Genomic DNA, 121,896 nt, shown 5'->3' on the forward strand with positions numbered 1-121,896 from the left:
ACGCAGCTTCCTCTTACCATAACTTGAAGCAAGGCAAAGGTTTGGTTGTGCCAGGACAATGGGATATGCCTGGAATATGATTGTTTCTCAGAACATGGAAAGGGAAGAGTCTTGTAGGAGGGACAATTATACCCCAGAATGACCACAGGGGGGCAACAAGGAGCTAGTGATGGTGACCAGGACAGCTATATGCCCCTTGGGCCAGAAAGGAGCAGGGGTAGAGAAAGGGACAGCTATCTACTATATATTTCAGAGAGTTTATCTGTGTGGCTTGTTTGTCTGCCTGTCCTTCAGCTGGGGGACATGCCCCCCTCCCCTGGCTGGGCCTGCTGCAGCGGCCATGGACAAGGGCATCTCTTCTGGCCCCAACCTGCTGCAGTGAGAGCAGGATGGAGTTGTCCTTTCTTCCTGGTACAGACTGCATACTGAACCACCCATCCTCAGCTCCACCCCAGAGCGATGATCTAAATGAAGAAAGACAAAAATTAATTGAGTTAAGGACCTGAGCAATGCCAGCTAATCTTCTACTTCAGAAGTAAAAATACTGGAAAGGTAGCTTGCTGCATGGTTAGTGAAGTGCAGTAACTAAACATTATTTTAGATGTTTTTCATCTTGACATCAAAAAGACTTTAGGGCTACTTTATGATATTGTGAAGGTTAAACAAGGCAGGAAAAAGAATTCCCTGCATGTGGCTACTATAAAAATGTCAATGAAATATTTCCAATTTTAATGCCACATTTTCTTAAAATTGCTTCCTTCTGCATTCCAGGAAGAAAGACATATGTAATTCATGTAGTTCCAGCCCTTGAGGATCAAGTGATGTTTACCATAAAGGAGATCAAAGAGTGACAGTTCTGGACAGATATGTTCATCTCTGGCTAAGAGTCAAAACATGGGGACTCTACTGTACAGTGTGCAGAACATTTCCATTCCAGCTTTTTGTACCTTGCAGAAGGATGGAGTCACAAGTCTGACATCAGAGAATAGGGGGGAAAAATCAGATTGAAAACTGGAATTGGGAAGAAGCAAATGGTTTTCAATTTAACTGCATACATAGTAGCTATTGCTGCTTTCTGGTGTCCAACATAGATCCTGATAACCACCATCAAAGAGCAAGCTGCAGACAGTGGAGCTATACAAATGAAGGGAAGCCAGGATGGCAGAAGGATGGAGTGAGTAAGGGGTGCCTATCTGCCAGGCAGGGATAGAGGAGGGCAGGCTAGACAGCTTTGGGGATCATGGCTTATTGTGGTCACTGCTATATTAGCTGCCAGTAATAGTCTCTAAAAATCATTAAAAATGAGATTTTTTAAATGAGACTCTCATGAATTCTAACATGGCTGGATTTTTGTATGACTTGATGCCAAAGCAGAGAATTGCCACATTCCCGATTAAACATATTCACTCTCAGCACCTCGTTCATAAGACTAGACGTACTCAGACAGTATCTTGTCTTCCAACAATGGTCAATGCTAGATGCTTCAGAGGGAATGAACAGAACAGATACCCATCTAGTGATCCATCCCCTGTTGTCCACTTCCAGCTTTTGACGGCCAGAGGGTAGAGACAATCATAACACAGTGTTGCATCCCTGCACATCCTGACCAATAGCTCCTAATAAACCTATTCCCCAGGAACTTATAGAGTTCTTTTTTGAACCTTATAGTTTTGACTTTCACAATATCTCTGGCAAAGTGTGTCACAGATTGACATCGCATTCCTTAATTATGGTCATGCTGACAGGCCTTGCCTCTCCCTCTGCTCCCCGCTCTTTTTTGTCAGCATCCACTATCAAGTCTTTTAAATTAAATAAATTTGAAACACGTTTAAAATTTTCAAATGTGGCCTCTGAATTTGTTCCTACAATCTTGTACTCAATTATCTGTATAGAGAAAGAGAATTTCAGGACCATATTCTCAGCTGGTGTACAGTAATGTACCTACACTGAAGTCAAAAGAGTGAGACCAAGTTAGATGAGTTGAGGAGCTGGCCATTGATATCTACCTACTGATTTTGCACCCAAGAAATGGGTCACATCCTGCTCCTCTTGCAGCCAGTGGAGAAAACAGGAACTGTAATGCACCTACAAATTCCAGCCACTAACAGTCAGTTAAATGATGAAAGTTCTATAATCTATTCCTGCAAATGACTGTGTGCACAAAACCGCAGGTGTGAGTTAGAAGCCATGCTGAGTCCTCTTTGAAAATTTTTCTTATAGATGCTTTGAAGTAAAAATATTTTATTAGCTTTAGCAACAACAAAATGGCTTTTATGTGATTACTTCAAGGGCTTGAAGAGGTGTGACTATGTCTTAGTGAAGAACCTACTTGTGATGCTACCTAGGATGCTTGCATTCAGCAAAATGTTAATCAGTCAGCAGATTGGGCCAAAGTCTAGGTCATTCACCTCCATAAGGTAGCATGTAGCAGTTGAAAGAAAGAGAATCCAGATTTCTTCATTCAGGCATTCTATTTTTATTTGGCATGGCTTAGTGAGCTTTGATAGGGACTGCCAGTTGGATCTCTGACCACTTAGGTATCATTTCCAATGCATTATTGTGCATACTGAACATAGTAGGCAGCCCACACAAAGGGGTGGGGGAAAGCAGGCTAGGAGAAATGCATCTTTAAGCCTTAGTGTTATCCCCTCAGCTCAGACTAATCTGCCACTCCCTCTATCATGACCATACCCAGACTTATAAATATCTTCACTAATTACTTTACCCGAAACCCGAGCGCTTACAATCAGATGTCATTATACAAGCTGGTTATCGAGCAACATGAGCTTTCATTTTGTCCTAAAGTCTCAAACATTAGACCTTAATGACGATACGTGAAGATAGGCTATGTGGCTAGGGTAGGCAGAAAAGAACAGTAGCTGTCTGATGCTCCTTGCTTATGCCCTTCAAGCTTTTCACTTAACTCAATGTATCACAAGGAAGAGCTAGCAGCCAGCGTATTTTCATATTTAATTGTCCAACATTTTATTTTGGTTTTGTTTGTTCGGGTGGCTTGTTGCCCAGTTTATAAAACATACAAGCCTGTCATCAGCTGCTCAACAAGTTTGGCAAAAGAAAAACAATGGTTAGCTTCAATGCAATTCTGTACATTTGAATTTCATACATGGTAAAACATGCATGGAAGAGACATTCCAGTAAAGTAGTGACCCTCCCTGATTCCACCCAAAGGTTTACAGTAAAGCATCAGTGCCCATGAGTAATCAGAAAAGTTTTGTCTTAGCATTAGTTTGACAGTCAGGTTTCTCTTTCTTTCTGTGTGTACAAACTTCCCCAGGCTCACTCTGCCATTGTTACCAGGATTTTCTTTTAAAACAAAATAGACTGTTTCCTATTGGCAGTGAGGGCAGTTTCAGACAGTCCCAGAGCATTCTGCACTCAAACACAGAAATAATGTGCCCATCTGGAGCTGTATGGTAATATGTTTTAAATGGAGCAAGAGGGAAACATCTTCATTGATTTCAAAGAGTCCCATCCCACATTCTTTGTGCACCCAATACTCCATTGACTTCAATGGACAGGTTGCATGTGGAAGGATAACAGAATCAGGTCCCTTTTTTGTGTGTGGATGGGCCACATTGGGCCAGATTTCCCAGCTGGTGTAAATCAAAACAGCTCCACTGAAATGAACAGAGTTACAGTTGATTTCCACCAACTGGGTTACCAGGCTCACATTTTACAAGTATATTTTCACCACTTCAGTACTCAGCCCTGTACTATTTAAACATTCACACCACCCACTGACGTTAAAGAGAACTGAGTGCACCAAACTGTATTATTATGCCTTTTTCAATATTTAGCAGAGGTTAGGAAACTGTGATGCTGGGTGACATATATTAGAACCTAGACAGAACAACACTGAATCATCTCATACAAAATCTCATATGGAATTAAGTCCCATATGAAATTTGTTTTTCCACTTCACCTGGGCTTGTTTAAGCCTGCCTAAGCCCCACAGTTTGAGAAACACTGCTAGAGGGCCACCATTCCCTGACTCCCAGCTATATTAAACCCTATTATGTCACAAGTATCCTTGCCCAACCTGTTCTGAGTAAGAGACGGTATGATTTTTATCTACTGCTCTAAACTGTTGCTGAGCAGACATTCATGTCACTTTTGCCTATCCACATTCAAATATCTTCACTTGCCCCTGGGTGTTCCATCAAGACACAGGTGTGAAATCCTGGGCCCATTGAAATCCATGCCAAAACTCTCATTGACTTTAGTGGAGCCAGGATTTCACCCCTAGCAATTACACATGTGCTCCTAATGTGCTTGCTATAAAACAGTGACAACTTTTTAAGTAAGCAGAGTGCCACTAATGTAGGTGTGCGTGTGTTTGATTTTGTTTTGTTTTAAAAACCTCAGGCAGAGATCTGTTCCCAGCAAAGATTTAGAAATAACATTTCATTTTAAATGAAAACTTCTTGCCTTTTGTTTTGTTTAGCTGTATATGAACGAAGGAGGGTGAGGGAAGAGATGGAGGAGTAACCTTACAATTTCAATGACAAAGAATTGTCTTGAATCTAAAATGATGGCTTGGAAACTGACATGTTGCCAGATTTTCACCCAGAGAATGCTACAGCTAAATTCTAAGGATACAGGGCCTGAGCCAAGTCCAACAAAATCAATGAAACCCACTGTTTTCAGAGGGTTTTGGATCAGGTCCCCAGTGCTGCCATTTTTAACTCAAGTAAAACTTCTGCTGAAGTAATTTGCCTGAGTGGAGACTGAAGTTGGATTAGGTCCTACCTTGCTAAAATAATACAGCATGAAAAACAGCAGTATAAAGGTGCACTAGAGTCCCAAAAGAGCCAACAGGAAAGGCTGGTAAATTCTACCATCCACATGTGCCTAAAAAAACAGACATCTGAAGACTGAAACTCCATAAACAGTAAATCCATTTAATTTTTTAAAAATCAGGTCATGGTTGCGTGTGAGAGACACAGAACATGGATAGGAATTAAGCTCTATGAGAACAGAAAGACAACAGAACCCCTTTCTTTTCTGCATGCACCCCAAGTGTTTCTTACCAAACAATTAGCTGCCATTCAGTCCTTACAACACATGATACAATAAGGTCTGAAAAAAATATTCCCATTGGTATTACTTTGTCAGTGTAATTGTCACTGGACATGGCCGATGATTAGAGGAACAGCTGGCTTGAACACAAGAGTGAAACTACAGGCAAATAAACCGGGCTTGCAGCGTATTTTACAGATGCGCTTCTGCAAAGCCGGTCCAGGTGCCTCTCACTCGCCACGTGTTCCCCAGCTGCCCAGCACCTGTCAGTAACCTGTGCGCCGCAGCCCAGGGGATCTGGGGGAAAAGGGCTGCGACGTGCCCAGCACAGCCCTGCTCTGGGGCCCGTGTTACAGGAGGGCATTCAAAATATCAGAACGAGGGAGAATCATGCGTGGGAAGCCAGGGACCCACGGGCCCGGGGGGGGGGGGGGGGGCGGAGATGCTCGCGGGAGGATCCTGGCCAAAGCTCGCAGGATTGTCCATCCCAGCCTGCAAGTGCCCGGATCGGGCCCGGTGTCAGCTTCTCAGGCTGCGCCTCCTTCCCGAGGTCCCTACCCAGCCCTACACACGCGATCTCTTGGCCCGCGCAAACAGGGGCTCCCAGCCCGGCCTGGCCCGTCCCGGCTGCACCCTCCCATCTGGGCCGCCCACAGCTCTGCAGTCCGCTGCTCCCTCTGCTCCTGGCCGGCCGCCCGGGCCTCCCTGGTCAAGTGGTCCTAAACATTTCACAATTATGCTAGAGAACTGTTGAACTGTTAAGAACCACTGCACCAAAGAGGCTGCCCGATGCCCCCGCGCCTCGGCGGGGCGTCCCCTGGCTCCAGCGCAGACCTACAGGCGAGACAAAACAAACAGGAGAGACACAGTCCCGGACGAGACCCCGCCGCCCCCTGTCGCCCGCCTGCCACCCCGCTCTGCACCGGGCTCCCCGGCCGCAACCTGAACAATCGCTCTTCTGGCCGGAGGGAATCCCAGCTTTAGCCACGCTGCCCTCGGGAAGGCAGGGAGCCTGGCAGCCTCTCTGCTCTACGGCTTGGCTTGGCCCGGCCCGGCCCGGCCCGGCTCTTCCTCCGTCCCCAGCGAGCTCCCGGGCTGTGCCCAGGTGTTCTTCGCTGGCTCCTTATATACCTGCCCGACTCCCTGGCGTGGATGAGCCGCCCCCTGCAGCAGCAGCTAGGAATGCAGCCCTCGCCCCTGACACGACCAGTTTTTCCAGGCTGTCTTTCCCCTGACGGGGTGGCTTTGTCTCATCGGGAGCCTTAAAACGTCAGCAGGTAAAACACAAACCTGTTCCAAGAGGCGCGTTCCCCCTCTCCCCCCCTGCACCGGGGGAACTGCTCAACAGGTTTCACAGAAGCTGGAGGTGGCTCCGAAAGGTGAGTAACAAACTCCACCCAGCAGCCTCCTGACACACACACACACACCCATTGGCAGGCAGCCTCCCTTTGCTTCCCTGGCGTGACTGGCATGTTAACAGACTTGTCTCTGATGTTTTCCTAGCATTTTCTATGTCCCCAGATGCCTCCTGCCATCTGTAAAAACCTTGTGTCTGCTTCTATTCACACCTTACCTGATAACATCTATTGAACTGTAGGGGCCAAGAGTAACTAAGCACCTAGAGTTATGCCCCTACCTGGAAGAATCCTGATTTTCAAAATTGCTGGACACCCTCAAACTTAACTTACATTAATAGGAGTCGCAGACACCAAGCACCTTTAAAAGACAGGTCTTTGAGATGTAGCATCCCAACTGTAAGCATTCATGTGTGAAGTTTTGGTCTTGGTCTCATCATTTCTTTATCTCTGCAAACATTTGTCAGGAGGGTATGTACCATGACCAGTATTTTCAAACTTGCATGCCTACAGCTGAGTTTCTAGATCCATGTTTATGCTCCTACCTCTACATTGAAGTCAATAGGGGCTAGGATTTCCTCAGCATTTTTTAAAGTCAAGTGGATTATCTAGGGGCCTAACTATAGATGTCCATGCTCAGGTTTAGTTACTAAAATCTGAAAATGTTGGCCCTATAGTTTATCTCCACAGAGTGGTTTTGGACATCGTATAGAAGACTTGTGCTGTGTCCATTGTGCTGACCTGTATTGAAAGCATTCTCTATGACCAAGTACAGATACTGCAGGAGAACTGAGTTCTTCTCTCAGCACTGCTGTTGACTTCTTGCAAGACCCTGAGTAAATCACTTAGGTGGTGCTTCTGAAACTTGGTGGCTTAATATTCAGAAGGGCTTAGCCACATTCGATTCTACTGATTCTCACAGGAGTTATGGGTGTGCGCCTGCCTTCAAATCAGGCCACTTGGGCCTCTGAAAGTAGGAGCCTAAATCAGGCACAAGAAACTGCTGCAACTGGCCTTATTTGCACTCACACTCCTTAACACTCAACAGCTTGCATTGTCTTCAGTAGTAATGGAGGATACTTGGTACCTCAGAAAATGGGGCCCTTTTTAATTAGGCCCCAAACCTTGGATTTGGGAGTCCAACATTAAGCACGTACATTTGAAAATGTTGGGCCTTAACTTCTCTGTATCTCAGTTTTCTCATCTGCAAAAGAGCAATAATGGGGCCACTGCTCACAGAATTGTTGAGGAGTTTAATGTATTAATAGCTGCAAAGCATTTTATTATTCTGGAATGGAAGGTGCCATTAGAAGGGAAAGTCTTATTCCTGTTGGGTTTTTTAATGGTTCAGCAACTTATCAGAAATACACAAGAGTCTAATGTCTTGTTGCTGAGCCTCAGTCTGTGCAAGGCAGGGAAAGTCCCCATGGTCCATGCATTAGAGCCAAGGCTCAAGGAGATGCTTTAGAGGCCTCCACACACCAGCATCTGGCATGGAATACAGTACACAGTAATCAATGCAATCTCATGAGAGTCATGGTGTCCAACATGCTAGCCACATGTGGCTGTTTGGCTGGTTGAGTGTGGCTAGTTGGCTTGAACAATGTGGCTATTTTGCCAGTTGTATGTGGCTAGTTCGCTATAGCAGTAGTTTCAGAACAGGTTGGACACAACAGCATTATAGTTTGGCACTCCCACTTGTTAGTGCTAAGCCCTGGCAGGCAAGGAGGACCTGGTGTTGCTCAACAACTGGTCCCTTTCATCAAGACAGGGGAGGTGCCTTTCACAGTTCAATTATCTGCTCTGTGAATTCTCATTGCATGGCCTTGGCCATGTTTTCAAAACTTGTTTAGAAGCTCACAACTTCCAACTGCCAGCCACAGCCCACGCTCCTTCAAACAAACAAACAAACACATACACTCAGACACAGACAAGCTCAGCACACAGCATACCTCTCTGCGGCAGTTTTCCCCACCTATAAAATGGAGAAATTTGAATACCTCTCTCACAGCACATTCTGAACTTTCATTAATGTTTTTAGACCACTTTGAACATTTAAAGCACTACATCAGTATTGTTATTTTGGCACCAAGATACTATGAAGACTGGAATGTTACAAATATATAGACAATGCAAATCAAGACCAAGAGAAATGCCCTGTAAGAATAGGTGTTGTGATGAGGATAAGGCTTGATCATGTCCAATGCCTCTGCATTAATCATCTGAACATGCCTGAGCAGAGAGACTGCTCTGAGTTGTGCCATGTCTCCTGGCAAACCTGACCCCTGACTGTGTCCTACCTATAGTGGGAGGTACATTATTTATATGTTGCAAGCAAGAGGTCAGTAAGGCACATTCTCTTTACCCAGTGGGACAGTGTGGGTGCCAGGCTGTTCCCACACTGATCTCTTTGAAGGATTAGGCTCTAATCCCTATCACAGGCTTTTACGTAGTATTAACATTAAGATCCCATTGATAACAGTGAGGTATATTAAAATCCCCTTCACTGTTAATGTGCTAGTCAGATATAACACACACATACACTCAGCACATCAGTCAGTTATAACCCATGCTACCATGCAAATCAGATGTATAACACACGTATAACTAATCAGGTGGATAAACTCTGCCCCCATTGCTACCATGTTAGACAGGCATATAAACCTCATACATTACTTCATTGCGAGCTATTTAGTGCATGCTGGTACCTTTTACTGGTTTAATTTTAAGGTAATTGTTTTCAGGAAAGAAGACAGTGGAAGACAGCTAAGATCTGTGGGCTATATTGTGGGGTGATTATTTAGAATTACTTTCAAGGAAACAACTAGGGCCTAATCCACACAGCAGGTGCATAACCCCTCATATCAATACCTGGTCAAATATGCACTTTTGGATTCTTATTTGCCCAAATAATATATATTCTACATTTACAGGAAAAAGCCAGTTCTCCTTATACATAATGTTGTATCAACAGGTGTGTTGTAAGCAAAACTCGTGAAGTCATTCTGCCGCTCTACTCTGCACTAGTTAGGCCTCAGCTGGAGTACTGTGTCCAGTTCTGGGCGCCACATTTCAAGAAAGATGTGGAGAAATTGGAAAGGGTACAGAGAAGAGCGACAAGAATGATTAAAGGCCTAGAGAACATGACCTATGAAGCCAGGCTTCATGAACTGGGCTTATTTAGTTTGGAAAAAAGAAGATTAAGGGGGGACATGATAGCGGTTTTCAAATATCTAAAAGGGTGTCACAAGGAGGAAGGAGAAAATTTGTTCCTCTTGGTTTCTGAGGACAGGACAAGGAGTAATGGGCTTAAAGTGCAGCAGGGGAGGTTTAGATTGGACATTAGGAAAAAATTCCTAACTGTTAGGGTGGTCAAATATTGGAATAAATTGCCAAGGGAGGTGGTGGAATCTCCCTCTCTGGAGATATTTAAGAACAGGTTAGATAGACATCTGTCAGGGATGGTGTAGACAGAGCTTGGTCCTGCCTTGAGGGCGGGGGGCTGGACTCGATGACCTCTCGAGGTCCCTTCCAGTCCTATTATTCTATGATTCTAATGTCAGTAGTAGCTACATTGCAGAAAACAGGATTGTTTTCTGTTTCTTGTTCTTATTGAAGTATCTCAGGTTGTTTCCTTTATAAAACCATAAAACTTACCTAATAGATTTTTATTTCTGGTATAAAAGAAACAAAGTCTCACAAAAGAGGCTGAAGGCTTTAAAAGGTAAAAAAAAATTGTGGCTGCACATCAACAGATGCAAGCTGAGTTTGTGGTAGTCTGTTATACAGAGACAGTTTTTTAATAGTTGTAGATGAACTATTCTTGCTCTGCCGAGAGATTCAACATTAATGAAACATTAAAATAATAGAATTGGCAATGGAATTGTTGGGAGGAAAACTTTTTAGTTGTAATATTTTGGGGAAGAATAATTAGCCAGTAAATATTTTCAAATAGTAATTAAATACTGTGAATGTATCAGCATGTTCTTTTATCCACATTTGCGCAACTACTGTATTTTTGTAGTTTGATTTTAAAAAAATAACATGTATGGGAACAAAGAGACAAGTGTCCATAATATCTTTATTTTCAAGTGTAGGCCTTCATCTCTCCCTCCTCTCAGGATGGAAGCCCACTCAGATGTTCTCTGGGTGTAGCTAAGGTGTAAGGGAACTATTTGTTTCTACTCTATGTAGGATCTTATGCCTTGTTCACCACTATAGCATCTGCACACTAGTAGGGCATTAAGAGACATGACTCATCTGTCACATGTGGTTTGTTCGCTTATGCTCATGTATTGCTGACAATGATGTTCAAAAGGAATAAAATCCAGCTTTCTGCCTTAAGGAATTAAGGATTGTAGTAATAACAGGAACAAACACAATTAATCCTTATTTTGTCATCAAAGCAAATAAGTAGGATGCAGGAAACAGAAATACAGAGGGAGAAGATCTATTGAGTAAGAAAGTGCCCATTTTACATAGGGGCTGTGTCTACATTGGCAAGATTTTGCGCAAAAACTTGCCGCCTGCTTATACTGGCCACGAGGCCTTGTGCAAGAACACTGACATTCTAATGTCAGAAATCAGTGCTTCTTGCGCAAGAACTATGACACTTTCCTATAGTTTGACTGTGTGATGTCTGTCTGTTTTGTAACTGTTTCTGTCTGCTGTATAATTAATTTTGGTAGGTGTAAATCAATTAAGGTGGTGGGGTATGATTGGTTAGGTAATTTTGTTATGATTGGTTAGTAAAATTATACTAAAATAATTGGTTAAGATATAGCTAAGCAAGACTCAGTTTTCATTATATAAACTGGGGTTCAAGAAGGAGAATATCAGACGTAACAGAAGGAAGAAAAGCCTGGAAGAAGACCAGGAGGAGGGGGAAGACCTGGAAAGAAGAACTCACTTCCGAGACACAGCATAGGACCAGAGAGACTGATATTGCCTGGCCAACAGGGGAAGTCTGCCTGCCTTTATCAGGATTTGTGAGCATGACACTGTGTGCTTAGCATGTGTATTCTGCTTGTTTGGGAATTGTCAATAAATAGAGGATAAGGATATTACTGTGTGAGGCTCTTTCAGTGGCTAAAGATCCTGCCAACCTGTGGGAAGTTACACCCTGAGCCCTAAGAATTGGGTAAGGGTGGATGTGTAAATTCACAGGGTTGCACCTTGAGCCCTAGGAACTGGGTAAAGGTGTGTGTCCCTACAGTGTGGAAGGGATAGAGAAATGTGTGCAGGTAACAGGGGGAACCAGCTTAAAGCCACTCCCCCCAGCACCGTCTCCCTGGGGGGGCAGAGGTGCAGTTGGGGAAATGGTACAAGTGGAACCAAAGCAGTCCCCATTCGTGCAGGGTCCCAACTATTGCACCTCTCGCTTTGAAATGTACATTGACCATTTGATTAGCTGATTAATCAAAATGTAACATCCCTAGTGCAGAAGGGAGTTTGGGGTAAGGGATTGGGGTGCAGGAGGAAGAGTGAGGTTTGGGTGAAGGAGGTGGTTGTGACCTGGAGCACTGGACTGGGATGCAGGAGTTTGGTTTGTGACCTAAGGCAGGAGGGGATTGTGATCTGGAGCAGGAGATTTGGGTGCCAGATCTGGGAGGGGATATGGGTGCAGAAGGGGGGCAGAAGGTTTGAGTATGTGGAGTAGAGGAGCAGGAGTGGGGGGCAGAGGGTTGGGGAAGGGAGGGGTTGGAGTGCCAGAGGCAGGCTCTGGCCAGAAGACTTACCTGGATGATTCCTGGCCAGCATCCCAGCATGTTTCCTAGGCAGGGCCATGTGCATGTGTGAATAACTATGAACCGGAGGGGTGGGGAGGGGGGCGTGGTGCTTTTTGTGCTGCCTGTTATTCAAACAGGCAGCTCCCATTGGCTGTTTCTGGCTAGAAACTGGCCAATGGGATTGTGGGGGGGGGGGGGCAGGGAGGCAGCATCTGAAGCCTTCTCCCCTCCCCTTCAGGCTCACAGTATTGAAAGAGAAATGGCCCAGCAGCCACTTTTCCAAGCAGTGTGTGATGGGGCTTCTTGCAGCATCTGCAGGCCAGATCTGGTGGCTTGGCAGACCGGATTCGGCCCACGGGCTGTATTTTGCCCAGAGCTGCCATATGGTATGGTTCAGGCAACATGAAACCTCTTTGAATTCTCCCATTGGCTTCCCATTGCACTGTATATTGAATTCAAATCTCCTGTCTTTTCTTTTAAGACCTTCAACACTCAGGACACACCCACACATCAAGCTGGTCCTGATGCCATGTTCCTGATTAACTCCATCCATGAACACACTTACTTTAGAAAACAAGTGCCTTGATTCTGGTTAGCTTTACCTAGCATGATTTAAATTCACATCCTTCCCTAATCCCTGTTACACTTTAGGTGTAGCCAAGCCTTATTCCACATCTGCTGCTTGGTTTTCTTTCCTATTTTCCCATCTCTACTGCCAAATGTGGCAGCATTGGCACCCCCCTCTGTTTCCCTTTCCAACTTCCAGTTGCAGCCCTTTACCACCACTCCCATGGGTAGAACATCCTTCCATAGAGCTCACCAAGCCACCTCTTTCCTCCATTCACAACCCTCCTAAAAGCCTCATTTTTGCAGGCTCATGTATAAAGAGTGAATTAATTCATCGTTCTCTGTATGTATCAGATGCATTCATGCCTTAAGTGTTTATTCACATGATTCTATTATTGTAATCTTTGACTTTCTGTATCGCTTCCCCACTACTTTTTCCTTGCTATCCCCATTCACTGGGGGTCACCTGAAATTAAACTGTAAATTTCTTGGGGCTAAGATATTTCCTTATTAGGAAAGCACCCAACACATTCTGAGGTGCTGTCAAAATAATAAAATAATATGCAGATTGATGCATACTGATTAGCTGTTTCCCCTTGAACTCACATTCCATACAAGCATAACAAATGTTGATGCTGTAACAACTTGTATACATTAGCTAGTGTAATCTGATATAGCAGTATAACAACCTGTTGAGGGTCACATGCCAGTATTACAATAAACTGGTAGTAACCTATCTTCTGATAATAAACACTTGGTTTTACAGTTCCAAAATTACAGAGAAGTTCAGATAGGAAACATCTGCAAACTATTGCCTAAATACTTACTATAATAAAGTGATGTACAGAGAATTAGGGGTGATCATGCTTTGAATTTATTCTTGCAGAACTATGATTTTTTGTAAAGAGTGCAGGGATAATCCAGCTCTACTTTTCAATAAATAAATAAATAAACTATAGCTCAAACTACAAATACAAATATGGATAACTAGGAGTTTCATGTGATATTAGACGTTCACTGTTTAAGTTGGAAAACTTCATCACTGTGTGCATAACATTTCTTATACTCAAAAATTAGTGTAATGGAAGACGGAGCTACATCAAGTAACTTAAACACATAGACCATAGTGATAAAAAGACCTACGTCCCGCGACTCCCCCTTTCTGCAAAGGATGAAACGGAGCCACTGGGAGCTGCAAGGCTCCATGGCCGTGGTGCCAGTAAATAAACAAACCAGGGTGGCCAGTTAATGTGTTTCTGAAAGTGATTTCGTGAAGCACTTTGGCTACATCTATACTGCACCCTTCTTCCTCAAATGCTTATGCAAATGAAGCGTGGAGTAGCATATCATCGTGATTCATTTGCATAATTAATTAGGGGCCGTTTTTGCACAAGAAAAGCTGTGTAGACAGCTCCTTTTTGTGCAAAACTCCCTCTTGCGCAAGAGCTGTTCCTCTTTTGGGATATGGGTCGGAAATGGGAGGGAGCGTGGGCTACAATGGCAGAGAAAAGGAGGGTCAGGGCAAAACTGGGAGGCAAGGTCAAATCAGGATCTTAGATGCCTATATATAAATCATCCAAAGCCCAAGATTTGGTGGTGATGGGGGACTTCAACTATCCAGATATATGTTGGGAAAATAATACTGCTTGGCACAGACTATTCAATAAGTTCTTGGACTGCAGTGGAGACAACTTTTTATTTCAGAAGGTTGAAAAAGCTACCAGGGGGGAAGCTGTTCTAGATTTGATCCTAACAAATAGGGAGTAACTGGTTGAGAATTTGAAAGTGGAAGGCAGCTTCGGCGAAAGTGATCATGAAATCATAGAGTTCACAATTCTAAGGAAGGGCAGAAGGGAGAACAGCAAAATAGAGACAATGGAAGACGGATTTCGGTAAGCTCAGAGAACTGATAGGTAAGGTCCCATGGAAATCAAGACTGAGGGGAAAAACAGCTGAGGAGACTTGGCAGTTTCTCAAAGGGACATTGTTGAGGGCCCAAAAGCAAGCTATTCCGCTGTGTCGGAAACATAGAACACATGGCAAAAGACCGCCTTGGCTTAACCACGAGATCTTGCATGATCTAAAAATAAAAAAGGAGTCTCATAAAAAATGGAAAGTAGGATAAATTACAAAGGATTAATATAGGCAAACAGCACAGGAATGCAGGGCAAGATGAGAAAGGCAAAGGCATAGAATGAGCTCAAACTAGCTATCGGAATAAAGGGAAACAAGAAGACTTTTAATAAATACATTAGAAGCAAGAGGAAGACCAAGGGTAGGCCCACTGATCAGTGAGGAGGGAGAAACAGTAACAGGAAACTTGGAAATGGCAGAGATGTTCAATGACTTCTTTGTTTCGGTCTTCACCGAGAAGTCTGTAGGAATGCCTAACATAGGAATGCTAGTGGAATGGGGTAGTTTTAGAAGGTAAAATAAAAAAAGAACAAGTTAAAAATCACCTAGAAAAGTTAGATGCCTGCAAGTCACCAGGGCCTGATGAAATGCATCCTAGAATACTCGAGGAGCTGATAAAGGACGTATCTGAGCCTCTAGCTATCATCTTTGGAAAATCATGAGAGACAGGAGAGATTCCAGAAGACTGGAAAAGGGCTAATATAGTGCCTATCTATAAAAAGGGAAATAAGAACAACCCAGGAAACTACAGACCAGTTAGTTTAACTTCTGTGCCAGGGAAGATAATGGAACAAGTAATTAAGGAAATCGTCTGTAAATACTTGGAAAGTGGCAAGATGATAGGGAACAGTCAGCATGGATTTGTAAAGAACAAATCATGTCAAACCAATCTGATAGCTTTCTTTAATAGGGGTCAATATCTTCATCAATGATTTAGATATTGGTATAGAAAGTACGCTTATTAAGTTTGCAGATGATACCAAGATGAGAGGGGTTACGACTAATCTGGAGGATAAGGTCATAATTCAAAATGACCTGGACAAATTGGAGAAATGATCTGAGGTAAATAGGATGAAGTTTAATAAAGACAAATGCAAAGTGCTCCACTTAGGAAGGAACACTCAGTTTCATACATACAGAATGGGAAGCGACTGTCTGGGAAGGAATACAACAGAAAGGGATCTAGGGGTTATGGTGGACCACAAGTTGAATATGAGTCAGCAGTATGATGCTGTTGAAAAGAAAGCAAACATGATTCTGGGGTGCATTAACAGGTGTGTTGTGAGCAAGACACGAGAAGTCATTCTTCCGCTCTACTCTGCGCTGGTTAGGCCTCAATTGGAGTATTGTGTCCAGGTCTGGGCACCGCATTTCAAGAAAGATGTGGAGAAATTGGAGAGGGTCCAGAGAAGAGCAACAAGAAAGATTAAAGGTCTAGAGAACATGACCTATGAAGGAAGGCTGAAGGAATTGGGTTTGTTTAGTTTAGAAAAGAGAAGATTGAGGGGGGACATGATTGCAGTTTTCAGGTATCTAAAAGGGTGCCATAAGGAGGAGGGAGAAAACTTGTTCATCTTGGCCTCTGAGGATAGATCAAGAAGCAATGGGCTTAAACTGCAGCAAGGGTGGTTTAGGTTGGACATTAGGAAAAAGTTCCTGTCAGGGTGGTTAAACACTGGAATAAATTGCTCAGGGAGGCTGTGGAATCCCCATCTCTGGAGATATTTAAGAGTAGGTCAGATAAATGTTTATCAGGGATGGTCTAGACAGTATTTGGTCCTGGCATGAGGGCAAGGGATTGGACTCAATGACCTCTTGAGGTCCCTTCCAGTCCTAGTATTCTATGATTCTATAAAAAGCCTCTTGCGCAAAAAAGCCCCTAATTAATTATGCAAATGAAGTGTGGTGATATTCTACTCCATGCTTCATTTGCATAAGCTTTTGCAGAAGAAGGGTACAGTATAGACGTAGCCTTTCAGAAACACTGGTCTAACTCATCCCCTGACAATGCAGAACATAGACCTGAGAAGATACATACTTTATGTTTCTGATTTAACACCTTGTTCATTGCAATGGTTTAAGTCGTATGAATGACCTGATACAAAATACCCAGCACTGGATCAAACCTACAGAAACATGATTGCTAGCAGTAAACATACAGTGATGCCTTCTCATCAACTGTTACACAAGTCAGTTCTTTTGGTATCTGGTGCTGTATAGTATAAGAAACAGCCAAGCAGACTTTGCACGCACACAGGTTTCATCAGTGGTTGCAACAGTTACATAGTCTCTTGCATCAGCAAGTGTAAATGAAACCTTAGACAATCCCTGAGCATTCAGACTGATCTGTCCTTTGGGCGTTAGTTATCCTTTTCTTTGAGATCTTGACATTGATGAAGAATTACATGCATCGCAAGAGCAGCAAAGACATTGATGTTGTTTGTTAGATTGAGTGACACTTTTGCATTTGATTTTTGATATTTTTATTAGTGTGTGTCAAAAATAAAGCACAAAGGTATTGTACACGTTATATTTGCCCACAAGAAAATGAGGGTAAAGACAGATTAAAAGACGGAGCTAAGGTATTACAGGTAAAAATATAATATAGAAACATATACTAGCAGACTGCATGGCACTTTTTTTAAGCTAAGATGTCTCAGAGGGATAGCTAAGTTAGTCTGTAACTGTAAAAACAATGAGGAATCACCTTAGAGACTAACACGTTTATTAGGTCGTGAACTCTCGTGGATAAAACCCACTTACCAGCAATTAGCTAGGAGGGGCAAGGAGGCCTGGGGTGAGGGAAGGCACAAGAAACACTAAAAGCTAAAGAAAAGCTTGGCTTTGGCCAGAACACAGCCTTCCTTTTTATGGAAGACCCCAAACTTATGATTTTTTAAAATGGAACACAACCATATGTTGTAAAGGGGGTGGCTAGGGCCATGTACTGTGTGGATCTATATGGTCCTGCTAAAGAGGAGGAGGGGATAGGAATGGGAACAGAGCTGAGGAGGTGACACAAGGTGAAGGCTTTGTAACATTAAAGCTGGGAATGGAACACTGGGAAACAGACTTTGCCAACATGTAGATCTACAATTAAGCTTGCTTAAAACTAACCCCAGTAAACATTGCAGTGTCCGCCATTTGGACTTTTTTCTTTCTTTTTATTTGTGTAAGAGCCAAGAAAGAGGGTGAAGAAAAATCCCTTTAACAAGTAAGGTTAGAAAAAGCACATTTCAGATAATCAGTGGCTGTGTTCTACACTTCTTGTAGTCCCACATAGATTTGTGACCTGTCCATTATAACCCATCTTCAGGATAGTTTTTTCAAACTACAGCGAACTGCAGACATTTAGAGTGGTAGCAGGAGAGGTGCAGAATTGTAAAAGAAACTGAATCCATTCTGAAATTCATCCTGGACACACAGCCCTATTTCAGACAAATAGGGCCCAAGGCTCCCCATCCTTCCCCACACTCAGCTATTTTATAAACATGACTGTGATATTTTTAATAAAAATACCAAATAATAGCCAAGACACAAGATTTTTCCAATGTTATTGATCATCTGTCCTCTGCAAATCAACTCCCTTTGCAGGATCTCCAGTTGGGGATCTGGAAACTGAAGCACCCAAAATCATTAGTCATGTCTGAAAACTTAACAAGGAGATTTACATTTAAAAATTGGTTGGCAGGCACAAAACACATTTTTAATTCCACTCTTAAATAAAGTAATTATCACAACCCTTCTTCTAATCTCCTTGGTCAAGTATCCACACCACTGGTTTTCTCTTTGTTATGAACCTCAGTTGGTGTCAGTAGGAGTTTTCAGAAAACACCAAAGTGGCCTTTGAGCATAAACAATTTAATCTTTTTAATAATTGACCTGACCACCAATGCCACCAAATCTTTAACATGTATAATCTAACCACAATCCCAGATTTTGTTAATTAACCCTAGGTAATTTTAGCATATGCGTTATTGTGGCCTCAGCAATGTTAACAGCTGATCTTTCTGGACAAGAGAGGCAGAAAGAGTGGTGGCAACTTAATTAGTTTATTTCCTCCAAAGTAATGACCTTTCTGAGAAGTCTGACAAAGTTCATGCTCACTTTTTTTTTAATATATGTCAACTTTCTTAGTATTTACTACAGGTTGAACATCCCTAGTCCAGCACCCTTGGCACCTGACTGGTGCTAAACCAGAGAATTTGTTGAACCACAGGAGGTCAATATGGTCTAGCAGGGTTACCAACACTTCTTCTGCTTACTAGGCTTTTAGAGACATTTATGGGTAAATTAGAGCTAAGTAACTGTGCAGACTAACACTGGTGGCTGTAAACAAACTTTATGGGATCATGGGATACTTGGCCACATCCATAATACATGGACCTCCAGCTAACTAAAATCATGCAGAACCATGGATGTTGCTGGACCAGAGTGTGCCAGATTAAGAAGTTTAACCTGTAGAGGTTTGAGCGCATATAATATTGGCTCATATTGCATCACTGAAACCCATTGACCATATGTAGACCTGGATGGGCATAAGTAACGCTACACATATAACCTCAATTCTTAGTTAGCATGATTGTGGGGACGAATGGAAAGTTAAGATAGAAATAGGTGCTTAACAAGTAGCAGGCTGGAGTCAAAATGTCTCTTCTAGCTAAGATAAACAGGAACACCCAGATGGACAAAACAAGAACAGTGGACAAAATAAACCTGGATTTACAAGTCTGGTTAGACATGAGCTGCACATGGACAGTCTGTGTTGTATAGCAGTGGTTCTCAATCAGGGGTCCACAGCCACCTGGGGTTCATGAACCTTTTCAGGGAGACTGCGGGGCCCCGCAGCTGAAACTTGATGCCCAGAGTCCTGGTACAACCCTGTGGAGCTGCAGCTGGGAGTCCCAGCACCCCGTGGGGCTGAAGCTGGGAGTGGCACAGGACTGACACCTGCACACTGGAAGCATTGCAGGGCTGAAGCCAGCACCCTCCACCATGAAGCTAGAAGGGGCATGAGGCTAAAGCCAGCATCACCATCCAAGCCAGGAGTGGCATGAGGATGAAGCTAGGACCCACACTGGGAGACCGCCTCCCTACTCCCAGCTGGCATTCCAGGCTACTCTCCTGCCTGCACACAACTCCTAGCTCTCTCCTCTCTGCACCCTGAATTATTCTTCTAATTTCACCCAGTCCCTAACTATCCCTACCTATACCCTGAGCAGTTTTTAAACTTTCTGAGTTGAGCCCCCACTTTATTTTTTGATTGCGTCCCCCTCCACAGCCCAGACAGGCTGGTGGCCAATGAATCAGGTAGTAGAGGTGGTGCTCCCTCCCTGGACCCCACTGCGCCCAGCTGGCCCAAGCCCCACCAGCCCTTGCTCCTCCGAAGTAGAAGTAAAACTATGCCTATGCCCAATTGTTCCTTCCCACCCAGCCCAAAGTCAGAAGGTCTCCCCTGCCTCCCCGCTGGGCCCTGGAGCTTTTATAGCATGTTATGGGGAGGGCCTCTGCAAGAAAAAGGAGAACTCCTGCTGTCTAGGGATTGGCTCCTAAAAATAAACCAAGCCAATTATGACATGTATAATGATGCATAGGTAAAGTGCATGTATTATTAGTATTAATAAAAGTGTGTATAAGGTAAAGATTAGCTGGGTGATTTTTGGAAGTGTAATACCCATTACATCCATTCTCTATGTCCGTTTTCCCCAAATGGTGTTCTGCAGAACCCTGGGTTCTGCAAAGTGAAAATAAGGGTTCCGTGAGAAAATTCCATTACAACAACATTTTATGATAAAAAAATTTAATCATTTATGAATTTTATTGAAAACAATTTTCATTTGTTTGCGCCACGATAAGTGTCCTTGTGTAATGCCAGCTTAGCCAGAGAGTGGGGATGATGATGTCACTACTCAGCACTGTGCGCACTCGGTGGTGCAATCACCTGTTATATACCACCGTAAATCCCCATACTCACTCTCAGGGAGCGTGGATCACACGGGTGACTGAATACGAATATACTAGCACTGCGTCCGACAACGTCAAAGCTTCAGCTGTCAAACCAGTTGCTTGTATGGAAGTGCACAGGCAGTGCTCTCGCAAATATTTTACTTTAGTATAGCTGTGTGATTTCTTGTATTTAAAAATTTTTCAGCTACATATATGACTTATTAGGGGTTCCGCAAAATTCTTTTGAGTTTAAAAGGGTTCCGTGGCCAAATAAAATTGGGAAACACTGCTCTATGTTTGAGTTTAAGCAACTCAGCACCATATTGCTGGCCACTTCTGGAACAGCTTTTGCACAAGAGGGCTTATTCCTTGTCGGGAGAGGAATAACTCTTCTGGAAGAAGCCCTGTTTTACAACGCTATACTGTAAATTTACTTCTGGAAGAACACTCGTGCAGTGTAGACAGCTGGCAAGTTTTTGTAGAAGAACGTCTGTTTTTCTACAAGAAGCTGCTAGTGTAGACGTAGCCTTGCTGTATGCCACATGAAGGTACCTGAGAGAGCCTGGACTCAACCAGAGTTCTTGCGGACCAAGTAAAATAGTGTCTTGGAAAAACTCCATTACCATGGGTTGCTGCTTCCATGATTGATGCTCAGTGTGGGATTGCAAAGACTCTCTTATAGTGATTCACCCAGCACTCTGAGGTCCTACAGGGCAGAGTCCTTATACTTACCTCTCCTGTTCGTAATATATATATTTCACAAAGGTGCTATGATTCAAAGGCATAATTAATATAGTGACACTCATGAGACACAGGGTTACTCCTCTCCCCATTCTGTTTACTTTGTCTCCCAGAATCAGTTTAAAGCTCTTCATGCCCCCCTCACCATTTCAGCCCCAAATTTAATTTATTTTCATGTGACATTATTGTTGGTCAGGGATTTCCTGTTCCAGTGTAGTAATTTTAGAAAGTTTGCCATTGCAGGACCAATTTTTAAGGTGTCATTTAGTCTAGGTCTTATATAACTAAAGCTATTCTCATGCGCTATGATCAGGCTAATACAGTGGTTTTAAAACTTTTTTTCTCATGACCCAGTTGAAGAAAATCATTGATGCCTGTGACCCAACAATTTCAATAGCGTGTGGGCTCTAAAGTAGGGCTGAGGATGAGCACTTTGGGGTGTAAGAGGTGGCTCTGGCTTTGGAGGGGCTCAGGGCTGCGGGAGGAGGGGTTTACCTGTGATCAACGCCTGGTCAGTGGTGCAGCAAGGGTGCTAAGGCAGCTTCCTGCCTCTCCTGGCACTGCAGCCCATGCTGCAGCCCAGAAGCAGCCAGCAGCAGGTTCCCAGCCAATGGGAGTGCGGAGCTAGTGCTCAGGGCAGGGGCATTGTGCAGAATCCTATACACTCTCCCCCTACTACCCTCGGAGCCAGGCCTGTTGCCAGCCACTTCTGGGGTACAGCACAGTCTGCGGTGCCAGGACAGGCAGGTAGCCTGCCTCAGCATCCTCACTGGTCACCTGATCACCCTACAGCAATGAGACCCAGTGCCTGACATTCCACAACTTGATTGTGTCCCATAGTTTGAAAACCACTATGCTAATACATGTACATGGCTTCAAATTGTTAAGTCCACCTATAATTTACCAGTTCAAGAACATGTCAAATTTGTTGCCTAAACATCTCAACATTGTTCCCTTTGAAGTTTATTTCATCATTATCTTTGGATTTTATTAGCTTGATCCATGTTAATGTGACAGGTATAATTTACTTGCTGTGTAATGTTAGCCATTTAATACATTTTATTAAAACAATGGGTCCAGATGTTGGCTTAGAAAAGGTAAGTTCCTAATACACCAATACTGTTCAATCATACCCCTACTGCATTAGGCTCATAGAATAGAATTGAGACACAGTATTTTTGTACATGCATTAAAGATGTCTTTGTGACCATAGAAATGTTCCAATGTGAATGGATGCTCCAAATGAATAGTAGCATAAAACAGGACCATGTATTTTTAGGTGTGAAAATTGGATTATATGTCTACAGTACATTCCATAGGAGAACAGTTGTATTTGGTAGAGAAAGTGGGTATGTGTATAGTGTTCACTCCATATTCCTGGTGGATTCTGGTCTATAACTTCACCTGGGAAGGCTTCCAATGCTAAAGGGCTCAGAAAGGTTTGATGGAGTGTAGGCTGTATGGAAAGGATGCCTAGGGAAAGGGGGAGGAACACCTCAGTGCTTTAGAAAAGGTGCCATTCGTTTGAGGAAGATATAAAATCAGAAATCATAGCTGTAAATCAAACATTGTATCCTGTCTGTACATCTGCCCTAGATAGACTTGATATTTGCATGTTCTAGGCCTTTGTATTTAGAAGCATTAGTGCTTTAACCAGAAATCTGTTAATTCTTTAGCTACTCAAGGTACAATTTGATGTCAGACGTAGCTATTCTGATTATGTCCTGTTCAGAAGGTAGGTAAAATCATTGTTACATAAATTCAATTCAGTTAAAGAGTCCAATCAATGAACATGGCTATGTCTACAACGTGCCATTGGCAAACTATGGAGATTTGAAGAGTGAACCAAAGTGTCTCTTACTATAGTTCACGTTAATGTGAATTGGATATCTTTTAGTACACACTTGCTACATCCATGTGGGGCAGTTAGCACAGAACATTTTGGTGTACAGTTCTGAAATCTGTAGTCTGCACTGCAACACAGTGTAAACAAGCCTTGTGTTTAAGGCATCAGCCTTAAAGGATATTTAAAAGTGAAGTTTAAAATGACACAGTGAAGAGTAGTAGATAACTGCAGGATGCTACTGATTGATGCAATTATATGTGCTGGCACACTGTTGCTGTAATTATTATTATTCACATGATCTAACTATTGCAAAAAACAGTGAAGTGAAACAAATATTTATTTCCAGATATTTTATTAATGTAAATCCATGAATATATAATCAACTTTGAATTCCCCTCTCTCCTGAAAAAATATAAATTCACCATCACAGGAAATGCTGCAGACTGTGTGCAGAATTTCTCCCCCCATAGATTAGATAAAAACGCAGGCTACGCCTACACTGCAGGCTTCTTGCACAAGAACAGTTTTGCGGAAGAGTTCTTGTGCAAAAAACCTTCCACAAGAGAACATCCACACTGCTTTTGCGCAAGAGCATCCATGGCAGTGTGGACTCTCTCTTGCGCAAGAAAGCTCTGATGGCCATTTTAACCATAGGGGCTTCTTGCAGAAGAAATTCATGTTGCCTGTCTACACTGCCCTCTTGTGGAAGAGCTCTTGTGCAAGAGGGCTTATTCCTCGCGGGGAGAGGAATAACACTTCCGGAAGAACCCTGTTTTCCAATGCTGTACTGTAAATTTACTTGCGCAAAAAGCCTGCAGTATAGACGTAGCAGCAGTGTCCTAGTTATAGAAAATAAAAATTTAGCGTGCTCATTATAGAAAAATAAAAACAATTTATCCAGTTACATTCTATCCAGTTTCATTTGTTTTCAGCTATGCACTCAGACACCTCGCACTGAAAAAGGACCTAACTGAAGATGTAACATGCTCATGTAACAGGTTTTCATTTTTAAAAGACAATTAAAATATCAAACATAAGAAAATGATCTGAAAGATACAAAGAAAGTAAATCTATTTCTAAATAATTCTAGGGTCCCAATGTGCTCTAACAGCACTTCAATCATCTTCACCTTCCTTTGTTAATTCTTCTTTTTTTAATTATTGCCCAGTATTGTTTCATTGTTCAAAACTGGCTTTTTCCCCCAGCAATGTTCATTTTGCATAACCTATAGAGAAATCAAATAAAGAAATAGTTAGCTTTAAGCTGTGCAGTGTGGACCATTTCAAATTTGCGTGACGCCCTTCGAAGAGCTTACACCTACTGAGTAAACTCTAATCCAACACTCAGGAATGCCTTCAGATTATCTTTCCAATAGGTAGGGAAGACTAACAAAATAAATGAATTAAAAGATGGCCCATATGACAGTTACAGATTTAAAATTACATGCTTCTAACTCTGATACCATATTTTATTTAATAATTAATATTGACTTCAGTTGAAGCATATGTAAAGGCACCGCAAATCTTTGAATTTTACTGAAACACTCAATGCATCTATATATCATTACACAACTCTGATTATCTTCAGAAATATCTGAAAATATCTCCGTAGAGGCCCCTAGGAAACATTTAAACTAAAGGTTTTAAATGTACATCATGCCTGCAGGTAGGGTTACCAGATGGCTTAAAAAACAAACAAACAAAAAAAAAAAAAAACCACGGACACACTTGATCTCGGATGGAGGGGAACAGGGGGACCAGTCAGGAAGGGAGCGGGGCTGAGGAAGAGGAAGTCGGGGGGAGCGGGGCTGGCTGGGGGAGATGGGGGGAGGGGGAGAACCGGCCAGCAGGAAGCAGGGCTGGCTGGGAAGGAGTCAGGGGGAGCGGGGCTGGCCAGGGGAGATTGGGGGAACCAGCCGGCGGGAAGCAGGGCTAGCCGGGAGGGGGTCGGTGGGAGCGGGGCTGGCTGGGGGAGAACTGGCTGGGAGTGGGCCGGGGGGAGCAGGGCTGGCCGGGAGGAAGCTGGGGGAGAGAACGGGCCACCGGGGAGCAGAGCTGGCTTGGGGGGAAGTGAGGGGTGGGAACCGGACAGTGGGGAGCAGGGCTGGCCTGGGTGCACACAGATCCCGGAGTGCTGCCCGTCCTGTACACAGTCCTGGTGAAGCACAAGTGAGTCCGTCCCCAGGGATTCCATCCCGCCCTGCCCCCACCCTCACCCCACCCCTTCCTCTCTACTGCGTAGCTGTGTACTGCCTGGCTGGTAAACAAACTCACACAGTGTGAGTGTGTCTAACAGCCAGGCAGTATGCAACTACGTACTGATACTCATAATAATAAAACTTAATTAGAAAATACCAGACATTTATATGTCCAGTATTTTCTCAATTTATTTCCCGGACAGAAACCTCAAATACCAGACTGTCTGGTTCAAAACTGGACACTTGGCAACTCTACCTGCAAGTCCCCATTTTCCCACACCAACTCCCCTTTTTATTTTTTAAATCGCAGAAGGCCTGATTCTCCTCTGTTCTACATTTGTGTAATCACTTATATCTAGGGATCTACCAAATGAATGGTCTATTTTGGTCAATTTCACAGACATAGAATTTTTTAAATGGTAAATGTTATGATTTCAGCCATTTAAATCTGAAATTTCATGTTGGTATAGTTGTAGGGGTCCTGACCCAAAAAGGTGTGGGGAAAGGACGGGGACCCAAGGTTACTGTAGGGAGGTTGCAGTACTGCTAGACTTACTTCTGTGCTACTGCTGGCAGCAGCATGGCCTTTGGAGGTGGCCAGCTAGACAGTAGCAGGTATTGGCCAAGAGCATTACTCAGAAGACAGAGCTACTGCCAGCAGTAGCACAGAAGTAAGGATGGCATGGTATGATAGTGCCACCCTTACTTCTGTGCTGCTGTCTGCAGAGCTGGGCAGCTGGAGAGTAGCGTCTGCTGACTGCGGGCCCTGCTCTGCCCGCAGCATCACAGATGTAAGAGTGGCACTATCCCATCATGCCATCCTTACTTCTATGCTGCTGCTAGTGGAGCTTGGCCTTCAGAGCTGTGTGGCTGGCCAACAGCCGTCACTCTCCAGCTGCACGGCTCTGAAGCGCAGCAGCAAGGAAGTAAAGGTTGCAATAGCATGAATCCCTAAAGTAACCTTGTGGCCCACCTGTATTTCTCTTTTGAATCAGACCTCCAATTTGAGAAACACTGGTCTCCCTTGTGAAATCTCTATAGTATAAGGTAAGAGCACCCATAAGATCAGATTTCAATGGGGGCAGATCAGATTTCATGGTTCATGTCATGTTTTTGTTGGCTATGAATTTGTTCGGGCCCCACTTATATCAGTGCATAGTAGGTACAGAAAGCTACCAATGGGACTTCCCCACTCAGATACATCAATAGGAGGATTTTATGTCCATTTTATATAGGTATAAATAACAAAGTGATAAAAATGGCCCAAAGTTACATCAAATGAAAAAAAAAATCCATTCAGTTATATGAAAGCCACTTTTTGGTTTAAGTATCAAGACATCGTTTTGGGGAATGTTTAATTCATTCATTGTATTTCCTTGGTTGCTATAAGTATTATCTATTTGCACACATTTCCAAAACACTCCATTTTCCTTTTGAATTAAATGTGTAAACTCTGAATTAATTGCCTTGCTGTAGTTTGTCTGTTTTGATGCTAACTAGAAAAGTTCCTGATTTGGTTTTACTTAAGTAAATTTAAATTGATGTGCCAATGCCTGTCAGACTTGTGAGAAAAAAGCTCCCTAACATATTCTTTACTTTGTAAATTATCTAACTTTTGCATTACAGTAACAGATGAAATTCAGTTTTGGATAGGTGATATATATATCCTATGTAAGGCACAGTTCCTACCCCCAAAGAGTTCATAATCTAAATCGACAAGTCAATTCATTTTAGATTATATCATTTTATAAATGGAGAACTGAGGCACAGAGATATTAAACAACTTGCTTAAGGTCACATGGGAAGTTTGTGGCAGAGCCAGGAACCAGACTTAGAATTCTTCAAGCCCAGCCCAGGGCTGTAACTACAAAACCATCCTACAACAACAAAAGACTACCCAGGTACATTTCAGAAAACAAGAGCTTTTAACAGAGCCATTACCTTTCATGATCTTCATTTCATTAAAAAAATCTAGGAGCACCTTATGCCCTGTAGCCTCTGCCTGCAAAGAGAAATTCAATGAGTATTACCATGTCTTGAGTGCCTGTATGCCTACACATGTGCACACATACACATACTCTCTCATGTAAGGGAAATCAAAAAACTACTTAAAGCCTGATTTAAACGTCTAATTACTTCTGGGGAGTTGGGAGAAAGATGGCTTTAAATGGCTTATTACTTGACAATAGTTCTGGACTTGTCATAAATTTGAAGCAAAGACTTTTTTTAAAATCAAAGTTGTCGGAACCAAAGTGGCATTTAAATTGCCCAACCTAATACCATCTGACGTGTCAGAACAGATATGCAATAACACGCATGCTTAGCTGAGCTCCACATGAAGTACAGCAATAGTCACACTTACTATTTGAAAGGCAGTTCTGCCATCATACCCAGTTTGTTCCAGGTTTGCACCAGCGAGATACCAGACATACAACCCTTCCTTATCACCATTAGCAGCAAGGCTGAAAAAAGAACAATTAACAACAATTTATTTTTTCCTAAATCTGTAAGGACATCTCACTGTAATAGTGTGTTCTATTAACTAACAGGCAAACTAATGTGAACACTAAACCAACAAGCTTTGCATGACTGCCAGGACAGAAATGGAGTGGGGGTGGAGGGTGGGACAGTAAGGGAGAAGTTTATAAAAGCTTTGAACAGCTGAGCAAGCAGCATGACTTGATGAATCAGTTCCTTAAATTAACAGGGCTGTATTATAAGCAACTTACAACAGACTAGTTTCACCCAGTGGGTGTGACTATGACCAAAGGGGAAAAAAGATATGCAGTTTCATATTTCACAACTCAATATTTATCCTGTAAAATGTAGTTTAAGGAGGGTTGGGGGGCTCTCTCACATTTAAGTGGCAGAGTTTTTCCACTTTCAATAATAGTTTTACTATATAGGAGGAAAACACCAGACATGCTATCAACACATTGAGCTTTTTAAAAAAAACCCAAAAGTTTTATAAACATATCTGATACAACACTGTCTCCCGCATGAATATTAATATTCATTATCAGGAGTTATGACAGCATGATGTTTCTGTGATGCAATCTGGATCATTTTAATGGCGCTACAGCATTTGGATCTGAAATAAGGGCGATTTATAAAAATCGGTGCCAATAAATAGCCATTTTACACACAACAAGAAGAAAACTCTGGTAAGGGTGGTCTAAGTCCACCATTTACAAATGGCAAACATTATACAGTATCAAAATGAATCAAGACACATTTGGATTTTAAACCTCTGGTATGACAACATCTGGCAGTTTCTTCCAGGTCTGCTAACAGCCCCACTAATATCTGAAAAATTTTATTTTTCATTTTAAAGAAGTGTTTCTAGCTCTTGTGATGTGAAAACCACTTGGCTGTGCCTCTCATGCAATGTCGCCTGCAGACAGGTTGAAACAACAGATGAGCAGCACATGGTCTGAAAAAAGTGTGTGTGGGAGGGTGGGGTGTTCACTATAACCCTGTCATATTCTGGTCCCCCTAGCAATTATTTCTGATCTCAAGTCAATCCCATCCCTCAGTCCACATATCGAATTTGCCCCTTTCAGCCTCCTCTCTGCTCTTCCTACAACTCTAGGGGTTCTTCATCCCATCCCTAAGACCTGGGGGACTGCACTGGGGTCACCTCTGTGCTTTCCCAGGATGTAGGGATGGAAGGAGCAGAGGAGTTGTCCTGTTGCTCACAGAAGGGCAGAAGAGCAGAGCCATCCTCAGCAGCTGGACTCTGCTTCCTTCCCATCCCCTGCCAGAATGATGCAAGTTGCTTGGATATGAAGTAGAGAGTACTGCCTACTTGCTGCAGCAGCCCTGGGGAAAGCAGTCAGAGGGGCTCCTCCCCCCACAAGCAGTACTAAAAATGTGTACTCTTCAACAGCTTCTTAGAAAGCTTGGTTCCTACATCTGCAACCTCGCACACGGTAATTACTGAGGCCAGTCTTTGTTAGGACTGTAGCCATAAGGCCCTTAAATGTTAATATTGACTACTTTGCTGAATATCTCAATAGAAACAGCCAGGTAATTCTTCAGTGAGGTTGGATCTCATTGAAGTGAGGGCTGGAAAAGGCCCATTTGTTTGGTCTGAAGCATATGACCTGCTGCTGTGAATGTCACTGTCTTTTTCACTGAAAGAAAAGAATACTGACAGCAGCAGGCAATGGGTAAAGAGGAAGGTAAATGGCTCCTGAGTATAGTAAACTGCCTGGACAGATGTGTAGGGAGAAGGGTGTAGGGGAGGAGGGTGTAGGGGAAAGTGCACACGAAGGCATGTGAGCTGTCATCAGCCTGCAGCCAGCACCGTTTGTGGAAGGGTCATTCTACAGTCAAGTCTGCAAAATTTGTTACTTACTACAGTAGTCCAAAGCCACTTCAACTGTTGATAAATATTTTCAGGTACTTAAAAAAATCTTTAAAGGGGAGTGGAAGCCTGTAAGTGCAGCAGTCTGAGGATGGGTGAGAAGAAAGCTAGAGCAAGGTTGTTGCTTGCAGAAGCCTGAGGGATGGGTGGGTAAAAGACAAAGCTGTGCCTTAGGCTGTTGAGATGGAGTGAAGGGGCATGGGGCAGGGCAAAGACAGAGGAGTTAGGGTCTTTGTTTTCTCTGAGAAATGTAATAGTGGGAGCAGGCTGGCATAGGTAAGAGAAGAAATGTGGAGGAAGCGCCAATAAAATGTGGAGGAAGCGCCAATGGAAAGCAAAAAGATTATTTCCCACTGACAACAGACCAAAGGGGGAGTGGAGTTTAGTACTGAGTTAAAAGGGAAGAGCCCTTATTTCCCTGTTTTTCTAATATTCCTGCTGTCTTGCACAATTTATAAGTTGCTCATGGCAGCGGCTACTCAACAAGTGTCAATTTATTTGTTTCAGAAGATTCATCTTTTGCTATAGGCACAGTGAGATTCTCTGGCTATAAAAATCAAAGACAGATTATGAGAATCAAGAGAGTCTCAAAGTCCAGAGAAAAAAAAAGTGCAGGGCTGCTGAGAGGCGGTCTATAATTCATCTATTATGCAAAGCAAAAAATCACTGTGCCCTAAAAAGAGCACACTGAAAAAAATTGTGTTACCACACAAACCCAGGTAATTCAGATAGTGTCATAGTAAGTACCACAAATAAAACTCATGTACTTATTTCCACAATGTGCATCCAAAAGCTCTCATTCAGAAAGAACGATGAGTTAAAATCGCAAGAGGCTGAAGCTATGAAGTTGTTTCTAAGTCAGTAGCAAACAAACAAATAATAATTTTCACTGATGGGGATTTCTTATAACAATGGCTGTTGCAAATTTAAAAAAAAAAAATCACATCCTCAGAAGTTTGCTAGTTTAAGCTTTTGCTGAATAACTGTTCAGCCAAAAATAAAACAGATTTAGCTGTTTACCATGCATTTCATCTTAAAATGTAGCAAAAAAAATCCTCTGTCTGAGGCAGAAGATGTGTTAATGCCAGCCTAGTTTCAGACATTCAAGGCCTCTCGTATTTTTATTTTCAAAAAGGAAATTCCACCCTACAAAAAAGCTGTGATAACTTACATTTAAGATTGCTTCAGAAACTAACACCTTTACATGACAAGAGTACCACAATTTAAAAACCTTAAAAAGAATAGAAATAGTCTTTTCAGACAATTTACTTGAAGATGTCAAATTATAATTTGAATATACCTAAATCAATAGGTATATCAATATTCATTTGGTTAACAATATATAAAGATTGGAAATTGAAGGATAATTTTCTAAAACTCCTTATTCATGAGTCACAAAGTACATTTAAACTCTTTAATCATATACACTAAATAGGTTCCCCACATAGTCAAATATATACATATATTACTGATAGATATGTTGAAAGATTTCAGAATATATCTCCCAGATCTTTGTTACTGTAATGTTTGGTATTGAATTTTGTATAAAGACTATTTACAGCAGCAACCTTAATTATACATTTCAAAGGCTTATGAGGTAATCTCTAAACAGCAAGCCTATTTCTTCATAGCTCCTTTCATATCAGAGAACAAGGAGTACAAAATAACCATTCACTATAAAAAGCCAGTAAAACAATTAAGTCTTCAGCACTGGTTGAGAGCGAAAAATAGCACATTGGTAAGCTCTTGTGCTACTTGGCATACCATATAACAGGCAGGTAACAGAGAGGATACTACCATTGGATTTTTAACATTTGGAAAGGATGACTTTGGAACGGTTTTATAATACAGGAATTTCCATTATAGGCAAAATGATTTGATTGTAGAAGAGTCAGGATAGTGGAGAAGTGATAAATGTAATAATATTGTCTAGCATGTGCAGGTTGCACTAGATTACAAGAATAAAAACTGTTAAAGGCTTGGAACCCTCAGTCCAATTACTTTCAAAATATGCATTCGAGTGATAGAAAAATAATAAAAAGTTGGTATCATTTTAACTGGTTTACAAGAAAGAATAAGTTTCTTAGCAACTGATAGTGTTTACCATGAAGTACTCTTGTGGGATTTTGCAAAGCATGGGGAGGCTGAATTCCTTTTTCTTGGTGATCTAAGGACCTCATTTTTCTCAAGGGCTCTTACAAACAGTTCCATTCTGGGACTCTTGCTTGTTCAACATATAAATAAAACCACTGGGAAATGATGAGATATCTGTTGCTGCAAAACCACCCAGACAGTAGAAAAATTATTTCTCTCTGCTGGCGAAGATTCTTGATGAGCAAAATAGTGATTCTGTGAGGAACTAAAATAATTCTATCTAGAGTGCACTCAAGAATATCATTCATAATATCAAGTATCCCTATGCCTTTTTATTCACATTTCACAACTCCACGGAGATATGAGAAATTAAGAGTATAAAAATCTATTTCATATTTTATTTCTTCAGAAAGTTAATCATGTACAGGTTGAACCCCTCTAATCCAGCACTCTCTGGTCAGGCAGCAACTATAGTCTGGCATGATTTTAGTTAGCTGGATGTCTACTTATCATGGGTGTGGCCAAGTTTCCTGCAGTCCCATAAAGTTTGTTTACTGCCACCAGTCCTGGCTCTCAGTGTTTTGTGCTGTTATTTAGGTTTAATTTACCCCCAAATGTCTTTTAAGAGCCCAGTAAGCAGTGGAAGTGTTTGTAATGCTGCTAGACAAATATTGACCTCCTGTGATTTGGCAAATTCTTGGGTTCAACACCAGTCAGATCCCGAGGGTCCTGGACTAGAAGCATGGTCCCAGTATCTTCAGAACTATAATTTATCCCAACAACTGTGATCAGATTTTTAAAAGTATGTTATCTTGATAATAGGGCTGAAAAAGAGTATGGATTTCATAAATGATATTTTAGTGTGAACTCATTTGCTTGCTCCACTGCCCTTATTTCAGCCTTGTGAAGAGCATAGACTGTTCAGAACAGGTGAAATTTCACTTAATTTATACTGACTTGGTTGTTTGACTGTCAATCAAATTTGTGGTTAAACTGGATCTAGCAGAGTAGCTTTCTGAACAAATCTGGGCAGTCACCATTATTTGTCTTCCAGTTGTTACAGTTTTGTTTTGCAGCAAGAAAACAGATTTGGAAGATGCTAAGGGATACCTGATAAGAAAACTTAGTTCTCATCTCAACAAAATGGAAAAGTGAAATCAAAGAATTAAACATCTTAAAAATGCAAATTCCTCATTTCACTTTCTAAAAACAACAGGATGAATTAATTCTTAGGAGAGGTGTCTAAGAAATTGCATAATGTGTTAGTGTTTGCAAGTGCAATTCCAGCCTTAGATGTCCTAAAGAAATCCAGCTGACCATTTACCGTCATCAGCTAATGACCAAAGGTATCAAACCAAATACTTCAGTTTCTAAATCCTAAATCATTTTATGTCTAAAGACAAGGAAATTAAGAAGCGAGTGTTAGAACAGGAAAAACATTGGCCATGGAGATTAATCAATACAGAATATAGCCAAATTACGTTGACAATAGATAAGCGGTGAGAAAAACCGGCTTTTGGATCTTAATTCAAGTAGAGAACAATACAAGATGACTTCTGACCAGTCCTTGAATGCTATTTAGGAACTGATCAGCTTTGTCTCTTCACTCCCAGAGGCTGGGCATATTACTATGGTGCCAGTCACTTAAATTAGACAGAAAGAGGACTTGGTAAAAATGTGTTCCAAAGGCAGCCTCAGGATGACCACATGCAACAGCATTCCACCATGCCAATAGCTAGTGTGATAAAAGTCCCAAGGGAGATGGTGCAGAAGTGGAGGATAAAATGAAACTCAGTAGCATGGAAGAATAAATCACTGAGTTTTGTTCAAATAATCTAAGAGCTGTCATACCCCCAAAGTGAGTATTTGGCACCTTGGAGAGACAATAAGACAATCTTAACTACAAACCCTTAAGCATTTTGACTCATGTACTCTAGAAGAAATTCACTCCTCTGCAAAAGGGACACCAAAAGCTTTCCAGAGCAGTGTAAGTGAAATGATTTCATTGTGCAGAAGGACATGGGTGAAAAGTCAAAGTTCAGTGCCTCTCAACACCACATGCACAGTAAAACTGGACTCCACACCTGCTGCGTGTAAGCCGATGCAGGGGGCATGGCCACAGGATTTATGCTGATGCAGTAGTCACGCATTCCCCATAGGAGTCAGACCACTACACTTGTCTTTGGGGTGATTGTGCAAGAGCTAGTTAATGTTCTGCTCATTTTGTATGGTGGAAGTCACAAGACAAACACTTGCAATCATTCCATGCATAAAGCCCACTCATTCTCCTGTCTACATATATATATATATATATATATATATATATATATATATATATATATATATATATATATCTCCCACTCTCTGCACTGCACTAGAGATATCTTTAAAACAAATGGTGATTTTTTTATCCTTTGTTGGCTTAATACCATTAAAAACCAATTTAAAGTGCCTCAAAACCCTCAGGGATTCTTTACCACTACATTCAAAATGCAAGATATCATGCAATACTAATTCAGTTTGTATGATATTCCCTCAATGTACTACAACAAATTCCACCACGTTCACTTTTTGTTTAAAGCACATGCTCTCAATTTTGTAGTGCTACTATCAGGCTAGCTAGTTAAGCAGGTTTTGCAAAGGACAGAAGGGGTTATGTATAAGGTCAACGTATTTGTGAAAGAATGTAATATTCTGAGCCACTCCTTTAGTACTTCTGACAGGTGGATCAGAGTTAGCAAATTCTTAATTTGAAAAGTCTTTCCATTGTTTCCATTACTTGCAATGCTCTGGGAAATATGTAGCAGAACTGTATATAGTTAGGGTGCAGACTATGTGAGAGAAAGCCCCTCCTGCATATTGTCACAGCACTGTAGCCAGACCGTGCAAAACGCTAATTCGAATTAGTTTTTGGGTCTAGATGCGCTAATTCGAATTAGCTTAGTTTGAATTAACTAATTCGAATTAAGTTAGTTTGAATTAGTGCTGTAGTGTAGACATACCCCTAGATACTAAACACACATATTTCCCACAACCTAATAGTAATAAAAATATATATTAAAAATGCATCAGGAAAAGGGACTTGTTTTGAATCCATTTCACATTTTTCATTATGCTGTCTATTCTACTTGTAAATTCTGGTAAACCACTTCAGGTTTAACTTGCATCTGATGAAGTGGGTCTTTACCCACGAAAGCTTATGCTCCTACACTTCAGTTAGTCTATAAGGTGCCATAGGACTCCTCGCCGCTTTTGCAGATTCAGACTAACACGGCTACCCCTCTGATACTTGACACTTCAGGTGTGTCATGCAGTCAATAGTTAATTTTGTCCCTTTACTTGTATTTTAGTTATTAAATCTAACCCCAAAATAGTATATGGCATGAACTCAATGGTCCCTGCTATATATCATAGTTATTTATATAGCGCTTTCCATTCTAAAAGCATTTGAGAAACAAATTCACTTGTTATTCGCGTGAAACAGACCATTATCAAAAAATCACTGTTTTACTGAGTAACTGTGGCACTGAGATCAAGAGCCACATCAGAATCAGAATCAAGATTACAACCCCAGCATTTCTAATGCAGGGCCTTGCTACACTGCACCACAGTTCAGATTATGGGGTTGTGAACTGCAGTACACACCAAAATGCTGTACTGTAACTTCCCCTCATGGATCCCTTGTTCACTCTAATGTATTAATGAATAATTCCTGTAATTTATACCCTACTAAATTAGTTTGCTTTAATAATAAAGCCCCTGTGTTTCTTATTATTTCAGAGTGAATCCTTGGCATATTAACAAGGCAATCATTTACCCTTGAAAATAGAGATAACGGGACAATGATGTAACTGTTAGAACTGTGTATTAGCACAGCTAACTTGGTGTAAAATGCTGGGGCACGGAAGGCCTATTTAGTGGGTGCAGTAGGACCTTGCCTGGTGGTTGTGCAGCAGTCCAGAATAACTGTGAGCATCCATCCAGGAGTCAGGTACTACTCTAAGGGTCAACCCAGAGTCATGATTGAGGAGCCAAGCCAAAAGATCAAAACAGAATCAGGAGTGGGAACACCAAGCCAAAGCGTAAGCCAAAGTTACAATCAAGAAGCCGAGACATCAATCAGATTCAGTCAGAATAGAGTAGGAAGGCAAAGATTAGACTGAAGCAAACATGAATCAAAACAGGAACAAAAGTCGGAGCAAGAAGTGGAAGCCAAAACAGGTTAGGTACAGCTATGGGCATCATACAAGTTGAGCAGTTGCTATGCTACTGTTGCTGCTAGGATCAAGTAACAGGCTGCTGGCTGCCTTGACTAATCAGGAACCTGAACATTTGGAGAAAGTTCATTTAGTCCAACAGATGCTTGTGTAACCAGGCTGGGAGACAGTTGAGCTCCTGACACTTGGACCATACTACAATATCATATCTAACCTTAAGGCATCCTTACCGGCAAAGTTCTGTTCCAATGTTCTCTACCTCTTGGCTGGAAAGGTGAGCTCCAGTTTCACGTAGTAAGTGAATCACTTCTAATTGCCTTCACGAACAAATAATAAAAAGAAAGATTTATTTTAACAATTAAATATCCTGGGGAAAAATAGTCTACAGATAAAAACAAATATTCCAGAAACACAGACTTTCATACACTGGTTCTCATAATTTTTCAGAATGGTATTAAAGAAAAAATAAAAGGAAAAAAAAATAAAAAGAGATTGATGATGAGTATGTTCTCCATTCAAGGAGTTAGAGTTTAAAGTCAAGAAAGACCGACAGATAATCTCTAATCTCCTGCACCTCACAGGCCACTAACTTCTACTCTGTTTCCTCTGCACTGACGAAGGACAAGACAGAGGCAAAGGCATTATAACATCATTTAACTACCCTGGCACACTGACTTTACAAAAATGCTATGTTTTCAATTACGGAATCTAAAACTGAGAGAAAGGAACACAACTACCTTTCAAGGATAAATCTATACTTATTTGTATCCTGATTGTCCCTATTTCCAACTCTTATTAATTCAAGCACTAACATGCAGATAGACAATGAAGGCATTCACAGAGCAACAGTATTTCTGTGTGTATTTTCCACAACATGGAAAATTAAATTTATGGGTTACTATGAGTGATGCCCAAGCTCCTACAACTTCATAGGTGGCATAAGCACCCATACATTTAGATTTTGATTTTACCATTGGAAGAATCTCCCACAATATACCCCCTCTGCTGCTAAGTTTCTTCCAAACCAGATACAGTCTTCTTCATGGTCCACTAGCCCACCCATAGTCATGTTTTGACTGGCTCTTTCCCATGAGTACATTATTCTGCCTGTTAGGTATAATAGGATCTACATGACCAGCATGGTCCCTGTTCCTCAGCCACAAGACTCAGAAATAGTTCCACTGAGACCACTGCAATGGCCCCTTAAGGTGTGTCTACACTGTACCCTTACCTCGAAAGAACTTATTTTGAACCCAAATTTCAAAATAAAGTGATACTCCAAAATGTCTCTTAACCCTTGTGGAATGAGTATAGGGACACTGGAATAGCATGCCTGTTATTTCGAAATCTATTTAGAAATAACGGGATGCGTTAAAGATACGGAAGAGCTATTTCAGGATACTTCCGGTATCCCAAAAATAGCTGCGCAGTGTAGACATAGCCTTACAGTTTTGTTGTTTGGAATACAGTGCTGTGGGATGCATGCAAAATTTCACAAAAGACTACATATGAAGCTGGCAGGTGATTGAACCTAGGACCTTAAGGGGCTAAAGCCAGGTGCCTCTTCAGCATGAGCTAAGAGCCAACTGGCTCTTGTTGTAGAGCAAACTTCACTCTCCCTTTCTCACTAGTCTCAGTACCTTAGAGTTACATCCTTCCCTCAGCTGATGAGGCATATTCCAACTTTAGAGACCTCCTAGTAGTTCATCCCAGAAGCCCCCACCATAGGTGGGATTGAACCTGGAACTTTAAAGGCTAAAGCCACATGCCTCTACCACATGAGTTAACAGCTAACTGCTTTCAGCTAAGGCTGTAAAGCAGACTGAACTCTCCCTTTATCGGTGGTCTCAGTGCCTCTCAGTTACACACATATTACCAAAAAGGGTAATAATAAAAGATGCACCATAAAATATGCTAGTTGAACAACTTGACCTAGTGCCCTGTGGATCCAAGGTCTCAAGTGGACTATAGGTCAAACAGCTTGGAATATTCTGGAATCTTAATCTTGACAAAGATAATTTACTTTAAAGCTTATTGGATGAAATCCAATTACAATAAAAACTATAAATTTATTATAAGATCTACATTTCCTTACAAGCTATTCTCATAATTGTATTTCAAAGTTTTCAAAATGTTGTCTTTTCAAAAATTAAATTAAGTTACTTAGCTGAAATTTAGCATTTAAATCATGCGGCCAGTTTTTTGCTCAGAGTGAAACTGAAACTGCTGCAAAGTTAAGCACGATCAGTTACTGCAACTGCACATATTGTAAGTTGGTTTAGTTATCTTAAATATTTCATCAGTAGAGTCCCTTGAGACATAGGTGGTGGTCAGTAAGAGTCTGCTGGAGACAGCAGGTAAGAGCTAGTACTGTATTTACTTTCTTTTACACAACCCAACTCATAACAGTATGATTTAAGATATATCAAACATTTTAGTACTCATTTGAAAAATGAAACTGATAAGAGATTATAGCAGAAAAGCTCTTATGTTTACCCACACACTTGTATTTTGTACTGGGCTACACACAAACCACTCTGGAATCTGTTTCCTTGGTGGGGCCTGTCCTGGAGAACTCAGCATTTCTAACAAGTCTAAAAAAAAATCTTTGCTCCATTGTGGCATTTCTTGACACATTATATAAATATACAGATCAGAGTTCATAGGTTTGGGAGGAGGAGAAAAGTGTGTGGGCAAGACTTTCTTTTTTTAAAATAAACTGAAATTAAGTAAAAACCTCCATGGTTTTGAGATTACTGTTCTTATTTCTACATCTCATCTAGTAGATGCAGTTTGGAGATCTTCTAGAGGTGAGAAAATGGTGCAGCTCTTCTGCCCCACAGATGACCTGAGATCCATATAGAAATCCTTCCAATCTCAGGGCCTCTTTGGAGAGCCAGACCTTCTCTACTAATCTCCATGGCTCCTTACTCTAACTGGTAACACAACACAACTCAAGAACCAGGTACTCCTTGCTTTTCAATCATGTCTGGACCGCAAAACCACACTTCTCATTCTATGTGGAAATGTGAAGGTGCAGGTCAGAATTAACTTGTGTGGGTTTTTCCCACACACATTTGCCAGTAGAGAGTAGATCCCCAAAAGCCATAAATGGGCTCTTGCTACTACCCTTCCTCTGACAGTTTTTTGGCCATTTGTATGGGTTCTCTTCACCTGCAGTGTCCTCCTCTATGACAAAAATCAAGAAGAATAATCTGGCCTAGATCTTTTGGGATCCCTAAACACCAGTGCATATCATGGTCATCATTAAAAAGTCAATATTCACCACAGGTGAGTTAGAGTTATACTGCAAGAACTTCTGAACATACTTCACTTTTTGTGAGTACACAAAATTAAGCACATGTGTAAGAGTTTGCAGGCTGAGGGCCTTGGGCTGTACTTCCCACCAGTCATTGAAAGAAATGCAGGTATAATGTACGTTTTAAACTTGATTAGTTTCATTCTTTCTGATCCTTGCTTCTCTTGCAGCTATAAACAGGATTGGCTCAGTTTTTCCCATTCAACTTTCACAATGTTGAATCACTACACATTTCAAACTCAGAAATATTGTATAATGTCAGACAGACTTCAATGTGATTTTAAAGAGTCGGTATGATGCTTAGATTCTCCTCCATCCTCAAGGTACTAAAATAATGTAAACATAACCTTGCAGATTTCAAGTATTACAATGCATGTTTTTGGGGGAAATGATTTTACCAACAAGAATCTCTGATGTTCTCATATAAGTGTGCAATACACACTGTATACAACTTTTTATTTGCAGCTACTTCAGGCCTTAAGCTCCAAGCAAAAGGAAAAAGTTATAATAGATTTAAAAAATATATGAAATTTTTATTTGAGATACCAGTTTCATGCTTAGACAAGTTTTATTTTATAAAAGTATTTATTTTACATTTTGAAAATGAGCAGCATTCTATTAAGGCACTGGGAAGTGGCAGTTAAATGAATGTTGCAAACTGATAAGTCCAAACAACTGACCTAATCAACAGGTGACTCCTGTGAATGAGACATTGTCTGATATGAACTATATGAAAGAGAATGTATATACACACAGTAATAAAAAGGTTGAATATATACATTAAGGGATAGAAAATGGGCATGCAGCAATTGATATAGTTTTAAAAACAATTCCATATTTTAACAGCAATGAAAATATCAATTTCAATTTTTAAAAATTAAGTAAAGCTTTAAAAGTTAAACATGAGGTCACTGTTGACATAGGCCATTTTGATTGCCTACAGGTTGACAGTGCTCTGTTAATATGCTTTTGCAAAGAAACATACATTGGGAACTTTTATACTAATGAATAGGTCAGAGAGAAATCACCAGTTATTTTTTCTGATTTGCATGTTTGCTTAAAAATACTAAATCGCTGAGAGACGTGGCACACACATTTTAAAAAGCTTTTGAGAGATAGACATGGTGTAGAATAAAACAGTGATTACATTCCAGTTCAACTAAATATTAAGTTTCAGAAAATGGAATTTAGCAATGCAAATTTCTGTGAAGTTAAGACAATTTCTTAGATTTTTTTTAAAAGCACAGTTTTATATTTTGCAATTCTGACCATGATTTAAAGCACAGAATATTTATTAATATTAATTTTTAAGATAGCTAGCACCCTCCACCCCCTTGCTTAATATAAAATGCAAAAGTTCAACATCAATATTGTTCCTCTTCACCTTCCACAGGCAGTCATTTTATTAATGTAATTCAAATATATTATGTTGTGATCATGCCTTTTAAGTACATAATTCCATCCACCCTCATCTACAGTACAAGTAAATTAGCTCTGCAATATTTCTAATGTCCAGAGACACTTGAGCTTCAGTATAAAGATCAATATCTTAGCACTCCATGCCTAAGATTATTGTTACAGTCACATGGCTTTTTTTTTTTTTTTTTTTTTTTTAAGTTTTTCTTCTCATTCTGGAAGGGCACAAACAAACAAAAACTAAAAATAGTTCAGATTCATTTTCATTTTACCACTCCTCAATTCAGAATGGGTTTGCATACAGATTTAAAGAACTAAAGAGACATATTAAGAGTTACATATAGGAGTGGCAATGAAAAGGAATCCAACAACAAACTCATGTGAAATTCCTCAGGCAGTAGTTGGGTGTGGTAAAAAAACTGCAGGTATCTGATTTGCAGGAACATCTACTGGTGATGTAGTGCTCTCTCACAGTGGACTAGGGCCACCACCTCTGTTCAATTGCAGGTTTGTTTTATTTGCTTTTAGTTGTTTCTTGTTATTGTGCGTGTAGGGGTGAGTGTGTTATAATTTTTATAAATATGTCTTCTCATAAAAGGCTTGGATAGTTCTAAGATAATGACAGTAACAACTATAAAGATATAGGGGGCACGCAATGGTTTAGCAGTAGCACAATGTGCAGACATCTGGAGCTCTAAGGATACTGGGTTAGCAGAAACTGGGATCATTTCTAAGCCAGATTCCCAGCTCCTGTAGAGAGGATATACCTTAAACCTTTATGCAGAGATTTCTTTGATTCTTACAGAAACAGAACAGTCAGGCTACATCTAGAATCTAGTATACCGAAATAGCTATTCTGCATCTTTAAACATGCCCATTATTTTGAAATAACGAGCATGCTATTCCAGCATCCCTGTAATCCTCATTCCATGAGAGTTAAGGGATGTTTCTGAATAGTGCTATTTTGAAATTTGGTGCTGTGTAGACAGTGCCAGATTTCGAAATAAGCCATTTTGAAATTTCCTCAACAAAAGCTGTGCAACTTGAGACTACACAGGGAACTAGAACCAGTCCTCACAGACAGCTCAATCTGCCAATATTCGAAAGCTTTAACAGAATCATTTGGAGAAAAAGACCAAGACATGCACTAGACTTGAGGGGCTTTTTGAAGGCATAGAGTGAAAAAGGATACATATTTTGTTAAATAAAAAATATGCACCATCCCGTGTACCGTGGAAACACTCTCAGAAACGCTTTAACTGGCTGCTCTGGTTTGTTTATGTACCAGTGCCTCAGGCACAGAGCCTAGCAGCTCCTATTGGCTCTGTTTCATCCTTTGCAGCCAAAGGGAGCCACGGGAAGCGGTGTGGGCCAGGCAACCACTTCCCGTGGCTCCCTTTGGCTGCAAAGGATGAAACAGAGCCAATAGGAGCCGCGAGGCTCCGTGGCTGCAAAGCCAGTAAATAAACAAACCAGGGTGGCCAATTAATGTTTCTGAAAGTGTTTCCATGGTACACTGTCGGAAACACTGACCTAGGAGACCAGCTTCATGGATTATTGCCAACCTGGAGAGAGAGAGAATCACTGATGGAAGCAGCCAGCACATACTTATTGCGTAAGCTGATAAATGTGTGGAGTATGTTGGAGAGAAATCAGAGAAATGGTGACCCAGAAATAAAGGCTGGGTCCAAAACATTTCAGCCTACTGCAGTAGCTTGTTCTATTTTAAAACACTCTGTTCCTGATGAGGAAGGGAAGGTACAAAGAGACATCCCTTCTCCCCCCTTACTCTAGTTCCTGAACTCTTCCTTCTGCAAAATCAAAATGAATAAGTCAAACTTGACAGACACATTTCTTTTATGAAAAAATCTCAGCACAAATAATTAAGTCCTGGAGCAGGGGTCAGGGCTAAAATAAATAAATAAATAAAGTTTCTTAGCTCTGTTATTTGGCAACAGCAAGACTCTTTTCTTAGGTACAATGGCCAAAATATCCTAAACCTGTTGTGTCCAACACACTAGCTACTAGCCATATGTGGCTATTTGGCTGGTTGAGTGTGGCTAGCTGGCTTGAACAATGTGGCTATTTGGCTGAGTGTGGCTACTGTTGGTTGGACACCATGGTCCTAACCCATCAACTACAGAATTTGCTGTCACAGATTTTATCACTGCTTTCCACTATTGCAGACTGGTGACCAAAACCAACTAACTGAAAGTGACATTAACTTGAAATGAGACAGAGTTAGCTCTCTCAAATCTTTGTGTAAAATGTATTTTTAATACCTGAATTTGACGGCATACATCAGTGGAGTAGCACCAAACATGTCTTTAGCATGAACAGATGCTCCATATGTCAGTAAATACTCAATTAGTTTCAAATTTCCTTCACTTGATGCAATATGAAGTGGAGTTCGACCATCATAATCTTCACAGCTCAAGTTTCCACCCTGCAACATAAATACACCAACTGCTAAGGAAAGAGATAATGGTAGTACAATGGAAACTGGTTGATTCAGGGAGCTCAGTCATTCCCACATTACAATCTGTATCCAATCAACAAAAATCATTAAACATGGGACATTTTCTCAAAAGCTCATATGAAACTAATTGGTTAATCAAGTTTTTAATGATGTCCAGTAGTCACTGGTACACATGTATACTTTGATGTGCACAGGCCTGTGGATGTAACAAACTTTGTATTTTAAGGCCATCCTTGGCACCTCCTTACTCTAACGATTAAGAAGTTACTTGGTAAATTCTCGAGTTCCAATACTTTGAACAGTCTGTGGGTGGGAAAATACGGGTCCAGGTGCCACACCACGTCTCCCACGATACCTGACCATACCTACAGGATGCCTGACCACACTGAAAGAATATTCAAATCTAAGAATGTGCACCACACAGACACAAATATGCATGTATATGTTAAAAAACAAACAGAAAGAGAATGCAAGAACAGCAAGGAAAAAATTATTTCACATGCTCAGCATATGATTCTCCACCTATTATAAGTTTTATTATCCAACAAAATGTTTCCAACATGGCAGAATACAAATCTTCATTGAAGACTACCTTACAGAGAAGGCAGTCATGCAAAGGTAGAATTGGTTTGATCTACCAATTACCAGATTTACACTAAAGGTTAATTTTTTTTGCAAATGCTGAAGAAAACTGATCACACATTTTGAGATACAGGTCTTAAAATTTCAACTTGGAGCAATTTTTTTTTAGTCTCAACATTTGTTAAACTTTCTAGCTCAACACATCTTATTATTCCCCTTTAAAACTTTTCACAATGCTGAGACAGGATTCTTATCCTAGCTATACACAGCTTTATTTAGCAACTGTGTTTATATGTAGCGCTAAGTATGCCACAGAATGGCATCCATCTGTTTTTTTTTCCTGCAAAGTACAAAGAAAATAGACCAAGCTGCTTCCTATATATCCAATTAAAAATTATCATAAGCAGCCACTCCACAAATAGAGTTACATTTCAGGATTTATTAAATCTACATAGGGAAACTAAATTCTTTTTTATGATCAGTCCTAAATGCTGCATGGTCATGTGAGTCAGGAGACTGGGGAATTGGAGCAGGCAAGGAATGGTAGTCAGAGGTTTGGTATGCTGTTGGGTGATGTTACCTGCAGGGAACTGGGAGCTCTGGAGAGCTCAAGACATGAACAGGCCAAAACAAGGTAGAAGAAGCCAGCAACACTGTAGAGCTCCTAAGCGTCACATTGCAGGGAGAGGGGGAGATGCTGGAGAAATTGGGGGCTAAATTCTCCTTTAGCCCAATCTTTTTATTTATTTTTTTAAAGAAAACCAAATAGACAAAACCATGCTTAAGCTCTACACAAACATGGGTATATGGATCTGAAAGGAAATTTATCATTAAAAAGAACTCTAAACATGCAAATGCATTCTACTCTCCTTAACTATTCATTTCCATACTTTTAAATATTTATCTTAGCTCATACCATCACAAGTGACAGGCTGAGAACAAGAACAACAAGTATATCACATGAAATAAAACCTCTTTGAAAAGACTAGACTCAAGTGCCAGTTAATAAATGTTTATGTCATCTCACCTTGACTGTAGTGTTACTACCAGACTCTATTATACAGACATATTGCTTGCATCCAATCTCTAGCAAATGCATTTTGTATTACACTCTAAATAAAATATTTTTAGATAGTTTAATATTTTACCATTTCTCTTATGGCTGCTAGTGCACCTATGTCACCTATTTTAGCTGCAGCACAGGCCAAAGAAGGAATTAATACATCTCTAATGGCTTCTAGCTCCTAAGAAACAAAAAACAAAATTAAAAGTTTTAGTATTATGCATATCTTTTTATTTACCATTTGTGTCCTTAGAACTATGGATATCTACATCAGAAGAACACTATTGCACCCACTTTTACTTGTAGAGTAACCAAATACAATAATTTAGAATATCAATTAATACAAAAAATCTTGTTCACATTCCTTGAGAAAAAAGAAGACATATACACACTTGGTTCATGAATCTCTATTCCTGTACAATTACTTGGACTTCTTTCACTTCTTAATCAAACTGGAATTAAGTTAAGAGGATTTCTGAACTATGCTATTTCAGACATACATGCTAATTACAGTTCAAATCCGCTAAATGACATCCCTGTATCTACACATGAATTTCTAAACAACAAAGCTACATCCTATTATGAAGATATGCTAACTTCAAACCAATATTATTTTTTTTGGAAATCATTTCTGGTCCGATTGACTTCAGTGGGACAAAGATTTGCCCAATATGCAACTGAAATGGTATATTTTTAAATATCTATTTGCCTGAACAATGAGTATGTCGGTTCTTCTAGAGCAAGTGGAAATTAAAAAAAAAAAAAAGCTCCTAAGAAACCATCTATAAAATCCAATAAATAAAAAAGCAATCAGAGTAATACATTAAATGTCTGATAATTGTATTATTACTAAACTTAACACTTTTTTTTTTACTAATTATAGATATCAGTTTCCTTAAGTCAGTATTGAGCTGGGATATTTGTAAGTCCTAAGTTGCTAGAATCAGCATGGTCAGACATTTAATAAGTATGGTACTCATTTAAACAACCTTTCTTGTTATTCACAAGCCCCATAGCTAAGTAGAATCTTGCAAAATATGGTACATCCCAATATGGAGAAGGTATGACCTTTTTGAACCACATTTGTTAAAGATTCTGAAATCCTAGGGACTGCTCTGATTGATTCACATACAAATTTATAATTTGTCTTTGTGTGGTGGCTGGTCAGACTGAAAGGTAAAATATATAAGTATGATCAACATACCATGGATCCTCTATCAGAACACTCATACTGATTCAACAGACCAAGGCCTTTATTGATCAACAACTATGGGTGTTTCCATTTTTGAGAGTCTATGTGAGACAATTTATAAAGGGGTCTCCATTTCAAAAGATCATCCAGGCTTTGAAAGTAAGTCCTGTATAGGGTATCTCAAATTCAGTACCTAAACATGGAAACAATCCCAGAATCTCTGGCCATTTTTGAGATTGTAAGTCAATGAACATACTATTAGAACAATATTGAACTCCATTTTAAAATATACATACAGCACCATTTACTAGTTTCTACTGAGGTTTCAAACCTAAGGCTGCAACATTTGCTTTGGGTCTGCTTTTTTTTCTTTCTTTCTTTTTTTTAAATCATTCTGCTGACAAATGCTTTTCATAGTGGAAGATTATACTACATAAACTCCAAAAATCTCAATCTGTGGGTATGTCTACACTACCCTCCTAGTTCGAACTAGGAGGGTAATGTAGGCATACCACACTTGCAAATGAAGCCCAGGATTTGAATTTCCTGGGCTTCATTTGCATAAACCGGGCGCCGCCATTTTTAAATCCCGGCTCATTCGAACCCCGTGCCGCGCGGCTACATGCGGCACGGACTAGGTAGTTCGGACTAGGCTTTCTAGTCCCAACTACCGTTACTCCTCATTCCACAAGAAGTAACGGTAGTTCAGACTAGGAAGCCTAGTCCGAACTACTTAGTCCATGCCGCGTGTAGCCGCGCGGCACGGGGTTCGAATGAGCCGGGATTTAAAAATGGCGGCGCCCGGCTTATGCAAATGAAGCCCGGGAAATTCAAATCCCGGGCTTCATTTACAAGTGCGGTATGCCTACATTACCCTCCTAGTTCGAACTAGGAGGGTAGAGTAGACATACCCTGTGTTATTAAGCCAATTAATTTTTTGGTATGTGGACAAAATGAAGAAAAAAAAGCAGATACAAAATCTGGTTCAATCATGCCAAAACATTTTCTTGTCTTATAAAAATACCGTTTTGTGTCAACCAAAATGTTTTGCTTGACTCAAAATAATGTTCATCTTTCAGTTCTTTTTTTCCCTCTTCAAGTATTTTGTTTTGATTTGGCTGTTCTTCACCTTTTGCACTGGCCAAATTTGAAATTAAAAGGCCTTTTTTTTCCCTACTGAAAGTATTTATTAAATATGACCTGGATGTGGCAAACAGTTCATACTCACCCACATGCCATTTTCAGGGGGGAAAATAGTGTGTAGAAAAAATTTTGCCCATCTCTATTTACAACAAAAGGATTGAGTAGCAATATACTTCTGGTGCACTTAACTCATCATATACAGCCACCATGGCCTTTATTATATCAACATTAACGCACATTATGTTAGCTCTTATATTGGGGAAGGCAAAATATGGTCCACAAGCCGAATCCATCTCGCCAAACCTTCAGGTCCAGCCCAACACTCTCCTGCAGCCCAGCTGGACCCTCAGGCAGGCTTCGTGCCTGCTGTGCCCCTCAAAGTGGCTGGCTGCAGGCACCATGTATATCTCTGCACAGCACATGCCACTGGAGGGGAGGGCTTTGCATGCTGCCCCTATCCCCAGCACAATTTCACAGCTCCCACAAGTCAATGGGAGCCACCTGGTTTATGCTTATAGTCCTGTCAGCGTGCAAAGGGCGCCCCCCCCGGGGCATGCAATGCTTAGAGATGCACATGGCCCCATAGGCAGTTACTCTGAGCCATATTTTGCCTGCCCCAATATAAGATCTAGAATGATGTAATTATGCCTTGATGGCTGCCTACAGAAGGTTAAGTGCACCAGAAGTTTATTGATACTCAACCCTTTTGTTGAAAATAGAGTTGGACAACATTTTTACAACACCCTTTCTTTTTTTTTCCTGAAAATGACATTTGGGTGGGCATGTAACTATCTGCTGCTGGCAACCCCAAGGTCACAATTTATACCCTTACACTCACTCCTGCATCTCTGCCCCTGGTCAAAATCTCTGCAGACCTTGCACCCCTCCAACACGCCTCCTCAAGATCAGAATCTTTCCTGCGCCCATACCCATTCCCAGACCCTGCACCCCAATACCCTGTCCCAGGTCAAAATGAATGCCCTCCTTCATCCAAACTCCCTCCTAAACCTCACGCTCCCTCCTGCACCCCAGTTTCATACTCCTATCTCCCTTCTGCACTTACCCTCCATCCCAGACCCCGTACCTCCTCCATTAGTATCACAGAAGAGCAAGGCCTTGACGACTTACAAAATTCTTGGCATGCCCTCCCATCAAAAATTATTGCTCACCCCATTTTATATGCACTGAAACACACTGCTGTTTCTTAGGGCTCTCCTCTCCCAGTTTTAACCTATCACTGTACTTAGTGGTATGGTTTAAGGTAAATACCTCCATCCACATGCATTGAGTTAACATGGTCAACATTACGCTTCAAGTTCTAAGGCTGCTTTTAGCCCTGGTAGACCAGGCTTTCTGTCCGTTAAGTTCCTGGTCTACATTCCTTCTGCTTGGACTACATGGGTCAGGGTTTACAAAAAGCAAGAAATATACACGTGTGTGGTTCCAGTCCACCTGCACCAACAATTTATTTATTGATCTGAGGTGTATGAGATTATAAGTGGTGTAGCTGTTCGACAACAAAGCATTTATGAGCCTCCCAACTGTTAACCAGGTCAAACAGAAGCAACAAGCTAGCTCCCCCATTTCTGCAGATTCACTCATTTGACCTGCCGATTAACAAAAATGCCATCTCAGTTCCTAGTCCTAAAATCAAAAAAGGAGCAAAATGCAGCATCTCCCAGAGGTACAAGCACAGTGATGGTTAGAATGACTGTGGCCAATAAGGCTCTGACTCATATCTGACAGGGCTATCAAGAGAAACGGTCAGGAGACACCAATATTATAAAGATGAAAAGAGCTAAGGAGACCCATGACTACTTTGCTTTGTAGCCTTCCTTAGCTCTGATCTATGCACAGTTTTTGTACCAAATAATTATTTTTAATAGTAGTGTGATTTTTTTTACCAAAAGAGTCAGGTTTGTACAGTCCCCTAGCATAGACAGTTATAGCTATATCACTATAAGGAACCTTTATACTGGTATAATTGTGTCAACGTAAGAGGTTTGTACTGACTTAACTATAGAGTTTCTAAATGATAAAGTTAAACCAGTACAAAAACTGTATTTACTAAACCCTGGAGTCTTATTGGGGGTCATTCTAAGTGTCCCCACTGCGTCATTAGTGAGATCTTGTCTCAAAGCATAATAAAGCATAATAGTGCCCCACAATTCAAACACCAGCAGCAACCAGTTCCTCTGGCACGTAAAAGATGACCCCAATAAACCTGGAACATGCTGCCTTTGCTACAAGTGTGGGGTTTGTTTTAAAACTCCCAAATGCAGAAAGATCCCAGTTCCATGAATTCAATAAGCAGGAGTGCTTGGAACCTTCTAACCTTAGTCTTCAACTTTATTTATGCTTAACTTGCTCCATTTGACCCCTGTCCCTCTCCTTTTTTCCTACCTCCATACATTCCAGAATAAGGTCCCCTTACTTAAACCTGTATTTATAAATTGTTGTTCGGGTACCAAATTAAAACTTCCAGGAAAACAAGCCAAGAGAAGACCATAATAATTATGTCTTGCAATGTTTTCCATAGAATATTTGTTGTGCAATCAGCAGTGACTAATATTGATTCTGCATTAATACTTACATACAGAATACCTCCCTTGGTACTAGTCATTTCTAATTGTGCGTACAATTACAATATTTTCCCACTATGCCTGAATTGTTCCATACTGTCAAAATATGGAGAAAATGCAAAATAATTCAGTATTATTTTCTTTCACTCCATAAATACTGTGCATGACAATGACCCTTACAGTATTTATGATGGCCTAGATCATCAGTGAACCAAGAAATAATCAAGAGAATTCTACAGACTTAGAAAATAAATTAAAGATTTAACTTATTATTGTATGGAATGCTCCCTGGGGTCTGTTTAATTGGGACTCTCAGCGAGGAAATCTGTGTTTAATTTTCAGTGTTTCACCTTTACTTGTTTAAGTGAATTTTCTGCTATACATGAGTTTACTTTAAATATTTAAAGTAGGTACCTCTTTGCAGCTGACACTTAGAGATTTGGCAATAACTTGAATAAACTTTGTATCTTTAAGACAGATCTTGGCTTCTCTGGGTACTACAGTCATTTCTCCTCTCAGATTCTCACTCAGCATCTGAAAAACGAGCAATCAAATCATTGTAAAAAGCAAGCAAAAAGATGGTTGATGGTGTTAAGTTTAATTAGCCTAATTTAGAAAGTTGCCAAAAATGCAAATGAGTGCAATGTACTGTAAAAATTAGTATTACCCTGTAGAAAAAGAACACAATTGGAATTACTTAATATTTTCTATAAACTATTATTAATTTGCTTAGTACAGTGCAAGTGGCACTGGAGAAGACACAGGTAAAAACAATTATCATTCCTAAGAGTTTATAACTGAAAAGACCCAAAGTGAGGTTATATTGAAAAATCCAGAAGACCGAGCAAGATGTGGAGGAAAGGGGTTTGACAATGATATAGTTTAAGTGGTTGAGATTTCCCAGCATGTTAAGTCCCATTCTATTAAACACACAGCAAGTTAAAACTCTGAATAAGAAAATAAAACTAGGAGCCCAGAGGTGACTTTAGGAAAAGCACTGAGCCTTCTGAGATCCCATCTTTGTCCAGTGTAGTGAAGCAAGGCAATGTTTAACTACAAATTGAACCTCTCTAGTCTGGACCCTTGGGATCTGACTGGTGCCAAACCAGAGAATTTGCCAGACCACAGGAGGTCAATATTGTCTAGCAGCATTACCAACACTTCCACTGCTTACTGGGCTCTTAGAAGACTTTTATGAGTAAATTACAGCTATATAGTAGCATAAGATACAGAGAGCCAGGCCTGGTGGCTGTAAACAAACTTTGTGTGACCACAGGAAACTTAGCCACACCCATGCTAAGTGGACATCTGGCTAAATAAAACCATGCTGGACCACAAATGTTACCAGACCAGAGAGGGCCAGACTATATAGGTTCAACCTGTAGTAGACTACACTCAATCCAAAGCCAAATGATGTCAGGGGAAAAGTTCAAACTGATTTTAATAGGCTTTGGCCCCATTGTTTTCAGTGTTTCAACTTTAAACATATAGTTAGGTATGTGCAGGATGAGGGCCTGTGCACTAACCAGGATCAAGGAGCAATGAGAGACTCCCTGTTCAAAAGCAGCCACTGAAATAAGAACAGTGATGTAGGTGCTGGAACTAGAGATGCTGCTGCACACCATGGCTTCAAATGAATTCCAGTATACAGAGGTTTTACAGTTAGGTTCAATGGTTTCTCCACATCCATACTATAAAATTTTTTTTCCAGTACCCTTACATAGAAGCCTAGAAACAAGTTCCATAAAAGCTGGAGGAAAGAGGGAACCAATATAAACATCATGAACATTAACAAATCCATTGGTTTCTTCAGCTTGAATGATTTCATATGCTGGCTCTCTCTCATGAAGGTGCATCCACAACTATAAAGCATTACGTTGTCTCAATTAGAATTTTAAGAAGCAGTACTGTGCAAGTTTACAAGAAAAAAAGGTGTGATATGGGAAGAAAGAGTATCCCAGATTTACCTGTGTCTAAGCATGCCTTTAAAAAAACAACACCAGCTCTAAACATTCACAACAGTGTAACTGTATGCCTGAAGAGTCCCATTACATGATGTATACAGTGGAAGCCTGTACTGATTGGGTACATGGAAATTTCCCAATTTAACAGACTGAGCATAATTCAGCTTGATCAGCCTGCCAAAAGACACAATTTTAGAGTTTTCATTAAAAAAATCCATTTTCAGAAAGGCAAAGTATAAATGATACATTCATTGCTGCGGAGTCATATATGGTGTACCACTGCTACTTGGGCAGTGATATACCTATAAGCCATATTCTGTACTGTACTACACTGTTTATTGAGTGTGTTCCTGCATAAAGTATGTGTTGTGCAGAGTTGCTCTTCCTACAACAAAGAGACCTTCTCTTTTCCAGGACAAAGATTTTGTCAAGTTACACACAGAAAAAGTTTAAAATGTAAGAAACTAGTAAGTTAGGTAGTAGGAAGAAAGAGACAAGGTTGATAGTTCTAAAAATTTTAATATATAATATTCTGACACAGTTCACATAGGCCCCCTTTAATATACGGGCCTCTGACCTTTATTGGGGATGTTTTTTGGTGGTGATGGGGGACTTCAACTATCCAGACATATGTTGGGAAACTAACACAGCGAGGCACAGGCTATCCAATAACTTTCTGGACTGCATTGGAGACAACTTTCTGTTTCAGAAGGTTGAAAAAGCTACCAGAGGAGAAGCTGTTCTGGATTTGGTTTTAACAAATAGGGAGGAACTAGTTGAGAACTTGAAAGTGGAAGACAGTATAGGGGACAGTGATCACGAAATAATAGAGTTCATGATCTTAAGGAAAGGTAGAAGGGAGACCAGCACAATTGAGGTAATGGATTTCAGGAAGGCAGATTTTGATAAGCTCAGAGAACTTGTAGGTAAGGTCCCATGGGAAGCAAGACTGAAGGGAAAAACAACTGAGGAGAGTTGGAAGTATTTCAAAGGGACGTTGTTAAGGGCCCAAAAGCAAACAATTCCGCTGTGTAGGAAAGATAGAAAATATGGCAAAAGACCAGCTTGGCTTAACAAGGAGATCTTGCATGTTCTCAAAATAAAAAAGGAGTCATATAAAAAATGGAAACTAGGACAACTAACAAAGGATGAATATAGGCAAGCAACACGGGAATGCAGGGGCAAGATTAGAAAGGCAAAGGCACAAAATGAGATCAAACTAGCTACAGGCATAAAGGGAAACAAGAAGACCTTTTATAAATACATTAAAAGCAAGAGGAAGACCAAGGACAGGGTAGGCCCACTGCTTAGTGAGGAGGGAGAAGCAGTAACAGGAAACTTGGAAATGGCAGAGATGCTCAATGACTTCTTTGTTTCGGTCTTCACCGAGAAGTCTGGAGGTGTGCCTAACGTAGTGAATACAAGCAGAGAGAGGGTAAGTTTAGAAGATAGGATACACAAAGAACAAGTTAAAAATCACTTAGGAAAGTTAGATGTCAGCAAGTCACCAGGTCCTGATGAAATGCATTCCAGGATACTCAAGGAGCTGATAGAGGAGGTATCTGAGCCTTTAGCTATGATCTTTGAAAAATCATGGCAGACAGGGGAGATTCCAGAAGACTGGAAAAGGGCAAATATTGTGCCCATCTATAAAAAGGGGAATAAGAACAACCCAGGAAACTGTAGACCGGTCAGTTTAACGTCTGTCCCAGGGAAGATAATGGAGCAGGTAATTAAGGAAATCATATGCAAACACTTGGAAGGTAATAAAGTGATAGGGATTAGCCAGCATGGGTTTGTGAAGAACAAGTCATGCCAAACTAATCTGATAGCTTTCTTTGATAAGATAACGAGCCTTGTGGATAAGGGAGAAGCGGTGGATGTCATATACCTAGACTTTAGTAAGGCATTTGATACGGTCTCGCATGATATTCTTATTGATAAACTAGGCAAATATAACTTAGATAGGGCCACGATAAGGTGGGTGCATAATTGGCTGGATAACCGTAGTCAAAGAGTTGTTGTTAACGGTTCTAAATCCTGCTGGAAAGGGATAACAAGTGGAGTTCCTCAAGGGTCTGTTTTGGGACCCGTACTGTTCAATATCTTCATCAATGATGTAGATATTGGGATAGAGAGTACGCTTATTAAGTTTGCAGATGATACCAAACTGGGTGGGGTTGCGACTTCTTTGGAGGATAGGGACATAATTCAAAATGACCTTAGCAAGTTAGAGAAATGGTCAGAGGTAAACAGGATGAGGTTTAATAAAGAGAAATGCAAAGTGCTCCACTTAGGAAGGAACAATCAGTTCCATACATACAAGATGGGAAGCGACTGTCTAGGAAGGAGCATGGCAGAAAGGGATCTAGGGGTCATAGTGGACCACAAGTTGAATATGAGTCAACAGTGTGATGCTGTTGCAAAAAAAGCAAATATGATTCTAGGTTGTATCAACAGGTGTGTTGTAAGCAAAACTCGTGAAGTCATTCTGCCACTCTACTCTGCACTAGTTAGGCCTCAGCTGGAGTACTGTGTCCAGTTCTGGGCGCCACAATTCAAGAAAGATGTGGAGAAATTGGAAAGGGTACAGAGAAGAGCGACAAGAATGATTAAAGGTCTAGAGAACATGACCTATGAAGCCAGGCTTCATGAACTGGGCTTGTTTAGTTTGGAAAAAAGAAGATTAAGGGGGGGACATGATAGCGGTTTTCAAATATCTAAAAGGGTGTCACAAGGAGGAAGGAGAAAATTTGTTCCTCTTGGTTTCTGAGGACAGGACAAGGAGTAATGGGCTTAAAGTGCAGCAGGGGAGGTTTAGATTGGACATTAGGAAAAAATTCCTAACTGTCAGGGTGGTCAAATATTGGAATAAATTGCCAAGGGAAGTGGTGGAATCTCCCTCTCTGGAGATATTTAAGAACAGATTAGATAGACATCTGTCAGGGATGGTGTAGATGGAGCTTGGTCCTGCCTTGAGGGCGGGGGGCTGGACTCGATGACCTCTTGAGGTCCCTTCCAGTCCTATTATTCTATGATTCTATGATATGTTGCGATCTAGACTTAGAGACTACACCTCCCATGATACCTTGGGAAAAAGGAGGGAGACTTCTCTCTTTCAGATAGTGCAGAGAGAGTAGGTGGGCTCTGTTTTGGAAAGAGGAATCAGACTTGTGGTGTGGAATTCTGTCCATACCAGGAGCTGCTGCTGGGAAACTAGAGCCTGCTGCTAAGAGCTTGCTGGGGCTTTGATTGAGCAGGGAGCTCCAATCTATGGAGGGGTTGTGCAGCTTAGTTTGGTGCCTGGGTTGGACAGATACATAGAACCTACAGAATGCTGTCTTCATCTAGGACTCTGAAATCCAGAGGTTTGTATGCTCCTGGGTGGGTTAAATGGTGGCAGCATAAATGTCAATTAGGGAAGTTTCATTTATTACTGTCTATTGTTTATTAATTGATTTTATTTACCTGAACACTGTGGATTAAAATTATTAGTGATATTTAATCTTAGTCTACTAAATCCTGTTTAAGATGTTGTGTAAAGGTGTGTTAAGTCTAATTTAAGTACATTAGATGTATATTATTTATAATTGGTGTTTTTAAGTTAGATCCATGCCACATAGTAGAAGTATTATTAAAATGGGTTTATTCCTGGAGATTCCCAAGCCACGCCACTGAGGACATACAAGGGCCAGCAAGATGTAAGCAATATTAACCTCCTGTACAAGTAAAGAGACTACAGCAGAGGAGTGGATAGAGGATTCCTACTTTTCCAGCATCACCATTGGGATACTCAGGAACAACATCAGGTGCCCAGGAACACAGCTGAATGTTGCCTGCTCCCGAGTAACCCAGGGAGGAAAGGGGAATTGCATTTATAAGGACACTTGTTAGTTTTAAAGCTGGAAGGAAAGACACCACCCTTCATCACCTTTCCCCATAGGTATTCCATAGGATTTTCTTTTTTATTGCCATTATTCAAAAGTAATGTCTTGGAAATAGGTTTTATTTTACCTAGCACATTCAAAGGAGGTGAAGGGAAATCATGTTTAATAGGTTAAATCTAGATAATGACACAGGTTGGTACCATCCAAAAATCAGGATAACAACTTTAATGCAACAGGTCTCTGACTTCACTGCATATAAAAACAGAAGTTTTAATGTGTTCGTGTGCTAGCATTCCATCACTGACAAAAGAATGTTCAACGCAAAGCTATATATTTGTATGCATTGTATTAACTATTTCCCAACACCTAACATATTAATTAACCAAAAAGAATCTGTCATTAACAAGTAATTATAAATATATAGTCCATTACATTAATACTTGAGAGTCAGGGACACAGAGAAAAGGTCTGTGTTTAAAGAATGTGCTCAATATAAATCTTTTCATCCTAACAAAATTACATCTAACATTGACACTCAAGATTCACAGATGTCAAATAAAATGACAAGAATAATAAGATGCACCAGTTACAACATGAAGACTAAAATATAAACTCTGGGTGAAATCCAGGCTCCACTGAAATCAGTAACAATATTTCCATTGGCTTCAGTGGAACCAGGACTTCACCTCCATTCTCAGTTTCAGTTTGCACAATATATATTTAGTGTCCTGCAGCACAAATCCAATGCTAAATTTAAAAGAAGTTTTAAAGATTGGTTTTGGTTTTCAACTGACCTGTGTGCAGAAGTCTGAGAATTTTCGTCTTCCCTCAAATCTACCTAATTTTCTTATTTCTGTAATAATATTATTTTGCATAAAGTAAGAGGATGTGATGCTTTCACATTAGATAGTGGAAGTGAATGCTCATAAATTAACAAAGTAAGTCAAGTAATTTTACTAGACAGAAGTCAGTGTAGTAAATATTAGAAAATTAGATTTTAAAAATCAACCATTGTTGAAAGTCTGCTAAACTCATAGTGAAATATTTACCTTCTTCTTCTCCTCCCAGCAAAGATCACGTTTGCTCAGTATGTATGAAAGTTTAGCTAGGGCTGCTTCAGGTGTCATATCACCCCCTGGAATTGCTCCTACATCAGAGAGAGACTGTGAATAAGAAGAATTTTTGACTTAATTAGTATAGTATTCAGAAACTCTTGTATATGGAATTGATACATATGGGATTGTTAGAAACCAAGAATTACCATTTCCTTATCCTAAAAAAGGCTATGAATGTGTATTAACTACATAAACAGTTAATGGATTAGCCCTTATTATGGTGCAGTTACTAGTTTTTAAAAGCAGTGGTGTTTTTAAATTGTCAAATACCGTATATACTCGAGTATAAGCCGACCCGAATATAAGCCGAGGCACCTAATTTTACCCCAAAGAACTGGGAAAAAATATTGACTCGAGTATAAGCCTAGGGTAGGAAATGAGGCAGCTACTGGTAAATGTAAAAAATGAAGATAGATATCAATAAAATTACATGAATATTTATTTCAAAGAAAAACAATAACCTAGCTCTGTAAGTGGAAAAGGGGGTCAACAAAAACAATATGGTTCTGCAGGCACGGCCACAGCTCAGCCCCCGCCCCGCAGCCCCCACGTTCCGGCCCCCTCGCCTGCCAACGAGCCCCCTCTAAACGAGCCAGCGGGGGGGGGGGGCTGTGAGAGACCCGGGCCAGGCGTCGATGGGCCAATGAGCCAGCGGGGGGGGGGGGCTGTGCAAGACCCGGGCCAGGCGTCGATGGGCCAATGAGCCAGCGGGGGGGGAGGCTGTGCGAGACCCGGGCCGGGCGTCGATGGGCCAGTGAGCCAGCGGGGGGAGCGGGTGCCGGTGCTGGCTGGATTTTACCACGGGAGGGGAGGGGAGGGGAGGGGGAGCAGGGAGCAGCGGCTGGTCCTTGTGCACCTGCCCCAGAATCGGGCCCAAGCTCATAATCAGGGCTCCCGGGCGCTTCCAGAACAGACGCCCACGGTGCCGAGTCGGCTCCTGGCCCAGCTGTTCCCGAGCTCAGCGCTGCACCCGAGCGTCATGGCGAACGGCCCCAAACGCCCTTCCTCCCACGCGGCAAGGGCCCATGGTGCCGAGCAGGCAGGGGCTGGGGGGCCAGGAGAGCCAGGAGGGCAGGGGCTGGGGGGGCCGAGGGGGCAGGGACTGGGTGGGCCAGGAGGGCAGGGGCTCGGGGGGACAAGGGGACAGGGGGGCCGGGAGGGCCAGGAGGGCAGGGGCTGGGGGGGACGAGGAGACAGGGGCTGGGGGGGACAAGGGGACGGGGGGCTGAGAGGGTCAGGAGGGCAGGGGTCGGAAGGGCCAGGAGGGCAGGGGCAGGGGGGCCAGAGCTCCAGGCTCACGCGTCTAGACCCGGCCGGCGGCAGAGACGCGCTGAGCCCGCCCGCGAGCAGGAGGCTGACTCGAGTATAAGCCGAGGGGGGCATTTTTCAGCACAAAAACTGTGCTGAAAAACTCGGCTTATACTCGAGTATATACGGTATGTTGTTTTTCCACAAACATATTGACCATTTTACTATGAATTTTATTATGAATTCCAGTACTGCAGTGTGCCACCAATGGGTTTGTTTTCATTATAAGCTGCATTACTTGTGTATGATTTAGGACATGAGACTAGACTGCATAAATAGCTGTTTTGGCAAAAACAAAAGAGTGCTTGCTACAGACAGATTGCTGAATTGCATAGGTGAAGCAATCGAAGAATGACTGAATCAATGCAAAAGCAGAACCAAATTGACCTACCTTCAATAGGTATATTTATGGAGCATAGGAACCAATGAGTGAAGACAAAGGAGGCTTCCTTAAGAGCTTCACATACCATTTAAAATTTCTAATCAGAATTTATGTGCAATAGTTCAGGTTTCTTTAGGACACAGACTATAAACTTTGCTAAACCATGTGTTACAGTGAGGACAACTATCAGGGAGAAACCTCCCTACAGTGATTTATTTGTGAGATTCCTAGAGAGGAAAAGACACCATGCAAAGTTTTCAAAGCTGCAGACTGAGTCATCATGTATTTACCAAACAATGCCTTAACTCACTAGACTCCACACACCCCTAGAAAGTCTCCCTGCCTTCTTATCACCAGATAGACCCCCTCAATTATAATCTGTGGTCAGGAAGTGGATCAGAGACCAGGAATACAGTTAATAAAAAGAGTTTGAGATAAACTATGATTTTAATAATTAAAGCACAAGATTAGCTATAATACGTACAAATGACAGAATAAAGCCACATGTAGTGAGGGGTAACAAGTTATTGCCAGCTACACAAAATGTTTTTTACTTTAAAAAAAATGTAGACAAATTAATACAATTTTTCTTTAAGAAACTACTATTGCAGTAGATTTCTAGAACTCAGCCAACATGTTTCCTCCACAGAACTATTACTTTCAAAAAGGAAAGGGCAGCGAAATAAATTCCATAGAATTCAGCCAGAACACACTATGGCTCTATCAACACTGGCAATGTTTTCCTGTAGAAGTACCAATATAAAACAGAGTTTAGTCTGCATCAGTGGAAGTTGGTAAAGCCACACAATAACATGCACCACATCCAAAAACTGGAACCCACAAATTAACAAGTGACTAAATAACCCAATAAAGGTTTAATAAGGAGGAATGCTAATGACTTGAGTCAAATTAAGAAATTAGCACCTTGGATCTCACACAGAGGTTCTCTACTTATGGAGAAATTTTCAGCCAAAGTATAGGAGGGAAAAATCTCCTTCCCCCTACATTGTAGCTGAAGTAGCATGTGATATAATAAATTAGATTTTGTTCTCATGAAATGTTGCAGTTTCAGGTATCTTGGTATTATTTAGTGAACAATCTTTACATTGTTTAAATTTTTACATTAAGTTGTTTATGAATTGCTTTCTTCAGTCTCCATATATTTCTGCATTAACCAAAATATACAGGAGTTCCACGAAGCCTGCTCTCTTGACATATGGGACAAGCTGAACCCCCTGTGTTCCTTTTACAAGTCCATGATACATTTTGTACAAATTATGCCTTGTGAGGCATTATTTGAAAACTCACAATTTACTAATCATCATTGTCCTGGTACAGTAGGTATGGTGACATCATATGTAAAGCCAGAACATTCTACTGCATGATATTACAAACATCTTCCAAATTTGAAAAGCAGCCACAATCCAGTTCCTCAGAGACAAAGGCAAACTGAAACCTTAGTCAGATGTCATTGAAATCAAATGAATTATCACCTGATTAAGTGGTCATTCTTTGGCAGGAAAAGGGATAGAATCATAGAATACTAGGTCTGAAAGGGACCTCGAGAGGTCATCGAGTCTAGTCCCCTGCCCTCATGGCAGGACCAAATACTGTCTAGACCATCCCTGATATGTTATTTAAGAGTAGACATTTATCTATCTCCACAGATGGAGATTCCACAACCTCCCTGGGGCAATTTATTCCAGTGTTTGACTACCCTGACAGTTAGGAACTTTTTCCTAATGTCCAACCTAAACCCCCCTTGCTGCGGTTTAAGCCTATTGCTTCTTGTTCTATCCCCAGAGGCCAAGATGAACAAGTTTTCTCCCTCCTCCTTATGATGTGAGCAAGATATTTATATCTTGTCATATAAACAGCTGGAGGTTCCCATCCTCAGAGACTTTCTTGCCCTGATCACCAGCTGGAGAGGACTCTCAAAAAAGAGGAAAAGTGTAGGAATGGAGACTAGACACCACAAGTTATTCCTTCCTGCTTTCATTCTATCTATAGCAACCACCTGTCTGAGGGGGGAAAACAGCTTTGGATTGAGGGAGAGATCCTGTGAAAATCTTGTTTGCAAATCAGCTTGAAACATTTAAAAGCTAATCTAATACAGTTGTTTTATAGACTACATTTTCCTGTAGCTAAATTTTCATTTTCTAGCATATTAAACATGAAACCAACCAGATCAGCGAGACATTTCTTTTACCTAACATTGCAATCAGAAATGGTTGTATTTTCCTTACCTGTCCAGTTTCATAGACTGCAACAACACTCCCGCGTAAGCACTGGGTACAATTCAGAATCACTACTTTTCGTTCGGTTGCTTTCTTCAGTTCTAGTAGCAAATCTTCTCGATTACTTGGTGCGTTGCCAGTTCCGTAAGTTTCAAGTACAATGCCCTCCATTGGAGGCTGAAGAAATGCCTTCACCTATTTAAAATAAGGTGTTAAATATTCTAACTCCATGTCTTTATTGCTATAACATTTGCAAGCCCATGCTCCCCGACATATTTTTCAAAAGAATTTACAAAAGGACTGGTTGGCTGTCACAAGCTTAAAAAAAAAAAAAAAGAATTAAACTTCTTCCTACCATGATTGACAGCATTTACAGAGAGTATTCCAACTGAGGCACCATACAATAGCACATATTATGTTCAGAGCTTTATATCTATACTAGCAGGAGTTACCTGGAGTTGCTCAGGAAAGTGGAGGAACAAAATTTAGAAAAACTGTAGTCTATTATCATTTTTTGAATGGTAGAAATGTTGCGCTGAGTTCTATAGAGATTAAAATATATATAAAAAAGTATAAAACAACCAGTTTTACTTGTTATAATCAAAAACATTATTGTAAACTATATTTTTTGTTTCGTTATTCTATGTACACATTTTTTCCACTTCCAACTCTTGAACACACAACATAGAGGTGTCCATGTGAAAAGCAAGATGTCTCCAAATCAATTCCAACTACTTTAAATGACTGTCCTTGTGCTTTGTCAATATACATTGCTGAAATATAAGTTGACAGTTGATATAACTGAGGTGAGGAACCTGAGGAGAGGGAGGGGAAAGGGAGTCATGCGCCTGCCGCCGGTGCCTGAGCCCGCCCTCCGCTTCCTTGTCCCTCTGCTGGCCTTAGTGAGTGACTGACCCCGCCGCTTCTCCCCACACTGCCAAGCTCTGTGCTGCTCTGGGGAGAGGCGTTGGTCTCTCATCTCTTCACTCCCACAGTAACTTAACCTTTTATCCAGGAAAAGGTTTTATCCCTTGCAAAGTCTGATTGCGGTAAGTCTTATAGTGTCCAAGTTATTAGTGCATAAACATACAAACATTCTCCTTTATATATTAGATAGGTATTGGATTAGTCCTAAGTATATGGAAAAACAAATTGGAAGGAATGGTTCAAGTAATGTTGGTAGATGCTTATAAATATAGTGACATTAGTGGCAACTTTGGGGGAAACGGTAAGTTTAAGTATGCAAAAGGATGCATCAGGATGGACCTCAGTGGGAAACAAGTTCCAAATTTCACAGGACATCAAAGCACAAATAAAAACGGAACCCATGAAAGGTTATGCGATGTCAGTGTAGACTGAATCTGGAATTAGCCAGGGCCTATACTTTTGAGGATATTAAAAAACCAACACCATCAATTTAAAATTAATCTACCACAAAACAGGAGTCAGTATAGAAAAATTTACAGGGTAAACATTTTATTTGCTTAAAGTTTCTCAAGCCTGTGAGGAAATATTCAGTTGAATACTGAACTAATTGCCTCATTGTCACGATGGTATGTTTAACAGTTGTGAGACTGTCAACTAATGAAAAAGTGTGTGGTCTGTACAACTAGAAAAACTATTGTCATACTGCTTCTGACATGATTTTCCAAGGAAAGGGCACTGACAAGTGATGGCATAATTACTAATAATTATGGTGCTTTCAAACAAGTTCCCCTCAGTAAGAACTGTTTAGTTAAAATGCCATTATGTCTCAAGCAGGATTCAGAAACTTAAAAATACAAAGTACCTTATATCCCCTACACACAACATTTGTAGATGATCCTTTCTAAAAAATAAGGCTCAGATTTTTTAAAAGAAGGCTCTAGAAGTTGGGAACTTCTTTTGCCTCCTCTGACAATCCCAGATGGATACATTTTAAAATAATGGCAGTTTCGTACAGGAAGGACTGATTAAAATTATGTTAGGGAGAAAAAGATGGCAACCCATTGTTTAAATACATTTCATAGGCTATTTGTAATATTGTAACCATGTTGTTGCCAGGACATTAGAAAGACAATGTGGGTCAAGGTAGAATCTTTTATTGGACCAACTTCTGCTGGTGAAATAGACAAGCTTTCAAGTTCTGTGTGAGCTCAGAAGCTTGTTTCTTTCACTAGTAGACATTGATCCAATAAAAGGTATTATCCTCACCCAGGTTCTCTCTCTTACATAAGCTATGCAATTGCATGATGACAGATAATTATTTGATCAATGTAAATGTATTATTTGTAAATACAGAAATATAAATGAACAAAAAAAAAATTGAATTCTTACTGGATACATTTGAACCACAATGATCAAATCTATGTATCATGTTTAGTACATACGCCTTCCAAACATTAGGAAATAAAATCATAATGAAACCTCCAGGAATTATTTTAAATTCAAGAAACCATCCATTTAATTGAGGGTCAAGGGTAGGGGACGGAGTAATTATTTTCTATGGGCCAATTAGTAACCACATAGCTAGTATATCTCAACAATGTAAGTAGTCATCTAGTGAAATTACTTTAGACAATGTAGATCTGTGGTCCCCAACGTTTTGGGGCTGCCTGGCGCCTGGAGGCGGGGCCGCTCACGCGCTGCGCATATGGGGGCAGGGACGCTCACAGGCCACGTGACTGGGGGCGGGGCCAAGCACGCGCCGCACGCCCGAGGTCGGCACCGGCATGTGCTGCGATCCCGGGCAGGGGCTGCCCAGGTTCCGCCAGGAGCCAAGGCACCCGGGAGGCGGGGGTCATGGTCGGCACACGCGGCGCACCTGGGGCCAAGGCCAGCCATGCGCCCGGGGCTGGCACCTGCCACACGCCCGGGGGCGGGGCCAGCCCAGATTGCTCCACGGGCGCATGTAAAGGGCACGGCGGGCGCCATGGCGCCCGCGGGCACCGGGTTGGGGACCACAGATGTAGATGTTTCTTTTTTAATCAATACACTATAGTCACCCATGAGGCTAACTGTACAGTAGAGTTTTATTTCAAATCTACCACCCGACTGCATTTCCATTTGTTCAGATTCACTAAAAAGATAAGTATAAATTCCTACTTCAACTATTGGATGCAATTTAAACTGACAAATGGCCATGAGAAAGAAACAGTTCAGGTGGAAGGAACTTCAAAAACAGAAACATCGGCATTTCAATGCTGAGCTTTGCAGTACCTAACTTTTAGGTGCCCTTCCACCTAGTGGGCATATCTGCAGGTTAAAATACACTGTGGACTTTTTAGTGTGCAACCATAAAGGTCCCTTTTGCAAAGTGTATATTATACACATACATTTGACTGCATGGCAAACAGGCACTTCTGGTCATTGTAGCTTGCACGTGCTTGTCAAGAGTTCAAATACATCTTCCAAACAAGTGGAGGTGATATATTATAAATTCAAAAGACCATGTGATTCGGGTTAAAGGTACTTTAGAAACCTTCATAAGTAGTTTTCCATGCTAGAACAGCTCAATCACACTAGGAATATTTACCAGCACAACTGGGGTACAACATTGCTCAAGGTAGTGTACCAAAATCATTTAAAATCTTAAGAACATGAGAAAGGCCATACTAAGTCAGACCAATGATACGTCTAGCCAAGTATCCTGGAAGACAGGATCCTGGGCTAGATCGCTTTGGTGTGACTTACTGTGGCTGTTTTTACCGATGTTTTCCAGATGTGTTTGATTACTCTCTTTACCATTTCAAGAATTAAAAACAGGGTACATACAGTGGCAGCATTAATTCCTGGGAAGATTCGCAGTACCCCAACATTCCCATTCATGGTTGTGTGAACCCTGAACTTCTGTGTGGTGTCGGCTCTCCACACTGTCTCCCAATTAACTGTTAAAGAAAAATAGAAGATCATAAAGAGAAGTGTCACTGCTCATTTAATTACACTTCACAACAGTATATAAGGTGTATTTGTAGTATTTCATACTTCCTTAAAGTCTGTACTATATTTCATTAGCATAGCCTTCATTCAAAAATGTTAAAAAATAAAAAGGAGAAATGAAGAGATAATCAAGAGTAGTAATCACAATAGCTCACTATGTTTATTATGATCTTGTATTTCAGTAGCATTTAAAAGATCAATTAGGTCAGGCTTCACCATGCTACATTTTAAATCTTAAAAATTTCAAATAATCTAAATCGCCAGGAAAACACAAATATTTTTCCACAGAAAAATGTCCACCTTATTACTCCCTCAGGAGTATATAATATAGCAACCCAGTTATAAAATACTAAATTAAGAGAATAAATATTAAATGCAAATGTATCTGTTTGATCCTTACCTATGGACAGCATAATCTGCTGTTAACGTTAAAAATATATTGTAATAAAATCCTCTTAAAATGTAAAGTTAATTCAATGATTGTTCAAAGTGCTTGACTGATAATCTACTTACACCTATGCCATCATCAATATCTGCTGTTAAGTAATAGTCTCTTTCTACCTTCCTATACTTGGAAGGTTTGGGGCAACTGAATGGTATGAAGGAGAAACATTTACTTTTCACACATTCTAATCGGGACTTCATTACTTTGTAATTGGAATTATATCAATAAAAACCCTAAGCCAGAGAAAATGCATTTCAAATATGAAAATGTGACATGAATTCTGAATGTCATATTAAAGACAGATGTTATTACTGTTGCCACTAATCATCTCCATACTTTATAATGTAGTTTCTAATAATTAAATAAAATACCAAGGATTCAATGAACTGTGATTATATATTTAAAGCCAGATGCCTGATGTTTAATGCACTGTTTGTGTTCTATTATTAAAACCCAAATCATGCATTATGGATTTTGAAAAGTTTCCTAATGCAATGAAAGAGAGAAATGTCAATAATTGACAACTTGTAGAACGGGCTTTGACATTACTTCTGAGGGTGTTCTGTGTCAAAAAAAATTAAAATCTGCACAAAAGTTCTCTGCAGAACATTTTAAAATGATGCAAAATTCTATTTCTCAAATAAATGTGGAGGCTCCAGCATGGCACTGAAGAGCACTGGCTGCACAGAGGTGGGAGATTACTCTGCACCTCCCCACTGAGCATGACTCAGTAAGGCTGCGCCCAATCCTGACATAGGACTGAGCCTGCCCCGGACACACCCCAGGGACCTGCCCCTCCATGCCAAATGCACCAGGTATGGGCAGCCAGGCTCAGCCAAGCAGGATCCAAGTGTTAAGGGGCTTAGTGTGGGGGAGGAGGGAGAGACCAGATATGGGGCAGTCTGGCTGTGAGAGGTGATCCAGATACACAGAGGCCTGTTGGGGGGTTCTGGGTGCAATGGTAATAGGACTCTGCAGGGGGTTCACATGGAGGTTAGGGTTCAGTGAGGCAGGATATGGGTATGGAAGGGTAGAGTTTGGCAGGGGAGTCAGAGTTGGCAGGTTCAGTGGCAGGGTTCAGATGCTGGGATGGAAGAGTGGGGCTCAGTGGGGTGGGAATTTAGGTGTGGGCTGTTTGTCAGGTGGTTCAGGTGCAGGGATAGTGGGAAGGGTTCTCGGGGTGTGTGGATAAGGGTTGTGGGTGTGTTTGGGGTGAGGTTTGGTGAAGGAGATCTAGATATATAGAGGTAGGGGGAGCAGCTCTCCATACGGTGATTTCTCACCCTGCAGATGAGGAGTGATGAGTGGGGTGGGAAACTTGCAGCTTGTGAAGAAATGTGGGGGATGATCTGATCCCAGCCCTGGATGCCATACAGGGGAAGAGGAATTCCCTTCCTCCCCAGCCCAGCCAGGATTAGAAATTGAGCCTGGAGCAGGGTAAGATCCCACAACCACATCTTCCCCAGTCCCATCACCTACCATGCATTCATTTACCTCTCCGCCAACTGCCCTAGACACCCAAAACATACTGCTGGTGAGGATCACATGACCCTCTGCTTCTCCATCAGAAAGTTGTTTTCTTCTGTGGAGAAGCAACAAAATCTGCGGGGAAATGAATTCTGTGCATGCGCAGTCACACAGAATTCCCACAGGAGTACTGGAATACAGGAATGTATGGCTTCAAGTACCATATTTCACCAATAGCACAGACCATGATGTAAAACTGAAGCTCACAATGGAAAACAAGCTGTTTCTTTTCACTTCTGGAGAAGCCCATGGGCTGCAAGGACAGATAAAAAATTAGGATAATATATTATTATAGACTTGCCCTCTGTCTCGTAAGGAATTAGTCACTTCTGAAAATATTCAGCTACTATCCTGACTTCTTGCAATCAGTAGTCACAGCTGTTTTCAAGAATATCTAATATCTATTTAAAAGCCTTCCTCCAAATCCTAGGAAAATAATTTAAAACAATTTTTCCCACATTGACACTAGGACAAGACAGTTTTTAACTATCAAGACAGGATATACATATATGATCTCACCAGGGGTGAAAGGAACTTAAATTTATTATAGGTACTGTCCTATTGCAACCTGGGTCCCTGCCAGCTCTTTAAATAGCTCCCTGCTGGCTTTTGCCACAACTCAGCCAGTTCTTGCCAGAGCTGTGCACTTGGGCACACCTGCTTATTTTCACCTCTGGAGATCACCTAAAAGCATAAAGTTATTGTGAACTTCCCAACACTATTCTCTTTGACAAACAAGACAACATCACCTCACAAGGGGTCTCAGCAGTGTTTACAGAAAAAAAAACCCAGGGGATTATATGAATAAATGCTTTTATTTATACATTGTGAAACTGATTGAAAGTGATATTCACAATGGTGAAAGAATCAGCCACTCATCAGCAAATGGATCCCTACTGTGCTGAAGATGAGAAAAAGAGAGCAGAGGAATGTATGTGCAGATTCAAGCTGAGCTTATGCAGCTACAAAATTTCTGGGAAGCTGACCAGCACAAATCAGGAGATCACATAGTTGGATCTACTACCAAACCAAATACTCCTCCTGTTTCATCAATGCTTCCACAGTGCCTAAAGTGAACTATGCAATTCTGAATGAGCATTTTTATTCTTGCAGGAAAATAAGATGTGAGCCGGATCTGAAGGAATGCTTTCCTCATTTCTAGCTGGAAGGACACTCCTTGACCCTGTTGTCATTTTTTGTCCCCCGGATTCAGTTGAACATGAGTTCAGTGTCCCTCCCATAAGGTTGGGGAGGGGCTTTTAGAATGTGGGCGGGCTTTGCCCGCCCACCTTCCCATGATTTCAAATGGGCCTTTCTAGCTGGAAGGAGGGGAGGGGGGGAAAAAAAGAGAGACCCTGGGCGTGTCTATGTAAATGCAGTTTTCTCCTGCTTTGCTTAAATTTGTTAGTTATTCAGCAGATGGAGTAGTATTTTTCTCATTGCAATCAACTTAATTTGTGACCCAACACCACCTATGTTTGTATTAAATTCAGGGGTAGCAGAACTATGGTTACCAATGTTTGTATTGTTTGTGGGAATACAGAAAAACAGGACTGTTCTAAATCTATTCCAAAGGAAAGGGCTCACAGCAGAAAGAACCTTGCTAAGAAGTGGCTCAGCTTTCAGAGTTCTAGGAGGGGCGAGGGAAGGTTATTCTGGTCGGGCTATATAACCTCCCTTGATTAAACTGGACCATTCCTCCTCCCCCCCACTACTCAATGAACAGAGCTAAATAGGCATCCTCAGAAGTCTCTTTTTTATGTTATTTGTGGTGGAGCTCTGTTTCTTCAACTCTCAGAAGGCAGGGTAGAAATCCCTGGGAGCTGAAATCACTTGAGACTGATGGGCAGAAGTCATAGCCAAGAGGTTGAAGGCAACAGATGCTGACTGACAGCCAGCAGAGTGGCAGCAGAAAGTAGTAATCAGGCAGATGGCAAATTACCAGCATGGTGAGTAAGATGCCTCTTTGTCTTCTCACCCAGGATCGGAGATGAATTCTGCAGATTCACTTCTGAACTCTGGGTCTGCTGTGACCAAGGGCAGCAACAGCAATTGGGTGCAGAGAAGAGTTGGGCATGTAAAGGGGACATTTAGATTGCTGGATTTAAGAACCTGAGAGGAAAAGGACATTGCCCAACCTAATTGGGGTAGGACTTTTACTCATGTTTTTTGTTTATGAACCCTGTTTGTGAGGTTTTTCCCAAATTAATGCCAAGTTACTTCCCTTCCTTTATTAAAAGTTTCTTTTCTACACACAGACTCTGTGATTGCAAGTGGGGAAGCATTGCCTCTCAGAGGCACCCATGCATGGTGTATGAATTTCCCATGTTACAAGGTGTGAGCTCGAGATGGTTCTATTTTGGATCAATGGAAAGTAATCCAGAGATGTTGAACCCAGTGCCATGCCTGCTGCTGGCTCTATGTGGCAGATTACAACACAATAACATGACACTGGAAATGCAACATGCCACCAACAGACACAGAATGGGTCCAAGCAGTTTGACAAGTGATAAGAACATATAAAGTGATGTTCTGAAAAAGACAATTTTCTTGCCTCATCACACCAATATGGCAGAAGAGGAACTTCTTGAGGTCAACCAAGCCTAGGGATGAAATGGATCAAGCTACATACTTTACTTTGTAATATGTAATAATACATATTATTATGCAGTAACACGTTTACTCTATTACAGATGCTAACTGGTAGAAAAGTTTAAGTCCTGGGTAACATCGACCAAAGAAACAGATATCCATAAAAGACTCAATTGGCCATGAGATTGTTTATTTCTAAGCAGTTTCGATGAAGGTGAGTACTGGAAAAAGCAGAAAGCCTGTGTCTAACACTAGAGCTAGAGGATGCTTTTGTTATATTACCTGAACACTCCTGCAAAGAGGAGAATATGAAAGAGCAACCAAAAACCCCCACCTCATTATGCATGAAATGGTTCCTGGTCTCAAGCTCTGCTCCTTCATCCTCATTCTTGCTGCCTTCCCTACTACAAGCCATACCTATTTACTTACCATATCTTCAACTCTCTAGCAATAATTTTGCTCCAATAAATTCTTACTTTCTAAATAGTAATTAGTTTAGAATCAAACTATGAAACATTAGAAATCTCACACAGGCTAGGTCTAGACTGTAGGCTTCTTTCAGAAGAAGATTTTCCAGATGAGATCTTCCAATAAAACTTCTCCCAAAAGAGAGTGTCCACACTGCCAATCTGCTTTTTCAAAAGATAGCGTCCACACTGAATGGACATTATCTCCCATTTAAGCTGTGATTACTATGGACGGAGTAGCCACTAGGGCTGTGTCCAGACTCAGGGTGGTTTTTTTTTTTTTTTTTTTTAAAGTAGCCTTTTTTCGAAAAAACTTCACCTGCATCTAGACTGCAGCTGCGTTTTCGAAATTAAATCGAAAGAACGCGGCTTTTCTTTTGACGGCGGTAAACCTCATTTCACGAGGAAGAATGCCTTTTTTCGAAAGAGCACTTGAATGCCAACAGGGCTTTTTAGAAAGAGAGCATCCAGACTCACTCACTGCTTTCTTTCAAAAAAGCGGCTTGCTTTTTCGAAAGTACTGCTTGCAGTCTAGACGCTCTTTTTCGAAAGAGGCTTTTTCGAAAGATACTTTTGAAAAAACCTCTTTCGAAAGAGGCTTGCAGTCTAGACATAGCCTAGGGTACCTATGCTTTTTCCTTTTTTCTCTTCTTTAGAAAGAGCCCCTCTCCCTCGTCCACACACGCCTTTTTCTGAAAGAGCTCTTTCAGAAAAAGGTTTCTTCCTTGTAGAAAGAGGTTTAACAATGTCGGAAAAACCCCCTCTGTTCTTTTGATTTTTTTTTTTTTTTTGAAAGAACACAATTGCAGTGTGGACGCAAGTGAAGTTTGTTGGGAAAAAAGGCTGTTTTTCCGAAAAAACTCTGTAGTATAGACATTGCTTCAGCCAGGCCAGCAAGCTGTCCAAGAGAGTAGGTATTACCTACTTTGGAAACGATCAGTGTATTTAATGGGTTTTTTTAATCTGAAGAGTAAATTAGACCTATCCTTGTTAACTTTACCAAAAGAAGATTAAACTAACTCACAGTAGAGATCCATGACAAGATAAGGTTAAAGCTGAGATAACCAGGATAAGTCTAATGTTTACCTTACATTTTCTGAACCTCTATCTGAAAATGTGCTCTACTGAATAATGCTCTGTGTTCAAAATATTACAACATTAATAGAGGAAAGTAACTTAGCCCAGAAGAGATACCTAGTTTAAACAAAATTAATATGGCCAGGAAACTTCTCTAGTTAGCATCATTCCTCACACACAGAGTTTCATTGAGCTACTTAATGCAGATCATGACTGCAGGGATAAGAGTAGCATAGTTATCTTTACAGGTGACATTTTTCCATCTTGCAGTTAACACCACTCGTGTATTCTGCTTTGGGTTCCAATCTAATTAATCCAATTGAGCTGGAATAGTTCTCAAACAAAAATATAAATCCGTTCACGTCCAACTAAGCCTTGTTTAGAGCCATTTCAAATTGGGCAGAGAGCCGTGCAGAGAGGGATAAACTCATTCCTTAATTCTTTTACACTGTTTGTGTTGCCATATACACCCTCTTAGGAATAGAGAAATTTTCCATGCCATAGCTCAATTTATGTACAATTTATTTCATTCTGTTGGATCATTTAATGAAAATAATCATAAGAACCGCCAATATGAAGTAAAGAAGCTTATTATTTATATGATGAATGTGATGAAGTATGAGAAATTCTGCCTTTCTGTGTTCAGAATAATGCTTTATGGGATCCTATATGATGAACTGGCTAACTAGTAAAGTTATTCATTAAGGTTTTTGGCACACTAAAGCAAATAACAAGCAACCTGTTCTGACTTGGATGGGCTACGCTTGTAAAAAAGCTTTTAACTTATGTAGCATACATACTCCTCTGCATTATGTAAATTTGGATACAACACTGATTATTTTAGGAACAAAGATAAGCACATTACTCATGTGAGATATAAAAGCACGAGACAGAAAAACAAAAATGTAAAACCTTGAAGGTTTTCAAAATTGGGTGCCTAAAATTAGACACCTACAAATGTAAGATGATTTTCAAATTTAAGCAGCCAAATTTGAAAGTAACCTAAATCATTTTGGGGAGAGGGTTGGTGGTCAGAAGGGGATGGAGTCCAGAAGTCTCGCTAGCCACTGTTCCACAGTTAAATCTCTGCATGAACCAGACTGATATACCACAGTTACCATACAATCCAGTTGAAATATGAAGAGATTGATTTAGTATATTGTGCAGACTTTGTAAAATTTCAAATTTGTGCTTTATATCCCACAAGGTGTAATATCTGACATGCTAGGATGTCAGACTGTCTGTACTGAGGATGTTGTTCACTTGAAAGGTTTAGAATTACTGAATAGAAAGGAGTAAGAATGTGGAAGGATCATGGGCCCTGGATACTTCCCTTTACAGAAGTATCAGATGGCAAAAGTCTTGTTTCTTTGCATTTAATCTAACAAAAACAAAACCATACATCAGGGCAGAGGGAAAGGAATCAAACTAATACAACACATTCTAGAAAGCAGCAAACTTTTGTTAGGCAATACATATGCAAATGCAACCATACAGGTTTAAACTCATTCATTACAGGAGTACAGTAACTCTAAAAGTGACACCTCCCTAAGGAGTGGTGACTGAATTCAAAGTTATGAAATCAAACAAGAAATACAGCTTTAATGATCACAGAGTTCCAGTCAAACAGCAGCACTTTCTTCTCTCTGCAAAGTGACAGGCAAGTTGTGTCACTATATAAGCGACACCAGTGTTCATTAGAATTTAGGGTGACAGCCAACAGGTGGAGAACATAAACCTACTTATGGATGGTTCATAAAGGTGGCAAACAAGACAAAAAAACATAGCTGCCTTTTTCTGTCAATAATTTGTTATAATTGATACACACCTTTTGAAATTAGTCTATCCCAACTAAATATTCATTACAACAAACATGTCTGTATTTGTAGAGGAAAAAAATACCTCCAAGTATAGAGCTGGCATTTGCCTTGATAATATGAATAAATAAATTACTTGGACTTTTTACTGTTTAACCAGAACTTCCTAGTACTGCCAAGCAAGCCATAGTAACCTGGCCAATGATAATTAATGTAAAAGAGAGAGGGTAGTTAAGCCATTAAGGTTAATAGTGTGCATAGATGCTGCTGCCAAGCGACCCCTGATTACAGCATCCAGCCCTGGCTGCTGTGAACAGGGGTTGCTTGGTAGCAATAGCCCCTGTCCACAGTGGGGCCCAGCTCCCCGCTGGGACTCCTGTGGACAGGGGCTGTTTCACAGAAGCGTCCCCTATCCCTCCCCTGCTTTTCAGCTGCCTCCTGTCCTCCCCTTGCTGCCTCTTATAGAGGCAGCAAGGGGTGGGGACTACAGAGAGCATAGGCGAGCGGGGACTGCTTAAGTCCCTGTTCACCCGATGCTCCCTGCAGCACTTCTGATTTTGAAATGTACAAGGGCTCCAGAAGGCTCTTGTACATTTCAAAAGCGGAAGCTGTCCCTGCTCACGCCGTTTTCCGCTGTGCCTCTGCCTCCCCTGCTCTCCTGCAGAGACGGTGCTGGGGGGAACCAGCTTTACCAGTTCCGCCCAGAACCAGCTCCTGCTCCCCCACCCTTGCTGCGCCTCTCTGATAGAGGAAACAAGGGTGGGGGGGGAGAGGGAAGAGAAGCGACTAGTCAAGTTGACTATCCGATAAGCATTTGCTTATTGAACAGTCGACTAGTCGCTTACATCCCTACTATGTTGCATAAGGAGCTTTTAGTATTTGAGCACTGTTCACACACACTGTACTCTGGAATCTTTTCACTGTTGCCACTGCCTCCTACAAAAATCAAGATCATCAGATCCAAAACTTTGGGGAAGTTGATATAGGCAGTGGGTCCAGAAATGGACAATGGGACTGAAGGAAGGTACTGACAAAGCAACAGGAAACTTCTAAATATTGACTAGGGACATTACAAGAAAAGAGGATTCTTGGGGTCAGAAATCAACAACAAGGACTGATCAGTAGGATGATGGGCCAATGGGGAAATAAATGAGAGGAACAACTGGAGAGGCTGCTTCAGGTGTACAGAGTGCAGACTGACCTCTATTCTCCTTACTTTTTGCTGCTGAGAGAGATACAGCATAGCATAGCTCTCTAACTCCAGCAATCTCTCTCCACCTCACCCGTCTGCACAAATTAATCATTTGTACAGGGCTCTGGTCCCATTGTACTCCCACCTGCCATTCTACTTCTGGAAAAAGATAATCAATTCTTCCTCATCTATATCTGTGGCACCTTCCAAGCCCAGCTTGTCTCCCAGTTTGTAGACCCTGTGGAGCTAAATTCTCAGAGGAAAATTCTGTAGACTGTCTATACCTCCTTCTGGAACTGACAGCAGATTGGCATCAGACTGAAGCAGCAAGAGAGATGGATTTGTCTAAAAAAACGGAAGGAAGACAATGTGCACGAGCAATTTAAAAGGTTAAAAATAATTGGGTTGCTTTATTTTGTTTTTAAAAGCCCCAAATGGTTCTTTTTCTCCATAACAGCATCTCATGAGGATTTTAAGAGTGCACTCAAGGAAAATAACTATCTTTCAAGTAATTTATTTTAGACAGAGTAAAGATATAACAGTTATAGATACTGTCTGTATTCTGTGAACTATGTTTTTTCCAAAATGAAAAAATCGTTCAATACTGGCACTTTCATTTTGGACAAGTGACGCTACATGAATGGTGCAATCAATTGAAACAAATAGTAATAATGGGGCAATTGATGCCATCAGTATTTAAGCAAAACTCCCCTCTGATTTCAATGGGGAGTTCTGCTTAAAAATGTAACATGATATTGTGGCTAGGAAAAGTAATTGATAGCTTTATCATTTTTCTACTACAAAAACAGGTACTCACATAGAAAATCATTGTAACCCAAGAAAGAATTCACGGAATAGATTCACAATTGATTCCATTCTTGATCATTCAGAAAACTGAGTATTTATAGTCATTTTTGTCCAAGTTCATAGAAATTCAGTGAAAAATTCAAGACAACTCATCCCAGAATGCTGATACAGCATGAAGGAAAGCATTCTGGTTAGTCTAATACAGGCTGAACCTCTGTAAATGGGACTCTCTGGTCTGGCAACATCTGTGGTACAGAAGGACCATAGATGTTCCAGGACCAGAGAGTCCTGGTGGAGGGCTGGGGGCTAGGGTCCCCACCGCTAGGCTGTTTGACAGGGCCATAGCCCAGCATACTGCAGCAGGATTGCCCAGCAGCACTAGGAGCCTGGCACATCCCAGCGGGACCGGGAGCCCAGGCTGCCTCAGGTAGGCTGCCCAGTGGGACCGGGAGTCCAGTGCACTGGTAGCTGGGCTGGGGCTGGGATGCCCGGCTTTGCAGGAAAGGTGGGGGCTTGTAGGGCAACAGAGCTGGTGGCAAGGGTGGGAGCTGGCCAGGAGGCTGGTGGCTAGTCCAGCACTAGGTGGGGGATGGGGGAGCGGGGACAGATATGACCTCCTGTGGTCTGGCAAAATCCCTCATCCAGAACTAGTCATGTCCCAAGGGTGCCAGACCTGCAAGGCCCAACCCATACATTAAAAAGCTATATTTTTTCCCTTAACAGTAGAGGTCATTTATTTGCCAGAGTTAAATTTAACTAAATAGTGATAGCAACAGTAAGAAGGAGATTCCCTTCATCTGCCAGTAGTCCCGCAGCCAGGGGGAAAGCTACCCAGGGCCCCGTAATTCAAAAGGGCCCAGAGCTGACTATCACTGCTGCTACTGTGGCAGAGGCAGCAGCCAGTCCCTGGGCCCTTTAAATCACCACAGGAGCCCTACGTAGCATTGGGAGCTGCCTGGGATAGGCAGAATGCTCCAGGCAGTGCTGAGCTGCCTGGGAGAAGCTAGCCCCATCCCTGCCCCTTCTGTCCGAGTCCCATCCCCTTGCCAGGAGCGCAGAGCCTCCCCACCACCACTACCCCTGCCTTGCCAATGGGCCTGCGAGGCTGTCAGCCCCACTGTCAACCAGACATACCAAAGGCAGATACTGTGGGGAATTTCACAAGATGCACCTCAGTTTTGAGAGGTACAAATCTACTATTCAAATCTTGGAATGTGGCCAAGTGGACTGTCAATTTTTTTTAAAATAAATAATAGGTTTTTTTAATAGTGCTCATCATCATAGTTTCTATATAAACAATAATGGAAATCCTTGCAAAAGAGTTCTGAGGTAGAGAATGTATCATTAGCTTAACTTCTCTCTTCCCCAGTTGAAAAATTAAGTGACCTCTCAAGGTTATACAGCAAGTCTATGGCACAAGAAATAAAATCCAGATTTCCAAATCCCAATCTAACATTTTAAGCACAGCACCAATCTTTTCAACAACACTACAGGAGGTGTTTTTCAAGTTAAGTGGACATCCACTGGGGCTAGCCTGAAACTTAATTCAGATATGAGGTCAATGCTCACTTCCCTGGACCACTTCTACCCCCAGATATATTTTTAGACAGTGTACGAAATAATTTTCAGAAGTATACTTTAGTCAAAGTTTATAGTAACCCCTTTACATTTTAAGTAAGTTTCTTCAACAAAAAGGAACTTCATCCATCACATATGCACAATGATTTGTGACAGTAACTTTGCATACTGGTACCGAAATCATTTTGTATTTTTTAATAATAAAAAAAGCCAGGAACACACATCCAGATTGCATAATGTCTAATAAATTAGAAAGAAAGATCAAATCTTAGACCTAGCAACATTAATTAACAGTGTCCTTCTGATTTAAAAGTATATTGATTTCTTAAGCACCCAATAAAGAACCTTATCAAATGATTATTAAGCAAAGTGCAGATATGAACGAGCTATCAAAAACTATGCAGATACTGTCCCACTTGTGCCTTATTTCAGGATCTAGTGTAATTCTTAAAATGATTAAACCAATTTGGTTTTTTTTTTTTTTTGCTTGTATCCACCTTATTTTATCTCCAGACCAAATATTTTCATGGCAAGTGGCACATTCCCAAAATGTTTTCTTCCCAAGTGCTCAGCTATTTGGTAAGAATCAATGTAGCCATGTCTATGTATAACAGAGAACTGTACAAAATCTTTCTGTAGTTTAATCGCTGAGTCGTATAGCTTATACAACTATCATTTTAACAGCTTCTAGAGCATATGGAACAGTGTCAAGACACAAATGGCATAACATAATGCTTTTAAATCATCCATACTTCAGAAAAAGTGTGTCTCAATTGTACAAGTACTAATCAAATTCTGAAACAGCTCTTGAGGAAGGCAATGCGCTTTTGCATGCGTCATAAATTACAGACCTTAAAAAAATGAAACTGCTTACTTGTAATATCAACCTCAGCATTTGCAAGTGGAGGCAGGTTAGGTGAGGAAAAGGCATCAAAACTCCCAGCATCCACCTTAGTCACCCTATTTCCCCTGTATAGTTTATTATAAAAATACAGGCACACCTACAAGAAAAAATAAAGAAACATGTCTGTGTAGAAGCCAGTAATTAAAGATATAAACAGATACTGTTGTCTGCATCTTTTAAAATGTTTTCTAAATCTTTAAAGTAATGAGACGTATTTAGAGATTGGCAGATTTACAACTCTTATACTTTAAAAAAAATCAGTCTATGGATTGTTCTTTAACTCTTAAAAGTTAAAAGTTTAACTAGTTACATAATTCCCCTCACAAAAGCCTGCAAAATCTAGGAGAGACAGTGAAGTCTGATTCATTGGAGGGTTTTTGATTAACAAAGTGGAGGTAAAGAGAGGAAAAGAGGGGATTTTTAAAGAGCTGTCATAAGCATCTGAAATTCGAAGTCCAATGGCTGTTTGGAGGCCTACAAAAAATGGTGAAGAGGTTCCAAGGAGACTAGTGATTATATGTATATTATTTTTGTGTGCCAAACTTAAGATGCCTAAAAGGCATCAGGGAACTCAATGCTTAGAGAAAAGTCAGTCTACTTCAAAGATGTCTCAAACTGAATGCCATAAATATTAAGGCATTAAAAATTACTATTCACTTCGGAAAATCTTGGTCAATAAGTTGCTGGCCTTAATTCACAAACAACTGGCAGTGTCAGTTGGGGCAGACTGAACAAGGGTGAAAAATGAACTACTTTCTCAGCTTTATGGGTGGGTTCTTCAGATCCTATTTCAGACATATTAATAAGTCCACATGGGGAAGCTTTCAAAGCTGCTGAGTATGCTCTCCTTTAACATAATAGGCTCTACAGTCTTTATATCGACAAAAAAATTCACTAGTACTAAAATTCTCTTTAGTTTGAACTATTCCCACCATGACCACCTCCCCACACACTTTTTTATTTGAATCCTGAGCACAGTGTACAAATGAGAATGTTTGATTTCAGTATGCCAGAGACCTGTCAAGTCTATACAATATTTTAAAAACATACTGTAAGTTAAGCCTGACAGTGCACTGTGTCAGATGAGAATCTGTTGACCTTGACAGGATCCCTCTAAAGATTAATGCACATTCCTTGTTGGTTAACAAATATATTTTAAAAGTGTAAACATTTGGTTTTACTAGATACAGGGAATTCTGATGCTAGAGAAACAGACCTCAGGAATTACAAACTGCCCAGCAATCAGCAGTGCCCCCAGCAGATTGGCTCGACCATCATTCCGCAATTCATATATGGGCACCTAAAAAGAAGAGACTGCAATTATACCCTTTTTCTTATATATACACACAGCAAAAGAGAATCCAGCTCATGCAATACAAATAAAGTATCAATACATGAATAATTTATGTAATAATCAAGGTAATCTCCAATTATACCATCTACAGTGAATAAGATTTACTTCTTCATCCAAACTATTTTAGACAGAAGCAGATGGTGGAATTTCTCCCTCTGAATATAAAACAATTTTTTTTCAGAAAATATATCATTGGGTTTTTTCATATTTTTCCTCTTATTGTAATAACTATATTTAAAAAAATCTCATTAAAGAGATTATTCTGGTCTGATTAAGCAACTGCGTATTTTCTTTCAGAAGTGAAACCCAGTTTAGCAACAATATTGAGAACAGAAAGTATGTGTGTTCAATTCTTCAATGAGGAAGCATGAAGGAAAAAAATTGTACAGAAAGTAAGATGAGCAATAGCCTCACTTAATTCCAAGTTACCCAGAGCATCATCTGAGGACATCATTTGCCCTACTCTTCCTGGCTGGATATAAAAGGTGAACCACTATAGACAGATCAGGACAAGGCTAAATATAGAGAGCCAGTATGGTTACTTAAAGGATGATGACTTCCAAGTCTTTTTAGACTGAATCTTTATTAGCAAAATCATCCCCAATGTCTGAGCTCCTTTAAACAATGCAAAAGTTTAAGATTGCATGCTCTGCTGCTGGTTCATGTGCCAGGCAGTTCTCTAAACAACACTACAATAAAAAGAGTAAATTCCATAGTGGATTTTTAAAATATACACTGCAGGCAGCTAACCCTATTGACGCCACACAAGTTAGAGACTGTGACCTGGATTCTATTCTTTCATTGACATCATCCAAATTCTTTACTAAGTTCCAGGATGATGTAGATGAATAAATTTGCATGCCAACTGCAAAGTTAGGCAGAAGCCATCCCATTTCTATACCATGTTAGACACACTGTGGCTAATGAAACACATCCATCCTGTTCTGGCAATCATAAAAGAGTTCAAAATGGGAACAAACTGTATTGAACAAATTAAGTTCAATGTTCCCCAAAGCAAGGAGATTGATGATGGCTCCACTCAGATACAAAAATAATCCATACACAACAACCCAGGCAGGATAATAATTGATAAAGGGATCTGAGCCTCCATGCTCCTGGGTTTAAATAAACCACTAATAGCCTGGGGTTAGGAAGAGGTTTTGTGTATAAAGAGATTATTACACCATAGGATTTATTGCACTTTCCTCAGACACATCCAGTACTAGCCACTGTTGGCAACTGGACTAGAACCACTACTGGTGTGATTTAATACAATAATGCTTATGTTTCTAGAATCACTAGTAATAAAAAACTTGGAGCAAATCCTCAGCTGGCATGAACTGCCATTGGCCTATTGAAATCAACAAAAACTGGCAATTTATATCAGCTGAGAATCTGCCCCTGCACATCTAAAGCATGCAGCATTAATCAATATACTATGCAATATACATACAAACACACTGTATTTTACCTCAGCATAAAATTAAGATTTACCTGAGATCCTGTCAGAACAATGGTTTTACCCAGGTTCTCACACATGAAGGATAAAGCTGAAGCTGTATATGCCATTGTGTCTGTGCCATGAAGGATCACAAAACCATCGTATTGTTCATAGTATTGCTGGAGATGGAAAGATATTTTTTACAGTAAGCAGAATTAGAACCAATGCTGTGCTGGTATTGACATAGGTCAAACATATTTCTTTACTACTTCTACTGTAGGGTGATAGTTTTAAAGGCTATATGTTAAAATTATATATATATATATATATATATAAAATTATATATATTTTATATAATATATTACATTACATATAAAATTATATATATTATACATAAAATGTCCAGGTTTTCAGTTTAACATAATTAAGAGTTTTAATAAGGCAATCAACATAAAATCTAATTCTTCTAACTAATTATGGAAGAGTCAGAGACAGATTCATCTATGTATACATATTAATGCAGCATTTTAAACCAGAAGACTGCTAATTAAGAAAAGTTTAGCACTGGCTTTAAACAAGAATGTTAACATATGCAAATCTGTCGCACAGTCTGATTTCTTGTAGCTGCTTTTACTCTAGAGATTACATCATTTACAAGAACAGATTAGGCAAACCAGAACTATTGTAATACATTGAAAACAGCCCATTTAATCCAAATGAGAGAAAGGCAAATTGCCAGTGTAAGAGTGCCCTCTTCCGTTCAGAAATTAACACTAAAGTAACTATTGTATTGCAACTTTTCATTTCTCATGTTACTATGAATGTACATTCTCCAGCAAAGACAGATGAACAAGCATGAAATTGTCACTACTATACATCCATGGCTAAGTAAACTGAAAGAGCTCTCATAAAAAGTATCTCTGCTTGATAATGTGAACTATTCAAAATATGTACACATTTAAAAAGTAAGGAATGTGAAGGCCTCTCTCAATATTCTGGACTGCAAAAGTAAAAAGGCACCCTGTCCACAGCAGATCCCATTGGAAGGAAGGCATATATTAGATTTTGGAAGGGGGAACAGGAAAGCCAAAATTTCTTACTATTTAATGAGCTGATCATACAAGACATTTCCAAATCTGCCATCTTCATTTTTAACTAATATTTTCCCTTTGATTTTCAGTTGAGCATGTGCCAACAACAGCATGGAAGTCAGTGTAAGCATGTTTGTTTATTTTCATGAAATAGAATATTTATTTTATTGATGTTACTCACTAGAATAAGCAAGCATTAGTGTAAGTTTTGACCGACTATTTCATTTGTAAATATCACTTCCTCTTCCACATGCTGATGTCTACCTCTCCACATGCCTACAGATACTCAAATGTATACTATTGCCATCTACTCAGAAATCTGATAGAGCCATTCCCAGTTTTGCAAACTAACCATGCAGGAAATAAAAGGATTCAAATATATTTGGGGGGATAAATCATTATGTTATGATACCAAATTGCAACGTGCTAAAGTCAGCACTTAATTTTTATGATACTGTGATGATGTGTAAGAACATCATGATAAGACTGTCCAAGACAATCAAGCTTAAACTATGGCTGTGGTCAGAAAAGTAATCATGTGTCTTTTCTCTTTCTCAACCAATATGCTCCCTGTGTTTTTTCAGTCTTACATGCTTAAATTACAAAAGAAAGTAATTATTTAATATTCTTATTAGCACTGCAGTACTTATATAGGTATAGAAAAGTGAACTGGATTTGTTTCTGGTCTGTGTACTGATGGTACAAGTAGCATTCTATACTGAGAATGATGCATTAGACAGAAATAACTTAGCTTGACTTAAATTCTGAGTTTCAAGGGCTGGCAACTAGAAAAAAACCATTTACACTTGTAATCTTGATTAGGTGTGATCCAAAGATCTTTGATTCACAAACATGTGAAACTCTACAATGCTGTTTTCACAGAATTATTCTTCAGCATAGAACCCCACTATAAGGGTCCAATTTTATTTGTATTTTACTGTTAAGTGTCACTAACTCATGGGCGTAAATTTAATTTAGCTTACTATTAAAGACCAGATTCTTATCTAGCATGGACTGCTGTAGTTCCACTGATTTCAATGGAGCCATGCAGATTTACATCACTTAAGGATGTACCCCAAAGACTGACATCAAATCCACCACTCCTAGCCAGCTCCTTCTGGGTAGTTTTCCAATATGATAGAGAAGCTAAGATCAAAGCATGTTTCTCAATTTCTGTCTCATGCTCCAAAACAACAGAAATGAATGTTTCTTAGACAAAGCACATCTCTTTGACAAGTAATCAGCATGTTATCATTATGCTCTGTAAATGTTCAAGCTAAATTATGTGTCTCCACCTTGTGGTAGCATGCACTTAAGCAGGAAAATTGAAATGAGAGATACAGGTTAATGAAGAAGGAATAGATACTTGCCAGACTAAGCAAAAAGGAAAGTTCATGTGAAAAGGGAATTTTGTTGTGAGCTGAAGCTAAAATAAAGCTAACATGCAATTTTTAAAAAAATACAGTTGTGTTGAGCTGTCTTCTGTACTGTAAGTAATATCCTTTACAAGCAGTCTCACATTTGGAGAAAAGTGGCTCTTCGATATTAAGTGTATGGGCTATAGCTCTGAACGTTTATTTGTTTTGCAGTGTGACATATGTGACTGAACCAGGGACTTTCAGAACTAAAAGCAAGAGACAATTCTTCACCTAAAAAGCCAAGGCTCTCTAGTTGAGGGATATAATGGGCTCCTACCCGCTCAGGTTTACAGGGAGACTTATAACTTACATTCATCAGTTGGTTACATGAGTAATTGCCTTTATAAACAATCTGATATTTTAAAAGGCTAATACATTTTTTTAAAAAATCAAATATAAGCCACATAGTTCAATCTGATGCAAGCTGAAGGCTGTATATATTCATCTTGGCTGAATCTATGCTGCTGGGTACCTGAAAGTCTCCCTTCATCATTGCAACCAGTGCAGCTCCAGTAGTGGTAGCAAGAGTGGGAGTGGCAACCAGTGATGTCATGTAGATCTCTTTCAAGCAGGGTTACAGGAACATCACCAGCATGGCAGGAACATCACCAGCAGCTGGTCTTCAGCAGTGCTGCCAGTGCTGGTGGAGTTGCACTGGTGCCATTGCAGTGGTGGAGGGAAAAAAAAAAAACAATCCACTGTATACAAGCCCAGTTGAAATGATATCACCCATGTGCAGGATGAACAGAACCAGGGGAGTATAATGTTTTCTACCACCAAGTTCATAATGATTATTTTCACAAGAAGTCACATTTAATTTCCTAAGATTTCACATTAACAACTACACGTTCATGTTTCCAGCATTTCCCCACAACAGATCCCCTTCCTAAAAAGCACACACTGGATTTAGATTAGGAGCTGAGGATAATTTTTATTAACAATATAGAATTCAAACATTGGTTTGGATTTCATATGTTGGTTTTCATAAATGTCACTTATTTTTGTGTACACAGCCATTTCTCCAAGTGTAGGAAATCCATCTACAATGATACTGTTCTAATGACTAATGAAACTAAGCAGGCTACAGGTTGAACCTCTCTAGTTCTGCACTCTGGTCCGGCAACATCCATGGTCTGGCATGATTTTAGTTAGTTGGATGCCCACTTATCATGGGTGTAGCAAAGTTTCATGTGGTCCCATAAAGGTTGTTTACAGCCACCAGTCCTGGCACCCAGTGTTCTCTTCTATTATTTAGCTCTAATTTGCCCCTTAAATGTCTTCTAAGAGCCCAGTAAGCAGTGGAAGTGTTGGTAATGCTGCTAGACAGTATTGACCTTCTGTGGTTCAGCAAATTCTCTGGTTCTGCACCAGTCAAGTCCCAAGGGTGCCAGACTAGAGAGTTTCAACCTATAGTTTCAGTGTCCAAAATAAGGGAGAGAAAAAATTAATCCATTCTTCCTAGTTCTAATTACCCTGGCTGATAGTATTATGGAGCCTCAGATGCATTCTTTTATTTCAGTTATAATTGACATAATTTTGTAAAAATAAACCACATAAGCTATTGGCTATAAAAAATTCCTTCAATGATAGTTTAACATACAAACATTTTCTGATAAATCTGTGACATTCACAAAACATAATCTTTGTCTTTTATTTTCACTACTATTATATATTATGTATCTACCCGTCAACTACAAGTTAGTGTGCTATGTAAAATATTAAAAGTACAATACTATTCAGTAAGTACATAAATGATTTGAGCAGAGTAAACTGAATTATTTTATCAGAAGGTGAAAATAATTAAACTGCAGTATTTCAGCTGAAAATGATTAAGGTTATTGAAACTTAGAATACCTCAAGCTTCTTGGAAATTTTAGCCCAATCATCTGTCGTCATGTTAGAAGAATCAAGCAATGGTGAAAGTTCCAGAATTGTATAGATAATTCTTTTATTTTGTTTAGAGAGACTGAAAAAGACAAGAACACGAAAAAGTTTTAGGTAATAAATTATTGTGTTCTCATAATTTTTTTAACCTTTAACTGAATGAATGATCCATAATAAGCATGTTTTTGGTTCACATATGTAAAAATATGCAGTGGAATACTGACATCAAGTTTGGTGGGCTAGGTCTAAGGCCATGATAGACCTTTTCTGCAAAGGTAGAAGTGCACCAAACCATTAGCTCCTGACCCCAAATATAAAGGGATTCAAAATCATAACTTTTGCTTTTTCTATAAAGTCAAAAAAAAATAGACAGGCAGGGGGAAAAAAACATAGCTTACTGGAGTCACCTTACCAAGCCCTAGTGCCCAAGATTAAAGGTTAGTTTATTAAACTCTACTTTAGAAAGTTACTAACATTTTAAAGTAATTCCTAAGGTTGGTCAAGCAGAGCCACAAGCCTCCCACTGCCTGTGGAATACAAACAGTTGTTGGATCAGCTTTGAAAAGTCTTCTGATGCTTGCCATGGTGTTCAAGCACTTACAATAGGTGAAGTGTTTCACTCCTTAGGACTCCCCTGAATGGGACTCTTGTGGACCTCATACATCTATGTGAAAGGAGAGGGCAATGAACCCTTGATGTGCTCCCCCTACAGCTCCCACATAAGACTTTAGAAACAAATCTCTTCTCCTTCAGATCTTAATTAGCCTCAAGAAGTGGGATATCACTTACTGCAGACTTCAGGGAATCAGATAGAATGTCCACTATTTAAGATCCCTTTCTCGCCCCTGATTCTCATTCGGAATGTGTGTGTATTTTTAAGAGGAGATTCTCACACCAAAAGGCACGTAAGCAGGGAAATTTGTTAAAGTGGATTTAAGGTTGAGAGTACATGCTAGTAAAGACTCTTAAAAGGAAACTAAGACACAAGGTTAGACTGACAAGAAATCCAAAAATTTGAAACCATGGTAGTGCACTGTTAATATTTTCCATTTCAACTAGCTTCCTAAATGACAAGCTATAGACATACAAGAAGTGAGTTGAAAATTTAAAAAAGTATTTGAAGGCCAGATTAGCTTTAGATAGTTTTTCTTCTGAGCAGATATTTTCCGAGTTCCCTTGGAATAGAGATGTGATTCCCACATGGCTGGGCATTTGCATGATGATCTATACAGAAATTACAAGGTGAGGTTCTTTGCCCTGTATCATGAAGGAAGTCAGACTAATGGTCCCTTCTGTCCCTAAAATCTATAAATTTGACTATTATGATAAATTAATCAGCCCTGGCTGGGTTGATTTAGTTGGGATTGGTCCTGCTTTGGGCAGGAGGCTGGACTTGATGACCTCCTGAGGTCTCTTCCAGCTCTATGATTCTATAATTTAAGAATTTGGTACAATCTGATGCTTGTTATGAACAGAGGGGAGGTCCATATTTGATTTTCAAAAAAATGTTTACATTTATAATGCAGTAGTACTCACAGCTCCAATAATAATCAGGAGCTTCAGGGGGTAGCTGAGTTAGTCTGTTACAGAAAAAAAAAAAAACAGCAAGCAAATGGTCTGGTAGCACTTTATAGACTAACAAAACATGTAGATGGTATCATGAGCTTTCGTGGGCACAGCCCACTTCTTCAGATGACCAGAGTTATGATTAGAGGATAAGGAAACTCAAAACAAATAAGAGAAGGGAACCGGGGGGGGGGGGGGGGGGGGGAAGGGGGGGGAGAAAGATGTTCGGTCACCCACCCCCCTACCTCTATGCATAAAGTATCAGGAGAAAGGGTGCTAAACCTGAATAGATAAAGATCAAAGTCAGTGGATGGATAAGGCAGGAAGAATACCATTCAGAAAGTAGTTAGCACCTACTAATAATCAGGATCCCCATATGCTAGTGCTATACAAAAACATAATGAGCCCTTGTTCTGAGCAACTTACAAGAAAAAAATCAGATTTATACCATTCTTACATAGACGTTTTATAAACCAATAGAAATATGCCAAGCCAGGAGTCAATTATCCCCAGTTGCCATCAATCTATCATAATTTGGCTAATTTATTATAGGTACTTTGGCAAAGGTAGGTCAGCATATTTGAACAATTTATAGTATGAATGGTCAAACAAACTTTCCAATGTTTTCAATCTTGCATAACTGATACGCTGTAACTAAGATGTAGGGTTTTCACAGGTTTTGCTTTGTTAATGTTAACCATTATGTACACAAACGCTCTCTATGAAAGCAAGGTTTTAAAACAACTAGAAGGGAAGTCAACAGTAGTGAGAAAAGATCTTCTGCATCAGTTCCATTTAAAAAAAGAAGGCATATGACAGTACGGTCAGTCAACTCTTTTACTAGTGGAAAAAACAGCTCCACAAAAACAAATCTTTAAGTCAATAGAATGTTCCATTTCATTACATTAGGTTTATCAGACTCATCTACAAACTCCACTAAATGTTCCTATTTTTTCCCTCCCAAACATAATATTTTTAATTGCATAGTTAAAATAAAACTAAGGAATCGTGGGAATATAAAAGGGACAATGGCAAACAACATTTTGCAGCACTAAATGTTGTGAAATAGTGATCAATAATACCAAAGAACAAACAAGATTTTATATAAAGTACTTCATCTGACACATTTTTTTAACTATGTATTTATACATTTGTTTTTCCCCATCTGTACATGGGACATGAAATGCACTAAGGACACAGAGAGCACATCAGTAGAGTTCCACTATCTTTCCATTCATCTAAAAATGTCTTTAATGAATTATTTAATCATAAGCCCTCAAATAAAAAGTAATCTACCAGTAAAACCATATTTTTCTTAAAATAATCAAAATTTGTAACAAAATCAAGTGTATCACAAACTCATGTTAGTATTGTCCCCTTTGGGCTTTTCTTTGTTCTATTTTAGGTGCTTCAATTTATTGAAGTCTTAGTGCAAAGATCTAAACTAAAAAATGTAATGTATTTGCTTTATGGGTCTCCCAATTTTTCCCTCATGATTTTCCATAATTAACCTCAATTGCCACTCCTTGTAGCAAACAAGCCATAATTCTATTAAACTTTTCAAACATTTTGTAAAATATACTCCTGTAAGCTGTGTGCACTGTAACATGTTTACAGGGATTCAGTAATTTGTCACAGCTGGGGAGGACATCAAATTAGCATATGGTCCTCTAAATAAAACCTATAAGCCTGTTAATCATTGCCCAACAGTTAAAAAGTCATGCAGATTAATTATAAAGCCGTATATAATTACCGTGATGTTGAATACATTTGGGGAAGAAATAAACAATTGGTTTTTAAGAGTTCTAAATATCAGCAGAAACTGTAGAATTAAAGCTTGAAACCAGTTCATTGCATTAATTAGCTGCTGCTGCTACTTCTTCAGCTATACATTGAAGCTAATTCACATAGTGCTATATACAATATGCATAGTAGCCACTGTTAATGAGCTAGTGCCATCATAAATGAGCTCCCATGGATAGACAAAGTGTATATTGGGGGAGGGAAGTTTTAAGCTTTATGACATACACTGATTGTGAGAATGTTGATATGAAGAATGTTTCTTAGATTTTGATAACTATTTTGTAATGTAATTGTGTTTGGCAACTGGTGGAAATTGTTTTAGGCACTATGTAACTCAAAAATATGAGTACTCCTGTAGCACCTTAAAGACTAACATATACATACATACTGAGAGAGAGAATATCCTGAGTTTTCATGGGCAAAATCTACTTCCCCAGATGCGAGTGGAGAAAAAAGGAAGAACCTCTCTATTTATAACAGAAAAGGAAGAGAGAGGGAGAAAAAAAACCTGTCAGTAGTACTGGTGCCAATGAGGCTGAGTGGGCTGTAAGTGTCCAATACTTAGCTTTTGATGTCATTTGGATGTTGAATATCCCATACTTAGCTTTTGATGTAATGGCCCATCCAGTTTATGTAGCTCAAAGGAAGTACACACTGTATTATGGTTATGCCATTCTGATTTTAAAGTAATGTAATATAAATCTTTTTACTAACCCCACAGTTATTTTTCTTGTGGTTTTAACACATCATCTGTCAGAACGCAGATGAAAACAACTCCACTAGATAGGCAAGGAACCTGAAGAGATTTTATTTTCCACGCATTCTCTCTTGATCCCCCTGCCCTCACGAAGAAAAAGCCTAAGAACTAGTGGGCTATTAAAAAAACATTCTTATGCAACTTGTCAGAGGGTCACAAAGGGTGAAATGTGCATTCTCCAGGGTCAAGTGCCCCTCCAATAGTTGCTTGGGGGAAGAGGAAAGGGCAAGGCCAGAGCCAGAAGGAAATGAGCAGGCCCAAGTCTCTTCCAGCCAGGAGGAGGGTACCAGGGTGCAGTGCAGTAGTTGACAGGGAGAGGGCCTTTCACCCAGGCTCAGCTTCTGGGGACTGTGACAGAGTGAGTCAGACCTCCATCCCAAGGCATGCTTCGCATCTCCTCCTGTCCCTAGCAGTCAAGCATGGACAGGAGCAGGCTGCCACTGCTCCCTTGCCAGGCTCAGTTTCTGGGGACAGAAGCTGACTCTGCAAGCAGGAGGACTGGTGTCGGACTAAGTTGGCCACTGTCACAGAAGCCAAGCCTGTGTGGGCGGCCATAAGGCATTCTCCCAAGCAGTTGCTATGCAGCTCCAGGCTGCAGCTGGGAGTGGCGCAGGAGCCTGGCTACTGGAGAAAGCAGCTGAATATGCCAGAGAGAAGCTGGCACAGTGGGAGGACAGAGCCCCCCAGGTAATGAGGTGGGGATGGGGAGAGCGCAAGTGTCTGGGGCTGAGCAGGGAGGATTCACAAGAGGAGGTCATGTGGGGAGGGCACATGCCCTCCACTTTAACTGGTGCTCCCCCAGTATGAGGAGACACCAGTTGTCCACTGCAAAACCCAGAACTTACTTTCATCATGGCAAGGGAGGAAGAGGAAGCAGAAGTGAAAAGGTAACAAGAATATATTAATAATTAATATAAAGTATACATTAATGTCAGATGCCCTTAGTAAAATATTATAATTTAAACTGCTGAATTAGAGTCTTATCTGATTAACTTACCAAATAACTTATTTTTAGTCTCTCAAAACTTTGATCAAGAAGAGTATGATTTTGTCTTCTACCAATTAAAAGAGTCATGATTAACATCCCACTAAGGCATAACGTACTTTAAGAGTGCTAAAATGGTATCTACCATATTCAATTAATATCACAAGAAGAACATTGGGTTCTTTACATTAAGGTTTCAATGTAGTTTACAAAAATGTCTCAGAATGAGGGGGAGATTTTTTTTGGAGGGGGGGGTTACTTACGGAAGCACCAAGGTTTCATCAGGAAATCTGGATTCTTTTGCATATACATCATCATGCAGCATTGGCATTTTTTTCAGAGCCTTTGCTAACTTATTAGCTTCAGGAGCAAGTCCTAGAAAACAAAGGGGAAAAAACTACTGATGAAACATTCATTTTTCTGTTTTCCCTCTAAGGGCATGTCTACACTAGGAAATTATTTTGAAATAATTCATTTTGAAATAACTCCCGAAATAACTATTTTGAAATAAGCTTATTCCCCAAGGAAAGCAGGAGTTATTTTAAAATAACCAACCCCTTATTTCGAAATAACAGGCATGGTGGGTGTGTCTAGACTACATCCCTCTTTCAACAGGGACATAAATCATAGAATCATAGAATCATAGAATAATAGGACTGGAAGGGACCTCGAGAGGTCATCGAGTCCAGCCCCCCGCCCTCAAGGCAGGATCAAGCTCCATCTACACCATCCCTGACAGATGTCTATCTAACCTGTTCTTAAATATCTCCAGAGAGGGAGATTCCACCACCTCCCTTGGCAATTTATTCCAATATTTGACCACCCTGACAGTTAGGAATTTTTTCCTAATGTCCAATCTAAACCTCCCTTGCTGTACTTTCAGCCCATTACTCCTTGTCCTGTCCTCAGAAACCAAGAGGAACAAATTTTCGCCTTCCTCCTTGTGACTCGCCTTCCTCCTTGTGACACTTAGAAATAGCAAATGAAGCCGAGATTTGAATTTCCTGTGCTCCATGGCGCTCTTTTGAAAAAGCGCTATTCTGAAACTGAAACTGCAGTCTAGATGCAGTTCTTTCAAAAATAGAAGCCTTTTTCGAAAGATCCTGTTTAAAAAAAAATGAGGTTTACAGGATCTTTCGAAAAAGGCTTCTATTTTTGAAAGAACTGCATCTAGACTGCAGTTTCCATTTCAAAATAGCGCTTTTTCAAAAGATTGTCATGACACAATTATGCAAGTGAAGCGCGGAAAATTCAAATCCCGGCTTCATTTGAAATTTTAAAGTGTCTAATTTACATTCCTCTGTTGAAAGAGGAATGTAGTCTAGACACACCTGTAGTGTAGATGCTCTGTTTGTTATTTAGAAATACGGGGAATAGACCAAGGCTTACTGATTTTTCTTTGGCTTCTTCTCCCCTGCATTGGCATTCTATATATTTTCTAGCACAGATTTAACCCAAGCATATCTACTCCAAAAAGAATGCACACTTTTAAATAGACTTTATTAGAAAATTTTGAAGTAACTGTTATCATTGCTTAAACCTTAACATGATCAAAAAGGAGAAAACATTTTGCTTATATTGCCTACCCTTCCAGATCAGTTTTAAATCAATCAGTTACAAGCAGATGTAGATGTTCTCCACAAATCTGAGCAATTGTAAATAAATTCTATGTAATTATTTTCCTGACACAGACCAGGATCAGGAAAACAAGAGAACCATTTGGGGGGGGGGGGGGAAATCATGTTATCTCCTTCCTACACTCCCAATTTTGATTCCTTATCCATAAGGCTCTCAGCTACCAATGACATTCAGACATTAGCTTTGTAGCCAGAGTTTACATGAGGCAACTATGAAAGAATTGGGTAATATAAATTTAGTGTCACAGAAATGTGTTTATTCCACTATCCAAGTCTTTAGGAAGTCCTATATCTTTCACCAATAACCATCACATAGGAATTTCAGAAGCTATTAGTGTTCTGAGAACTATGATGCTTTCAGCTGCGTACATCTAGATTTTTCTTAATTTGAGACACAAATTTGGGTATGAAGTCCAATTTTAAGCTAGATAAAAATAATAATTCTAGGAGGTCCAAACCTAATGTCCAAAGCCTGCTCAAAACTTTAGAAAAATGTATGTCCTATTAGACGTTTCCTCAGACACAATTTAACTCTTTTTATTGGCATCATTATCCAATTCAACACAAACTTAACACAAATAAACATATTTCAACTTCCCAGAATTCATTCTCAGACTACAGAAATCAAATTCGCAACCCAGTTTTTAGACTACTGTTAGTGCCAATTAGTTGTTGCTCAGTCATTTTCTTTGATTTTTTACTTCCTAGCTCTTTCAGTTTCTGACCTAAGCATCATATTTGACCAGCATCTACAATTTCTCTGTTTTTCAGATTCAATACCAAAGTCTCTTTAATTGTTATTTAGATGCCCAAATAAGCAGAGAAACTGTGTGCATTCTAGGTAATGCCAAGTTATGCCCATTTAGCTTGGAAATCTGTACGCTTTCCAAACTGAAGGAAAGACTGATTTTAAGCACTTGCTAATCTCTTTTCTGGCTTGCTTAAATTAAATAACAGGCTTTTCATGTACAACTTTCTCACAAGATAGCAACAGCATTTAACTGAACTTGTTTGAACTACTGCCAGAGTACTTTGGTTTACAAAATGCATTTAACATACTTTCCAAGCTTCAGACATTTCACTACAGCCAGTCCCCGAGTTACGAACAGTTACAGACCAAACACTTGGCCATAACGCCAAATGTTCATAAGTCAGACTCCATTGATTTACATTGCAACCGCGCTGTTCATAAGCGTGGGTCACGTTTGTAACTTGGGGACTGCCTTTACGACCGCAATGTAATGGGTCGTTTTTAATGGGAAGTTTGGTCATAAATGCGAACAGTCGTAAATCGACCATTCGTAAATCTGGGACCGGCTGTATTTCAATTGGAATCTCCTCCCATAAAGTAGATCTGCTCCTAACTTCATCACAAATGGCCACTTCTGCTATGCCGTTCCATAGAATCATTACACTCTACATAGCAGCACAGCCCATGGTTTCAAGTGTCTTGGGCTTCCATTTGCTAGTTTTAATTTTACAGCTAAATCCAGGCACGTGGTCAACTTACCCCAGGTATCTATAGTGGGATCTGGACAGACACACATTAATATTCTCGACTCTTTTGCTAATCTGTCTTGATTTAAATGGACTTCTGGTTGATTCATCTTTATAGTATGTTCCAAATCACACAGCAAGAGCTGGCATCAAATTCAAGTAACTGTCTTTTTGCTAGGCTTAATTCTATAGACGTCTCAGACCCACTTAATATTGAAACTGTTCCTCTCCCACACTCATTTGTTTATCACAGTGGTTACCACCCTGTGACCCTTGACATAGACCAGGATCAATAAAAAGGGGAGAGCCATCTGAGCATATCCAGGTTAAGAAAATGTATTCTGATTCAAAACCATGCTCATGTGTGAATCAGCCCAACACTACAGCGAAGAGACAAAAGGTGCCACCTCCTTAAATGCCTCCCATTACCAGACCCAATTAATTCTTCTGAGGGCCCAAGAATATTAGATTTTGTGAGGGCCCCTAGACTCTGGGATGGGGCCCAAATCAGGGGGTCAGCATGCTAGAGGGAGCTGTGGGTTGAGGCAGGAGGGTGGATGCAGGAGGGGGTTAGGGCTCCAAATTGGGGTGTGAGCTCTGGGGAGGGGCTGGTGATGAGACATTTAGAGTGCAGGAGCAGACTCCAAGATGGGGGCAAGGGCCTTGGAGTATGGGAGAGGGCTCAGAGCAGGAGATTGAAGTGGGAGTGTAGGTCTGGGTAGGAGCTGAGGTGAAGGAAGGGGCTCAGGACTGGGACTCTGGGTTGACATCCAAGGTCTGGGAGGGAGTTAGGGTGCAGGAGTGGGCTAGGGCAGCAGATTGAAGTGTGGGCACTTATTTGAGGCAGCTCCCATTAGTTAGCGAGGAAATAGGTAGCTCAGCACAGCCCTACACTTGCCTTCAGGCCCCATTTGCCACACTCCAGTTGATTGCAATTCCTGGCCAATGGAACTGTGGGGATGGAGCATCAAGGTGAGGGAAGCATGGGGACAGAGCTTCCTGGAGCTCATGGTAACATGGTTCCAGCTGGGGGGAGAGAGAATGTCAGTGTGCTGAGCCACTTCCCCCCTCACTCCCCTCCCCCAGGAAGGGCTGTCCTAGAACACAGGGACTTTAGTGGTTGCAGCCCAAGGCCCTGCCCTAGCCCAGGGCATCAGCTTCTAAAGCCCCTTTTTAATCTGGCCCTACCCACCACTTCCAGTGCAGCAGCTGTGACCAGCAGCTCAGAACATTCTGAACAGAACAGCTGCCCTTTCGCTACTGCAGCTGTTCAGCGGCTCCTCTGCTGTATCACCAGAACCAAATGGCATTCACCCAAGAGTTTTGAAAGAATTCAAATGTCAAATTGCAGAACTACTAACTGTGGTGTGTAACCTACCTTTAAATCAGCTTCTGTACCTGATGACTGAAAGATAGCTAATATGATGCCAATGTTTAAAAGAGGCTCTAGAAGTGACCCTGGCAATTACGGACGGGTAAATCTAACATCAATACCGGGAAAATTAATTGAAACTTTATTAAATATTATAATTGTCAGATACACAGAACATAATTTGTTGAGGAAAAGTCAACACGGTTTCTATAAAGGGAAATCATGCCTTACTAGTCTACTAGAGTTCTTTGAGGGCATCAACAAGCATGTGCACAAGGCGGATCCAGTGGATATATAGGCTTCCTTGTGAAAGGCTCTTAAGTAAAGTAAATTGTCATGGGTTAAGAGGGAAGGTCCTCTCATGGATTGATAACTGGTTAAAAGTAAGGAAACAAAGGCTAGGAATAAACTTAGTTTTCAGAATGGAAAGAGGTAATTAGTGATGTCCCCAGGAGTCCATACTGGGACCAATCCTATTTAACATATTTGAAATGAAATGATCTGGAAAAAGGGGTAAAACAGTGATATGACAAAATTTGCTTATGATACTAAACTGCTGAAGATGGCTAAGATCAAAGAAAACTGTGAAGAGCTTCAAAAAGATAGTGAAGACCAAAGCAGACTGTGAAAAGATTCAAAAGGATTTCATGAAACTAGGTGACTGGGCAACAAAATAACAGATGAATTTTAATGTTGGTAAATGCAAAGTAATGCATATTGGAAAATCAAATCCTACTTATGCATAGAAAAGGATAAAGACTAAATTAGCTATTATCACTCAAGAGAGAAATCTTGGAGTCATTGTGGATTGTTCTCTGAAAACATCCACTCAATGTACAGAAGCAGTCAAAAAAGCAAACTATGTTAGAAATACAGGCAGTCCCCGACTTACGCGGATCCGGATCCACACTTACGAACGGGGCTCTCTCGCCCTGGAACTCGCAGGCAGCAGTCCCACCACCTCGACCTCCGGGGCGAGAAAAGCTGTTCCCGGTGCCCCTGGTCTGCTGGGGACCGTCTCCAGCAGACCAGGGACACCGGGAGCAAAGCCGCAGCGGCGGCGGGGTCCTGTGCCTCTGAGGCTTTGCCAGAGCAAAGCCTCAGAGGCACAGCACCCCGCTGCCGCTGCGGCTTTGCTCCCGGTGTCCCTGGTCTGCTGGGGGGGGGGGGCGCAGCTAGTGTGCCCCCCCCCCCGGCAGACCAGGATTTTGTTGTGGACCCTGGGGCAGAGCAGCTGGGGCACTGCCGGTTGGTCCCGCAGCGCCCGCTCTGGGCACTACTGGACCAACCCGGCAGCACCCCAGCTGCTCTGCCCCAGGCGTCCCCAAGTAAGCCGCTGCTGGTCAGTTTCAGCAGCGGCTGAATCAGGACGCCTGGGGCAGAGCAGCTGGGGTGCTGCTGGGTTGGTCCAGTAGCGCCGAGGAGTGGCGCTACTGGAGCAACCCAGCAGCACCCCAGCTGCTCTGCCCCAGGCGTCCCCAAGTCAGCCGCTGCTGAAACTGACCAGCGCTGACTACAGGAAGCCCAAGGCAGAGTTGCTCTGCCCCGGGCTTCCTGGAATCAGCCGCTGATCAGTTTCAGCAGCAGCTGACTTGGGGACGCTTGGGGTTCTTAAGTTGAATCTGTATGTAAGTCAGAACTGGCAGTCAGTTTCAGCAGCGGCTGAATCTGGACGCCAGTTCCGACTTATATACAGATTCAACTTAAGAACAAACCTACAGTCCCTATCTTGTATGTAACCCAGGGACTGCCTGTAATTTAAAAAGGGATAGAGAGTATCTTATTGCCTCTGTATTAATCCATAGTATGACCACATCTTGAATACTATGTGCCGATGTGGTCACCTCATCTCAAAAACTGGGACTTTTAAGCTTAGAAAATAGGAGAATAAGGGAGGATATGATACAGGTCTATAAAATTATGAGCAGTGTAGAGAATGTAGGTAGGAAAAATGTACTTGCTCTCATAATACAAGAATTAGGGGTCACCAAATGAAATAGATAGCAGATTTAAAACAAAAAAATATGTCTTCACAAAATGCACAATCAAGCTATAGAATTTCTTTCCAAAGAATGTTGTGAACACCAGGCTTTAACAGAGTTAAAAAAAAAAGAACTAGATAAATTCATGGAGGATAGCTCCATCAATGGCTATTAGTCAGAATGGATAGGAATGGTGCCTGTAGCTTCTGTCAGAAGCTGGCAATGGGCCCTGCTTTGGGGTTCCCAGCTGCACCACTGGCTCCCTCTGCCATGGAGCTGCCAGCTCTCTGGTCCAGCAACATCTTATCCCAGCACCTCTAGTTTCCCAGCTCTGCAAGAGTGAGCCTCGAGGGATTCCAAAGCTCCCTGCTGCAGAGCTGGATCTCCCAAGACTGTAAGGTTCCTGGTTCCATGACAGGTAGCTTGAAGGCACTGGCATGAAAGGGTTATCCCAGAGCTGCAGACCTTGAGAGCCCAGTGGCCCTAGTGCCAGGGCAGTCAATACAACAGGGCTGACCTACCACCACGTAACCTAGAAGCCTGGAATCCCCATTCTGGAGCTCTCCAGCTGGCAGGGCTTCCCACTAGCTCATGAAGTGAGTTGGCAGGGAACCATTGGGACTGTGCCTATGATTTGGCATAAGTGTTTCAAATCCAGCTTGATTTGTGTGTGAAATTCCTGACAAAATTCTGTTTCATCAGAAAGTTTCCAGCCACCTATAGTTTAGCCTCACACTATAATTACATAGTTAGCCACCTCCCACCCTACACTCCCGGGGATGGGTTTGGGCTTGGGCTTGAACTAGTGATTGTGTCAGGTGACAAAGTATCCCATGGTGACAGCCATGGGCTGATACAAGGGTAAAGAGACTTGCAGTGAACCCAGAAGGGACTCAGATTAAGAAAAAACTGAATAAGAAACTCTCTATTTCAGTCAAAGGGAAAGACTTGGCTGGAACTACTTCCAGTGAGAACAGGAGCAAATCCCTTAAGTGTAGCATAATGGATTGGAGAATGCTGGGAGATTCTAGTTTTAAGCTAAGCTGTTACGTTAATAAGCTACACCTCTGAAGGAAAGAGTAATTCAGAAGTACCACATGTGGTACCTTGTTTGACTGCAGAAATGGAGGAACTGAGCAAAGAGGGAGGAAATAGGGTTCAACATCTGATGTGCTAGGACTGGGCTACATTCTCCTTTAAATGTAATCAACAGATACTGTGGGAGGTATACCTAGTCTTATCTTGTGGTGATTCACCTGCCCCAGGTCCATGCATAAAGCTTGTTTATTTCACCTTTGAATTAGGGATGTTAATGGTTAACCGGTTAATTGGAAAGCCTCACCCTTACAGTTAACCAGTACAGGCTAGAATAACCCCTTGTCTGCCATATGCAGGGGGCTACTCCAGCCCTGCAAAGCCTGCTGCGGGCAGGGGCATTCCAGCCGAGCCAGGGCAGCTCCTGTTTGCAGTGGGAGGGTCCTCCAGCTTGTCTATGGCAGGCAGGGGGGCTGCTCCAGCCCACCTAGGCTGAGTGCCCCCCCCCATTTAATCAGTTTAATGTTTAATAGCTATGTCTTTTTATACAGGGCTGCAAATAGACAGTACATCAAGTTTGAGGAGCCTTTTTGGGGTTAGAGGCTGTTGACCCACTGAAAAACCAATCAGGGGCCACACAAAAAACACCTCACTGACATGGCCCCAGTCTGAGAAACAGGAAGATACTCCTCACATTCCCCTTGCACACCAGAGCCTAGGGGGACCCAGGCTAGTAGATTTTGTGAACCTCCTTTGGCTCTGGAGTGGGGCTCCCCAATGCTGGGGAGGAAGCCCCAAGCCATGCAAGCCAAGGACTGGGGCTGGTCCACAGGCCATCAAGTTCCCCCACCCCTGCAGTATACTCATGGCAGTTTCTAATCACTGAATAAAGCTTGAGGAGAACAAGGTAAAATGAATGTGTATGAAGGAAGGCTTGTATTAAAACCAGCTGTGGAGACTTTACTTATAAAGACTGCTGAACATCCTAAAAGAGATGAACCAGAAAATCTTGTTACATGTAAGAATTTAGTTTAGACAGGATGAAGACAGTATCGTCCTAAAGAGCATAAAAGGAAAGTGAAAGTTTGATCAAGTAAAATGTGATTCATTAATGCTTTACACTAGCCAGAGTAAAGCACAAAACCAGATTTTTACCACTGAATGAGAATTTTGTTTCCAGTAGCATCAGGGGAGTTATAAGACACTAGATTCAGGAAGACAGATCTCTTGACCCTACCAGACACAAGATTATTATTCATTATTCACAGGGATGTGATTAAAGCAAGATAAAGTATCAAAAAGTAAACTGGAAAGATCTTACCTTAAAATGTATTTATTAATACAGGCAGTCCCCGGGTTACATACAAGATAGGGACTGTAGGTTTGTTCTTAAGTTGAATCTGTATATAAGTCGGAACTGGCGTCAGCCGCTGCTGAAACTGATCAGTTTCAACCGCGGCTGAATCTGGACGCCAGTTCTGACTTGCATACAGATTCAACTTAAGAAACCCAGGCGTCCCCAAGTCAGCTGCTGCTGAAACTGATCAGCGGCTGATTCCAGGAAGCCCAGGGCAGAGCAACTCCCCAGCAACCCAGCAGCACCCCAGCTGCTCTGCCCCAGGCGTCCTGATTCAGCTGCTGCTGAAACTGACCAGCAGTAGCTGAATCAGGACGCCTGGGGCAGAGCAGCTGGGGTGCTGCCGGGTTGGTCCCCCCAGCTGCTCTATCCCAGGGGTAGGCAAGAAAAGCCTGGTCTGCTGGGGGGGGGCACTAGCTGCGCCCCCCCCCCCCCAGCAGACCAGGGAGACGGGGGTGGCGGGACCGCCCAAGTCCTCCACGGCTTTGCTCCGTCTCCCTGGTCTGCTGACCTGGGAGACACAGAGCAAAGCTGCAGAGCATGCGGGCAGCGGGACAGTCCAGGCGCGCCGCGGCTGTCCCACTGCTGGTGTGCTCCGAGGCTTTGCTCCTCGTGTCCCTGGTCTGCTGGGGAGGGGGGGGGGCGCAGCTAGTGTGCTCCCCCCCCCAGCAGACCAGGCTTTTGTTTTGGACTCTGGGGCAGAGCAGCTGGGGCGCTGCCGATTGGTCCTGCAGCGCCCGCTCTGGGCACTACTGGACCAATCCGGCAGCACCCCAGCTGCTCTGCCCCAGGTCCTGATTCAGCCGCTGCTGGTCAGTTTCAGCAGCGGCTGAATCAGGACCCTGGGGCAGAGCAGATGGGGTGCTGCTAGGTTGGTCCAGTAGCACCCAGGAGCGGCGCTACTGGAGCAACCCAGCAGCACCCCAGCTGCTCTGCCCCAGGCGTCCCCAAGTCAGCTTCTGCTGAAACTGACCAGCGCTGACTACAGGAAGCCCCAAGCAGAGCTGCTCTGCCCCGGGCTTCCTGGAATCAGCTGCTGATCAGTTTCAGCAGCAGCTGACTTGGGGACGCCTGGGGTTCTTAAGTTGATTCTGTATGTAAGTCAGAACTGGCGGTCAGTTTCAGCAGTGTCTGAATCTGGACACCAGTTCCGACTTACATACAGATTCAACTTAAGAACAAACCTACAGTCCCTATCTTGTACGTAACCCGGGGTCTGCCTGTACTCAAAATAAAAATCAGAGTGAGAAACCTAGAAGCCCCATCTTGAGCCAGGGCTCATAGGCTTCCTAATCCATGCTAGGGAATCTAGATCAGTGGTAGGCAACCCGCAGCCTGAGGGCTGCATGAGGCCCATTGATGTGCTATGTGTGGCCCATGAGACGTTTTGTTTACCATTGCCCACTAGGGATGTAAATGGATAACCAGTTACCCAGTAAGCATGGTGCTTACTGGGTGATGCTTACCAATTATTGGCTAACTGGCAGCCTAGCTGAGCTGAAGCACCCCATGCCTAACACAGGCACGGGGCTGCTCCACCCCGGCTGGGCCCACCATGCTGCACCACTGTTCCAGCTGGGCTGGAGCAGCTCCCCACCCACAGCATGATGCAGTGGGTCCAACCCATCCTGAGTAGCACCCATCCATGGTGCAGCAGGCTGAGCCCGGCCTGGCCAGAGCAGCCTGCCATGTGGTGGGCCTGGCCAGGCTGCCACCTGCTCCACAGGTGGGGGAGTTAGTCCAGCCTGGCTGGGCTTACCGTACCATGGGTGGGAGGCCTGTTCAGTCCAGCCAGGTCTGCCACATCATACCATGGGATCCTAGTTAATGGAATGTTTCCATTTAACTGGCCAATTTTTTAACCATGATTTTTGTCCATGTAGTTTTTTCCCCCTCTACAGTATTACAAAAGTGATATGCACTTAAAGTAAGGGCACATGAAGTGAGGTGCGTGCTGATTGCACACAATATTGTGAGAGTCGTAAACTCCCTTTGCAACCAATCAAGAGTGCTGCTACAGTTCAATCAGCACACCCTAGAAATTCTAGGTACGCAAGAGCAGTTAGAAAAACTACTCTATTCTGGGAGACCATCTTGGTTATGACAGTTTTGCAGCCCACTCAGATGAAGGAGTGCATCTCATGGAGCTCACCCACTGGTCTACGTTGCCCCTTAGTAGTCTAGATCCTATGGATATGTCTATATGACAATGAAAAACTGTGGCTGGCCCATTCCCCCTGACTCAGACTCACAGGGCTTGGACTAAAGGACTGTTAGTAATGATGTTTGGGCTTGTGCTGGAACCCAAACTTTTGGGCCCTCCAACCTCACAGAACCCGAGCTCAAGCCCAAACCACTACACTGCAATTAAATAGCCCCTTAGCCCAAGACCCAAAAGTCCAAGACAGCTGGTATGGGCCAGACGTGAATTTTTAATTGCATTATAAATATATGCTGAGCACTCCTCCTAAAGTTCAAGCTGCCAGAGCATTTTAAGCCCCCTGGCTCTGTAGCAGGGAGCCTGGAAGCCCTGCCACCAGTGCACTCATCATAACAGGGCTGTTAAACCTGGAAACACCGAGTTCCTAGCAGTCCTCATAAGGGGAATTTCCCCTTATGCCAGGGGCAGGAGGCCCAGTTGAGATGGCAGGAAGCCAAACAGTTTCTGATAGAATCCTGCCTGTATTTCAGAGGAAGTTGGCTAAAACCAAATTATTCACAGCAGCACTTAGGTTTTGATTAAATTGGCATTTTCCAACAAAAATCTGCTTTGTTAGAAAATTCCCAACTAATTCTAGTTCTGACTATTACTGATGTAACTGACTGAACATACATCCTCAATAAAAAGGGGGAGAGATAATACTGGCTATTTTTTAGATTACTTTCCCCAGTCTTCCTGCCACTAAATCTGTCATTTTAGTGATATCTGAATCAAACAGCCATTTAGGGCCTCCTACCTAGCGAGCATGTTTTCAGCAGATGACACTGATTCTGTGTTAGTGGTCAAATAAAACCTTCAAACAAGAGAATTTACTCCTTAAATTTAGTGGACCTGCATTCTGCCCATACAGGCAGTCCCCGGGTTACGTACAAGATAGGGACTGTAGGTTTGTCCTTAAGTTGAATTTGTATGTAAGTCGGAACTGGTACATGTTGTAGGGGAAACTCTAGCCAAACATTTCTCCAGAGCTCAGTTTTATTCTCCCACACCTCACTTCCCTCAGTCCTTTATTCTCAGGCTGAGGTGTCTGCTGAGAAAAGCCGCTCCGCGTCTCCCTGGTCTGCTGGAGGGGAGGGGGGGGCGCTAGCTTCGCGTCTCCCTGGTCTGCTGGGGGGAAGCAGCTAGTGCGGGGTTGCCTCATCCCGTTTGTAAGTAGGGATCCGATGTAAGTTGGATCCATGTAACCCGGGGACTGCCTGTATTTAGAATTCCCCTACCTGCTAATGGAATAAGGCCTAAGGTGACTTCACATTACTCATACTTCTCATGAACACAGGTGACTGTGCAGTTACCTAGTGTTCATTATTTGAACTCATTGCCAGTTCATAAAACTATCACAGTTTTATGACTCCTGATTCTTGTCAAGGGGTTAGATTAGAACAGTGTTTCTCAATCAGTGGTAGGAGAGAATTTTGGAGGGTACATCAACACAACTGAAATTTGAGCAAACAATTTAAGTTTTACAGCATTTTATTATTTTTGTACTTTTTACACCCAAAAATTTCATTGCCCACCCAGCTACAATTAAGTTGTTTAAACAAATGTGTTGCAATGGTAGAAAAAAACTTTGTATGTCTGAAAACTGTAGGTACTGAGGGTACTCCTTTTTTTTAAAAAAAGTACCCCTTTTTCAAAAAAAAAAGTTGAGAAACACTGGACTAGAACACTAAATGATCTTTGCAGTTTCTTTTAACTCTATGAATCCCAGTGAAAGGAATGCTGCCGGGCAGGTGTAAATAAAAGCTTATTATTTCCGATGAAGGACTCAAACGCTATGAGTCTAATTCCCTTTGGGAACTCAAGCCCAATCCCCTCCTCACACCTGCTGGTTTGCACTCCCAAGAAAAGGAGTTCATGCTTGCTCCCGCAATCACCCTGACAGGTGGGTAACTCCAGGGGCGCTGGCGCCAGGAAAGCAGCAGCATCTCCCAGCTTGCAGTAACAACTGCATGCCTGGCTTCCCCCCTCTGCAGCGCGTACAGGCTTAGTCCCTGGCTTTCAGCACCACTCACATAAACAGTGCTCTGGTGCCGCAGATGTCCTCCAAGGCGGGTGCCTCACGCCACTCTCCTGCCCGAGGGACTCATGCCCATCTCGTGCCTCGCTGGGTGCCCCTCAGAGGTTGCAGCCACCATCACCACCCCTCCCCACCCGCCCTCTTGCCAGGCTGCTTGGGGTGACCCAGAGCCTGCGGGTCGGTGCTGCCCTGACAACTCCCGCCCTCTGCCCCAGCGGGCGCTCCGGGCTTGGCGCTGCCCCCTCACCTTTTTCCTCCTCCACCATCCCGATGGTGCCGCCCGTGTTGATCACCAGCACCCGCACCTGCACCGGCCCCTTGTAATCGCCCCCGAGCTCCAGAGAGCAGGAGCGGCCGAAGCTGGCCAGCCTCCCGCCGCTGGGGGCTGCCGGGCGCGGGGGGGAGGAGAGGGCTGTGGCCAGGGAGAGCCCGTTAGCCGCCAGCGCCGCTGCCTCCATCTGTGCCACACGGAACCGGCGCTCAGCCGGCGACAGCAACGGCAACGGCTCGCGGTAGCAGTTCCCGACCCTCGTGCTTGTCAAGAACTGTTACCGGTAGCACTGCGAGCCAGGGAGCAGTTATAGACACCCCGCACTGGACACGCCCCTTTCCGGATCGCCCGCTCCTCAGGCGGGGCCTCCTAGTGGCTCGCTCGGGAGGAGGGGCAGGAGTGCGACCTGTAACGACAGAAACACTAACTTCTCCAGATTTGCGACTTTGGGTGCACTGAGCATGCGCACCCGAACTGAGCAAACTCAGTAGCCTTCGCTGTAGCCGCTGCCCTCTCTCTGCCCTCACTGCTTCCTAGAATTTGCTTCCTCCTCTTTGGAGGGGTTTAAAATGATTAAGGGGGGCAAATTGCAGTGGGGGAAGGGGGGGGGTCTCATGGTCTGAGCAGGGGGCAGAAATTTACCGGCTGGAGGGATCAAGCTACTGTAGGCAGCATCAGAAGAGGGGCTAAAGGGGAAAAATCAGAGGGTGGGGGGTCAGACTAGATGATCATAATGGTCCCTTCTGACCCTAAAGTCTATGAGTCTATGAGCCGGAGTTAAGTCCGGGGGGGGGGGGCAGAGGGGGGAGGCTGACACTACCAGACCCTGGACAAAACCCCAGTTTAGGGAGGGGGAGGGGGGGAGCAATTACTCCGCAGTAGGAGGCACCTGATGTCCTTGTAAATATCGGGTTGCAAAGGGTTTTTTCTTTCTCTTCCCTGGACTTTGCATGTCAGCCCCAGAGAGGTGGCAGGCTCCTGGGCTTGAGTTCTTAAAGGCACAGGCCTCCCAATTCCTAGACGTCAATGCTTAGACACAGTGGCAAGAGTGTGTCTAGACTGGCAAGTTTTTCCGGAAAATCAGCAGCTTTTCTGGAAAAACTTGCCAGCTGTCTACACTGGCCACTTGAATTTCTGGAAAAGCACTGACGATCTCATGTAAAATCATCATCAGTGCTTTTCCAGAAAAACTATGCTGCTCCCGTTCGGGCAAAAGTCTTTTTCCGAAAGACTTTTGCCCAAAAGGGCCAGTGTAGACAGCATAGTAAAAATGGCGATCGGGGCTTTTTTGTGGAAAACCACGTGTAGATTGGCCACGGACGCTTTTCTGCAAAAAGTGCTTTTGCGGAAAAGCGTCCTGCCAATCTAGACGTGCTTTTCTGAAAATGCTTTTAACTGAAAATTTTTCTGTTAAAAGCATTTTCAGAAATTCATGCCAGTGTAGATGTAGCCTGAATGTATACAAGTGTGAAATATTGTACAGACAGTTCCTGCCTCAAACTCTGCCTCTCACGTGTGGAGTATTTAAGATTCTTCTCTCAGTTTCTATGTCAATATGAAGTCACTGCAGCTCCTTTCTCTTATGTACTGTGCTGAGGAGCTAAACTCCCTCCCAGAGCCCCCACATCCATACCCCCTCCTGTACAGCAATCCCCTGCCCCAGGGCAGAGCTCGCATCCCATGCCCAAACTCCCCCTAGCCTGCACCCCAACTCCATCCCAGAGCCTGCGCCCCAAACAGGTTAACCTTTTGTGGGCCCTCAGAGCAAGGGTCTCCAACCTTTTTAAGCACAAGATCACTTTTTGAATTTAAGTGCAATCCAAGATCTACCTCATATATAAACACCCTTGCCCCACTTCCTTCCTACCCCTTCTCCAAGGCTCCGCCCCTGCTCCCTCTATCCTCCCTCTCTTGCCCATCCTCACTCACTTTCATCAGCCTGGGACAGAGGGTTGGGAGCACAGGCTTTGGTCTTGGATTAAGGGATCTGTAGTGTGAGAATGGCTCTGAGCTGCTCTTGGGGCAGGCAGGTGGACATAGGAGGGGGTTCTAGGTGCAGGCTTTGGGAGGGTGTTTGGATGCAGGGGTGCTCAGAGCTAGGATAAGGGCTTGGGTACAGGAGGGGGTTCATGACTAGGGTAGGAGTTTGGGATGTGGGCTCCATTTGGGCACTGCTGGTGGCTCCTGGGTGGTGGTGCAGTGGGGTTAAGGCAGGCTCACCCATGCTCTGGCCCTGAACCACTCCCTAAAGCAGCCAGCAAACTCCATCCCTAGTCTTGTCATGCTCCCTCTCTGCTCTATGGAGAAAGGAGAAAGAATGGGAGAGAAAGCACAGAAAGCAGGAGACTCTCAGAGGGAGGGGCAGCTCCAAGGCAAAGGGTAGGAGATGCGCCTGAGGGGCGGGCGAGCGGGCGATCCGGAAAGGGGCGTGTCCAGTGTGGGGTGTCTATAACTGCTCCCTGGCTCGCTGTGCTACCGGTAACAGTTCTTGACAAGCACGAGGGTCGGGAACTGCTACCGCGAGCCGTTGCCGCCACCGGCTGAGCACCGGTTCCATGTGGCACAGATGGAGGCAGCGGCGCTGGCGGCTAATGGGCTCTCCCTGGCCACAGCCCTCTCCTGCCCCCCGAGCCGAGTGTACAGCAAATAATATTTCCTGGACTCTCTCCAATATGTCCATATCCCTTCTGTAGTGGGTGGGCCCAGAACTGGATGCCATACTCCAGGGCTGTGTCTAGACTGGCCAGTTTTTACGGAAAATCAGCTGCTTTTGCCGAAAAACTTCCCAGCAGTCTACACTGGCCGCTTGAATTTCTGCAAAAGCACTGACTTCCTACTGTAAGAAATCAGTGCTTTTTGCAGAAATACTATGCTGCTCCCGTTCGGGAAAAAGGCCCTTACGTGCAATACTTTTGCGTAAAAGGGCCAGCTGAGATTTGTTTTGTGCAAAAGCGCGTCTAGATTGGCCACGGATGCTTTTCTGCAAAAAGTGCTTTTGCTGAAAAGCGTCCGTGCCAATCTAGACGCTGTTTTCTGAAGACCCCTCCCCTGAGTGATGTGAACAATGGAATTATTAGGGAAGGTCTAATGTAAAGATATGGCAGGAAGGACCTGTTGTGGGGCAGTAGCAAGGGGTGGCCTCTTTTGCACTCATCTTGGTGTGGCAGGAGCCAGAGTGACTTGGCAGCCTGCTCCGCTCAATCTGCTGTCCGTCGCCCAGCCTACTGCATTCTGTTTCACTCAGGCGGGCCCCTTGTAGGTAATCTCCCAGACTGCCCTGGGCCCCAGGGATCCTGTCCATAGGATGAGTGAGGTGGCTGCCATGGGGCTCCCCAAAGCACAGGGCTGGGGTGGCCGCTCCGAACAATCCTATGGACAGGATATCTCCTGTGGTCACCAATACAAAATTGAGAAATGTGATACGGTTAATATTATTACATTTGAATACGTGCAGAATTAGGGTACAACATAGAATATTGTGAACGTGCACAACAGAAATATTGAATACTGAGAGGAATGTTACTTCAGAAGAGAAGATGCATAAAAAGAAAACAATTGTCAAATGAAGACAAGCGAGAAGTAAACACTTCCAAAATGTACTTAAACGATCCTTTCTTCTCCCTTCAAATTATTCCATTTACAACTTACTTCAGTAGCACAGAATCAGTTGGATAAATTAAATCTGCCAAAATTAATTAAAAATGAACTAGAATGTCTATCCTGGCAAACTAAAAATTAACAGAGAAAATTCGTAAGTATGTTGGATTTTTTGACCTTCAAAAGTTAACCAACAAGAAATAGACTGTTAAAATCTGGACAAATAACAACAGGGTAAAAGAAACTTCCATTATTGACCTTTCAATTTTATTCTTTATTGATCTCCTAAATATAGATTTTGTCTAAAACAATACAAAACTCTATGCAGTTTTTTCATAGGTTTCATAATATATTTCATATTGGAGAAATTGCCTTGCTATTCCATTTTCATACATTAGAGGGCAGTAAGAATTTACAGCAGGGATCAAATTGTAAGGAGATTGTCAAAGCAGCATTGCATCTTAATATTATCTCAAGAATATCCACATCAGATTCGCTTAGTTTACTTAATTGCTAGCGCTGAAAAAGATCACCACAGAATCTGAAAATTAAGCTAGGTTTTCACTTTTTTCTGCAAGAAGAATAGTACAGACTGAACTTCTGGGCTGCGTCTAGACTGGCCAGTTTTTCCGGAAAATCAGCCGCTTTTCCGGAAAAACTTTCCAGCTGTCTACACTGGCCGCTTGAATTTCCGCAAAAGCACTGACTTCCTACTGTAAGAAATCAGTGCTTTTTGCAGAAATACTATGCTGCTCCCCTTCGGGCAAAAGTCCCTTTTGCGCAAAAGGACCAGTGTAGACAGCTGAAATTTGTTTTCCGCAAAAAAGCCCCGATCGCGAAAATGGCGATCGGGGCTTTTTCGTGGAAAAGCGCATCTAGGGTACGTCTAGACTACAGGCTTTTGTCGACAGAAGTTTTGTCGACAGATACTGTCGACAAAGCTTCTGTCGACAAAGCGTCTAGACTACATTCAGTTCTGTCGACAAAGGAAGTTGCTTTGTCGACAAAACCCTGTAGTCTAGACACAACCCTAAATGCAATAACACCTTCTGTCGACAGAACTCTGTCGACAAAAGGCGTTATGCCTCGTAAAAGGAGGTTTACCAGCATCGACAAAACTGCTGAGTTCTGTCGACGTTATGTCGACAGAACTCAGCGGTAGTGTAGACGCAGGTATAGTTTTGTCGACAAAAGTCCACTTTTGTCGACAAAACTCTGTAGTCTAGACACACTCCTGGATTGGCCACGGACGCTTTTCCGCAAAAAATGCTTTTGCGGAAAAGCGTCCGTGCCAATCTAGATGCTCTTTTCCAAAAATGCTTTTAACGGAAAACTTTTTCCGGAAAATCATGGTAGTCTAGATGTAGCCCTGTTGTCTGGAAATCCCAATAAGGACAAATGCGAATTCTCCACTTAGAGACAAACAATTAGTTTCACACACACAAAATAGAAAGTGAATGTCTACGAAGGAGTACTGCAGAAAGGGATATAGGGGTCATAGTAGATTACGAGTTAAATGTGAATCAATGGTGTGACACTGTTTCAAAAGAAGCAAACATGATTCTGGGAAGCATTGGGAGGACTGTTGTAATAAATGAGAAGTGATTCTTCCCCCTTACTCTTTGCTGATTAGGCCTCAACTAGGGTACTGTGTCCAGTTCCGAGTGCCACATTTCAGGAAAGATGTGGAGAAAATGGAGAGGATCCACAGAAGAGCAGCAAAAATTATTAGAAGTCTAGAAAATGTGACCTATGCAGATAGACAAAAAGAATTGGGACATTTAGGGTACGTCTAGACTACATGCCTCTGTCGCCAGAGGCATGTAGATTAGGCTACCAGGCATAGGAAAATGAAGCGGTGATTTAAATAATCGCCGCTTCATTTAAATTTACATAGCTGCGGCGCTGAGCCGATCAGCTGTTTGTCGGCTCAGCGTGGTAGTCTGGACGACATCAAAGGCATTTGTCGACCACCCAGGTATGCCTCCTCACGCCCCTGCCCCTGTTTCACCCAGGTTGGGAGATAAAAACCCTGCAGGTAAACTTTTGAACCCTCGGGCGGCACTGACCAGGGACAGAGACTTTTGGAGTGTCAGACTCTGGGTGATTTTGGGCTGCTGGACTCAAGAGATTCTTGGGGTGTTGGAATTTTGGGGACTTTGGGTGATTCTGGGCTGGGGAGGGACTTTGCTCATGGTTTGGTCTATGAATCCTAGCTGTGGTGTTTTCCCAATTTAATGCTGATGTCAGTTGCCTCATGTGATTAAAGATTTGCTGCTATACCAAGGCTCTGCTTGCGAGAGGGGAAGAATTGCCTCTTTGAGGTGCCCAGGCGTGTGTGAAAGATTTCCCAGGTCACTGGGTGGGGGCTCAAGCCGGTGTTGCATTACATTATTCGGAGGGGACCCCTAGGTACTGAACCCGGCCCTTGCTGCTATTAACTCGGCCTGGCAGAAGGGTTACAGTAGTATTTCCTATCCGCCACACAGTTTTGGCAGGCTCCATGATAGTTGGATTAATGAGCAAATCAATCTTGGCCGATGGTGTGGTTTGGAGGATATTGGTAAGATAATGCTGTGTCTCCTGCACCTCCTCCATAGCAATATTCAAGTCAGCTGCAAACCTCTTAAAGAAATCCTGAAAGGGAGTAAAATCATCAGTTGTGGCTGGAGGCGGTGGCATGACTGCATCGTCGGGTGAGGAAGATGAATTTGTATCAGGAGATGTGTTTGAGCCTGACTCATGAGTTTGTGGATCAGTGGTTTCATGATGTTTCCTCTATGGTGACGGAGATTGAGGTGGAGGAGAGGGTGTGGACTGAATATATTTCTTTTTTGAATGTCTCTTTTTGTAGACATAAGCCCATGCGCTCCAGTATTTCCACTGTGCAGCATAAGCATGGGTGATGGCATCCATGTGTGTGGACCCCAAGGGGGGCATGGCCACTGGATGCATAAAGCTACAATGAGTCAAAGGCACAGATATTTCTGCGCCGGGTGATAATTGGAGTGAGAGAAGAACGGTTACTTATCTGTAACTTGTTCTTTGAGATGTGTTGCTCATGTCCATTCGAAGTAGGTGTGCGCACCGCGTCTTCCGGAGCGTTTTCCCTAGCGGTACCCGTAACGCCGGCAGGGCGCCCCCAGAGTGGCGCCGCCATGGTGGGGCATAAGTACCCCTGCCGGCGCTGCCCCACCTCAATTCCTCCTTGCCGGACACTTCGACGAAGGGGAGGTAGGGTTGGAGTCGAATGGACATGAGCAACACATCTCAAAGAACAACAGTTACAGGTAAGTAACCGTTCTTTTCTTCTTCGAGTGGTTGCTCATGTCCATTCGAAGTAGGTGACTACCAAGCTAACCCCACGGAGGAGGGGTCGGAGCAGTCAGACCACCAGAGTTATGAAAAAAGGTGAACAGAACAAATTTATTTGAACAAGTCAACACACAGAGGCACGTAATAACGACGACAACTCAACATATTTACATCACAGATTTGAGGACTGCAGAGCCCACAACTGCATTCTCCCTGGCCTGCTGTGCTAGCGCATAGTGCACCATAAAAGTATGAAGGGACGACCATGTGGCTGCCCTGCAAATTTCCGTAATTGGTACTTGAGCACCAAATGCTACCGAGGACGCCTGCGCCCTGGTAGAGTGTGCTTTTACCCTGGGTGGAGTTTTACCAGCCAGTTGATAACACTCTTTGATACATTGTGCAACCCAGTTAGACAACCTTTGCGTTGAAATAGGAGACCCTTTTACCCTGTCCCCAAAAGCAATAAACAACTGTTGGGATTTGCGAAAAGGCTTGGACCTCTCAATGTAGAACGCCAGCACTCACTTAGCGTCCAGGGAGTGAAGCACCTGCTCCTTAGGGGAGGCGTGGGGCTTCGGGAAAAAAAACGGGAGATAAATCTCCTAGGACAGGTGGAAAGGTGACACCACCTTTGGGAGGAAAGCTGGGTGACGCCGGAGCCTCACGTTGTTATGAGAAAAAACGAGGAAGGGTGGATCAATGGTCAGGTTAACGCCCTTAGTTCAGAAACTCTTCGAGCAGATGTAATGGCCACGATGAAAGCGACCTTCCACGAGAGGTGCTTCAGGGAACACGTAGCCAACGGCTCGAAAGGGGGTGACATAAGCCTGTGCAGGATCACATTGAGATCCCAGGAGGGAAGCGGGGCTCTCACTGAGGGGTACAGCTTTTCCAGACCGGTAAGAAACCTTTTAACCACCGGCTCAGAAAAAAGGGAAACTCCTGCCGTACCGACATGAAAAGCGGAGAGGGATGCCACATGGACTTTGATAGAAGAAAAGGAAAGGCCACTGGACCGAAGCTGGAAAAGATAGTCTAGGATAGTTGGGATAGGGACCGAAGATGGGTGCACTCCTCTTCGGGATGCCCAAGACGAGAAACGCCGCCACTTGGCAGCGTAAGACCGTCTGGTAGAGGGTTTCCTGCTACTGAGGAGCACCATCTGAACCTCTTGGGAACATTCCCTTTCTGGTTGGTTCAGCCATGGATAAACCAGGCCGTTAGGTGGAGAGATCTGAGATTCGGGTGAATCATGGTCCCCCCGTCCCAAGGCTGAGTCAGCAGGTCCCGGACTGGAGGGAGAGCTATTGAGTCTTTGGTGAGCATGTCCACCATGATGGGGAACCAGAATTGTCTGGGCCATCTAGGGGCTATCAGAATGATCGTGGACCGAAAAGTCCGTGCCCTGGTCAAAACCCTGGAAATTAGGGGAAACGGGGGAATAGCATACAGAATGCCCTCTGGCCACATGGCAGTTAGGGCATCCCCCAGGGAAAATTTCCCCAGTCCCAGTAGGGAACAGTAGTTCTGGCACTTTGCATTGTGTGCCGAGGCAAACAGGTCTATGAGGGGATAGCCCCACCTGCGGAAAACCTGATGCAGAACCGAGTCCTTGAGCGACCACTCGTGGGCTCCAAAGGATCTGCTCAGCGTGTCTGCTAACAGATTCTTGCACTCCGGAAGGTACTCCGCCTGTGGCATATCATCGTGTTTCACACACAGGTGCCAGAGTAGCAGAGCCTCTCTGCAGAGGGGAGGTGACCGGGCTCCCCCCGCTTGTTGAGGTAAAACACCGCTGCTGTATTGTCCCAAGGAACCAGGATTGAGCGGTGGGAGAGTCTCGGCAGGAAGGCTTCGCAGGCTCTCCTCACCGCTCGCAATTCCCGGACGTTTATGTGAAGGGTCCATTCCGAGGGTGAACATGGGATTACCTGAGGCATTTCACACATTTATCACATCCGTTGGAGACAGGTATGGCATCGTTTAAAGACTGGTGACCCTGGCATTGCAGGATTAAATTTGGAGAAAAAAGGAGTGGTTTTTTTTTTTAAGGTAGATGAACTTGGATAAGGTAACAGAGGGTATGTCTACACTATCCTCCTAGTTCGAACTAACGGGGTAATGTAGGCATACCGCACTTGCAAATGAAGCCCGGGATTTGAATTTCCCGGGCTTCATTTGCATAAGCGGGGAGCCACCATTTTTAAAACCCCGCTGGTTCGAACCCCGTGCAGCGCGGCTACATGGGACACGAACTAGGTAGTTTGAACTAGGCTTCCTAGTTCGAACCATCATTACTCCTCGTGAAAAGAGGAATAACGGTAGTTCGAACTAGGAAGCCTAGTTCGAACTACCTAGTTCGTGCCCGGTGTAGCCGCGCTGCACGGAGTTCGAATCAGCGGGGTTTTAAAAATGGCGGCTCCCCGCTTGTGCAAATTAAGCCCGGGAAATTCAAATCCCGGGCTTCATTTGCAAGTGCGGTATGCCTACATTACCCCGCTAGTTCGAACTAGCGGGGTAGTGTAGACATACCCTGAGGAAGAAATAACTGAAAATTTAACTACTTATCTACAGTATTAGTGAAGAGTGAAGAGCCATGCCAAGCATCGTCTGAAGTCAGGGATAGTAAGAAGGAACTGCGGGGAAGGTGGCCGTGCATGCGTGGAAGTCCCAAGTGGCACTGAATCCGGTCTGCAGAACTGGGATGCACTGACATCTGCTGTGGAGCACCAACTGGGACGTCTCTGTCAAAGACCCAAATAATCAAATATTGCAGTGTTGGGATTCAATATTGAGTAGAGCAGCCTCCCCGAGTCTCTGTGGTTCTTGCCACCACAGTGAATGCAGGGGTGGCCGCACCCTGCTGCTGGCCCACATCAGGTCCTTCCTGATCTGTTCTTGCACCAGGCATTCCCTGATCATTCCTTTGCTCATGTCACTCAGCAGAGGGTTCTTCGGGCAACAGGCGGCAAAGCAGGGGCAGAATTTGGGGAAAGGTTGGGAGCACAGCAGAGGCAGAGCGGATGTGGGGCCTGTGGCAGGGAGGATGCCCTGGGCTCTCCACCAAGGGCAGTGGGGGGATTGCCTCAGCCTCCATGACTCCCTTAGGATAGCCCAGATAGTCAGCCAAATGCTCAGGAGTGCCCAATATGAACTGGAAAAAGTCGTTGCTTTCTTTCCACATGTAATGCTGCCATATGCTACCCTGCTTTCCATTTCACAACTGTTCCTAAAATAAGGAACTGACTTTGACTTCCTGAACATAACAAGCTATTTTTGACAGAGCATTCTATAGAAATGAAGCAGAAGGTTAGGGTGTGTCAGGTTCCAACTATTTCAGAAAGATCTCTCAGAAGAGATGTCACTTGATGGCCAGAGAGGAAGTTTGCTTTATACACATCTTTGAATGTCACTCAAATTATGAGGCAATGACAGTGAGTGAGATGGGGTCTTGTTTGTGTCTCAGAAAAGTATATTTTAAAAAATAAATAGTTTAAAGTTCACAGCCTTTTTTTTTTTTTTTTTTTTTTTTACAAATCAACAAATATTTAAATGTTTTATTATTAGGGATATTACAGTGTACTATTTTAAACGATTAACCAATAAATCCAGGTGTATCGGTTAATTCTAACGGTTACATACACCCTTTATCAGAGTCAGTGGGAGTGGGGTGGGAGGAGCAGCCAGTGCTCGTGGGAAGCCAGCTTTTAAGCCGGCTCTTCTAGATCCTCCTGCTCCCTCCCCCCACTGCCTCCCACTGAGGCAGCAGAGCTAGGTGGAGTGGGGGGCAGACAGAAACTGGTACATATGGAGAGCAGACTTTTAAGCAGGCTCGTGTTGTGTACAAGCTCCCCTGGAACTGCCTCCCCCACCACTACCTCTGATAGAGTGAAAGGCAGAAGCTCAGGGAGTAGGTGGGAGTCAATATATGCAGGAAGTCGGCTTTCAAGATGGCTCTCTATGCATGCCAGCTCCTGCAAACCCATCTGCCTCTCTGCATTGTTGCCTATCAGAGTTGGCAAGGGGTGACAGAATAAAGTGGGACCCAGTGCTCACGGGGAGTCAGCTTTTATGCTCCCACCAGCCCTCCTCACGCTACATGTAAATGTATAACAGATAAACGTTTCACAATTTTTAACATCCCTAATTGTGATGAGGCCCTCCTCGCCTCCTGAAGTTGGCTTTTGAATAGGGAGAAAGGAGGGACTAAGTTTGATCTCGTGCCATATCTCTTGGCTGGAGAAAGCCTCGCCTGACTCAAACAGAGGTGCCCTTGCAGAGGGCTCAGCTTGAACTGATTTCCATGATATGCCGGCTGCCTCCTCACAACCTCCTACATTTCCCTGCTATGATACTGGTAACTGGGCATCTGCTGGAGATGCCAGTCCCAGAAATTGCCCACTCAAAGACATGGGGGAGGCTTCCTCTGGTTGGGGGCGAGGGGATGACAGGATCAGCCTTCATACTTCCCGCATCTCCTGCAGCAGGAGAACTCGCCCCTAGTACGGGAGTGAACTGGCCCAGTGGCACTGCTTCCTACCGGGCCGGTGTCTCCTCCCAGGTGGGACTGGCTCTCTCTTTGGGCAGGGTGGAAGGCAGAGTTTGTTAAATTTTTTTGTGTTTTGGGGAAACAGTTTAACAATATTATGCACATGATGAAAGGTGTACAGCAAATAATATTTGCTGGACTCTCTCCACTATGTCCATATCCCTTCTGTAGTGGGTGGGCCCAGAACTGGATGCCATACTCCAGGGCTGTGTCTAGACTGGCCAGTTTTTACGGAAAATCAGCTGCTTTTGCCGAAAAACTTCCCAGCTGTCTACACTGGCCGCTTGAATTTCTGCAAAAGCACTGACTTCCTACTGTAAGAAATCAGTGCTTTTTGCAGAAATACTATGCTGCTCCCGTTCGGGAAAAAGGCCCTTTCGTGCAATACTTTTGCGTAAAAGGGCCAGCTGAGAATTGTTTTGCGCAAAAGCGCGTCTAGATTGGCCACGGACGCTTTTCTGCAAAAAGTGCTTTTTCTGAAAAGCGTCCGTGCCAATCTAGACGCTGTTTTCCGAAGACCCCTCCCCTGAGTGATGTGAACAATGGAATTATTAGGGAATGTCTAGTGTAAAGATATGGCAGGAAGGACCTGTTGTGGGGCAGTAGCAAGGGGTGGCCTCTTTTGCACTCATCTTGGTGTGGCAGGAGCCAGAGTGACTTGGCAGCCTGCTCCGCTCAATCTGCTGTCCGTCTCCCAGCCTTCTGCATTCGGTTTCACTCAGGCGGGCCCCTTGTAGGTAATCTCCCAGACTGCTCTGGGCCCCAGGGATCCTGTCCATTAGGATGAGTGAGGTGGCTGCCATGGGGCTCCCCAAAGCACAGGGCTGGGGTGGCCGCTCCGAACAATCCCATGGACAGGATATCTCCTGTGGTCACCAATACAAAATTGAGAAATGGGATACGGTTAATATTATTACATTTGAATACGTGCAGAATTAGGGTACAACATAGAATATTGTGAACGTGCACAACAGAAATATTGAATACTGAGAGGAATGTTACTTCAGAAGAGAAGATGCATAAAAAGAAAACAATTGTCAAATGAAGACAAGCGAGAAGTAAACACTTCCAAAATGTACTTAAACGATCCTTTCTTCTCCCTTCAAATTATTCCATTTACAACTTACTTCAGTAGCACAGAATCAGTTGGATAAATTAAATCTGCCAAAATTAATTAAAAATGAACTAGAATGTCTATCCTGGTGTGACGTAGTGGGGGTACTTGCTGGGCTGTGGTGACTTCTGCTGTCTGGAGCAAGACCCAGCAGGGAAAACCTCACTAGGCAGAGGTATGGACAAACTTGTTGAACCAGTGGCCAGACACCCCCGATGGAGAGGAACAAAGGAAGGTGAATGCGGCCCTGGCTGGGGGGCAGGGCTGGAAGTGGGTTAGTTGGTTGGTGGCTGTCTGTGAGGATGGATGAGACAGCCTAGGGAGAGGAGCTGGAGTTTTAGGGGCCCAGTCTCCCCCATCTCAAGGGGGCCTGAGGCATCCTAGCCCAGTTCCTGTAACCAGATTACATCTGTGCTGCGCTGTGCTGGAGGAGCAATAAACCACCCTCAATTCCACTGGCTGGTACAGTCTGTTTGTGCCATTTCGGGGTGCAGGAGACGGGGAACCCCAACGCGCCGTCACACCTGGCAAACTAAAAATTAACAGAGAAAATTCGTAAGTATGTTGGATTTTTTGACCTTCAAAAGTTAACCAACAAGAAATAGACTGTTAAAATCTGGACAAACAACAACAGGGTAAAAGAAACTTCCATTATTGACCTTTCAATTTTATTCTTCATTGATCTCCTAAATATAGATTTTGTCTAAAACAATACAAAACTCTATGCAGTTTTTTCATAGGTTTCAGAATATATTTCATATTGGAGAAATTGCCTTGCTATTCCATTTTCATACATTAGAGGACAGTAAGAATTTACAGCAGGGATCAAATTGTAAGGAGACTGTCAAAGCAGCATTGCATCTTAATATTACCTCAAGAATATCCACATCAGATTCGCTTAGTTTACTTAATTGCTAGCGCTGAAAAAGATCACCACAGAATCTGAAAATTAAGCTAGGTTTTCACTTTTTTCTGCAAGAAGAATAGTACAGACTGAACTTCTGGGCTGCGTCTAGACTGGCCAGTTTTTCCGGAAAATCAGCCGCTTTTCCGGAAAAACTTGCCAGCTGTCTACACTGGCCGCTTGAATTTCCGCAAAAGCACTGACTTCCTACTGTAAGAAATCAGTGCTTTTTGCGGAAATACTATGCTGCGCCCCTTCGGGCAAAAGTCCCTTTTGCGCAAAAGGACCAGTGTAGACAGCTGAAATTTGTTTTCCGCAAAAAAGCCCCGATCGCGAAAATGGCGATCGGGGCTTTTTCGTGGAAAAGCGCATTTAGGGTACGTCTAGACTACAGGCTTTTGTCGACAGAAGCTTTGTCGACAGATACTGTCGACAAAGCTTCTGTCGACAAAGAGCGTCTAGACTACATTCAGTTCTGTCGACAAAGCAAGCTGCTTTGTCGACAAAACCCTGTAGTCTAGACACAACCCTAGATGCAATAACACCTTCTGTCAACAGAACTCTGTCGACAAAAGGCGTTATGCCTCGTAAAAGGAGGTTTACCAGCATCGACAAAACTGCTGAGTTCTGTCGACGTTATGTCGACAGAACTCAGCGGTAGTGTAGACGCAGGTATAGTTTTGTCGACAAAAATTCACTTTGTCGACAAAAAACTCTGTAGTCTTGACACACTCCTAGATTGGCCACGGACGCTTTTCCGCAAAAAATGCTTTTGCGGAAAAGCGTCCGTGCCAATCTAGATGCTCTTTTCCAAAAATGCTTTTAACGGAAAACTTTTTCCGGAAAATCATGCTAGTCTAGATGTAGCCCTGTTGTCTGGAAATCCCAATAAGGACAAATGCGAATTCTCCACTTAGAGACAAACAATTAGTTTCACACACACAAAATGGAAAGTGAATGTCTACGAAGGAGTACTGCAGAAAGGGATATAGGGGTCATAGTAGGTTACGAGTTAAATGTGAATCAATGGTGTGACACTGTTTCAAAAGAAGCAAACATGATTCTGGGAAGCATTGGGAGGACCGTTGTAATAAATGAGAAGTGATTCTTCCCCCTTACTCTTTGCTGATTAGGCCTCAACTAGGGTACGGTGTCCAGTTCTGAGTGCCACATTTCAGGAAAGATGTGGAGAAAATGGAGAGGATCCACAGAAGAGCAGCAAAAATTATTAGAAGTCTAGAAAATGCGACCTATGCAGATAGACAAAAAGAATTGGGACTTTTAGGGTACGTCTAGACTACATGCCTCTGTCGCCAGAGGCATGTAGATTAGGCTACCAGGCATAGGAAAATGAAGCGGTGATTTAAATAATCGCCGCTTCATTTAAATTTACATAGCTGCCGTGCTGAGCCGATCAGCTGTTTGTCGGCTCAGCGTGGTAGTCTGGACGACATCAAAGGCATTTGTCGACCACCCAGGTATGCCTCCCCACGCCCCTGCTCCACCCAAGTTGGGAGATAAAAACCTTGCAGGTAAACTTTTGAACCCTCGGGCGGCACTGACCAGGGACAGAGACTTTTGGAGTGTCAGACTCTGGGTGATTTTGGGCTGCTGGACTCAAGAGATTCTTGGGGTGTTAGAATTTTGGGGACTTCGGGCGATTCTGGGCTGGGGACGGACTTTGCTCATGGTTTGGTCTATGAATCCTAGCTGTGGTGTTTTCCCAATTTAATGCTGATGTCAGTTGCCTCATGTGATTAAAGATTTGCTGCTATACCAAGGCTCTGCTTGCGAGAGGGGAAGAATTGCCTCTTTGAGGTGCCCAGGCGTGTGTGAAAGATTTCCCAGGTCACTGGGTGGGGGCTCAAGCCGGTGTTGCATTACATGATTCGGAGGGGACCCCTAGGTACTGAACCCGGCCCTTGCTGCTATTAACTCGGCCTGGCAGAAGGGTTACAGTAGTATTTCCTATCCGCCACACAGTTTTGGCAGGCTCCATGATAGCTGGATTAATGGGCAAAGCAATCTTGGCCGATGGTGTGGTTTGGAGGATATTGGTAAGATAATGCTGTGTCTCCTGCACCTCCTCCATAGCGATATTCAAGTCAGCTGCAAACCTCTTAAAGAAATCCTGAAAGGGAGTAAAATCATCAGTTGTGGCTGGAGGCGGTGGCATGACTGCATCGTCGGGTGAGGAAGATGAATTTGTATCAGGAGATGTGTTTGAGCCTGACTCATGAGTTTGTGGATCAGTGGTTTCATGATGTTTCCTCTATGGTGACGGAGATTGAGGTGGAGGAGAGGGTGTGGACTGAATATATTTCTTTTTTGAATGTCTTTTTGTAGACATAAGCCCATGCGCTCCAGTATTTCCACTGTGCAGCATAAGCATGGGTGATGGCATCCATGTGTGTGGACCCCAAGGGGGGCATGGCCACTGGATGCATAAAGCTACAATGAGTCAAAGGCACAGATATTTCTGCACCGGGTGATAATTGGAGTGAGAAAAGAACGGTTACTTACCTGTAACTGTTGTTCTTTGAGATGTGTTGCTCATGTCCATTCGAAGTAGGTGTGCGCACCGCGTCTTCCAGAGCGTTTTCCCTAGCGGTACCCGTAACGCCGGCAGGGCGCCCCCAGAGTGGCGCCGCCATGGCGGGGCATAAGTACCCCTGCCGGCGCTGCCCCACCTCAGTTCCTCCTTGCCGGACACTCCGACGAAGGGGAGGTAGGGTGGGAGTAACCGTTCATTTCTTCTTCGAGTGGTTGCTCATGTCCATTCGAAGTAGGTGACTACCAAGCTAACCCCACGGAGGAGGGGTCGGAGCAGTCAGACCACCAGAGTTATGAAAAAAGGTGAACAGAACAAATTTATTTGAACAAGTCAACACACAGAGGCACGCAATAACAACGACAACTCAACATATTTACATCACAGATTTGAGGACTGCAGAGCCCACACCTGTGTTCTCCCTGGCCTGCTGTGCTAGCGCATAGTGCGCCATAAAAGTATGAAGGGACAACCATGTGGCTGCCCTGCACATTTTCGTAATTGGTACTTGAGCACCAAGTGCTACCGAGGACGCCTGCGCCCTGGTAGAGTGTGCTTTTACCCTGGGTGGCGTTTTACCAGCCAGTTGATAACACTCTTTGATACATTGTGCAACCCAGTTAGACAACCTTTGCGTTGAAATAGGAGACCCTTTTACCCTGTCCCCAAAAGCAATAAACAACTGTTGGGATTTGCGAAAAGGCTTGGTCCTCTCAATGTAGAACGCCAGCGCTCACTTAGCGTCCAGGGAGTGAAGCACCCGCTCCTTAGGGGAGGCGTGGGGCTTCGGGAAAAAAAACGGGAGATAAATCTCCTAGGACAGGTGGAAAGGTGACACCACCTTTGGGAGGAAAGCTGGGTGACGCCGGAGCCTCACGTTGTTATGAGAAAAAACGAGGTAGGGCGGATCAATGGTTAGGTTAACGCCCTTAGTTCAGAAACCCTTCGAGCAGACGTAATGGCCACGATGAAAGCGACCTTCCACGAGAGGTGCTTCAGGGAACACGTAGCCAACGGCTCGAAAGGGGGTGACATAAGCCTGTGCAGGATCACATTGAGATCCCAGGAGGGAAGCGGGGCTCTCACTGAGGGGTACAGCTTTTCCAGACCGGTAAGAAACCTTTTAACCACCGGCTCAGAAAAAAGGGAAACTCCTGCCGTACCGACATGAAAAGCGGAGAGGGATGCCACATGGACTTTGATAGAAGAAAAGGAAAGGCCACTGGACCGAAGCTGGAAAAGATAGTCTAGGATAGTTGGGATAGGGACCGAAGATGGGTACACTCCTCTTCGGGATGCCCAAGACGAGAAACGCCGCCACTTGGCAGCGTAAGACCGTCTGGTAGAGGGTTTCCTGCTATTGAGGAGCACCATCTGAACCTCTTGGGAACATTCCCTTTCTGGTTGGTTCAGCCATGGATAAACCAGGCCGTTAGGTGGAGAGATCTGAGATTCGGGTGAATCATGGTCCCCCCGTCCCAAGGCTGAGTCAGCAGGTCCCGGACTGGAGGGAGAGCTATTGAGTCTTTGGTGAGCATGTCCACCATGATGGGGAACCAGAATTGTCTGGGCCATCTAGGGGCTATCAGAATGATCGTGGACCGAAAAGTCCGTGCCCTGGTCAAAACCCTGGAAATTAGGGGAAACGGGGGAATAGCATACAGAATGCCCTCTGGCCACATGGCAGTTAGGGCATCCCCCAGGGAAAATTTCCCCAGTCCCAGTAGGGAACAGTAGTTCTGGCACTTTGCATTGTGTGCCGAGGCAAACAGGTCTATGAGGGGATAGCCCCACCTGCGGAAAACCTGATGCAGAACCGAGTCCTTGAGCGACCACTCGTGGGCTCCAAAGGATCTGCTCAGCGTGTCTGCTAACAGATTCTTGCACTCCGGAAGGTACTCCGCCTGTGGCATATCATCGTGTTTCACACACAGGTGCCAGAGTAGCAGAGCCTCTCTGCAGAGAGGAGGTGACCGGGCTCCCCCCTGCTTGTTGAGGTAAAACACCATTGCTGTATTGTCCAAACGAACCAGGATTGAGCGGTGGGAGAGTCTCGGCAGGAAGGCTTCGCAGGCTCTCCTCACCGCTCGCAATTCCCGGACATTTATATGAAGGGTCCATTCCGAGGGGGACCACAGACCCTGAGTCCTGTGCCGCCCCAGGTGTGCTCCCCAGCCTAGGTCGGAGGCATTGGTGACCAGCGTGAGGGAGGGGGAAGGGGCATTGAAAGGTATCCCACTGCACACCACAGTCTCCTGGGTCCACCATTGTAGGGAGGCTAGGATCTCTGGGGGCACTGTTATGACCGAATCCCAAAGACCCCGGGACTGGCTGAAGGCTGTTGCCAACCAAGCCTGCAGAGGCCTCATCCTCATTCTGGCGTGGCGCACCGTGTACGTGCACACCGCCATATGGCCCAGGAGCCTCAAGCAGACCCGAGGGGTCGTGATAGGGGACCAGGTTAACCCTGAAAATCAGCTCCACTATAGAGAGGAACCTGCTCCTGGGGAGGAACGCTCTTGCTACCCTTGCATCGAAGAGGGCCCCCACGAATTCTGTGCGCTGGGAAGGAGTTAAGAGCGACTTCTCGTCGTTTAACATAAGCCCAAGCTTTACAAAGAGGGCCTTCAGGAGTGCCATGTGAGCCTTCACCTGATCGTACAAGCGACCTCGGATTAGCCAATCGTCGAGGTACGGGAACACGTGCACCCCTCGCTTGCGGAGAGACGCCGCAATCACAGCCATACATTTGGTGAATACCCTTGGTGCTGTAGACAAACCAAAAGGGAGAACCGTAAACTGAAAATGGTGTTGACCCACCATAAACCTGAGGAACCTCCCGTGGCTGGTTCTGATCGCCACGTGGAAGTACGCGTCCTTGAGATCGAGAGTCGCGTACCAGTCTCCTAACTGTAGCACTGGGATGACTGAGGCTAAGGTCACCATTCTGAATTTTTGTTTTATGACCGCCTTGTTCAGATTTCTGAGGTCCAAGACGGGACAGACCCCTCCCTTTGGTTTGGAGACAACAAAATATTGGGAGTAGAATCCCCTTCCCCGCAGGTGTGGGGGAACCTCCTCTATTGCTCCCTTCGCGAGGAGCACGGACACCTCCTGACACATCATGTCTCTGAGGGGGAACGGGGAAGGGAGATTTGAAGGCGGGG

At 42.5% G+C, this 121,896-nt stretch overlaps 1 protein-coding gene across 1 annotated transcript; it reads right to left on the minus strand.

Moving 5' to 3' along the window:
• Window positions 1-23,473: 23,473 nt before the first annotated feature.
• On the minus strand, window positions 23,474-103,056 carry ASPG (asparaginase). The gene is made up of 16 exons (XM_006116900.4): window positions 102,673-103,056; window positions 89,571-89,682; window positions 84,167-84,278; window positions 79,857-79,982; window positions 78,225-78,308; window positions 76,979-77,105; window positions 64,438-64,550; window positions 60,694-60,879; window positions 56,692-56,805; window positions 50,206-50,325; window positions 44,960-45,055; window positions 43,033-43,196; window positions 36,246-36,332; window positions 27,698-27,797; window positions 27,277-27,337; window positions 23,474-24,363 (listed from the first exon to the last, which is right to left on the minus strand). Exons 1-16 carry the CDS (start codon window positions 102,881-102,883, stop codon window positions 24,350-24,352), a joined length of 1,827 nt encoding a protein of 608 aa, XP_006116962.2. The 5' UTR covers window positions 102,884-103,056; the 3' UTR covers window positions 23,474-24,349.
• Window positions 103,057-121,896: the final 18,840 nt, after the last annotated feature.

The sequence above is a fragment of the Pelodiscus sinensis genome, chromosome 4, assembly GCF_049634645.1.
Source record: "Pelodiscus sinensis isolate JC-2024 chromosome 4, ASM4963464v1, whole genome shotgun sequence".
Lineage (NCBI taxonomy): Eukaryota > Metazoa > Chordata > Testudines > Trionychidae > Pelodiscus > Pelodiscus sinensis.

What these genes read in the sequence shown, in the direction of transcription:
- ASPG (XM_006116900.4), bottom strand. Translation starts at nt 102,883, where the DNA reads ATGGAGGCAGCGGCGCTGGCGGCTAACGGGCTCTCCCTGGCCACAGCC. An exon ending in AAATTTCCAAGAAGCTTGAG is followed by an intron (nt 79,983 to 84,166) that starts GTATTCTAAGTT and finishes TTCCATCTCCAG; the next exon opens with CAATACTATGAACAATACGA. An exon ending in GGCAGTTTGTAATTCCTGAG is followed by an intron (nt 77,106 to 78,224) that starts GTCTGTTTCTCT and finishes TTTTTCTTGTAG; the next exon opens with GTGTGCCTGTATTTTTATAA.